The sequence below is a fragment of the Thunnus albacares genome, chromosome 21 (assembly GCF_914725855.1).
Source record: "Thunnus albacares chromosome 21, fThuAlb1.1, whole genome shotgun sequence".
Lineage (NCBI taxonomy): Eukaryota > Metazoa > Chordata > Actinopteri > Scombriformes > Scombridae > Thunnus > Thunnus albacares.
In genome coordinates, this window is record NC_058126.1 from 23,820,029 (window position 1) to 23,964,207 (window position 144,179).

General features: G+C 39.4%; 7 protein-coding genes and 2 long non-coding RNA genes across 11 annotated transcripts; 7 read left to right on the plus strand and 2 right to left on the minus strand.

Moving 5' to 3' along the window:
* Positions 1–10,006: 10,006 nt before the first annotated feature.
* Positions 10,007–18,759, plus strand: LOC122973020 (C-C chemokine receptor type 1-like; the record flags this gene model as incomplete). Its single annotated transcript, XM_044340467.1, has 2 exons — positions 10,007–10,146; positions 16,838–18,759. Coding segments are annotated over 2 exons (1,002 nt in total), but the record flags the coding sequence as incomplete, so codon positions are not given.
* A 10,174-nt stretch (positions 18,760–28,933) lies between these two features.
* LOC122972962 (C-C chemokine receptor type 1-like) lies at positions 28,934–33,333 on the plus strand. 2 transcript variants are annotated; one of them, XM_044340392.1, is made up of 3 exons: positions 28,934–29,039; positions 29,305–29,507; positions 31,170–33,333. In XM_044340392.1, exons 2-3 carry the CDS (start codon positions 29,332–29,334, stop codon positions 32,026–32,028), a joined length of 1,035 nt encoding a protein of 344 aa, XP_044196327.1. In that variant the 5' UTR covers positions 28,934–29,039; positions 29,305–29,331; the 3' UTR covers positions 32,029–33,333. The 2 variants fall into 2 exon arrangements, with proteins under 2 accessions (XP_044196327.1, XP_044196328.1); XM_044340393.1 differs by lacking the exon at positions 28,934–29,039 and having other exon boundaries at positions 29,210–29,507.
* An 8,586-nt stretch (positions 33,334–41,919) lies between these two features.
* LOC122972961 (C-C chemokine receptor type 1-like) lies at positions 41,920–45,166 on the plus strand. Its single transcript, XM_044340391.1, has 3 exons — positions 41,920–42,015; positions 42,282–42,520; positions 44,157–45,166. The coding sequence occupies exons 2-3, from the start codon at positions 42,309–42,311 to the stop codon at positions 45,031–45,033; spliced, it is 1,089 nt and encodes a 362-aa protein (XP_044196326.1). The 5' UTR covers positions 41,920–42,015; positions 42,282–42,308; the 3' UTR covers positions 45,034–45,166.
* Positions 45,167–52,392: 7,226 nt separating this feature from the next.
* LOC122973021 (C-C chemokine receptor type 1-like) lies at positions 52,393–57,694 on the plus strand. The gene is made up of 3 exons (XM_044340468.1): positions 52,393–52,401; positions 53,664–53,872; positions 55,510–57,694. The coding sequence occupies exons 1-3, from the start codon at positions 52,393–52,395 to the stop codon at positions 56,396–56,398; spliced, it is 1,107 nt and encodes a 368-aa protein (XP_044196403.1). The 3' UTR covers positions 56,399–57,694.
* Positions 57,695–61,892: 4,198 nt separating this feature from the next.
* Positions 61,893–66,319, plus strand: LOC122972646 (C-C chemokine receptor type 1-like). Its single transcript, XM_044339888.1, has 3 exons — positions 61,893–62,013; positions 62,279–62,481; positions 64,121–66,319. The coding sequence occupies exons 2-3, from the start codon at positions 62,306–62,308 to the stop codon at positions 65,007–65,009; spliced, it is 1,065 nt and encodes a 354-aa protein (XP_044195823.1). The 5' UTR covers positions 61,893–62,013; positions 62,279–62,305; the 3' UTR covers positions 65,010–66,319.
* Positions 66,320–73,115: 6,796 nt separating this feature from the next.
* LOC122972920 (C-C chemokine receptor type 1-like) lies at positions 73,116–76,477 on the plus strand. The gene is made up of 3 exons (XM_044340343.1): positions 73,116–73,230; positions 73,501–73,703; positions 75,323–76,477. Exons 2-3 carry the CDS (start codon positions 73,528–73,530, stop codon positions 76,203–76,205), a joined length of 1,059 nt encoding a protein of 352 aa, XP_044196278.1. The 5' UTR covers positions 73,116–73,230; positions 73,501–73,527; the 3' UTR covers positions 76,206–76,477.
* An 8,301-nt stretch (positions 76,478–84,778) lies between these two features.
* Positions 84,779–93,604, minus strand: LOC122972922. Of its 2 annotated transcripts, XR_006399877.1 has the most exons (5): positions 93,519–93,604; positions 91,934–92,028; positions 90,623–90,691; positions 90,123–90,227; positions 84,779–85,368 (listed from the first exon to the last, which is right to left on the minus strand). It is a non-coding gene; the product is annotated as an uncharacterized LOC122972922 (long non-coding RNA). The 2 variants fall into 2 exon arrangements; XR_006399876.1 differs by lacking the exon at positions 93,519–93,604 and having other exon boundaries at positions 91,934–92,965.
* LOC122972921 (C-C chemokine receptor type 1-like) lies at positions 89,678–94,726 on the plus strand. Its single transcript, XM_044340344.1, has 3 exons — positions 89,678–89,722; positions 89,987–90,207; positions 92,991–94,726. Exons 2-3 carry the CDS (start codon positions 90,014–90,016, stop codon positions 93,850–93,852), a joined length of 1,056 nt encoding a protein of 351 aa, XP_044196279.1. The 5' UTR covers positions 89,678–89,722; positions 89,987–90,013; the 3' UTR covers positions 93,853–94,726.
* A 7,288-nt stretch (positions 94,727–102,014) lies between these two features.
* LOC122972772 lies at positions 102,015–105,174 on the minus strand. The gene is made up of 6 exons (XR_006399848.1): positions 104,523–105,174; positions 104,274–104,341; positions 103,799–104,096; positions 103,487–103,567; positions 103,002–103,214; positions 102,015–102,534 (listed from the first exon to the last, which is right to left on the minus strand). It is a non-coding gene; the product is annotated as an uncharacterized LOC122972772 (long non-coding RNA).
* Between the last annotated feature and the right edge of the window lie 39,005 nt (positions 105,175–144,179).

The following is a 144,179-nucleotide window of genomic DNA, read 5'->3' on the forward strand; positions in this document are numbered from 1 at the left end:
GTGTGTATAATGAGTCATGTCCTTTAAAAGAAAGTTGATATTTCATATGAAGAACTTTTTACTTGGAAAAAAAACAGTGAAAAAGCAGCAACAAAAAAGGGAGTTAAAAGCTAAATGGTTTGTTGGATTTTGTTTGGCTCGTGTGTTTGTCTAAATCCAAACTATTTGATTAAATCAACCCTTTTAAATCACCGGGCTACATGTTTCCTTTCTTCGCGTCCCACATATTTCCAAAATATATGTACATACCTTTTCAAATATACCTTTTACTGAAAACATTCTTTTCAGAAAGCAACTGTCAAGGATTTGAGTAGAAGTTCAATTACATGTTTCTCATATCCATGTTCAGAAGAGGATGAGACCACCTGATTACATTGCTGATCTGGACAGTTTCCCCCACATAACCAAGAATTGAAGTTCAGAGCTAAAAATGTTGGACATATTTTTATCTTCTGCATAAAGCCTAGTGTCAATATCTCTGGTGAAAAGATTACAGGGTCACTTCCCCACATTACAAAAAATACTGTACATGCTTTCTCACTTACTTCTACTTTTACTTTTACTCATCAAAGTTTTTGACTTTGGTCCAGACTGAAATAACAACTATCAACAAATATTGGATAAATTTCCATGAAATTATGTACAAACATTCCTTTTCCTCACGGAATGAATGACTGGAATGACTTTGATGATCCGTTGACTTTTCATCTAGAGCCATCAGCAGTTTAAATTAGTTCAATACTTTGGTCTGTGTAATGTACTGCACACGGGACACACTTTTCAGATGGAAGACATCTTGTTTTACTGTTGCACAGTTGTATGTGTACAGAGCTACGGGTACAGCTTAAGGACAGAACAGGTAGCAGCTGCAGAAGGCGAAGCGCTGTATGAACTAGCGTTGTTAAACACAATATATTACAGTCTGGATCAAATACTGGCAAAACTACTGACATTCCCATCATCCTCAGTTCAGTCTCCAGATATTTGTGATCAAATATACTGTGTTTTACCACAGCCAAATTCACAATATAGTTCCTCAACACTGACTTTGACTTTTCTGTCACTGACTTTCCTTCCCTGCCCCTGTCTAACGAGAAGCAAAAATTACAAAAAAAAAAAAACAGAGCAGAGAGATGAAGTCTTACAATGTGCTTTTGGCTATAAAGGCAGCATAACATTATCTTAAGACAATAACTTACAGGTATAAGTATCCATTTCACTCCCCCCTTATAGCATTTCATGCTAACATTAAATCTTCAATTATCTACCCTGTGTCCTGTGAGCTCCGTTCAACCCAACCATCGGTCGGGTTCAAAGGATCCTCAAAAGAAATGAAGACTCCTGACAGAGGTCAGAGGCCAAACCTCCCTCCTCCCAATAGACATGAGAATGGTAAAAGACCACTGTGTGTAACTACTCTACTAGCGCCATGAGACAAAAACCTCAAAGGCTTGAAGAGGAAAAAAAATCTCTAGAGGCACTCAAGCATGAATAAACATAAATTAGAGTGACTAGTATGGATGATGCAAACATGATAACAATAATATGTATATATATAATCTGAATCTAAAAAACTGTCATACAAAAGTCTCTCATGCAATGTTCTACAGAAGTACAACAGTTGTTGCGCAACTGGCCCAGTGCCAAACTGCTATGTGAAAGATATCAGATGTGTGTTGTCACAGTAACAATCTTTCACAACATATCTGTGTTGGTCATCACAGTAACACTTCAGCAGAGGAGTGACATTTTAATTCCACCATGAAATACAGCAGCAAGAAAAGCACAATTTCACTTTAATGAATTCAATGATTATTTCATAAAAGTAAAAATTATATTTCATACATTCAAGATGTTAAGACTTGACAATGGGATTCCAGCTCTTTCTGTATCGAGGTCGGATGGGCCTTATTGAGCAGTATTGTTCATATCAGTGGACTGATTTAGCACAATGACTGCAATAAACTCCAAACAACTTTGTTCCGTTAAGAAAAAAGATCCAGAAGATGGAGATTGAGGAAAAAAAACCCTCATGACTTCAAAGAAACCATTTTTTTCTTTTTTGCACTATTTTTAAAATGGTCTTCACACTTGACTCAAAACTCTGCTTGCTGTCAATTTCAGTCTTTCACTGTCAGGTTTGGTGCTGACGTCCTGAAGTCAATGACATCTCCTATTGAAAAGTTTTCTGATGACCAGTTTCACAAAGAACTGGAGCACAATTGTTTGTAGAGATTGAATTCTGTATTTTGAGTGTGTTAAACCAAAAAAAAAAAAAAAAATCTTATCTACTTATCATCCTCGAATTTAGTGCTGTCTGGTAACTCTGTCAATTCTATGTGGGTATCTGTGGACCAAATAGTGCAATACCCCACTTTAAACTAAATTACTGAAATAACATTTGTGAGTGGGGGTTTGAGGTTGGAGTGAGTGCTTGAGGTTTGTCTAAATTATCAATGTTCACTTTACACAAACCACTGTACACTGTACAAGGTGTGTACTAGAGTCCTGTAATGGAGTGTTTTCTTAATCCCGCTCCCGCCCGCTGCTGCTGGATACCTGACCATTACTACCCACTCCCGAAATGTATGTGTCCACTCCCGCCTGCGCCCGCAAACATTCTCACCATTCACTCATTGTGTCTTCTCCTTTACGGCAGGGAAGACACAATATTGTATTGTGTACTATTAATAAAGAGATGCAAACCTAATGGTAATAACATAGCGAAATTGTATTGTGCATATACATTCATACTAGTGCAATAACCAGTTATTCTAGTGCAATAAATATGTCTATTCTAGGGCAGAATTACATTGTATTTATTTATTTTAGCCTACTTATTATTTTAGAACATGTGTTGTTGTCTTTGGTTGTTTTATTTTGTTTTGTTTCCCTGTGTCTTTTAATGCACTGCTGAGGAGTAGTGCTCCTAATGATGACAGCATGTGACTTGATGCAATCTTACAACTCTTCTGTTACCTCCTAAATGAGCACAAAAGTAGTAATAACCTGTAGTATTGCAATATGCACATATTGTTTTGGTGTTTCTGATCTCAGCTTGTCCAAGTCATCAGGTTGCAGCAGTTGGTGGTGCGTACTCATGAGTGTGTGTATATGTGTGTGAGGAGGAGCTGTAGCAGATAGTGGTGTCAGGGGGCACCAGGAGGAGCGCAGACTGAGCACTCAGCCCAGCTCTGTGAGAGTTTGCCTGCAGCACTGCCTAAATCCTGGGACCCCCAGTATATTTTTTGACCTCCAGCTCCCGCCAGCAGCAAAGTTAGAACCCCCTGTTCCTGCAAGATTTGCGTTGGGTCCTGCGAGACCTGTGGGATCCCAATCTCAATGCAGTCCTCTACTGTGTACAATTACTTGCAACCCTGTGGCTGACTCATATATATCTATATATTAGTATGTGTCACATTGAAGTTTCTCACAAGGAACAGTCTGCATAAATCTTTCTTCAAAATGCAGTCTTTGAATGCTCACAACGTTGGTTGATCAATAGGTAGATAGTTATCAGTCAGCATGCCAGACTAAAGCAGGGAGAAACAGACATATTTAAAAAGACAGCAACCAGATGACAGGCTAACAATGAAAATGTGTCGCCATGCTATTGGATAGAAGTGATCAGCTGATAACAGCTGAAACTCAAACTGCGCCCCTGTGCATTGACAGCTAGGAAATGACTGAGCATGCATGAGAAATGAGAATGACAGGCAGGTATGAGCAATAAAATTACGCCAGGCATGCAAATGATAGTCTTCCTGACTGAACTTTCGCTAAGTTTCATATGGTTCCCTTTATGTCATTAAAAAGGCAATTATATTCCTCTTTTATCATTTTCCCCCTCATAATAATAATTTAAAAACTCATGTTAATGATTGTGAAGACCACTCTCCCTCCATTATAATGATATGTATATAATTTGTTAAATATGATGACGACAATGCTCACCTGTGGTTAATGTGATGTTTTGCTCAATTGTGAATTTGCATATAATTCAGTATATGATTTGAAATCACATGAATACTAGAGCTCCAACATATGAAGTTTATAGATTTATAAACAAATTGCGGGAACAAAGACCACACCTTGCACACATCCCATTTCCACACTACAGAGTTTTTAGGCACACGTTATCCGTTCCTCTCCCCTTTTGTCTCAGTTTGCCAGCACACTGTGACACACTTGTATCGATCAAATCTTCTAGCTTACCTGAAGCATGGGTCCCGAGTTACTCCTGAACACATCGGACGAGGACTTGTTCGATGTCCTGGAGTCCTCTCCTGGCATCCGATCTTTCCGGCAGCCTCAGTTGCGCTCGTTGGTCTGCATCACACAGGACTCTTGGCCTCTTCCTCCAAGGAACATCACTCGTCCTCGGCACCCATCTCACTCTTGATTGAGATCCCAGAGCCTGCACAACAGGAGAAGCTGCCACAAGCAGTGCTCTTGGCCTCTTCCTCCAAGGGACATCACTCATCCCCGGCGCCCATCTCACTCTTGATTGAGATCCCAGAGCGTGCACAACAGGAGAAGCTGCCACAAGCAGTGCTCTCCAAGCCGCCTGCGCAGTGACCACCCCTCGGCTCCAAACTTGTCTGAGTGAACTGTCACTCACTTGAAGCATGTCCTCAGTCTGAGAAACATTCCTTTCCACTGCAACGACAATAACGCAAGACTTTTTCAATTGTACAACTGGAGCACACCACTCCCTCCCATTGATCTTCCCATGCTCTTTTGGGTTCTCAGTGTTGCATCTGTGGTGACGCATGTGATGTTATGGCACGTCATTCTGCCACACGTGCACTTCCTTCTTCAGCCACTTCAGCCCTTTCTGAGGGCCAGGCTGCTTCTACCTCAGCACAGGGTCTCTCTACCCCACAGCCACCACTTCCATCTAATTTTTCTCTAGCTTTACTTACTACCCATACACATACACCCCTCATCCCTTCCTCCTCTCTCCTATCTTTGCCATCCCTTTTTTTCTGCCACCTCAGCTGCTTCCACCCTGATACCAGCTGCAGCAGCCGCACAGACCAAACCCACAACAGCAGCCCTCAGTGGTGCCATCCGCCAAGCCCCATCATTTTGTTCTCTTTCCTCTTTTCCCCCTCCCTACCCCAATCCTTACCTTTTCCCTCTCCACAGCCTGCATGTTACTGCATTGTTCATCGTACTGTGTCTCTCTTTTTCTCTTCCTCTTTTTCCTGCAGCACCACCAGCAGCTTCACCCTGGCCACCGCTTTACCGCCAGTGCACCCTCTTGCATCCCCCCAACCCTCCCCTGTGCCAACCACACTCAGGCAGCCGCTAATTACGTTGACTTCACCCAGTTTATTCACCCATCTTCAACCTCATGTCCCCAGGGAACCGGCTCCCTCCAAAGACCTTATAGTGGCTGAATTCACTTTCTCATTCTCATTATATTGAGACGTTATCTGTTCTGCTTTCCTCAACCACAGGTCTGAGTTTGACAACTACCATTGATCCTCAACCTGCCCTTGTGGTTCGGTGGCAACAACTTTTATTCACACCATGTCCTTTTCACCTCTCAAGCTGCTGGACCCCTGCAATAGTTCAACCAGGGCATGTGCTGGAGATCTGTACTGCTGAGTCTTTGTAACTCGCTTGTTGCTCATTTGCAACCTGTGTGGTGCCCCTTCCCATCCCACCACATGCACCCTCTCTGCTCCTCTGCCCCACACCTCAGTTGTGGAAAAGCAAAGTCCCACGGTTTTCTGTGGCTTACCACCAGCAGCTACTCCACTGTCCATAACCCCAAAATCAGCCATTGCCCAGCCATCCACCCTTGGCCCTCTCCCCAAAAGTGTGGGTAAGAGAGGAAGATCCAACTTCTACAAGGGCAGGGGGATGATCTGCAATAACTACAATGACCTGGGATGCAACATGTCCAGCTGCAGATTCCTACACACCTGCTTGTTCTGCGTAAGAGCCCACACCAGATCGACTTGTCCAAATAATCTGACTAAGCAAGGCTTGTGTAAGTATCTTAATACCCCCATTAAAATTGATGCTCTAGCCACCGCCTTACAGAACCACCCAGACTGCCAGTTTGTCAACTACAGTCCGACCCTGACACAGTTGACAAACTCCTGCAAAAAGCAGTTGAAGATGCATTCGTGATCAGCCCTTTCTCCAGCCCTCCTTTCCCATTTTTCAGGATTAGTTCAATCGGAGTAGCAATGAGGAAGTAGTCTGGGAAAAAGAGGCTCATCATCGACCTCTTGTCCCCCCACAGTTCCACCGTCCCGAGCATCAACAGCCTGATTTCCAGGATGGATTTTTCTATGCAGCCCACTGCAATTGATCATGCCATCTCCCTCATCCGCCTCGCAGGCCAAGGAGTCTGGTTGTCCAAGGCGGACGTTACCAGCTCTTTCAAGGTCCTTCCTATCCACCCTGACTATTGGCATCTTTTCTGAGTCCTTTTGACCTTTAGCTGCAAGTGTAGGCCAAAAATCTTTGACTCCTTATCCGAGGCTCTCTGCTGGGTTCTGTCAAACAACTACAAACTCCTGTAAATCATTCACCTACTTGATGACTTTCTCACAGTTATGCCACCATCTTCACCCCATCATACAGTCTCATCACCATGACTTCCACATTCACCGAACTCAGTGTTCCTCTCTTTCCAGAGAAAACAGAAGGCCCCAGCACATCTCTGGAATTTCTTGGCATCACCCTTGACTCTTTTTCACCCCAAGCATCCGTGCCTACTGAGCTCACACTGGTTTCGGCCCAGCACCAGATAATCATACGAGCATACCACATCCCAGGCCATAACAACTCAGTTGCTGACTCACTCTCTTATTTCTCATTTCAGAAATTCAGACAACTAGCTCCAGCCTGTGACTTTCTTCTGACCCCAGTCCCACCACCCAAACACACAGCAAGCTGCTCTTTTTTTAAGTTGTAGACTTCAACAAAAAAGGCAGTGCAGTGTGCCACGTGTTTTACAACCTGCAAAAAGTGCTCTATCTGATCAAGGCTGTATTGGGTGTTCTACTGTTTTTACTGTGGATTCTATGGTGCTTTTATGTCTGGAGCACTGGACCAAATGAATTTTCCCGGCTGGGATAATAAAGTTGGTCTGAATCTGAATCTAAAAAACTGTCATAAAAAAGTCTCTTATGCAATTTTCTACAGAAGTACAACAGTTGTTGTGCAACTGGTCCAGTACCTACTGCTATGCTTTGTGAAAACTATCAGATGTGTGTTGTCATAGTAACAATCTTTCACAACTTATCTATGTTGGTCATCACAGTAACACAATTTCATCAGTGACATGTTAATTCCACAATGAAGTACAGCAGCAAGAAAGGCACAATTTCACTTGAATGAATTCAGAGTAAAAATTATATTTCATACATTCAAAATGTTAAGACTTGACAATGGGATTCCAGCTCTTTCTGTATGAAGGTCAGATGAGCATTACTGAGCAGTATTGTCCATATCAGTGACATGATTTAGCACAATGACTGCAGTGAACTCCAAACAAGTTTGTTCCCCAGGACACAGATCAGGTAAGAAAAAAGATCCAGAAGATGGAGATTGAGAAAAAAAACCCTCATGACTTCAAAACCCTTTTTTTTTTTATTTTTGCACTATTTTCAAAATGGTCTTCACACTTGACTCAAAACTCTGCTTGCTGTCAATTTCAGTCTTTCACTGTTAGGTTTGGTCCTGACTTCCTAAAGTCAACAACATTTCCCCATTTTATTAACATTTTACTCAAAAAGTACTCTTAAGCACAGTAAAAGAATTCACTTTAGACCTGCCTCCCCTCCCTTGTTTTTATTACTCAGTTATTTGTTTATTTAACTTGGACCATACAGATAAGCACATTACATACAGGTAATGCAATACTTTATGAATGAAAACTCTAAGTTCTATTTTTGAAGAATTTGACCATGGTGTCATTTTACCTCTTCTAGTTTTTATAAAAATATTACAGGTGTGATTATTGATTTGGAGGCCTGCACCCTGATAATCACAGAGTAGGATATATGTGATAAAATCGTGGCATGTGTATACATTTTAGCTGCTTTAAGAGATATACATGGTCTTACCAAACAAAAACAGTTAGTAGTCTAGACAATTTCCTTATATGGGCATCACACTTAAGTTGAGAATGCAAAATGACACCTAGATAATTATAGATCCCCTCCAAACATGTTTTAAGACATATAAAAATACTCTGCTTGAAATATAAGAATCTGTCTGATATGGTTTTTCCAACAAAACCAGTTCAATTATCTTGTTAAAATTCTTAAATCTATATCTTGTCTTTCTCCTTCATTAAAATTCCAGAATTTATGAACATGCAAATATTGTTCATTGTCCATTTTCAGTGTATGTGCACTGGAGGCTTCAGGTTTCACATCACACTTGTATAAGCTGCATACTGGACCATGATTGGCTCCAAACTAGTTGTGATGTCATAAATCATGCTCCTAGTTTTAAACTCAGATTTAAACTTTCCCCTTTCAACAGATGAAACAGCCGTTTAGTGTCAAACCTTCCTTTACATCATACTGCACATTGTAGCATAAAAATTTAAGTGAAGGAACAATAAGGAGAAACACATTTTTGGGGGGACTTTAAGCTGACTACAACTGAGTCATCAGAAAATGTAACTGTAATTACAGTATACTACATGTCTCATTTCTTACAGAAACTTCTTTGGAAACAATTATGTGTGAAATGTAAGCAGAAGCTGGGGAGGGCACATCTTTTCACTACTGAATGTGAGAAAGGAATGTGAAAAGAATGTGTGCGACTTGACATCACAAAACCATCTGACAGTGGAATAATGGTTCAACAATTATCAATGACATTATCAATGAGAAACAAATCCCCTCCCACACACACACACACACACACACACACACACACACACACACACACACACACAGCTATCCTTGTTAGGACCTTGCATAGACTCTATCCATTTTGTACAGCTGAACTCTAACCCTAAACCTGACCAATTCATGCCTAATCCTAACCTTAACCTAACCTCGATTCACACCTTCCCCTAACCTTAAGCAGGACCTCAGAAATGACATTTTGCCAAATTAGGACTGGGCTTTGGTCCCCATGAGGACTACTCGTCCCAATAAGGTCAGTGTTTATACCTCAAACGATCCCAATACGGGTAGAAAAATGAATACACACACACACACACACACACACATACACATTTTTCTGGTACTTCCTTCCCCTTGCTGGCTGACTTATATGGAGTGACTTGAGCTGAGTTGTGAGTCAGACAGTTCTGGTCCTCAGAGTCAGACAACAAGGAGAAGCTCCTCTACTGGCCAGGCGGTAAGTCAGCTCAGCTCACCCTGATCCTCATTCCCACAAACATCTGATTTGAGCTCCTTGGAGGATCTCATTTAAAGGGATTGTTTTCTAGTTCTCCTTATTTGCATGCTTTACAGAGGCATGCACACAGAATTTAATAGCTCTTAATAAAATGGTAAATGGACTGTACTTGTATAGTGCCTGTCTAGTCTTCCGACCACTCAAAGTGCTTTTTACACTACGAATCACATTCACCCATTCACACACATTCATACGCTGAATGGGTACAGGGGCTACCATGCAAGGTCCCAACCTGCCCATCAGAGGAAACTAACCATTCACACACATTCATACATTGATGGCACAGTCATCTGGAGCAATTTAGGGTTAAGTATCTTTCCCAAGGACACATCGGCATGTGGACTGGAGGAGCCGGGAATCGAACCGCCGATCTTTCAATTAGTGGAAAACCTGCTCTACCTCCTGAGCCACAGCCGCTACAATACATTTTCAAAAGTTTGATAATATTTAGAATTTTAATTTCATACTGACCGCATCGTTGCATGTGTTGTGTTTCTGACAGATTTCCCTGCTAGCATTTGAGGAGAAGATGGAATCAACAACTCCTGATTATAACTATAACTATACTGATTACGATGACAATGTGACAGTGGAAGATAATGGTAATGGTGAGAAGCTGGTTGAACTATGTAATCGGGACAGTGACAACTTACTGGGAGCTCAACTGTCCACCATTTACTACTTCATGTTTCTCTTCAGTCTCTTTGGCAACGGGCTGGTCCTGGTCATCATCCATCGGTGAGTAGACAAACAAAACTCTCAAATTCAAACAAATTATTGGTTTAGTAGTTTAAAGCAATTAGAGGTAGCAAATGTACAATTTGTAAACTTGTAAAATACACACAACCCTTATTATAATTACCTGTGAATTTCAAGATAATTGAAAAAGTCCACAAGGAGTAAATTAAAGATGTAATCCTCACAATTTAGCATCAATTGTGATTTAATACTACATATCCCAGAATTCTGCGGGCAGCAAACACTAGGGAAGCAACTACTTTGTTAAACATACAACAGAAGATCAACTGCTACAGCTCTGATACACTGTTAGGAGAGTGAACAGTGAGGCTGATACCAATGAGATAAAATTAAAAACAGTAGTGCTGGATTATAGTCACTTGTGTATGTGTTGGCAGCTTGACTCAAGTGCGCAAATGTGGACCCCGCCACTGACAATTAAAACTACTTTATAGACAGGTTACTAAATGTAAATGCATTGAATGGCTATTGTTCAAAAATGCAGGTCAAAAACAGCATCAAAAATGGGGTTTGATTTCATTAAAATCATAAAGATTATAACTTTAAGAAATACAGAATATAGATAAAAATATTATTGTCATCAATTAAGTTAAAGTTTGATACATAATGTTTACATGCATTTTAGATGTATGTTTTTACAATTTAGTATTTTTAATGCAAGTGAATCACCATTTTAGCCATTTCCTACAATCACTGATGTAAATTAGGTAGATAGAATATCTGAACAGCCCCAAGTACAATGCTATAAAATTTAGCAGCAACACAAACTACAACCTCAAAAATGACCATGAAGTTCAATCAATACCTCAATAACCTTCATGAAGGTATAATGTAGGGCTGTTGTATTAATACATACTACAATACATAATAAATTGGCAACAGAGTAAAATGACGTTAGATAATAAATGTTGATAGATGATTTTATCAATGTTGTAAGATATGTGGGAGGCAGAATAGACAGAGTACATAACAGGTTGGGGCACTGGTTTTAGACCAGTGGGGGGACAGGTGGATTTGAGATGTCATCAGGTTGACAGAAAAAAAGACAAACTGGGGGAGTATCAGACAATGAAGTCATGTTAGGAGCTTCTTATTCTTGTGCCCACTGAGAGAGGAATATTGTAGTTATTCAGTAGGCAAAGTTCTTCTCTCCAAGACCCATAAGAATTCCTCTACTCTGTCACTGTCTACACCACTGCTCTCTCTCTACCTTTGTGAGCAGGCAACTGTGAACATATTTCTGATGTCCATTTCTATTTCTATTTCTATCAGACCATTCATAGCTCAGAGATTACAAATGAAATCTCTAAATTGGCCTCATTTCTTTGGTCACAAAGCTTAGTTGAAATCAGTGATGGTTCAGTTTAACATTCTTCCGAACAGTTTCAGTGCAGCTTTTTCAACCACCGGCAGAACTGGAATGAAAAGAAATCAGTATCATTATTGGTTCTTGATGCATTAACCTCTGTAAATGATAGAAAATCACATATGATGCACAAAAGCTTAGAAAGAAAAAAAGATAATAGTAAGCAAATAGCTCAATAACCCCAATGTGATGATGATCAATAAAAAGAGCCAGGTATGACAGTGGAGTGTTTGGGGTAGGCTTGCCATATATATGTGCAAGTAAAATATTTGAGAGGTTCTTGTAGGAACATCTACATTTATTAATAAAAACTCCTCATTTGATCAGGGGCACCACTTCCCGTTATTAGCCTAATTTAACTGTACCGGGAAGAAACACAGAAACAATTTTATCAATCTCACATCTGACATTGTGTGTTAATGATACAAGGATCTAATTCTCTGCTTTAAATGGAAGCCACAGACAACAACATGCTGATAAATTTATATTTAATGAACTAAAAGGGTTAACAAGTAAATAAATGAGGTATAACTGCAAACAGATAAATCAATAATCAACCAAAATGAGTGCAATATGTTCTAAATGGCGTATTAGGAGTTATGAATGGTTCGTGTTTAAATGTGAATGAATAATAGCGTAATTACCAGAGATTTATTTTATGGCTGAGTGAGTTTAACTAACCAACTTCTCTAAGAAAAAAACTGGAGAGTTCAACTCAAACGACACCAACTCTTAATCATAGAAGTAGGTGGAGGGCAAGAGAAGTGTTGTTTAGCCCACTGTGCTATGATTGTCCTCAGATGACTCAGCTGGTTACTCAGCTATTGTCTGCAGCATCAGGAATCAGCTGTTCTGCAGTGGAGTTCCCAGCAGGGTGTCCCAGCAGAGTTTCTGCTAGTGAGAGTTGCGGGAGCCTTAAGACACAGTGTTGTTGTAACGAATTCTTCAGGTGATTTGCCAAATCACCACAGGGTTGAACTGTTAGATGAAGACTGATCTGATATGGTTGTCTTCTGGTAGCACAGCGTTGAGGATATCTTGATCCGTAGGGAGCGTGTTGTTTTAATTGAAGTCTCTGACTGACTATACTGACTTTGTTACTAAATAACTCAAAAAATAATCTTGCCCGCCAGAACGAAACTATATTTCAAGATATTAAGCACAAAAGAATTTCAACATAAAGTTTGTTTCACTGAAGTTGCAATACTGCACATAGCTTAAAAGAAAAGAAAGTTAACCTAAGGGATCACATGATATGAAAGAAAAAGTACGGAGAAAGTTAAAATTGCAGGTCTTTAGGGACATGATGTGAGTCTCTTGGAGATACAAAAGTAAAAAGCAAATGAAAAAGAGCCCTGGGCAGAGGCCGACATGCTAGTAAGGACGGATATTCTCTGAGAGAAAACATGTGATCTCTCTGAGTTGATTACAAGAGATTAAATTTAAATTAAATCTTACACGTTTCATCATGGTAATTCACATTTAAACATGAATTGCATAGTTCAGTATGTTACTCAAATGTTCAGAGACACACATAATGTAATCACTATCACAATACCTGAGTTGAATCCTCTGATTAGGTTACACAATAAAATTAAAATGCAATATTTGACTATACTTCTAAAAACATGTTCTCATACAAAAGTTAACGATCATCAGTCCAGCTTAATTAAAACATCCTATAATTATTTAACAAACTTACTCCTAATATTAACTAACTAAAAGTTATACAGAGTTTAATAGCAATTTAGTGAATATCATCATCAGGAAACATTATACAGTATTTGCAGAGACCTCCTCTTCAGTGTTCAAAGCGATATAAAAATGTAACCACTGGGTGGCACTGCTGGTACATGTACTGTGTGACTAATTCATCTAAATATGTGCATCTCAACTATACTTTATCACAGAGAATTCAGAGTGAGACCATTTACTTTGTGACTAATAATCCATAGATTACAAGATGGTTATATATTTAGTTAACATTGAATCAGACTTCTGGCTTTAAGGAACACAGAAACTCAAGCCAAGCCTTCTCTTAATTTACAACATGCATCTGAAGTCACACTAGAGTGAAAAACAAAGAGAGGAGGATAAGTGTGTGTGTGTGTGTGTGTGTGTGTGTGTGTGTGTGTAGGCATGGTTAGAAGGAGAGAAAGAGAATTTGATTGTCCCAACTCATCAAAACAGGCTGATGAGGTTAAATTGTGGGAAGACAGTCTCTTTAAAAAGTCCCTTAATCCAGTGTTTCCTGAGACGAATTGATAAAAAAAATGTAGCAATTTTTTAGTTTGTGTCATAAGTTTCACTTGGAATTTATCCCACACAGTTGGTGGGGGTCTCTGGAGGTAGAATGAGAGGGGATGGCTCTGTGAAGAGTCAAAATTGACACCTTAATGTGGAGAAAGGATTCTCAGTTTACCTTTGAAGGCATTTCCAGACCGAAGTTGAATAGACATCTATATCCTTGAGGTTCGAGGTTATCGTTGATTGAGCCCAGACCTTCTCTGGGCTCTTACAGAAATTGGCATAAGAAAAGGAGGGGTGTTTGCTCCCCTACATTCTGAAGTGGCAGATGAGTGTATGAACAAGATGAAGACTACTAGCAAACTTGCCTTCATCGCAAAGTCCAACAGTCTCTGTTGTTCAACCAAAGGAAAGAAAACAAGTCTGTTGGTCATTGAAAAGCAAACTGATGAGAAACTAAAAAAGAATGACAATGCCCACTTAATAGGCACGGTTAAGTTTATTTTTAAATACCATAGTTAATTGTTGTAAATAAAGAGGAACATAGCCCATCTCTCCAGACATTACTTGAACAGACTCTCTATGGGAATGACCTGAAGCACTGACTGCTGTTTATCTTGTGATGCTCCTGTACCAGACAAATGGTGCAATTTCAGTCATTTGGTGTATATTTTACCTGTGAGGTAGTTAGCACTGTGCTTACCAGGATTAAACAAACAAGTTTATTTGTTTATTTTATTGATTCCTTATTTAAGGAAGGGAATCCTACACTTAATGTGAAGCACAGCACTTAAAGGCAAAAATAAATTCATTGAGAATTAAACATTCAACGTTCTCATTAATACTTTAAATTGGGAATGCAGTAATTGAGTATCCGGTTATGTTTGTCTCAAAATAATTAAATGTTATCTGTAACTTATTTAATGATTTGCTTTCTTGAGTATTCAAATATTGTAGCATTTGGTTATTTGTTTGAAAGATCTGTATGCTCTCAAAGGAGTGGTGGCTATTTTGAAACATGTTGAAAATACTAGCTTGTATTTTTTTTTATTGCCCTGCATCCATCCCAGAATCAATTATGGAGAGTGTGCAATCTGCACAACTCGACATTCAGCAGAGATTTGTTGACTTGGACAAGTTCAGACTGAAGTAAATTGAACACTTTACAATTTACATTAGGCCTGTCCATTGATAGCTGTACAAGGTTCTTCATTTCCGGTGTCGGAGAGCATATTTTGCATTCCCCCTCCGATTTCCTAAATTCTCCCTGGAAACTCCGAGCCTACATACCAGATTTTCACCTGCCTCCCATCCCAAATCTGGATGTGCAGGGCCATCTGTTTGAGTTGGAGAGCTTTGTTCAGGCTTTTGTCGAACATGATTAAGTAACCAGCCTGTCTGGACACCTTTCTGATGACAAGTGATTTGAAGTAGGGTGCAGTTCCAAATGTGGCGACGTACGCACACTTTGTTTCCCCACAACTAAATTTGGCTGCTATTCCGCTGTCAGTAAACATAGCTCTGAAAAGCTCACCTGTGTTAGCACACAAGCTGTATGAATGATGTGAGTCCATTGTCTTCAGTGCCCACATAAATTCAGCTGATAGCAGCTGACTGGTTGCTGCAGTGGATTGGTTGTGTATAGTGTGTATATTCAAAGCTTTTTTAATACATTCTATTAATTCCAAACCAACACCACTTCACTCAAGCTGCTTGTCAGATTCACTGCTTCCTCCCATTTTAACCTGGGTGCTCTGGTTGGATACACATGGAGAGCCGGGGCTAACGTTAGCTGAGAGGCTAGTGGGGCATTAGCCGCAGCATGGCCGGAGGGAAGCACAGCTGGCTAGCCTCTGCTAGCCTCCCAGCTAATGTTAGCCCCGGTTCTGCATGTGGATCCAACCAGAGCACTGAGCCCCGGTTTGTTATTCAAGTTAAAGTGGGAAGAAGCAGCCAGTCTGACGGGCAGCTTTGGTGAAGTGGAGCCTGCGGAGGAAGTACTGGGACTGTCAGGGTGAAACAGTCTGAGGAGGGAAGCACAATCAGGCAGCGGAGGAGATGGCAACAAATCTACCTCTCATAATTGGCAGAAATGGCTGATGCCGATATTTCATTTTAGAGCTTTTATCGGCCGATACTGATGACGTGCGGATAATATCGTGTATCCTTAGCAGTAACATAACCTTTGTCTGGATGAATTCACTTTAGTTGAGGTTAAGTGCTAACCAAGTGCCATGCTAGCACATTGCTTATATGCTGATGTTAAGCAAGTATAATGTTTACCATGGTCACCACCTTAATTTACATTGCTAACATGTGCTATTTAGCATTGAACACAACACCACCTTAATTTACATTGCTAACATGTGCTATTTAGCATTGAACACAAAGAACAGCTGAGGATGATGGGAGTGTCATTAGTTTTAAGGTGTTTGGTCAAAAAATGAAGTACTGGTCAAATTGAAATACTAACTTGTTGGCACTAGATTCCCACACAGACTACTATATATCTGGGTGGCAATCTCAGGCAGATTCATTTTATGCATTTTCAACTTACATTATCAATAACAGGCAGTAATACACTGAAATGTTCAAACACCCTTCATGGTTTGAAACAAAATCTCTTGTAAACAGTCCTGGAAACAAAGTTAAAGATCGCCTCGACAATTTAAATAAATGCCTGATTGCATGTCATTTTCCTGGAGGTTATGCAGTGGCATCAAGGTAAAATATTAGGCAATTACAGGCAGTACAAGAAGCTAGCTCGCTCACCACAAAAACAAAAAACTGAACTGAGAGAATTGTGTAACGTTGAATGAGTGAACTTCCTCTATTTCAGGACTCTACAATATGACCCGTCAATCAGCAGATTTAAAAGCAGTTTATCTAGTTGTAACACTTCACTAAAATTGATGCTAAAGATGTTCAGATTTACTTCACTGCCACCAACCAATCCACAGTTTGGAAATTATTTTGAAATATTACTGTCAAAAATGCTTGTGTGACCCATAGTCTCTGTTTTTTCTACATTTAACGGTTTAAATGGCTACTTCTTAGGTTTGAGAAGCTGACCACTGTGACCAACATCTTGCTGCTGAACCTAGTGGTGTCCTCCCTGATCTTCATGAGCAGTCTTCCCTTCTTGGGAGTCTACAAGCAGCTCTCCTACTGGATCTTTGGCGAAGTAATGTGCAAGATTGTAGGCAGTATCTACTACCTGGGCTTCTACAGTTCTGTTCTGTTTCTAACTCTCCTGACCTTCGACCGATACCTTGGCGTTGTTTACTGCTTGCATGCGTCACAGGTGAGGAATCAACGCTATGCACTACTCTCCTGTGCTGTGGTGTGGCTGGTCAGTGGTCTGGCGTGCATCCCAAAGATGATTCTCCACACAGCTTTTACTCATCATATGACCAACAAAACGCTCTGCCAGGAATATCCTCTTAACAAAACGTCTATTGATGACAAGCTAAGAGCATCTGGATTTTACCTTCAACTTTTCCTTTTCTTGCTCTTTCCTCTGATTGTTATTGTGTACTGCTATGTTAGGATTGCTATCACTGTCATATCATCCAAGGTAGTTACCAAGTTCAAGACAGTCAGGCTGATATTTATCATTGTCCTGTTGTTTTTTATATGCTGGACCCCATTCAATGTTGTACAACTATTACCTGATGAAGGCCTTTCCTGTGATGAATTACAGAAGAGGGGTTATGCACTTCAAGTCACTCGTGACATTGCCTACATTTACTTCTGGATCAGTCCCATCTTCTATACATTTGTTGGTAAAAAGTTCCAGAGCTACTTCAGACAGCTGCTGGTGAAACGCTTCCCAGGGTTAAAGAAGCATATTTCTGTCAGTCAGGTTAGCAGAACTAGTATGTCCACAAAAAGTACACCAAATGTTGAGTTGAGTTGAGTTTTAGGGATGGGGACTCCTTTGTGTCTCAGGCCTGCCATGTGTTGAACAAACCATGGTTTTACAAGCAACAGAAAGAAGTATGTTAAGGTGGAAAGCGATGACATGAGTAGGGATATAATTTTGCCTATAGCAGAAGTAAAGCCAAAATATAAACCATAACAACATCCATATGTCAGTTAGCTATGTTGCTAATTTCACCTTTCTTAAGCAAGTAAGAACATGTTTTGAAAGTTTGTTGTCCAGCCCAAAACAATGCTGCTACCTTTTCATCATGCCCATGCCATCATGACATATGTAAATGTGGACAGAAGAGGTATGTTTAGCTCAGCTACAGGAAGAGATGGATCCCTACAGAAAAGCACACCATTCCTTCTTTGTATATACAGTAAAGACTTTTTGTCAACTATTTGAGCTTGATTCTCCAGTGATTTTTAAGGTTTTATTAAGGTTTCATTAAAGTTCATTTACAAACTAGCTTGGGAGACCTTCTGTCCTCTAGTTCTCAGATGTTGATGAACAAAGCTCTGCATTTAAAGTTGAGTAACTCCATCTGCAAGAAGAAATCTAATAATCAACATCTGCCATGATCCTATTTTCTAAGTATTTACACCTGTGCCTGTATATGTGTCAGACCACACTTAGTTATGCACCACAGTGCCACAAACATGATTTTCTTTATATACAGTGTTCTCTCAAATTTTGCACCCAATATTACAGTTAACTGCATCACCTCTGTGTGACAGAATGTAAAAGTTGGGCTGTTGAACAAAGTTAAGGATCCATAGTTCCTTAATCCTTACATAGTTGAGCAAATTTTAAAACTCTTTGTAAAGGACTTTTGGATGTGATACAAAAGTGTTTTGCTCTGTATTTTTGCCATACAGCCTAAACTCTCATTTTTAATGACTATCTGTATCTCTGACAGGTTTTCATGACTATACTTAATTTGGATCCTCACTAAAATGTCAGTATAGTGTGTTTAAAAAAAAAAAAAAGTTTTAGAGGACTGGTTTGTGTTCTTTTCATGGCTGATTAACTGTAAGCATTTATATTACGATAAGAGCATACAGATTAAATGTATGAAGCTAACTCTTTGTTGGAGTGGAGCATTAGCTGCATCCAAATAAAGTGAGCTTTTCCAAAACAGTGAATCAAGCATGCACACTCACTGTCCAGGCATTTTCCATGCTTGTAAATTTATCTGCTCTGATTTTGTCGTTGGTTTAATCTTACGTTGTTTATGTTTTTTTATAAGTTGTGTGTATAATGAGTCATGTCCTTTAAAAAGAAAGTTGATATTTCATATGAAGAACTTTTTACTTGGAAAAAAAACAGTGAAAAAGCAGCAACGAAAAAGGGAGTTAAAAGCTAAATGGTTTGTTGGATTTTGTTTGGCTCGTGTGTTTGTCTAAATCCAAACTATTTGATTAAATCAACCCTTTTAAATCACCGGGCTACATGTTTCCTTTCTTCTCGTCCCACATATTTCCAAAATATATGTACATACCTTTTCAAATATCCCTTTTACTGAAAACATTCTTTTCAGAAAGCAACTATCAAGGATTTGAGTAGAAGTTCAATTACATGTTTCTCATATCCATGTTCAGAAGAGGACAAGACCACCTGATTACATTGCTGATCTGGACAGTTTTCCCCCACATAACCAAGAATTGAAGTACAGAGCTAAAAATGTTGGACATATTTTTATCTTCTGCATAAAGCCTAGTGTCAATATCTCTGGTGAAAAGATTACAGGGTCACTTCCCCACATTACAAAAAATACTGTACATGCTTTCTCACTTACTTCTACTTTTACTCATCAAAGTTTTTGACTTTGGTCCAGACTGAAATAACAACTATCAACAAATATTGGATAAATTTCCATGAAATTATGTACAAACATTCCTTTTCCTCACGGAATGAATGACTGGAATGACTTTGATGATCCGTTGACTTTTCATCTAGAGCCATCAGCAGTTTAAATTAGTTCAATACTTTGGTCTGTGTAATGTACTGCACACGGGACACACTTTTCAGATGGAAGACATCTTGTTTTACTGTTGCACAATTGTATGTGTACAGAGCTACGGGTACAGCTTAAGGACAGAACAGGTAGCAGCTGCAGAAGGCGAAGCGCTGTATGAACTAGCGTTGTTAAACACAATATATTACAGTCTGGATCAAATACTGGCAAAACTACTGACATTCCCATCATCCTCAGTTCAGTCTCCAGATATTTGTGATCAAATATACTGTGTTTTACCACAGCCAAATTCACAATATAGTTCCTCAACACTGACTTTGACTTTTCTGTCACTGACTTTCCTTCCCTGCCCCTGTCTAACGAGAAGCAAGAATTACAAAAAAAAAAAAACAGAGCAGAGAGATGAAGTCTTACAAAGTGCTTTTGGCTATAAAGGCAGCATAACATTATCTTAAGACAATAACTTACAGGTATAAGTATCCATTTCACTCCCCCCTTATAGCTTTTCATGCTAAGATTAAATCTTCAATTATCTACCCTGTGTCCTGTGAGCTCCGTTCAACCCAACCATCAGTCGGGTTCAAAGGATCCTCAAAAGAAATGAAGACTCCTGACAGAGGTCAGAGGCCAAACCTCCCTCCTCCCAATAGACATGAGAATGGTAAAAGACCACTGTGTGTAACTACTCTACTAGCGCCATGAGACAAAAACCTCAAAGGCTTGAAGAGGAAAAAAAATCTCTAGAGGCACTCAAGCATGAATAAACATAAATTAGAGTGACTAGTATGGATAATGCAAACATGATAACAATAATATGTATATATATAATCTGAATCTAAAAAACTGTCATACAAAAGTCTCTCATGCAATGTTCTACAGAAGTACAATAGTTGTTGCGCAACTGGCCCAGTGCCAAACTGCTATGTGAAAGTTATCAGATGTGTGTTGCCACAGTAACAATCTTTCACAACATATCTGTGTTGGTCATCACAGTAACACTTCAGCAGAGGAGTGACATTTTAATTCCACCATGAAATACAGCAGCAAGAAAAGCACAATTTCACTTTAATGAATTCAATGATTATTTCATAAAAGTAAAAATTATATTTCATACATTCAAGATGTTAAGACTTGACAATGGGATTCCAGCTCTTTCTGTATCGAGGTCGGATGGGCCTTATTGAGCAGTATTGTTCATATCAGTGGACTGATTTAGCACAATGACTGCAATAAACTCCAAACAACTTTGTTCCGTTAAGAAAAAAGATCCAGAAGATGGAGATTGAGGAAAAAAAACCCTCATGACTTCAAAGAAACCATTTTTTTCTTTTTTGCACTATTTTTAAAATGGTCTTCACACTTGACTCAAAACTCTGCTTGCTGTCAATTTCAGTCTTTCACTGTCAGGTTTGGTGCTGACTTCCTGAAGTCAATGACATCTCCTATTGAAAAGTTTTCTGATGACCAGTTTCACAAAGAACTGGAGCACAATTGTTTGTAGAGATTGAATTCTGTATTTTGAGTGTGTTAAACCAAAAAAAAAAAAAAAAATCTTATCTACCTATCATCCTCGAATTTAGTGCTGTCTGGTAACTCTGTCAATTCTATGTGGGTATCTGTGGACCAAATAGTGCAATACCCCACTTTAAACTAAATCACTGAAATAACATTTGTGAGTGGGGGTTTTTCAAAACAAGTGAGTGCTTGAGGTTTGTCTAAATTATCAATGTTCACTTTACACAAACCACTGTACACTGTACAAGGTGTGTACTAGAGTCCTGTAATGGAGTGTTTTCTTAATCCCGCTCCCGCCCGCTGCTGCTGGATACCTGACCATTACTACCCACTCCCGAAATGTATGTGTCCACTCCCGCCTGCGCCCGCAAACATTCTCACCATTCACTCATTGTGTCTTCTCCTTTACGGCAGGGAAGACACAATATTGTATTGTGTACTATTAATAAAGAGATGCAAACCTAATGGTAATAACATAGCGAAATTGTATTGTGCATATACATTCATACTAGTGCAATAACCAGTTATTCTAGTGCAATAAATATGTCTATTCTAGGGCAGAATTACATTGTATTTATTTATTTTAGCCTACTTATTATTTTAGAACATGTGTTGTTGTCTTTGGTTGTTTTATTTTGTTTTGTTTCCCTGTGTCTTTTAATGCACTGCTGAGGAGTAGTGCTCCTAATGATGACAGCATGTGACTTGATGCAATCTTACAACTCTTCTGTTACCTCCTAAATGAGCACAAAAGTAGTAATAACCTGTAGTATTGCAATATGCACATATTGTTTTGGTGTTTCTGATCTCAGCTTGTCCAAGTCATCAGGTTGCAGCAGTTGGTGGTGCGCACTCATGAGTGTGTGTATATGTGTGTGAGGAGGAGCTGTAGCAGATAGTGGTGTCAGGGGGCACCAGAAGGAGCGCAGACTGAGCACTCAGCCCAGCTCTGTGAGAGTTTGCCTGCAGCACTGCCTAAATCCTGGGACCCCCAGTATATTTTTTGACCTCCAGCTCCCGCCAGCAGCAAAGTTAGAACCCCCTGTTCCTGCAAGATTTGCGTTGGGTCCTGCGAGACCTGTGGGATCCCAATCTCAATGCAGTCCTCTACTGTGTACAATTACTTGCAACCCTGTGGCTGACTCATATATATCTATATATTAGTATGTGTCACATTGAAGTTTCTCACAAGGAACAGTCTGCATAAATCTTTCTTCAAAATGCAGTCTTTGAATGCTCACAACGTTGGTTGATCAATAGGTAGATAGTTATCAGTCAGCATGCCAGACTAAAGCAGGGAGAAACAGACATATTTAAAAAGACAGCAACCAGATGACAGGCTAACAATGAAAATGTGTCGCCATGCTATTGGATAGAAGTGATCAGCTGATAACAGCTGAAACTCAAACTGCGCCCCTGTGCATTGACAGCTAGGAAATGACTGAGCATGCATGAGAAATGAGAATGACAGGCAGGTATGAGCAATAAAATTACGCCAGGCATGCAAATGATAGTCTTCCTGACTGAACTTTCGCTAAGTTTCATATGGTTCCCTTTATGTCATTAAAAAGGCAATTATATTCCTCTTTTATCATTTTCCCCCTCATAATAATAATTTAAAAACTCATGTTAATGATTGTGAAGACCACTCTCCCTCCATTATAATGATATGTATATAATTTGTTAAATATGATGACGACAATGCTCACCTGTGGTTAATGTGATGTTTTGCTCAATTGTGAATTTGCATATAATTCAGTATATGATTTGAAATCACATGAATACTAGAGCTCCAACATATGAAGTTTATAGATTTATAAACAAATTGCGGGAACAAAGACCACACCTTGCACACATCCCATTTCCACACTACAGAGTTTTTAGGCACACGTTATCCGTTCCTCTCCCCTTTTGTCTCAGTTTGCCAGCACACTGTGACACACTTGTATCGATCAAATCTTCTAGCTTACCTGAAGCATGGGTCCCGAGTTACTCCTGAACACATCGGACGAGGACTTGTTCGATGTCCTGGAGTCCTCTCCTGGCATCCGATCTTTCCGGCAGCCTCAGTTGCGCTCGTTGGTCTGCATCACACAGGACGCTTGGCCTCTTCCTCCAAGGAACATCACTCGTCCTCGGCACCCATCTCACTCTTGATTGAGATCCCAGAGCCTGCACAACAGGAGAAGCTGCCACAAGCAGTGCTCTTGGCCTCTTCCTCCAAGGGACATCACTCATCCCCGGCGCCCATCTCACTCTTGATTGAGATCCCAGAGCGTGCACAACAGGAGAAGCTGCCACAAGCAGTGCTCTCCAAGCCGCCTGTGCAGTGACCACCCCTCGGCTCCAAACTTGTCTGAGTGAACTGTCACTCACTTGAAGCATGTCCTCAGTCTGAGAAACATTCCTTTCCACTGCAACGACAATAACGCAAGACTTTTTCAATTGTACAACTGGAGCACACCACTCCCTCCCATTGATCTTCCCATGCTCTTTTGGGTTCTCAGTGTTGCATCTGTGGTGACGCATGTGATGTTATGGCACGTCATTCTGCCACACGTGCACTTCCTTCTTCAGCCACTTCAGCCCTTTCTGAGGGCCAGGCTGCTTCTACCTCAGCACAGGGTCTCTCTACCCCACAGCCACCACTTCCATCTAATTTTTCTCTAGCTTTACTTACTACCCATACACATACACCCCTCATCCCTTCCTCCTCTCTCCTATCTTTGCCATCCCTTTTTTTCTGCCACCTCAGCTGCTTCCACCCTGATACCAGCTGCAGCAGCCGCACAGACCAAACCCACAACAGCAGCCCTCAGTGGTGCCATCCGCCAAGCCCCATCATTTTGTTCTCTTTCCTCTTTTCCCCCTCCCTACCCCAATCCTTACCTTTTCCCTCTCCACAGCCTGCATGTTACTGCATTGTTCATCGTACTGTGTCTGCACCTCTTTTTCCTGCAGCACCACCAGCAGCTTCACCCTGGCCACCGCTTTACCGCCGGTGCACCCTCTTGCATCCCCCCAACCCTCCCCTGTGCCAACCACACTTAGGCAGGCGGTAATTACATTGACCTCACCCAGTTTATTCACTCATCTTCAACCTCATGTCCCCGGGGAACCGGCTCCCTCCAAAGACCTTATAGTGGTTGAATTCACTTTCTCATTCTCATTGTATTGAGATGTCATCTGTTCTGCTTTCCTCAACCACAGGTCTGAGTTTGACAACTACCATTGATCCTCAACCTGCCCTTGTGGTTCGGCGGCAACAACTTTTATTCACACCATGTCCTTTTCACCTCTCAAGCTGCTGGACCCCTGCAATAGTTCAACCAGGGCATGTACTGGAGATCTGTACTGCTGAGTCTTTGTAACTCGCTCGTTGCTCATTTGCAACCTGTGTGGTGCCCCTTCCCATCCCACCACATGCACCCTCTCTGCTCCTCTGCCCCACACCTCAGTTGTGGAAAAGCAAAGTCCCACGGTTTTCTGTGGCTTACCACCAGCAGCTCCTCCACTGTCCATAACCCCCAAATCAGCCATTGCCCAGCCATCCACCCTTGGCCCTCTCCCCAAAAGTGTGGGTAAGAGAGGAAGACCCAACTTCTACAAGGGCAGGGGGATGATCTGCAATAACTACAATTACCTGGGATGCAACATGTCCAGCTGCAGATTCCTACACACCTGCTTGTTCTGCGTAAGAGCCCACACCAGATCGACTTGTCCAAATAATCCGACTAAGCAAGGCTTGTGTAAGTATCTTAATACCCCCATTAAAATTGATGCTCTAGCCACCGCCTTACAGAACCACCCAGACTGCCAGTTTGTCAACTACAGTCCGACCCTGACACAGTTGACAAACTCCTGCAAAAAGAAGTTGAAGATGCATTCGTGATCAGCCCTTTCTCCAGCCCTCCTTTCCCATTTTTCAGGATTAGTTCAATCGGAGTAGCAATGAGGAAGTAGTCAGGGAAAAAGAGGCTCATCATCGACCTCTTGTCCCCCCACGGTTCCACCGTCCCGAGCATCAACAGCCTGATTTCCAGGATGGATTTTTCTATGCAGCCCACTGCAATTGATCATGCCATCTCCCTCATCCGCCTCGCAGGCCAAGGAGTCTGGTTGTCCAAGGCGGACGTTACCAGCTCTTTCAAGGTCCTTCCTATCCACCCTGACTATTGGCATCTTTTCTGAGTCCTTTTGACCTTTAGCTGCAAGTGTAGGCCAAAAATCTTTGACTCCTTATCCGAGGCTCTCTGCTGGGTTCTGTCAAACAACTACAAACTCCTGTAAATCATTCACCTACTTGATGACTTTCTCACAGTTATGCCACCATCTTCACCCCATCATACAGTCTCATCACCATGACTTCCACATTCACCGAACTCAGTGTTCCTCTCTTTCCAGAGAAAACAGAAGGCCCCAGCACATCTCTGGAATTTCTTGGCATCACCCTTGACTCTTTTTCACCCCAAGCATCCGTGCCTACTGAGCTCACACTGGTTTCACTGGTCTCATTTCAGAAATTCAGACAACTAGCTCCAGCCTCTGACCCTCTTCTGACCCCAGTCCCACCACCCAAACACACAGCAAGCTGCTCTTTTTTTAAGTTGTAGACTTCAACAAAAAAGGCAGTGCGGTGTGCCACGTGTTTTACAACCTGCAAAAGGTGCTCTATCTGATCAAGGCTGTATTGGGTGTTCTACTGCTTTTACTGTGGATTCTATGGTGCTTTTATGTCTGGAGCACTGGACCAAATGAATTTTCCCGGCTGGGATAATAAAGTTGGTCTGAATCTGTATCTAAAAAACTGTCATAAAAAAGTCTCTTATGCAATTTTCTACAGAAGTACAACAGTTGTTGTGCAACTGGTCCAGTACCTACTGCTATGCTTTGTGAAAGCTATCAGATGTGTGTTGTCATAGTAACAATCTTTCACAACTTATCTATGTTGGTCATCACAGTAACACAATTTCATCAGTGACATGTTAATTCCACAATGAAGTACAGCAGCAAGAAAGGCACAATTTCACTTTAATGAATTCAGAGTAAAAATTATATTTCATACATTCAAAATGTAAAGACTTGACAATGGGATTCCAGCTCTTTCTGTATGAAGGTCAGATGGGCATTACTGAGCAGTATTGTCCATATCAGTGACATGATTTAGCACAGTGAACTCCAAACTAGTTTGTTCCCCAGGACACAGATCAGGTAAGAAAAAGATCCAGAAGATGGAGATTGAGAAAAAAAGCCGTCATGACTTCAAAAAACCCTTTTTTTTCATTTTTGCACTATTTTCAAAATGGTCTTCACTCTTGATTCAAAACTCTGCTTGCTGTCAATTTCAGACTTTCACTGTCAGGTTTGGTCCTGACTTCCTGAAGTCAAGAACATTTCTTGATTTTATTAACATTTTACTCAAAAAGGACTCTTAAGCACAGTAAAAGAATTCACTTTAGACCTGCCTCTACAGGTCTAAAGTGAATTACACATTACAGGTGTGATTATTGATTTGGAGGCCTGCACCCTGATTCTCACAGAGTAGGATATATGTGATAAAATCGTGGCATGCGTATACATTTTAGCTGCTTCAAGAGATATACATGGTCTCACCAAACAAAAACAGTTAGCAGTCTAGACAATTTCCTTATATGGGCATCACACTTAAGTTGAGAATGCAAAATGACACCTAGATAATTATAGATCCCCTCCAAACATGTTTTAAGACATATAAAAATACTCTGCTTGAAATAAAAGAATCTGTCTGATATGGTTTTTCCAACAAAACCAGTTCAATTATCTTGTTAAAATTCTTAAATCTATATCTTGTCTTTCTCCTTCATTAAAATTCCAGAATTTATGAACATGCAAATATTGTTCATTGTCCATTTTCAGTGTATGTGCACTGGAGGCTTCAGGTTTCACATCACACTTGTATAAGCTGCATACTGGACCATGATTGGCTCCAAACTAGTTGTGATGTCATAAATCATGCTCCTAGTTTTAAACTCAGATTTAAACTTTCCCCTTTCAACAGATGAAACAGCCTTTTAGTGTCAAACCTTCCTTTACATCATACTGCACATTGTAGCATAAAAATTTAAGTGAAGGAACAATGAGGAGAAACACATTTTTGGGGGGACTTTAAGCTGACTACAACTGAGTCATCAGAAAATGTAATTATAGGATACTGTATATCTAATTTCTTATAGAAACTTCTTCAGAAATGACAAAACCATCTGACAGTGTGGAAATAGTTCAATAATGTCACAAGTGACATTATCAGTGAAGAACAAATTTCTTCATCTTTATCAGGAAAACGCTGAGACAGAAGCACAGACTGTGATAAACCACACCCAAAGCAGGATGACATACTAGTATACAAATCAAACATACACTCCTAACATTGAAAAAAGTATATATTTATTATAATAAAAATATAATACAGGATAAAAAAAAGTTGTCAGAATGAATTCGGTACTGAGAGACAAAAAGACATCACAAGGAATATTTGAATACAATATGTTTTTGTATTTTGATAAATATCATAGTGATGTTTCAAAAGAGATAGGTGTAGGAATATTATACAGATCATTTAGTGTTGCCTCTTTAAACTGTTGTTTCTTTAAAAAGAAAAAAAAAACCTTTATCAAACTGGATGTGTAATGCAATAATAGACAGTGGGCTGCAGGTTTCTAATGGTGAATAAAATGTAATTTTTCATGCCGTCCTGCTGGATTATCTGAAAAGTTTTTTAAGTACAATAAGTGTATGGTTTAATTTGTTAAATCAATCACTTTTTAATTAGAATTGTGCAAATTTAAAAAAAAATGTATTTGATTTTTTGGGGGAGATAGTATTGATTTATATATATATAATCTATATTCCTGTAATAGTCCGTTGAGATTACTGTTGAACAGCTTTGTTTTCAGGTAAATGTATCAGTGGGGCTGGTGAACTGAGAACTTCCTTGATCTGAAATAGTATTATGTGTATTAATATCAGTCTGTATCCTTTCAGCCCAGCATCAATAATAATATTAGACCATAAAAGACGAGTCAGCATCTCATGGTTTAATGGATGGATGTGAAAAAACCCGAGTGTAACCAAGTGTTTTAGTTGCTTAACCACAGTCAGCCCAAACCATGATCTTTACCTAACTTTAACCATCTGACACTTTTGCCATGTTCAGACTAACACTGTGTTGTGCCTACACAGAAAGTGTTTCAGCCATGTTTTTCAGTTGTGTGTCTCACGCATGTCTGTCTGACAGAACAGGTACGCTTCTATTTTAACAGCTGTCTACATGTGATAAGTAACAGCTTGCATTTCACTCGCACTACACCTGGAAGTCTATTTTCTTTCATTTTTGGTAACTACAATGATTGTGTGTTGTAGTTATTGTGTAGTGATTGACCTACACTCACTGTGCCCGAATGCATCCTGAATATAGACACAGATGGAGCTGTTGTGATGCTGCTGCTCTGCTAACATGCTACATACGCTAAGCGTCCTGTGTAGATGTGGTGTAACATAAGAACTGCATGTAAAAACCCAGCTTCCTCATTCATTTTACCCTTATATTGACCACTGCAATGGGGTTCTTACACAGAACTGTCTTTTCAGTACTCTGCTCTGCTCTCAAGGTCTCAGCCTTGTCTGGGATACATTTGGCCTTGTCTTTGTCAGCCAATCCCTGCTCCTTCCAGACCCAAACACACACACTTCCTTCCCCTTGCTGGCTGACTTATATGGAGTAACTTCAGCTGAGCTGTGAGTCAGACAGTTCTGGTCCTCAGGGTCAGACAACAAGGAGAAGCTCCTCTGCTGGCCAGGTGGTAAGTCAGCTCAGCTCAGCCTGATCCTCATTCCCACAAACATCTGATTTGAGCTCCTTGGAGGATCTTATTTAAAGGGATTGTTTTCTAGTTCTCCTTATTTGAATGCTTTACAGAAGAATGCACACAGAATTTAATAGCTCTTACATACTACTACACATTTTCAAAAGCTTGACAATATTTAGAATTTTCATTTCATACTGACTGCATCATTGCATCATATTGTGAATGCTGTGTATGATGGTTGCATTTGTGTTTCTGACAGATATCCCTGCTAACATTTGAGGAGAAGATGGAATCAACAACTCCTGATTATAACTATGACTATGACGATGACAATGTGATGCCGGCTGGACTATGTACTAGTGATGGTGAAAACTTACTGGGAGCTCAATTGTCCACCATTTACTACTTCATGTTTCTCTTCAGTCTCTTTGGCAATGGGCTGGTCCTGGTCATCATCCATCGGTGAGTAGACAAACAAAACTCTCAAATTCAAAAAAAATATTGGTTTAGCATTTTAAAGCAATTAGAGGTAGCAAATGTACAATTTGTAAACTTGTAAAATACACACAACCCTTATTATAATTACCTGTGAATTACAGGATAATTGAAATAGTCTACAAATAGTAAATTAAAGTTGTAATCCTTAAAATTTAGCATCAAGTGTGATTTACTACTACTGATCCCAGAATTTTGTGAGCAGCAAACACTAGTGAAGCAACTACTTTGTTAAAAATACAACAGAAGAGCAACTGCTACAGCTCTGATACACTGTTAGGAGAGTGAACAGTGAGGCTGACACTAATGAGATAAAATTAAAAACAGTAGTGCTGGATTATAGTCACTTGTGTATGTGTTGGCAGTTTGACTCAAGTGCGCAAATGTGGACCCCGCCACTGACAATTAAAACTACTTTGTAGACAGGTTACTAAATGTAAATGCATTGAATGGCTCTTGCTCAAAAATGCAGGTCAAAAGCAGCATCAAAAATTCTTCTCTGGGCTCTTACAGAAATTGGCACAAGAAAAGGAGGGGTGTTTGTTCCCCTCTTGGTTAAAAGAACATGAAATTTGTTATGTTAATCTTATTATGGTAGTGATTAGCAACAATGTCTCCTAAAAATTTGATTCATATTTTACTTTTGGGAGAAACATCACCTTTGTCTGGATAAATTCACTTTGGTTGATGTTAAGTGCTAACCAAGAGCCATGCTAGCACATGACATTGCTGATGTTAAACAAGTATAATGCTTACCATGGTCACTACCTTAATTTACATTGCTAACATGTGCTATTTAGCATTGAAATTCAAAAAGAACAGCTGAGGATGATGGGAGTGTCATTAGTTTTGAGGTGTTTGGTCAAAAAATGAAGTACTGGTCAAATTGAAATACTAACTTGTTGGCACTAGATTCCCACACAGACTACTGTATATCTGGGTGACACTCTCAGGCAGATTCATTTCATGCATTTTCAACTTTGATGCCAAATTTGTCAACTCACTTTACTGAGCTGGCTGTGCACATCCTATTTTGCAATGTAGACCAGAGCAGAATTGTTGCACTCAATCCTGCAAGGCTGCAAAATGTGCACAAGTCATCAATATATTATCAATAACAGGCAGTGATACACTGAGACATTTGAACATCCTGCATGATTCAAAACTAATCTCTTGTAATCTCTTAATCTCTATGCAAACCAGTCCTGGAAAGAAAGTTAAAAATAGCCTTGACAATTTAAATAAATGCCTGATTACGAAATGTCATTTTCCTGGAGGTTATGCAGTGGTATCAGGGTAAAATATTAGGCAATTACAGGCAGTACAAGAGGCTAGCTTGCTCACTACAAAAACAAAAGACTGAACTGAGAGAATTGTGTGACATTGAACGAGTGAACTTCCTCTATTTCAGGACTCTGCAGTATGACCTGTCAATCAATAGATTTCAAAGCAGTTTATCTAGTTGACACGCTTTACTTAAATTGATGCTAAAGATGTTCAGATTTACTTCACTGCCACCAACCAATCCACAGTTTGGAAATTATTGCAAAATATTACTGTGAAAAATGCTTGTGTGATCCATAGTCTCTGTTTTTTCTATATTTAACGGTTTAAATGGCCACTTCTTAGGTTTGAGAAGCTGACTACTGTGACCAACATCTTGCTGCTCAACCTAGTGGTGTCCTCCCTGATCTTCATGAGCAGTCTTCCCTTCGTGGGAGTCTACAAGCAGCTCTCCCACTGGATCTTTGGCGAAGTAATGTGCAAGATTGTAGGCAGTGTCTACTACCTGGGCCTCTACAGTTCTGTTCTGTTTCTAACCCTCCTGACCTTCGACCGACACCTTGCTGTCGTTTACTCCGTGGGTGGGTCACAGGTGAGGAATCAACGCTATGCGCTGCTCTCCTGTGCTGTGGTGTGGCTGGTCAGTGGTCTGGCATGCATCCCAAAGATGATTCTCCACACAACATTTACTCATAATAGTAGCAACAAAACGCTCTGCCAAGAATATCCTCTTAACACGCCTATTGATGACAAGCTAAGAGCATCTGGATTTTACCTTCAACTTTTCCTTTTCTTGCTCTTTCCTCTGATTGTTATTGTGTACTGCTACGTTAGGATTGGTATCACTGTCATATCATCCAAGATAGTTACCAGGTTCAAGACAGTCAGACTGATATTTGTCATTGTCCTGTTTTTTTTTATATGCTGGACCCCATTCAATGTTGTACAACTAATACCTGAAAACCTGTCTTGTGAGGAAAAGAAGAAGAGGGGTTATGCACATGAAGTCACTCATGACATTGCTTACATTTACTTCTGCATCAGTCCCATCTTCTATACATTTGTTGGTAAAAAGTTCCAGAGCTACTTCAGACAGCTGCTGGTGAAACGCTTCCCAGGGTTAAAGAAGCATATTTCTGTCAGTCAGGTCAGCAGAACCAATATGTCCACAAAAAGTACACAGAAAAGTATAGAGTTGAGTTGAGTTTTAGGGTTTGGAACTCCTTTGTATCTCAGGACTGCCATGTGTTCAACAAACCATGGTTTTACAGCAACTGCAGGAAGAGAGAGAACATGTTTTGAAAGTTTGTTGTCCAGCCCAAAACACAGCTGCTACCTCTTCATCATGACCATGCCATCAAGAGGTATGTTCAGCTCAGCTACAGGAAGAGATGGATCCCTACAGAAAAGCACACCATTCCTTCTTTGTATATACAGTAAAGCCTTTTTGTCAACTACGTGAGCTTGATTCTCCTGTGATTTTTAAGGTTTTATTAAGGTTTCATTAAGGTTCATTTACAAACTAGTTTGGGAGACCTTCTGTCCTCTAGTTGTCAGATGTTGATAAACAAAGCTCTGCATTTAAAGTTGAGTAACTCCATTTGTAAGAACAAATCTAATAATCTAACATCTGCCATAACCCCATTTTCAAAGTATTCACGCCTGTGCCTTTATATGTGTCAGAACACACTTAGTTATGCACCACAGTGCCACAATCATGATTTATTTTATACAGTGTTCTCTCAAATTTTGCACCCAATATTACAGTTAACTGCATCACCTCTGAGTGACAGAATGTAAAAGTTGGGCTGCTGAACAAAGTTAAGGGGGAAGGGATCCATAGTTCCTTAATCCTTACATAGTTGAGCAAATGTTAAAACTCTTTGTAAAGGACTTTTGGATGTGATACAAAAGTGTTTTGCTCTGTATTTTCGTCATATAGCCTAAACGCTCATTTGTAATGACTATCTGTGTCTCTGACAGCTTTTTATGACTTCACTTAATTTGGATTATTTCTAAAATGTCAGTATAGTGTGTAAAAAAAAAGTTTAGAGGTCTGGCTTGTAGTTCTTCTCAAGGCTGATTAAGTGTAAGAATTTACATTATGATAAGAGCACTTTGTTGAACACCAGACAGTGGAGCTTTAGCTGCATCCAAATAAAGTCCAAAACAATGAATCAAGCATGTATAATCATTGTCCAGTCACTTTCCATGCCTGTAAGTATATCTGCTCTGATTTTTGGTTTGGTTGGTTTAATCTTGTGTTTATGGGTTTTCTTTTTATTATTGTGTGTATAATGAATTATGTCCTATAAAAAGAAAGTCGATATTTTACATTGATGATTCATTCTTTGTCAAGTTTCATATGAAGAACTTTTTACTTGGAAATAAAACAGTGAAAAAGCAGCAACAAAAAGGGAGTTAAAAGCTTAATGGTTTGTTGGGTTTTGTTTGGCTTGTGTGTTTGTCTAAATCCAAACTATTTGATTAAATCAACCCTTTTAAATCACCAGGCTACATGTTTCCTTTCTTCACATCACACATTTTTCCAGAATATATGTACATACCTTTTCAAAACACCCCTTTTACTGAAAACATTCTTTTAAGGTAGCAACTGTCAAGGATTTGTGTAGAAGTTCAAATACATGTTTCTCATGTCCATGTTCAGAAGAGGACAAGACCACCTGATTACATTGCTGATCTGGACAGTTTTCCCCCACATAACCAAGAATTGAAGTACAGAGCTAAAAATGTTGTTATGAAGAAAACTGTCTCAGGGGAGCAGATCTGGACATATTTTTATCTTCTGCATAAAGCCTAGTGTCAATATCTCTGGTGAAAGGATTACAGGGTCACTTCCCCACATTACAAAAAATACTGTAAATGTTTTCTCACTACTTTTAATTTTACTTGTCAAAGTTTTTGACTTTGGTCCAGACTGCAATAACTATCAATGAGTACAGGATAAACTGCCAATGAACTTATGTACAAATATTCTTTTTCCCCACAGAATGAATGACTGGAATGACTTTGGTGATCCGTTGACTTTTCATCTAGAGCCGTCAGCAGTTTACATTTTTAATTTGTTCAACACTTTGGTCTGGATCAAATACTGGCAAAACTACTGACATTCCCATCATCCTCAGTTCAGACACCGGCTATCTGTGATCAAATGTAAATACTATGTTTTAACGCAGCCAACTTAACAATATAATTCAAATTTAGAAAGGTTCCTGTTTCTGTTGTCAGATATTGGAAGTAGTGTGAAATTTGATATCAGCACATAAAGTCTACCTTAACCAACAGTCATCATTAAGCTGTTGCACTGCAGATAAAATCATTATCTCATGATCAATACGTCATCACAGAGAAAGTTAGAGATGAGTGTCATGGAAATTAAAGATGAATTCACAAAGAGTGAGTTGTCTTTCAGAGTTGCGATATACAGAATATCCACGCCTTAATGCATAGTCCAACTCAAAACATTCAATCATTGTTACATTCTTTTCATCATGTTCTGTTCTCCAAAAGTAATATTGCAAAATGCTGTCTTTGGCTAATATATGCTTAATCGATACATTTTACACACAAATGTCATCATGATTTTGGAGGAGTTCAGTCTGGGATTGAATCACATTGTAGAGTCTTCAACCCATGTACTTTGCGCACAGTAAAGGGCCACCACCATGGAGAAATTACTAGCACTCATGATGCATGGTGGTATGGATTCCATCTTTTGATTATCCTGTGATCAGGGATAATGTCTCTTGTTGATAATGTTTTTTTCCTCTCACAGTGGTGCTTTGTCCTAGCACTCTAGTTTGTGTGTGGAGGATAAGGATGTGTGTGTTTTGAGAATATGTAGGCTATTACTCTGGTGATTTGTCTTACATGGTCCTCCCAGGGGGATAGGGGAAATGGCACCATGTGCGCTGAAGAGAAGAAGGGCTTCCCAGAGTAGTCCCTCCAGCTGTCCCAGGGATTGGCACTGACTGTACCCTTGTTTCCATTTTTTAAGTAATCACTATTGAACCCAAATGTGTCACAATTGTTTGGCTTTGGGGGTGGTGCCTTCTCTGTGTCTCTTCACTGGGTCTGATAGGGTTTTTAACTGTTTGTGTGAGTTTGTAGACCAAGTGATTAAGTGCCCTACTTTGAATTCTATCATGTCAGTTTTCCCTGTGAGATCCTCCTCCCGTGCACCAACAGGTTCTGGAAGTTCCCCATGTACGGGTCTATGGTCCAATAAGTTTATAGAACTTATTCCACTATGGTTAAAAGTATGCACAATTAACTGTACTTCACTATCTGTTTTATGCTCATGTTCTACATTAAACTCTCTTAGCAGAAATAGTCCTGTAAGTTCTTCTTTAAGTACACAGACTTTAAATTCTCCTTGTTCTCCGTTAAAATGTTTTCTGATGACCAGTTTCACGAAGAATTGGAATACAGTTCTTTGCAGAGATTGATCCGTTTCTTAGTGTATTAAACCAAAAAAAAAAAAGAAATATCTGCCTTATCTGCCAATCATGCCCAAATTTATTGCCTTCTGGTTGTCAATTCTATGTGGGGATGTTTGGACCAAATAGTACAATACTCCACTTTAAACTAAGTTACTGAAATAGCATCTGTGAGTGGGGGTTCTTCAAAACAAGTGACTGCTTGAGGTTTGTCTAAATTATCAGTGCTCACTTTACAGAAACCACTGTACACAAGGTGTGTACTAGAGCCCTGCATGGGACTGTTTTCCTAATCCCACTCCCGCCCGCTGCTGCTGGATACCTGACCATTATCACTTGCTCCTGCCATTGGAGTGTCCTAATGATGACAGCATGTGACTTGATGCAAGCTTACATCTCTTCTGTTACCTCCTAAATGAACACAAAAGTAGTAATAACCTGCAGTATCGCAATATGCACATATTGTTCGGTGTTTCTGTTCTCAGCTCGTTCAAGTCGGCAGGTCACAGCAGTCAGTGGTGCCTAGTCATGAGTATGTGTGTATGTGTGTGAGGAGGAGCAGTAGCAGGTAGATGTGTCAGTGGGCACCAGGAGGAGTGCAGACTGAGCACTCAGCCCAGCTCTGTGAGAGTTTGCCTGCAGCACTGCCTAAATCCCGGGACCCACAGTATATTTTTTGACCTCCCGCTCCTGCCAGCAGCAAAGTTAGAACTGCCTGTTCCTGCAAGATTCGCGTTGGGTACTGCGAGACCAGTGGGATCCCAATCTCAATCTCGCAGTCCTCTACTGAGTACAATTACTCGCCACCCCATGGGTGACTCATATATTTCAATAGTATGTGTCGCATTCAAGTTTCTCACAAGGAACAGTTGACAGGCTAGATGACAGGCTAACAATGAAAATGTGTCGCCATGCTATTGGGTAGAAGTGATCAGCTGGTGACAGCTGAAACTCAAACTACGCCCCCATGCATTGACAGCTAGGAAATGATTGAGTGTGCGTGATAAATGAGAATGACAGGGAGGTATGAGCGATAAAATTACGCCAGGCATGAGTGAACTTTCTCTAAGCTTCATATGGTTCCCTTTACGTCATTAAAAAGGCAATTATGTTGGGACAGGCAGGAGTGTGTTTGGTTATTAGCAATAATTCATAATTATCGTCGATAGTTATGAATTATGAAATCAAGGTATTGTTAATATTAATCAATAATTCCGACACCAACTGTTGGATCTGTGAGGAGCACAGTTGGTTATGTTATGACCAGCTTGCAGGCCACAACAAAGGAGGGAGACGCACACCCAAACTCAGCAATAATAAACTGAAGTTTATTAAAGTAAATAACAATAATTGCAATGGGGTGTGGAAGTCAGTGTCAGTGGTGGTTGAAAGTGTGTGGATGTGTTGTATAATGCTAGGTGCGTGTTGTCAGTGCAAAACAAAACCAAAAAGGCAACGCAAAAAACAACCACAGCGTGGTGAGTGGAGAAGGGATCAGAGAGAGAGACTGGAATCAGGGCAGGCGGGTTTAAATGCTTTCTGGGGCACTGGTCAGGTGTTCCCAGTTAGTACTCGAATGACATCGGCTCCACCCATCCAAGGACCTGCAAACACAGACACTAACCACAGGACCAAAGGAAACAGAGGCAACAGGCTCTGGGGCCGTCACAGTTATTAACAATAATTAACAATTATCGTAATAATTAATAAATTATAAAATTAATAGAATTATTCATATGTATTAACAGATAGGGGGCACCACCCGGAAACCGGGACCAATAACCAAACAAGGTAGTGTCATGAAAGGAGTTCACCTTGAATGTTAATATCTGAGAGATGTCAACATTCAAGGGTGAACAAAGAAGGTTGAAGTTCAAGCTCTGACTCCTTCAATCAGCCACTTTTACTATTTATTAAACTTAGCAAGGTTAACAAAGTTAACAAATGCTCTGATAAATAAACTACCATTCTAAAATCTAATTCTACCAAGCAAAACACAAACAGCTATGTACAGGGTTGAGCACATGCATGGGAATGCACGTGTGTGTGTGTGTGTGTGTGTGTGCCTGAGAGAGAGAGAAGATGGCGATGGTGCCTGACGTGATGACGTTGGCGGTCTGCGACGGGGACGTGACTATGGGAGGAAGTCACGTCACACAAGACCCGAATGGCGGATGTACAGTGGTGTCTTGGTTAGACAACAGCAAGATGGCGCTGCCTGGTGGTCGGCGTCCTGCACTCACCTAATTCCGTGAAAAACACACGTGTCTGGTGGCGGATAAGGAAAGATAGAGCAGTGTTGTATCTAATGTTATCTGACCATCAAATGTGTGTAAAGATGTTGGTGCATGTATGTGTGTGTGCACGTGTGTGTGTGTGTGTGTTAGTCGCAAGAGAGAGAGAACAAGGAGGGAAAGCGATCGTGAGAGGAAGAGAAGCAGTTCCTTTGTCCACAGACAGCATGTGTACGGATGGCAATCTGTAATGCATGTTTCTGGTTTCTGATCAACAAAGCAACTTACTTACTCACTCACAGTGAGTAAGTAAGTTTACACAAACACAGCAGTAGTCCCGAACGGGACAAACACAAAACAGTCTAGCGTGGTGAACACAACTAAACAGGCAGCAAACTTAAAATACTCCTAAGAGTAAGCAGGAAAAATGGACTTTGCGGTCCGTCAACTCACACAACAAACAATAGCAATAAATGGGAAAGGCATGGTCTTCAGGGCACCTTCAGTTTTTAAAGGGGCGGTGATGTCATGGCTGCGTCATCAGCACACTCCGCTGTGCAGGAGCGGCTCCGCCAGTGAGAGACTGTATGTTGACTGTTCCCCGCTGAGGTGTGAAAATCGCAAAGCATTGCTGGAAATGGAGTTTGCAATTGACTCCCATTGTCTGTAAGCAGCATTTTGGCGCTATTCCTTTGTCTCTGGGGAAACAAAGGAAAAAGCACCTCGTGGTCAGGCCTCAGCAGGTACATGTAGGCCTTCTCCGTGTGACCTTGTGGTTTGAGGCTCAACAATTATATTCCTCTTTTATCATTTGTTGCTGTGCTTGTTGGTCTGCATCACACGGGCCTCTTGGCCTCTTCCTCGAGGGACATCACTCATCCCCAACGCCCATCTCACTCTTGATTGAGATCCCTGAGCCCGCACAACAGGAGAAGCTGCCACAAGCAGCGCTCTCCGCGCCGCCTGCGCACTGACTACCCCTTGGCTCCAAACATTTCTGAGTGTACTGTCGCTCGTTTGAAGCACGCCCTATGTCCAAGAAACATTCCTTTCCACTGCAACAACAATGAGGCGAGACTTTTTCAATTGTACAACAACTGCAGCACACCACTCCCTCCCATTGATCTTCCCATGCTCTTTTGGGTTCTCAGTGTTGCAGTCATGGTGACGCCTGTGACGTCATGGCACCGCCACACATGCACCTCCTCCTTCAGCTACTTCAGCTACTACTACTGTAAAGACCGAGCCAACACAGCAGCCCTCAGTGGTGCCATCCGCCATGCCCCATCATTTTGTTCTCTTTCCTCTTTTCCCCCTCCCTACCCCAATCCTTACCTTTTCCCTCTCCAGAGCCTGCACATTACTGCATTGTTCATCATACTGTGTCTGCACCTCTTTTTCCTACAGCGCCACCCACAGCAGCTTCACCCTGGCCACCGCTTTACCTCCGGTGCACCCTCTTGCATCCCCCCAACCCTCCCCTGTGCCAACCACACTCAGGCAGGTGGTAATTACATTGACCTCACCCAGTTTATTCACTCATCTTCAACCTCGTGTCCCCAGGGAACCGGCTCCCTCCAAAGACCTTATAGTGGTTGAATTCACTTTCTCATTCTCATTGTATTGAGATGTCATCTGTTCTGCTTTCCTCAACCGCAGGTCTGAGTTTGACAACTACCATTGATCCTCAACCTGGCCTTGTGGTTCGGTGGCAAAAAAGGCAGTGCAGTGTGCCTCGTGTTTTGCAACCTGCAAAAAGTGCCCTGTCTGATCAAGGCTGTATTGGGTGTTCTACTGCTTTTACTGTGGATTCTATGGTGCTTTTATGTCTGGAGCACTGGACCAAATGAATTTTCCCGGCTGGGATAATAAAGTTGGTCTGAATCTGTATCTAAAAAAAAGATCATAAAAAAGTCTCTTACACAATATTCTACAGAAGTACAACAGTTGTTGTGCAACTGGTCCAGTACCTTCTGCTATGCTTTGTGAAAGCTATCAGATGTGTGTTGTCATAGTAACAATCTTTCACAACTTATTTATGTTGGTCATCACAGTAACACAACTGCATCAGGAGGGTGACATGTCAATTCCACAATGAAATACAGCAGCAAGAAAGGCACAATTTCACTTTAATGAATTCAGAGTAAAAATTATATTTCATACATTCAAAATGTAAAGACTTGACAATGGGATTCCAGCTCTTTCTGTATGAAGGTCAGATGGGCATTACTGAGCAGTATTGTCCATATCAGTGACATGATTTAGCACAATGACTGCAGTGAACTCCAAACAAGTTTGTTCCCCAGGACACAGATCAGGTAAGAAAAAGATCCAGAAGATGGAGATTGAGAAAAAAAGCCCTCATGACTTCAAAGAAACCCTTTTTTTTTCATTTTTGCACTATTTTCAAAATGGTCTTCACTCTTGATTCAAAACTCTGCTTGCTGTCAATTTCAGACTTTCACTGTTAGGTTTGGTCCTGACTTCCTGAAGTCAACAGCATTTCTTGATTTTATCAACATTTTACTCAAAAAGGACTCTTAAGCACAGTAAAAGAATTCACTTTAGACCTGCCTCCCCTCCCTTGTTTTTATTACTCAGTTATTTGTTTATTTAACTTGGACCATACAGATAAGCACATTACATACGGGTAATGCAATACTTTATGAATGAAAACTCTACCTAAGTTCTATTTTTGAAGAATTTGACCATGGTGTCATTTTACCTTTTATAGTTTTTATAAAAATGATTACAGCCTTGATTATTGATTTGGAGGCCTGCACCCTGATAACCACAGAGTAGGATATATGTGATAAAATCGTGGCATGTGTATACATTTTAGCTGCTTCAAGAGATATACATGGTCTCACCAAACAAAAACAGTTAGTAGTCTAGACAATTTCCTTATATGGGCATCACACTTAAGTTGAGAATGCAAAATGACACCTAGATATTTATGGATCCCTCCAGACATGTTTTAAGACATATAAAAAATACTCTGCTTGAAATAAAAGAATCTGTCTGATATGGTTTTTCCAACAAAACCAGTTCAATTATCTTGTTAAAATTCTTAAATCTATATCTTGTCTTTCTCCTTCATTAAAATTCCAGAATTTATGAACATGAAAATATTGTTCATTGTCCATTTTCAGTGTATGTGCACTGGAGGCTTCAGGTTTCACATCACACTTGTATAAGCTGCATACTGGACCATGATTGGCTCCAAACTAGTTGTGATGTCATAAATCATGCTCCTAGTTTTAAACTCAGATTTAAACTTTCCCCTTTCAACAGATGAAACAGCCTTTTAGTGTCAAACCTTCCTTTACATCATACTGCACATTGTAGCATAAAAATTTAAGTGAAGGAACAATAAGGAAAAACACATTTTTGGGGGGACTTTAAGCTGACTACAACTGAGTCATCAGAAAATGTAATTATAGGATACTGTATTTCTAATTTCTAATCACTTTTTAATATTAGAATTGTGCAAATTTAAAAAAAATCTATTTGATTTTTTGGGGGAGATAGTATTGATTTATATATATAATCTATATTCCTGTAATATTCCTTTGAGATTACTGTTGAACAGCTTTGTTTTCAGGTAAATGTATCAGTGGGGCTGGTGAACTGAGAACTTCATTGATCTGAAATATTATTATGTGTATTAATATCAGTCTGTATCCTTTCAGCCCAGCATCAGTAATAATATTAGACCATAAAAGACGAGTCAGCATCTCATGGTTTAATGGATGGATGTGAAAAAACCCGAGTGTAACCAAGTGTTTTAGTTGCTTAACCACAGTCAGCCCAAACCATGATCTTTACCTAACTTTCACGTATGTCTGTCTGACAGAACAGGTACGCTTCTATTTTAACAGCTGTCTACACGCGATAAGTAACAGCTTGCATTTCACTCGCACTACACCTGGAAGTCTATTTTCTTTCATTTTTGGTAACTGCAATGGTTGTGTGTTGTAGTTATTGTGTAGTGATTGACCTACACTCACTGTGCCTGAATGCATCCTGAATGTAGACACAGATGGAACTGTTGTGATGCTGCTGCTCTGCTAACGTGCTGCATACACTAAGCGTCCTGTGTAGATGTGGTGTAACATAAGAACTGCGTGTAAAAACTCAGCTTCCTCATTCATTTCATCCTTATATTGACCACTGCAATGGGGTTCTTACACAGAACAGTCTTTTCAGTACTCTGCTCTGCTCTCAAGGTCTCAACCATGTCTGGGACACATTCGGCCTTGTCTTTGTCAGCCAATCCGTGCTCCTTCCAGACCCAGACACACACACGCACACACACACACACACACACACACACACACACACACACACACACACACACACACACACACACACACACACACACTTCCTTCCCCTTGCTGGCTGACTTATATGGAGTAACTTCAGCTGAGCTGTGAGTCAGACAGTTCTGGTCCTCAGGGTCAGACAACAAGGAGAAGCTCCTCTGCTGGCCAGGTGGTAAGTCAGCTCAGCTCAGCCTGATCCTCATTCCCACAAACATCTGATTTGAGCTCCTTGGAGGATCTCATTTAAAGGGATTGTTTTCTAGTTCTCCTTATTTGCATGCTTTACAGAAGCATGCACACAGAATTTAATAGCTCTTATATACTACTACACATTTTCAAAAGCTTGACAATATTTAGAATTTTCATTTCATACTGACTGCATCATTGCATCATATTGTGAATGCTGTGTATGATGGTTTGCATTTGTGTTTCTGACAGATATCACTGCTAACATTTGAGGAGAAGATGGAATCAACAACTCCTAATTATATACACGATAATTACGATACCAATGACTCAACAACATATGTGTATGATGATCCTGATGATGAGCTACCTGGTGGACTATGTAGTAGCGATGGTGAAAACTTACTGGGAGCTCAATTGTCCACCATTTACTACTTCATGTTTCTCTTCAGTCTCTTTGGCAACGGGCTGGTCCTGGTCATCATCCATCGGTGAGTAGACAAACAAAACTCTCAAATTCAAAAAAAATATTGGTTTAGCATTTTAAAGCAATTAGAGGTAGAAAATGTACAATTTGTAAACTTGTAAAATACACACAACCCTTATTATAATTATCTGTGAATTACAGGATAATTGAAATAGTCTACAAAGAGTAAATTAAAGTTGTAATCCTTACAATTTAGCATCAAGTGTGATTTACTACTACTGATCCCAGAATTTTGAGAGCAGCAAACACTAGTGAAGCAACTACTTTGTTAAAAATACAACAGAGGAGCAACTGCTACAGCTCTGATACACTGTTAGGAGAGTGAACAGTGAGGCTGACACTAATGAGATAAAATTAAAAACAGTAGTGCTGGATTATAGTCACTTGTGTATGTGTTGGCAGTTTGATTCAAGTGCGCAAATGTGGATCCCGGCACTGACAATTAAAACTACTTTGTAGACAGGTTACTAAATGTAAATGCATTGAATGGCTCTTGCTCAAAAATGCAGGTCAAAAACAGCATCAAAAATTCTTCTCTGGGCTCTTACAGAAATTGGCACAAGAAAAGGAGGGTTCTTTGTTCCCCCTTTGGTTAAAAGAACATGAAATTTGTTATGTTAATCTTATTATGGTAGTGATTAGCAACAATGTCTCCTAAAAATTTGATTCATATTTTACTTTTGGGAGAAACATCACCTTTGTCTGGATAAATTCACTTTGGTTGATGTTAAGTGCTAACCAAGAGCCATGCTAGCACATGACATTGCTGATGTTAAACAAGTATAATGCTTACCATGGTGACCACCTTAATTTACATTTCTAACATGTGCTATTTAGCATTGAACACAAAGAACAGCTGAGGATGATGGGAGTGTCATTAGTTTTGAGGTGTTTGGTCAAAAAAATGAAGTACTGGTCAAATTGAAATACTAACTTGTTGGCACTAGATTCCCACACAGACTACTGTATATCAGGGACACTCTCAGGGAGATTCATTTCATGCATTTTCAACTTTGATGCCAAATTTGTCAACTCACATTACTGAGCTGGGTGTGCACATCCTATTTTGCAATGTAGACCAGAGCAGAAGTGTTGCACTCAATCCTGCAAGGCTGCACAATGCGCACAAGTCATCAATATATTATCAATAACAGGCAGTGGTACACTGAAACATTCGAACATCCTTCATGATTCAAAACTAATGTCTTGCAATCTCTTAATTTCAAAGTTAAAAATGGCCTTGACAATTCAAATAAATGCCTGATTACAAAATGTCATTTTCCTGGAGGTTATGCAGTGGCATCAAGGTAAAATATTAGGCAATTACAGGCATTACAAGAAGCTAGCTTGCACACCACAAAATCAAAAGACTGAACTGAGATAATTGTGTAACATTGAATGAGTGAGCTTCCTCTATTTCAGGACTCTACAGTATGACCTGTCAATCAATAGATTTCAAAGCAGTTTATCTAGTTGACACGCTTTACTTAAATTGATGCTAAAGATGTTCAGATTTACTTCACTGCCACCAACCAATCCACAGTTTGGAAATTTTTGCAAAATATTACTGTCAAAAATGCTTGTGTGACCCATAGTCTCTGTTTTTTCTATATTTAACGGTTTAATTGGCCACTTCTTAGGTTTGAGAAGCTGACCACTGTGACCAACATCTTGCTGCTCAACCTAGTGGTGTCCTCCCTGATGTTCATGAGCAGTCTTCCCTTCGTGGGAGTCTACAAGCAGCTCTCCTACTGGATCTTTGGCGAAGTAATGTGCAAGATTGTAGGCAGTGTCTACTACCTGGGCCTCTACAGTTCTGTTCTGTTTCTAACTCTCCTGACCTTCGACCGACACCTTGCTGTCGTTTACTCCTTGCGTGCGTCGCAAGTGAGGAATCAACGCTATGCGCTGCTCTCCTGTGCTGTGGTGTGGCTGATCAGTGGTCTGGCGTGCATCCCAAAGATGATTCTCCACACAACTTTTATTCATCATATGGCCGACAAAACACTCTGTCAGGAATATCCTCTTAACACAACGTCTATTGATGACAAGCTAAGAGCATCTGGATTTTACCTTCAACTTTTCCTTTTCTTGCTCTTTCCTCTGATTGTTATTGTGTACTGCTATGTTAGGATTGCTATCACTGTCATATCATCCAAGATAGTTACCAGGTTCAAGACAGTCAGGCTGATATTTGTCATTGTCCTGTTGTTTTTTATATGCTGGACCCCATTTAACATTGTAGAACTGATTCATGATGATGATGATGATGATAACCCGTCCTGTGATGAAAAGAAGAAGAGGGGTTATGCACGTGAAGTCACTCATGACATTGCTTACATTTACTTCTGCATCAGTCCCATCTTCTATACATTTGTTGGTAAAAAGTTCCAGAGCTACTTCAGACAGCTGCTGGTGAAACGCTTCCCAGGGTTAAAGAAGCATATTTCTGTCAGTCAGGTCAGCAGAACCAATATGTCCACAAAAAGTACACAGAAAAGTATAGAGTTGAGTTGAGTTTTAGGGTTTGGAACTCCTTTGTATCTCAGGACTGCCATGTGCTCAACAAACCATGGTTTTACAGCAACTGAAGGAAGAGAGAGAACATGTTTTGAAAGTTTGTTGTCCAGCACAAAACAAAGCTGCTACCTCATCATCATGCATATGTTATCAAGACATATGTAAATGTGGATATAAGAGGTATGTTTAGCTCAGCTACAGGAAGAGATGGATCCTTACAGAAAAGCACGCAATTCCTTCTTTGTATATACAGTAAAGACTTTATGTCAATTATGTGAGCTTGATTTTCCTGTGAGTTTTAAGGTTTTATTAAGGTTTCATTAAGGTTCATTTACAAACTAGTTTGGGAGACCTTCTGTCCTCTAGTTGTCAGATGTTGATAAACAAAGCTCTGCATTTAAAGTTGAGTAACTCCATTTGTAAGAAGAAATCTAATGATCAACATCTGCCATAACCCCCCAAGTATTCACGCCTGTGCCTGTATATGTGTCAGACCACACTTGGTTATGCACCACAGTGCCACAATCATGATTTATTTTATACAGTGTTCTCTCAAATTTTGCACCCAATATTACAGTTAACTTCATCACCTCTGTGTGACAGAATGTAAAAGTTGGGCTGCTGAACAAAGTTAAGGGGGAAGAGATCAATAGTTCCTTAATCCTTACATAGTTGAGCAAATGTTAAAACTCTTTGTAAAGGACTTTTGGATGTGATACAAAAGTGTTTTGCTCTGTATTTTCGCCATACAGCCTAAACTCTCATTTGTAATGGCTATCTGTGTCTCTGACAGCTTTTTATGACTTCACTTAAATTGGATTATTTCTAAAATGTGTAAAAAAAAAAAAGTTTAGAAGTCTGGCTTATGGTTCTTCTCAAGGCTGATTAAGTGTAAGAATTTACATTATGATAAGAGCACTTTGTTGAACACCAGACAGTGGAGCTTTAGCTGCATCCATCCAAAGTCCAAAACAATGAATCAAGCATGTATAATCATTGTCCAGTCACTTTCCATGCCTGTAAGTATATCTGCTCTGATTTTTGGTTTGGTTGGTTTAATCTTGTGTTTATTGGGTTTTTTTTATTATTGTGTGTATAATGAATTATGTCCTTTAAAAAGAGAGTCGATATTTTACATTGATGATTCATTCTTTGTCAAGTTTCATATGAAGAACTTTTTACTTGGAAATAAAACAGTGAAAAAGCAGCACCAAAAAGGGAGTTAAAAGCTTAATGGTTTGTTGGGTTTTGTTTGGCTTGTGTGTGTCTAAATCCAAACTATTTGATTAAATCAACCCTTTTAAATCACCAGGCTACATGTTTCCTTTCTTCACGCCCCCCATATTTCCAGAATATACGTACATACCTTTTCAAAACACCCCTTTTACTGAAAACATTCTTTTAAGAAAGCAACTGTCAAGGATTTGTGTAGAAGTTCAAATACATGTTTCTCATGTCCATGTTCAGAAGAGGACAAGACCACCTGATTACATCGCTGATCTGGACAGTTTTCCCCCACATAACCAAGAATTGAAGTACAGAGCTAAAAATGTTGTTATGAAGAAAACTGGCTCAGGGGAGCAGACCTGGACATATTTTTATCTTCTGCATAAAGCCTAGTGTCAATATCTCTGGTGAAAAGATTACAGGGTCACTTCCCCACATTACAAAAAGTACTGTAAATGTTTTCTCACTACTTTTAATTTTACTTGTCAAAGTTTTTGACTTTGGTCCAGACTGCAATAATTATCAATGAGTACTGGATAAACTGCCAATGAACTTATGTACAAACATTCTTTTTCCCCACAGAATGAATGACTGAAATGACTTTGGTGATCCGTTGACTTTTCATCTAGAGCCGTCAGCAGTTTACATTTTTAATTTGTTCAACACTTTGGTCTGGATCAAATACTGGCAAAACTACTGACATTCCCATCATCCTCAGTTCAGACACCAGCTATCTGTGATCAAATGTAAATACTATGTTTTAACGCAGCCAACTTAACAATATAATTCAAATTTAGAAAGGTTCCTGTTTCTGTTGTCAGATATTGGAAGTAGTGTGAAATTTGATATCAGCACATAAAGTCTACCTTAACCAACAGTCATTATTAAGCTGTTGCACTGCAGATAAAATCATTATCTCATGATCAATACGTCATCACAGAGAAAGTTAGAGGCGAGTGTCATGGAAATTAAAGATGAATTCACAAAGAGCAGAAATAATCCTGTAAGTTCTTCTTTAAGTACACAGACTTTAAATTATCCTTGTTCCCTGTTAAAATGTTTTCTAATGACCAGTTTCACGAAGAATTGGAATACAGTTCTTTGCAGAGATTGATCTGCTTCTTAGTGTGTTAAACCAAAAAAAAAAAAGAAATATCTGCCTTATCTGCCAATCATGCCCAAATTTAGTGCCTTCTGGTTGTCAATTCTATGTGGGGATGTTTGGACCAAATAGTACAATACTCCAATTTAAACTAATTTACTGAAATAGCATCTGTGAGTGGGGGTTCTTCAAAACAAGTGACTGCTTGAGGTTTGTCTAAATTATCAGTGCTCACTTTACAGAAACCACTGTACACAAGGTGTGTACTAGAGCCCTGCATGGGACTGTTTTCCTAATCCCACTCCCGCCCGCTGCTACTGGATACCTGACCATTATCACTCGCTCCTGCCATAAGTGTGTCCACTCCCGCCTGCGCCTGCAAATATTCTGACCATTCACTCATTGTGTCTTCTCCCGTACTGCAGGGAAGCCACATTATTTTACTGTGTACTATTAATAGAGATGCAAACCTGTTGGTAATAATGTAGAGAAACTGCGTTCTAGTGAATATACATTCATATTAGTGCAATAACCAGTTATTCTAGTGCAATTAATATGCCTGTTCTATGGCAGAATTACATTGTATTTATTTCTTTTAACCTACTTATTATTTTAGAACATGTGTTGTTGTCATTGGTTGTTTTATTTTGTTTCATTTCTCTGTGTCATTTAATGCACTGATGAGGAGTAGTGCTAATGATGATGGTATGTGACCTGATGCAAGCTTACAACTCTTCTGTTCCCTCCTAAATGAACACAAAAGTAGTAATAACCTGCAGTATCGCAATATGCACATATTGTTCGGTGTTTCTGTTCTCAGCTCGTTCAAGTCGGCAGGTCACAGCAGTCAGTGGTGCCTAGTCATGAGTATGTGTGTATGTGTGTGCGGAGGAGTGGTAGCAGGTAGATGTGTCAGTGGGCACCAGGAGGAGTGCAGACTGAGCACTCAGCCCAGCTCTGTGAGAGTTTGCCTGCAGCACTGCCTAAATCCCGGGACCCGCAGTATATTTTTTGACCTCCCGCTCCTGCCAGCAGCAAAGTTACAACTGCCTGTTCCTGCAAGATTCGCGTTGGGTACCGCGAGACCTGTGGGATCCCAATCTCAATGCAGTCCTCTACTGAGTACAATTACTCGCCACCCCATGGGTGACTCATATATTTCATTAGTATGTGTCGCATTCAAGTTTCTTACAAGGAACAGTTTGCATAGATGACAGGCTAACAATGAAAATGTGTCGCCACGCTATTGGGTAGAAGTGATCAGCTGGTGACAGCTGAAACTCAAACTACGCCCCCATGCATTGACAGCTAGGAAATGATTGAGTGTGCATGATAAATGAGAATGACAGGGAGGTATGAGCGATAAAATTACGCCAGGCATGAGTGAACTTTCGCTAAGCTTCATATGGTTCCCTTTGCGTCATTAAAAAGGCAATGTTGGGACAGGCAGGAGTGTGTTTGGTTATTAGCAATAATTCATAATTATCGTTGATATTTATGAATTATGAAATCAAGGTATTGTTAAAATTAATCAATAATTCCGACACCAACTGTTGGATCTGTGAGGAGCACAGTTGGTTATTAACAATAATTAACAATTATCGTAATGATTAATTAATTATAAAATCATTCATATGTATTAACAGATAGGGGGCACCACCCGGAAACTGGGACCAATAACCAAACAAGGTAGTGTCATGAAAGTTCACCTAGAATGTTAATATCTGAGAGATGTCAACATTCCTGGGTGAACAAAGACGGTTGAAGTTCAAGCTCTGGCTCCTTCAATCAGCCACTTTTAACAGTATGTTAGACACAATAATGACAAAAGAACTTTTCTTTAAAGATATAACTATTTATTTAACTTAGCAAGGTTAACAAAGTTAACAAATGCTCTGATAAATAAACTACCATTCTAAAATCTAATTCTACCAAGCAAAACACAAACAGCTATGTACAGGGTTGAGCACATGCATGGGAATGCATGTGTGTGTGTGTGTCTGTGTGTGTGTGTGTGTTTGTTTGTGTCTGAGAGAGAGAGAAGATGGCGATGGTGCCTGACGTGATGATGTTGGCGGTCTGCGACAGGGATGTGACTATGGGAGGAAGTCACGTCACACAAGACCCGAATGGCGGATCATCTCAATCTCATCTTCAACCTCATGTCCCCAGGGAACCGGCTCCCTCCAAAGACCTTATAGTGGTTGAATTCACTTTCTCATTCTCATTGTATTGAGATGTCATCTGTTCTGCTTTCCTCAACCGCAGGTCTAAGTTTGACAACTACTATTGATCCTCAACCTGGCCTTGTGGTTCGGCGGCAACAACTTTTATTCACACCATGTCGTTTTCAACTCTCAAGCTGCCAGACCCCTGCAATAGCTCAACCAGGGCACATACTGGAGATAGTTGGATCCCAAACTGTACTGCCGAGTCTTTGTAACCCGCTCGTTGCTCATTTGCAACCTGTGTGGTGCCCCTTCCCATCCCACCACATGCACCCTCTCTGCTCCTCTGCCCCACACCTCAGCTGTGGAAAAGCAAAGTCCCACTGTTTTCTGTGGCTTACCACCAGCAGCTCCTCCACTGTCCATCACCCCCAAATCATCCATTGCCCAGCCATCCACCCTTGGCTCTCTCCCCAAAAGTGTAGATAAGAGAGGAAGACCCAACCTCTGCAAGGGCAGGGGGATGATCTGCAATTGATCATGCCATCTCCCTCATCTGCCTCGCAGGCCAAGGAGTCTGGTTGTCCAAGGCGGATGTTACCAGCTCTTTCAAGGTCCTTCCTATCCACCCTGAATATTGGCATCTTTTCTGAGTCCTCTGGAGGGGCGCATACTATTTTGCTGTGTTTTTGACCTTTAGCTGCAAGTGTAGCCCAAAAATCTTTAACTCCTTATCTGAAGCTCTCTGCTGGGTTCTGTCGAACAACTACAAACCTCCGTAAATCATTCACCTACTTGATGACTTTCTTACAGTTATGCAGCTGCTCTTTTTTTAAGTTGTAGACTTCAACAAAAAAGGCAGTGCGGTGTGCCACGTGTTTTACAACCTGCAAAAAGTGCTCTATCTGATCAAGGCTGTATCGGGTGTTCTACTGCTTTTACTGTGGATTCTATGGTGTTTTTATGTCTGGAGCACTGGACCAAATGAATTTTCCCGGCTGAGATAATAAAGTTGGTCTGAATCTGTATCTAAAAAACTGTCATAAAAAAGTCTCTTACGCAATTTTCTACAGAAGTACAACAGTTGTTGTGCAACTGGTCCAGTACCTTCTGCTATGCTTTGTGAAAGCTATCAGATGTGTGTTGTCATAGTAACAATCTTTCACAACTTATTTATGTTGGTCATCACAGTAACAAAACTTCATCAGGAGGGTGACATGTCAATTCCACAATGAAATACAGCAGCAAGAAAGGCACAATTTCACTTTAATGAATTCAGAGTAAAAATTATATTTCATACATTCAAAATGTTAAGACTTGACAATGGGATTCCAGCTCTTTCTGTATGAAGGTCAGATGGGCATTACTGAGCAGTATTGTCCATATCAGTGACATGATTTAGCACAATGACTGCAGTGAACTCCAAACTAGTTTGTTCCCCAGGACACAGATCAGGTAAGAAAAAAGATCCAGAAGATGGAGATTGAGAAAAAAAGCCCTCATGACTTCAAAAAACCCTTTTTTTCATTTTTGCATTATTTTCAAAATGGTCTTCACTCTTGATTCAAAACTCTGCTTGCTGTCAATTTCAGACTTTCACTGTCAGGTTTGGTCCTGACTTCCTGAAGTCAACAGCATTTCTTGATTTTATCAACATTTTACTCAAAAAGGACTCTTAAGCACAGTAAAAGAATTCACTTTAGACCTGCCTCCCCTCCCTTGTTTTTATTACTCAGTTATTTGTTTATTTAACTTGGACCATACAGATAAGCACATTACATACAGGTAATGCAATACTTTATGAATGAAAACTCTACCTAAGTTCTATTTTTGAAGAATTTGACCATGGTGTCATTTTACCTTTTATAGTTTTTATAAAAATGATTACAGGCTTGATTATTGATTTGGAGGCCTGCACCCTGATAACCACAGAGTAGGATATATGTGATAAAATCGTGGCATGTGTATACATTTTAGCTGCTTCAAGAGATATACATGGTCTCACCAAACAAAAACAGTTAGTAGTCTAGACAATTTCCTTATATGGGCATCACACTTAAGTTGAGAATGCAAAATGACACCTAGATATTTATGGATCCCTCCAGACATGTTTTAAGACATATAAAAAATACTCTGCTTGAAATAAAAGAATCTGTCTGATATGGTTTTTCCAACAAAACCAGTTCAATTATCTTGTTAAAATTCTTAAATCTATATCTTGTCTTTCTCCTTCATTAAAATTCCAGAATTTATGAACATGAAAATATTGTTCATTGTCCATTTTCAGTGTATGTGCACTGGAGGCTTCAGGTTTCACATCACACTTGTATAAGCTGCATACTGGACCATGATTGGCTCCAAACTAGTTGTGATGTCATAAATCATGCTCCTAGTTTTAAACTCAGATTTAAACTTTCCCCTTTCAACAGATGAAACAGCCTTTTAGTGTCAAACCTTCCTTTACATCATACTGCACATTGTAGCATAAAAATTTAAGTGAAGGAACAATAAGGAAAAACACATTTTTGGGGGGACTTTAAGCTGACTACAACTGAGTCATCAGAAAATGTAATTATAGGATACTGTATATCTAATTTCTTATAGAAACTTCTTCAGAAATGACAAAACCATCTGACAGTGTGGAAATAGTTCAATAATGTCACAAGTGACATTATCAGTGAGAAACAAATTTCTTCATCTTTATCAGGAAAACGTTGAGACAGAAGCACAGACTGTAATAAACCACACCCAAAGCAGGATGACATACTAGTATACAAATCAAACATACACTCCTAACATTGAAAAAAGTATATATTTATTATAATAAAAATATAACACAGTATAAAAAAAGTTGTCAGAATGAATTCGGTACTGAGAGACAAAAAGACATCGCAAGGAATATATGTGAACTGAGAACTTCATTGATCTGAAATATTATTATGTGTATTAAGATCAGTCTGTATCCTTTCAGCCCAGCATCAGTAATAATATTAGACCATAAAAGACGAGTCAGCATCTCATGGTTTAATGGATGGATGTGAAAAAACCGAGTGTAACCAAGTGTTTTAGATGCTTAACCACAGTCAGCCCAAACCATGATCTTTACCTAACTTTAACCATCTGACACTTTTGCCATGTTCAGACTAACACTGTGTTGTGCCTACACAGAAAGTGTTTCAGCCATGTTTTTCAGTTGTGTGTCTCACGTATGTCTGTCTGACAGAACAGATACGCTTCTATTTTAACAGCTGTCTACATGTGATAAGTAACAGCTTGCATTTCACTCGCACTACACCTGGAAGTCTATTTTCTTTCATTTTTGGTAATTGCAATGATTGTGTGTTGTAGTTATTGTGTAGTGATTGACCTACACTCACTGTGCCTGAATGCATCCTGAATGTAGACACAGATGGAGCTGTTGTGATGCTGCTGCTCTGCTAACGTGCTGCATACACTAAGCGTCCTGTGTAGATGTGGTGTAACATAAGAACTCCATGTAAAAACTCAGCTTCCTCATTCATTTCATCCTTATATTGACCACTGCAATGGGGTTCTTACAACGAACAGTCTTTTCAGTACTCTGCTCTGCTCTCAAGGTCTCAACCTTGTCTGGGACACATTTGGCCTTGTCTTTGTCAGCCAATCCCTGCTCCTTCCAGACCCAGACACACACGCACACACACACACACACACACACACACACACACACACACACACACACACACACACACACACACACACTTTTCTGGTACTTCCTTCCCCTTGCTGGCTGACTTATATGGAGTAACTTCAGCTGAGCTGTGAGACAGACAATTCTGGTCCTCAGGGTCAGACAACAAGGAGAAGCTCCTCTGCTGGCCAGGTGGTAAGTCAGCTCAGCTCAGCCTGATCCTCATTCCCACAAACATCTGATTTGAGCTCCTTGGAGGATCTCATTTAAAGGGATTGTTTTCTAGTTCTCCTTATTTGCATGCTTTACAGAAGCATGCACACAGAATTTAATAGCTCTTATATACTACTACACATTTTCAAAAGCTTGACAATATTTAGAATTTTAATTTCATACTGACTGCATCATTGCATCATATTGTGAATGCTGTGTATGATGGTTGCATTTGTGTTTCTGACAGATTTCCCTGCTAACTATTGAGGAGAAGATGGAATCAACAACTCTTAATAATATCAATACCTATGACTATGACGATCACAATGTGACAGTGGAAGAACCATGTAGTAGTGATGGTGAAAACTTACTGGGAGCTCAACTGTCCACCATTTACTACTTCATGTTTCTCTTCAGTCTCTTTGGCAACGGGCTGGTCCTGGTCATCATCCATCGGTGAGTAGACAAACAAAACTCTCAAATTCAAAAAAATGTTGGTTTAGCATTTTAAAGCAATTAGAGGTAGCAAATGTACAATTTGTAAACTTGTAAAATACACACAACCCTTATTATAATTACCTGTGAATTACAGGATAATTGAAATAGTCTACAAAGAGTAAATTAAAGTTGTAATCCTCACAATATAGGATCAAGTGTGATTTACTACTACTGATCCCAGAATTTTGTGAGCAGCAAACACTAGTGAAGCAACTACTTTGTTAAAAATACAACAGAAGAGCAACTGCTACAGCTCTGATACACTGTTAGGAGAGTGAACAGTGAGGCTGACACTAATGAGATAAAATTAAAAACAGTCGTGCTGGATTATAGTCACTTGTGTATGTGTTGGCAGTTTGACTCAAGTGCGCAAATGTGGACCCTGCCACTGACAATTAAAACTACTTTGTAGACAGGTTACTAAATGTAAATGCATTGAATGTCTCTTGCTCAAAAATGCAGGTCAAAAGCAGCATCAAAAATTTTTCTCTGGGCTCTTACAGAAATTGGCACAAGAAAAGGAGGGTTCTTTGTTCCCCTCTTGGTTAAAAGAACATGAAATTTGTTATGTTAATCTTATTATGGTAGTGATTAGCAACAATGTCTCCTAAAAATTTGATTCATATTTTACTTTTGGGAGAAACATCACCTTTGTCTGGATAAATTCACTTTGGTTGATGTTAAGTGCTAACCAAGAGCCATGCTAGCACATGACATTGCTGATGTTAAACAAGTAAAATGCTTACCATGGTCACTACCTTAATTTACATTTCTAACATGTGCTATTTAGCATTGAACACAAAGAACAGCTGAGGATGATGGGAGTGTCATTAGTTTTGAGGTGTTTGGTCAAAAGAATGAAGTACCGGTCAAATTGAAATACTAACTTGTTGGCACTAGATTCCCACACAGACTACTGTATATCTGGGTGGCACTCTCAGGCAGATTCATTTCATGCATTTTCAACTTTGATGCCAAATTTGTCAGCTCACATTACTGAGCTGGCTGTGCACGTCCTATTTTGCAATGTAGACCAGAGCAGAAGTGTTGCACTCAATCCTGCAAAGCTGCACAATGTGCACAAGTCATCAATATATTATCAATAACAGGCAGTGGTACACTGAAACATTCGAACATCCTTCATGATTCAAAACTAATGTCTTGTAATCTCTTAATTTCAAAGTTAAAAATGGCCTTGACAATTCAAATAAATGCCTGATTACGAAATGTCATTTTCCTGGAGGCTATGCAGTGGTGTCAGGGTAAAATATTAGGCAATTACAGGCAGTACAAGAAGCTAGCTTGCACACCACAAAATCAAAAGACTGAACTGAGAGAATTGTGTAACATTGAACGAGTGAACTTCCTCTATTTCAGGACTCTACAGTATGACCTGTCAATTAATGGATTTCAAAGCAGTTTATCTAGTTGACACGCTTTACTTAAATTGATGCTAAAGATGTTCAGATTTACTTCACTGCCACCAACCAATCCACAGTTTGGAAATTATTGCAAAATATTACTGTCAAAAATGCTTGTGTGACCTATAGTCTCTGTTTTTTCTACATTTAACGGTTTAATTGGCCACTTCTTAGGTTTGAGAAGCTGACCACTGTGACCAACATCTTGCTGCTCAACCTAGTGGTGTCCTCCCTGATGTTCATGAGCAGTCTTCCCTTCGTGGGAGTCTACAAGCAGCTCTCCTACTGGATCTTTGGCGAAGTAATGTGCAAGATTGTAGGCAGTGTCTACTACCTGGGCCTCTACAGTTCTGTTCTGTTTCTAACTCTCCTGACCTTCGACCGACACCTTGCTGTCGTTTACTCCTTGCGTGCGTCGCAAGTGAGGAATCAACGCTATGCGCTGCTCTCCTGTGCTGTGGTGTGGCTGGTCAGTGGTCTAGCGTGCATCCCAAAGATGATTCTCCACAAAACTTTTTCTACTCTCATCGACAATAAAATGTTCTGTCAGGAACATCCTGGTAACACAACGTCTGTTGATGACAAGCTAAGAGCATCTGGATTTTACCTTCAACTTTTCCTTTTCTTGCTTTTTCCTCTGATTGTTATTGTGTACTGCTACGTTAGGATTGCTATCACTGTCATATCATCCAAGATAGTTACCAAGTTCAAGACAGTCAGGCTGATATTTGTCATTGTCCTGTTGTTTTTTATATGCTGGACCCCATTTAACATTGTAGAACTGATTCATGATGATGATGATGATGATGATGATCCTGTGATCCCGTCCTGTGATGAAAAGAAGAAGAGGGGTTATGCACGTGAAGTCACTCATGACATTGCTTACATTTACTTCTGCATCAGTCCCATCTTCTATACATTTGTTGGTAAAAAGTTCCAGAGCTACTTCAGACAGCTGCTGGTGAAACGCTTCCCAGGGTTAAAGAAGCATATTTCTGTCAGTCAGGTCAGCAGAACCAATATGTCCACAAAAAGTACACAGAAAAGCTTAGAGTTGAGTTGAGTTTTAGGGTTGAGAACTCCTTTGTATCTCAGGACTGCCATGTGTTCAACAAACCATGGTTTTACAGCAACTGAAGGAAGAGAGAGAACATGTTTCAAAAGTTGAAACAAAGCTGCTACCTCTTCATCATGCCCATGCCATCATGACATATGTAAATGTGGACATAAGAGGTATGTTTAGCTCAGCTACAGGAAGAGATGGATCCTTACAGAAAAGCGCACCATATCTTCTTTGAATATACAATAAAGACTTTTTGTCAATTATGTGAGCTTGATTTTCCTGTGATTTTTAAGGTTTTATTAAGGTTTCATTAAGGTTCATTTACAAACTAGTTTGGGAGACCTTCTGTCCTCTAGTTGTCAGATGTTGATAAACAAAGCTCTGCATTTAAAGTTGAGTAACTCCATTTGTAAGAACAAATCTAATAATCTAACATCTGCCATAACCCCATTTTCTAAGTATTCACGCATGTGCCTGTATATGTGTCAGACCACACTTAGTTATGCACTGCAGTGCCACAATCATGATTTATTTTATACAGTGTTCTCTCAAATTTTGCACCCAATATTACAGTTAACTGCATCACCTCTGTGTGACAGAATGTAAAAGTTGGGCTGCTGAACAAAGTTAAGGGGGAAGGGATCCATAGTTCCTTAATCCTTACATAGTTGAGCAAATGTTAAAACTCTTTGTAAAGGACTTTTGGATGTGATACAAAAGTGTTTTGCTCTGTATTTTCGCCATACAGCCTAAACTCTCATTTGTAATGGCTATCTGTATCTCTGACAGCTTTTCATGACTTCACTTAATTTGGATTATTTCTAAAATGTCAGTATAGTGTGTAAAAAAAAAAAAGTTTAGAAGTCTGGCTTGTGGTTCTTCTCAAGGCTGATTAAGTGTAAGAATTTACATTATGATAAGAGCACTTTGTTGAACACCAGACAGTGGAGCTTTAGCTGCATCCATCCAAAGTCCAAAACAATGAATCAAGCATGTATAATCATTGTCCAGTCACTTTCCATGCCTGTAAGTATATCTGCTCTGATTTTTGTTTGGTTGGTTTAATCTTGTGTTTATGGGTTTTTTTTTTTATTATTGTGTGTATAATGAATTATGTCCTTTAAAAAGAAATTTGATATTTTACATTGATGATTCATTCTTTGTCAAGTTTCATATGAAGAACTTTTTACTTGGAAATAAAACAGTGAAAAAGCAGCACCAAAAAGGGAGTTAAAAGCTTAATGGTTTGTTGGGTTTTGTTTGGCTTGTGTGTTTGTCTAAATTCAAACTATTTGATTAAATCAACCCTTTTAAATCACCAGGCTACATGTTTCCTTTCTTCCCGTCCCCCATATTTCCAGAATATACGTACATACCTTTTCAAAACACCCCTTTTACTGAAAACATTCTTTTAAGGTAGCAACTGTCAAGGATTTGTGTAGAAGTTCAAATACATGTTTCTCATGTCCATGTTCAGAAGAGGACAAGACCACCTGATTACATTGCTGCTCTGGACAGTTTTCCCCCCACATAACCAAGAATTGAAGTACAGAGCTAAAAAATGTCCTCAACCGCAGGTCTGAGTTTGACAACTACTATTGATCCTCAACCTGGCCTTGTGGTTCGGCGGCAACAGCTTTTATTCACACCATGTCCTTTTCAACTCTCAAGCTGCCAGACCCCTGCAATAGTTCAACCAGGGCATGTACTGGAGATAGTTGGATCCCAAACTATACTGCCGAGTCTTTGTAACCCGCTCGTTGCTCATTTGCAACCTGTGTGGTGCCCCTTCCCATCCCACCACATGCACCCTCTCTGCTCCTCTGCCCCACACCTCAGCTGTGGAAAAGCAAAGAAAAGGAAGACCCAACCTCTGCAAGGGTATGGGGATGATCTGCAATTGATCATGCCATCTCCCTCATCTGCCTCGCAGGCCAAGGAGTCTGGTTGTCCAAGGCGGATGTTACCAGCTCTTTCAAGGTCCTTCCTATCCACCCTGAATATTGGCATCTTTTCTGAGTCCTCTGGAGGGGCGCATACTATTTTGCTGTGTTTTTGACCTTTAGCTGCAAGTGTAGCCCAAAAATCTTTAACTCCTTATCTGAGGCTCTCTGCTGGGTTCTGTCGAACAACTACAAACCCCCGTAAATCATTCACCTACTTGATGACTTTCTCACAGTTATGCAGCTGCTCTTTTTTTAAGTTGTAGACTTCAACAAAAAAGGCAGTGCGGTGTGCTACGTGTTTTACAACCTGCAAAAAGTGCTCTATCTGATCAAGGCTGTATTGGGTGTTCTACTGCTTTTACTGTGGATTCTATGGTGCTTTTATGTCTGGAGCACTGGACCAAATGAATTTTCCCGGCTGAGATAATAAAGTTGGTCTGAATCTGTATCTAAAAAACTGTCATAAAAAAGTCTCTTACGCAATTTTCTACAGAAGTACAACAGTTGTTGTGCAACTGGTCCAGTACCTTCTGCTATGCTTTGTGAAAGCTATCAGATGTGTGTTGTCATAGTAACAATCTCTCACAACTTATTTATGTTGGTCATCACAGTGACAAAACTTCATCAGGAGGGTGACATGTCAATTCCACAATGAAATACAGCAGCAAGAAAGGCACAATTTCACTTTAATGAATTCAGAGTAAAAATTATATTTCATACATTCAAAATGTTAAGACTTGACAATGGGATTCCAGCTCTTTCTGTATGAAGGTCAGATGGGCATTACTGAGCAGTATTGTCCATATCAGTGACATGATTTAGCACAATGACTGCAGTGAACTCCAAACTAGTTTGTTCCCCAGGACACAGATCAGGTAAGAAAAAGATCCAGAAGATGGAGATTGAGAAAAAAAGCCCTCATGACTTCAAAAAAACCCTTTTTTTTTCATTTTTGCACTATTTTCAAAATGGTCTTCACGCTTGATTCCTGACTTCCTGAAGTCAACAACATTTCTTGATTTTATCAACATTTTACTCAAAAAGGACTCTTAAGCACAGTAAAAGAATTCACTTTAGACCTGCCTCCCCTCCCTTGTTTTTATTACTCAGTTATTTGTTTATTTAACTTGGACCATACAGATAAGCACATTACATACAGGTAATGCAATACTTTATGAATGAAAACTCTACCTAAGTTCTATTTTTGAAGAATTTGACCATGGTGTCATTTTACCTTTTATAGTTTTTATAAAAATGATTACAGGCTTGATTATTGATTTGGAGGCCTGCACCCTGATAACCACAGAGTAGGATATATATGATAAAATCATGGCATGTGTATACATTTTAGCTGCTTCAAGAGATATACATGGTCTTACCAAACAAAAACAGTTAGTAGTCTAGACAATTTCCTTATATGGGCATCACACTTAAGTTGAGAATGCAAAATGACACCTAGATATTTATGGATCCCTCCAGACATGTTTTAAGACATATAAAAAATACTCTGCTTGAAATAAAAGAATCTGTCTGATATGGTTTTTCCAACAAAACCAGTTCAATTATCTTGTTAAAATTCTTAAATCTATATCTTGTCTTTCTCCTTCATAAAATTCCAGAATTTATGAATATGCAAATATTGTTCATTGTCCATTTTCAGTGTATGTGCACTGGAGGCTTCAGGTTTCACATCACACTTGTATAAGCTGCATACTGGACCATGATTGGCTCCAAACTAGTTGTGATGTCATAAATCATGCTCCTAGTTTTAAACTCAGATTTAAACTTTCCCCTTTCAACAGATGAAACAGCCTTTTAGTGTCAAACCTTCCTTCACATCATACTGCACATTGTAGCATAAAAATTTAAGTGAAGGAACAATAAGGAAAAACACATTTTTGGGGGGACTTTAAGCTGACTACAACTGAGTCATCAGAAAATGTAATTATAGGATACTGTATATCTAATTTCTTATAGAAACTTCTTCAGAAATGACAAAACCATCTGACAGTGTGGAAATAGTTCAATAATGTCACAAGTGACATTATCAGTGAGAAACAAATTTCTTCATCTTTATCAGGAAAACGTTGAGACAGAAGCACAGACTGTAATAAACCACACCCAAAGCAGGATGACATACTAGTATACAAATCAAACATACACTCCTCACATTGAAAAAAGTATATATTTATTATAATAAAAATATAATACAGGATAAAAAAAGTTGTCAGAATGAATTCGGTACTGAGAGACAAAAAGACATCACAAGGAATATTTGAATACAATATGTTTTTGTATTTTGATAAATATCATAGTGATGTTTCAAAAGAGATAGGTGTAGGAATATTATACAGATCATTTAGTGTTGCCTCTTTAAACTGTTGTTTCTTTAAAAAGAAAAAAAAACCTTTAGCAAACTGGATGTGTAATGCAATAATAGACAGTGGGCTGCAGGTTTCTAATGGTGAATAAAATGTAATTATCTAGAAAGATTTTTAAGTACAATAAGTGTATGGTTTAATTTGTTAAATCAATCACTTTTTAATATTAGAATTGTGCAAATTAAAAAAAAAATGTATTTGATTTTTTGGGGGAGATAGTATTGATTTATATATATAATCTATATTCCTGTAATATTCCTTTGAGATTACTGTTGAACAGCTTTGTTTTCAGGTAAATGTATCAGTGGGGCTGGTGAACTGAGAACTTCATTGATCTGAAATATTATTATGTGTATTAAGATCAGTCTGTATCTTTTCAGCCCAGCATCAGTAATAATATTAGACCATAAAAGACGAGTCAGCATCTCATGGTTTAATGGATGGATGTGAAAAAACCGAGTGTAACCAAGTGTTTTAGATGCTTAACCACAGTCAGCCCAAACCATGATCTTTACCTAACTTTAACCATCTGACACTTTTGCCATGTTCAGACTAACACTGTGTTGTGCCTACACAGAAAGTATTACAGCCATGTTTTTCAGTTGTGTGTCTCACGCATGTCTGTCTGACAGAACAGATACGCTTCTATTTTAACAGCTGTCTACACGCGATAAGTAACAGCTTGCATTTCACTCGCACTACACCTGGAAGTCTATTTTCTTTCATTTTTGGTAACTGCAATGGTTGTGTGTTGTAGTTATTGTGTAGTGATTGACCTACACTCACTGTGCCTGAATGCATCCTGAATGTAGACACAGATGGAACTGTTGTGATGCTGCTGCTCTGCTAACGTGCTGCATACACTAAGCGTCCTGTGTAGATGTGGTGTAACATAAGAACTGCGTGTAAAAACTCAGCTTCCTCATTCATTTCATCCTTATATTGACCACTGCAATGGGGTTCTTACACAGAACTGTCTTTTCAGTACTCTGCTCTGCTCTCAAGGTCTCAACCTTGTCTGGGACACATTTGGCCTTGTCTTTGTCAGCCAATCCCTGCTCCTTCCAGACTCAGACACACACACACACACACACACACACACACACACACACACACACACACACACACACACACACACACACACACACACACACACACACACACACTTTTCTGGTACTTCCTTCCCCTTGCTGGCTGACTTATATGGAGTAACTTCAGCTGAGCTGTGAGACAGACAATTCTGGTCCTCAGTGAGACAACAAGGAGAAGCTCCTCTGCTGGCCAGGTGGTAAGTCAGCTCAGCTCAGCCTGATATTCATTCCCACAAACATCTGATTTGAGCTCCTTGGAGGATCTCATTTAAAGGGATTGTTTTCTAATTCTCCTTATTTGCATGTTTTACAGAAGCATGCACACAGAATTTAATAGCTCTTATATACTACTACACATTTTCAAAAGCTTGACAATATTTAGAATTTCCATTTCATACTGACTGCATCATTGCATCTTATTGTGAATGCTGTGTATGATGGTTGCATTTGTGTTTCTGACAGATTTCCCTGTTAACATTTGAGGAGAAGATGGAATCAACAGCTTCTGATTATGACTATCCTCATGAGAATAACGATGAGAAGCTGGTTGAACTATGTAGTACTGATGGTGAAAACTTACTGGGAGCTCAACTGTCCACCATTTACTACTTCATGTTTCTCTTCAGTCTCTTTGGCAACGGGCTGGTCCTGGTCATCATCCATCGGTGAGTAGACAAACAAAACTCTCAAATTCAAAAAAAAATATTGGTTTAGCATTTTAAAGCAATTAGAGGTAGCAAATGTACAATTTGTAAACTTGTAAAATACACACAACCCTTATTATAATTACCTGTGAATTTCAGGATAATTGAAATAGTCTACAAAGAGTAAATTAAAGTTGTAATCCTTACAATTTAGCATCAAGTGTGATTTACTACTACTGATCCCAGAATTTTGTGAGCAGCAAACACTAGTGAAGCAACTACTTTGTTAAAAATACAACAGAAGAACAACTGCTACAGCTCTGATACACTGTTAGGAGAGTGAACAGTGAGGCTGACACTAATGAGATAAAATTAAAAACAGTCGTGCTGGATTATAGTCACTTGTGTATGTGTTGGCAGTTTGACTCAAGTGCGCAAATGTGGACCCCGCCACTGACAATTAAAACTACTTTGTAGACAGGTTACTAAATGTAAATGCATTGAATGTCTCTTGCTCAAAAATGCAGGTCAAAAGCAGCATCAAAAATTTTTCTCTGGGCTCTTACAGAAATTGGCACAAGAAAAGGAGGGTTCTTTGTTCCCCTCTTGGTTAAAAGAACATGAAATTTGTTATGTTAATCTTATTATGGTAGTGATTAGCAACAATGTCTCCTAAAAATTTGATTCATATTTTACTTTTGGGAGAAACATCACCTTTGTCTGGATAAATTCACTTTGGTTGATGTTAAGTGCTAACCAAGAGCCATGCTAGCACATGACATTGCTGATGTTAAACAAGTAAAATGCTTACCATGGTCACTACCTTAATTTACATTTCTAACATGTGCTATTTAGCATTGAACACAAAGAACAGCTGAGGATGATGGGAGTGTCATTAGTTTTGAGGTGTTTGGTCAAAAAAATGAAGTACCGGTCAAATTGAAATACTAACTTGTTGGCACTAGATTCCCACACAGACTACTGTATATCTAGGTGGCACTCTCAGGCAGATTCATTTCATGCATTTTCAACTTTGATGCCAAATTTGTCAACTCACATTACTGAGCTGGCTGTGCACGTCCTATTTTGCAATGTAGACCAGAGCAGAAGTGTTGCACTCAATCCTGCAAAGCTGCACAATGTGCACAAGTCATCAATATATTATCAATAACAGGCAGTGGTACACTGAAACATTCGAACATCCTTCATGATTCAAAACTAATGTCTTGTAATCTCTTAATTTCAAAGTTAAAAATGGCCTTGACAATTCAAATAAATGCCTGATTACGAAATGTCATTTTCCTGGAGGTTATGCAGTGGTGTCAGGGTAAAATATTAGGCAATTACAGGCAGTACAAGAAGCTAGCTTGCACACCACAAAATCAAAAGACTGAACTGAGAGAATTGTGTAACATTGAACGAGTGAACTTCCTCTATTTCAGGACTCTACAGTATGACCTGTCAATTAATGGATTTCAAAGCAGTTTATCTAGTTGACACGCTTTACTTAAATTGATGCTAAAGATGTTCAGATTTACTTCACTGCCACCAACCAATCCACAGTTTGGAAATTATTGCAAAATATTACTGTCAAAAATGCTTGTGTGACCTATAGTCTCTGTTTTTTCTACATTTAACGGTTTAATTGGCCACTTCTTAGGTTTGAGAAGCTGACCACTGTGACCAACATCTTGCTGCTCAACCTAGTGGTGTCCTCCCTGATGTTCATGAGCAGTCTTCCCTTCGTGGGAGTCTACAAGCAGCTCTCCTACTGGATCTTTGGCGAAGTAATGTGCAAGATTGTAGGCAGTGTCTACTACCTGGGCCTCTACAGTTCTGTTCTGTTTCTAACTCTCCTGACCTTCGACCGACACCTTGCTGTCGTTTACTCCTTGCGTGCGTCGCAAGTGAGGAATCAACGCTATGCGCTGCTCTCCTGTGCTGTGGTGTGGCTGGTCAGTGGTCTAGCGTGCATCCCAAAGATGATTCTCCACAAAACTTTTTCTACTCTCATCGACAATAAAATGTTCTGTCAGGAACATCCTGGTAACACAACGTCTGTTGATGACAAGCTAAGAGCATCTGGATTTTACCTTCAACTTTTCCTTTTCTTGCTTTTTCCTCTGATTGTTATTGTGTACTGCTACGTTAGGATTGCTATCACTGTCATATCATCCAAGATAGTTACCAAGTTCAAGACAGTCAGGCTGATATTTGTCATTGTCCTGTTGTTTTTTATATGCTGGACCCCATTTAACATTGTAGAACTGATTCATGATGATGATGATGATGATGATGATCCTGTGATCCCGTCCTGTGATGAAAAGAAGAAGAGGGGTTATGCACGTGAAGTCACTCATGACATTGCTTACATTTACTTCTGCATCAGTCCCATCTTCTATACATTTGTTGGTAAAAAGTTCCAGAGCTACTTCAGACAGCTGCTGGTGAAACGCTTCCCAGGGTTAAAGAAGCATATTTCTGTCAGTCAGGTCAGCAGAACCAATATGTCCACAAAAAGTACACAGAAAAGCTTAGAGTTGAGTTGAGTTTTAGGGTTGAGAACTCCTTTGTATCTCAGGACTGCCATGTGTTCAACAAACCATGGTTTTACAGCAACTGAAGGAAGAGAGAGAACATGTTTCAAAAGTTTGTTGTCCAGCACAAAACAAAGCTGCTACCTCTTCATCATGCCCATGCCATCATGACATATGTAAATGTGGACAGAAGAGGTATGTTTAGCTCAGCTACAGGAAGAGATGGATCCTTACAGAAAAGCACACCATATCTTCTTTGAATATACAGTAAAGACTTTTTGTCAATTATGTGAGCTTGATTTTCCTGTGATTTTTAAGGTTTTATTAAGGTTTCATTAAGGTTCATTTACAAACTAGTTTGGGAGACCTTCTGTCCTCTAGTTGTCAGATGTTGATAAACAAAGCTCTGCATTTAAAGTTGAGTAACTCCATTTGTAAGAACAAATCTAATAATCTAACATCTGCCATAACCCCATTTTCTAAGTATTCACGCCTGTGCCTTTATATGTGTCAGACCACACTTAGTTATGCACCGCAGTGCCACAATCATGATTTATTTTATACAGTGTTCTCTCAAATTTTGCACCCAATATTACAGTTAACTGCATCACCTCTGTGTGACAGAATGTAAAAGTTGGGCTGCTGAACAAAGTTAAGGGGGAAGGGATCCATAGTTCCTTAATCCTTACATAGTTGAGCAAATGTTAAAACTCTTTGTAAAGGACTTTTGGATGTGATACAAAAGTGTTTTGCTCTGTATTTTCGCCATACAGCCTAAACTCTCATTTGTAATGACTATCTGTATCTCTGACAGCTTTTCATGACTTCACTTAAATTGGATTATTTCTAAAATGTCAGTATAGTGTGTAAAAAAAAAAAAGTTTAGAAGTCTGGCTTGTGGTTCTTCTCAAGGCTGATTAAGTGTAAGAATTTACATTATGATAAGAGCACTTTGTTGAACACCAGACAGTGGAGCTTTAGCTGCATCCATCCAAAGTCCAAAACAATGAATCAAGCATGTATAATCATTGTCCAGTCACTTTCCATGCCTGTAAGTATATCTGCTCTGATTTTTGTTTGGTTGGTTTAATCTTGTGTTTATGGGGTTTTTTTTTTTATTATTGTGTGTATAATGAATTATGTCCTTTAAAAAGAAATTTGATATTTTACATTGATGATTCATTCTTTGTCAAGTTTCATATGAAGAACTTTTTACTTGGAAATAAAACAGTGAAAAAGCAGCACCAAAAAGGGAGTTAAAAGCTTAATGGTTTGTTGGGTTTTGTTTGGCTTGTGTGTTTGTCTAAATTCAAACTATTTGATTAAATCAACCCTTTTAAATCACCAGGCTACATGTTTCCTTTCTTCCCGTCCCCCATATTTCCAGAATATACGTACATACCTTTTCAAAACACCCCTTTTACTGAAAACATTCTTTTAAGAAAGCAACTGTCAAGGATTTGTGTAGAAGTTCAAATACATGTTTCTCATGTCCATGTTCAGAAGAGGACAAGACCACCTGATTACATTGCTGATCTGGACAGTTTTCCCCCACATAACCAAGAATTGAAGTTCAGAGCTAAAAATGTTGTTATGAAGAAAACTGGCTCAGGGGAGCAGACCTGGACATATTTTTATCTTCTGCATAAAGTCTAGTGTCAATATCTCTGGTGAAAGGATTACAGGGTCACTTCCCCACATTACAAAAAATACTGTAAATGTTTTCTCACTACTTTTAATTTTACTTGTCAAAGATTTTGACTTTGGTCCAGACTGCAATAACTATCAATGAGTACTGGATAAACTGCCAATGAACTTATGTACAAACATTCTTTTTCCCCACAGAATGAATGACTGGAATGACTTTGGTGATCCGTTGACTTTTCATCCAGAGCCGTCAGCAGTTTACATTTTTAATTTGTTCAACACTTTGGTCTGGATCAAATACTGGCAAAACTACTGACATTCCCATCATCCTCAGTTCAGACACCAGCTATCTGTGATCAAATGTAAATACTATGTTTTAACGCAGCCAACTTAACAATATAATTCAAATTTAGAAAGGTTCCTGTTTCTGTTGTCAGATATTGGAAGTAGTGTGAAATTTGATATCAGCACATAAAGTCTACCTTAACCAACAGTCATTATTAAGCTGTTGCACTGCAGATAAAATCATTATCTCATGATCAATACGTCATCACAGAGAAAGTTAGAGGCGAGTGTCATGGAAATTAAAGATGAATTCACAAAGAGCAGAAATAATCCTGTAAGTTCTTCTTTAAGTACACAGATTACAGTATTACAGATTATTTTACTGTGCACTATTAATAGAGATGCAAACCTGTTGGTAATAATGTAGCGAAACTGCGTTCTAGTGAATATACATTCATATTAGTGCAATAACCAGTTATTCTAGTGCAATTAATATGCCTGTTCTATGGCAGAATTACGTTGTATTTATTTCTTTTAACCTACTTATTATTTTAGAACATGTGTTGTTGTCATTGGTTTTATTTTCTTTAATTTCTCTGTGTCTTTTAATGCACTGATGAGGAGTAGTGCTAATGATGATGGTATGTGACCTGATGCAAGCTTACAACTCTTCTGTTCCCTCCTAAATGAACACAAAAGTAGTAATAACCTGCAGTATCGCAATATGCACATATTGTTTGGTGTTTCTGTTCTCAGCTCGTTCAAGTCGGCAGGTCACAGCAGTTAGTGGTGCCTAGTCATGAGTATGTGTGTATGTGTGTGAGGAGGAGTGGTAGCAGGTAGATGTGTCAGTGGGTACCAGGAGGAACGCAGACTGAGCACTCAGCCCAGCTCTGTGAGAGTTTGCCTGCAGCACTGCCTAAATCTCGGGACCCGCAGTATATTTTTTGACCTCCCGCTCCTGCCAGCAGCAAAGTTACAACTGCCTGTTCCTGCAAGATTCGCGTTGGGTACCGCGAGACCTGTGGGATCCCAATCTCAATCTTGCAGTCCTCTACTGAGTACAATTACTCGCAACCCCATGGGTGACTCATATATTTCATTAGTATGTGTCGCATTCAAGTTTCTCACAAGGAACAGTTTGCATAGATGACAGGCTAACAATGAAAATGTGTCGCCACGCTATTGGGAAGAAGTGATCAGCTGGTGACAGCTGAAACTCAAACTACGCCCCCATGCATTGACAGCTAGGAAATGATTGAGTGTGCATGATAAATGAGAATGACAGGGAGGTATGAGCGATAAAATTACGCCAGGCATGAGTGAACTTTCTCTAAGCTTCATATGGTTCCCTTTGCGTCATTAAAAAGGCAATTATGTTGGGACAGGCAGGAGTGTGTTTGGTTATTAGTAATAATTCATAATTATCGTCGATAATAATGAAGGTATTGTTAAAATTAATCAATAATTCCGACACCAACTGTTGGATCTGTAAGGAGCACAGTTGGTTATTAACAATAATTAACAATTATCGTAATGATTAATTAATTATAAAATTAATGAAATCATTCATATGTATTAACAGATAGGGGGCACCACCCGGAAACCGGGACCAATAACCAAACAAGGTGGTGTCATGAAAGTTCACCTAGAAACAATAATGACAAAAGAACTTTTTTTTAAAGATATAACTATTTATTTAACTTAGCAAGGTTAACAAAGTTAACAAATGCTCTGATCAATAAACTACCATTCTAAAATCTAATTCTACCAAGCAAAACACAAACAGCTATGTACAGGGTTGAGCACATGCATGGGAATGCACGTGTGTGTGTGTGTCTGTGTGTGTGTGTGTGTGTGTGTGTGTGTGTTTGTGTGTGTGTGTGTTTGTTTGTGTCTGAGAGAGAGAGAAGATGGCGATGGTGCCTGATGTGATGACGTTGGCGGTCTGCGACAGGGATGTGACTATGGGAGGAAGTGACGTCACACAAGACCCGAATGGCGGATCATCTCAATCTCATCTTCAACCTCATGTCCCCTCCAAAGACCTTATAGTGGTTGAATTCACTTTCTCATTCTCATTGTATTGAGATGTCATCTGTTCTGCTTTCCTCAACCGCAGGTCTGAGTTTGACAACTACTATTGATCCTCAACCTGGCCTTGTGGTTCGGCGGCAACAGCTTTTATTCACACCATGTCCTTTTCAACTCTCAAGCTGCCAGACCCCTGCAATAGTTCAACCAGGGCACATACTGGAGATAGTTGGATCCCAAACTATACTGCCGAGTCTTTGTAACCCGCTCGTTGCTCATTTGCAACCTGTGTGGTGCCCCTTCCCATCCCACCACATGCACCCTCTCTGCTCCTCTGCCCCACACCTCAGCTGTGGAAAAGCAAAGTCCCACTGTTTTCTGTGGCTTACCACCAGCAGCTCCTCCACTGTCCATCACCCCCAAATCATCCATTGCCCAGCCATCCACCCTTGGCTCTCTCCCCAAAAGTGTGGATAAGAGAAGAAGACCCAACCTCTGCAAGGGTAGGGGGATGATCTGCAATTGATCATGCCATCTCCCTCATCTGCCTCGCAGGCCAAGGAGTCTGGTTGTCCAAGGCGGATGTTACCAGCTCTTTCAAGGTCCTTCCTATCCACCCTGAATATTGGCATCTTTTCTGAGTCCTCTGGAGGGGCGCATACTATTTTGCTGTGTTTTTGACCTTTAGCTGCAAGTGTAGCCCAAAAATCTTTAACTCCTTATCTGAGGCTCTCTGCTGGGTTCTGTCGAACAACTACAAACCCCCGTAAATCATTCACCTACTTGATGACTTTCTCACAGTTATGCAGCTGCTCTTTTTTTAAGTTGTAGACTTCAACAAAAAAGGCAGTGTGGTGTGCCTCGTGTTTTACAACCTGCAAAAAGTGCTCTATCTGATCAAGGCTGTATTGGGTGTTCTACTGCTTTTACTGTGGATTCTATGGTGCTTTTATGTCTGGAGCACTGGACCAAATGAATTTTCCCGGCTGAGATAATAAAGTTGGTCTGAATCTGTATCTAAAAAACTGTCATAAAAAAGTCTCTTACGCAATTTTCTACAGAAGTACAACAGTTGTTGTGCAACTGGTCCAGTACCTTCTGCTATGCTTTGTGAAAGCTATCAGATGTGTGTTGTCATAGTAACAATCTTTCACAACTTATTTATGTTGGTCATCACAGTGACAAAACTTCATCAGGAGGGTGACATGTCAATTCCACAATGAAATACAGCAGCAAGAAAGGCACAATTTCACTTTAATGAATTCAGAGTAAAAATTATATTTCATACATTCAAAATGTTAAGACTTGACAATGGGATTCCAGCTCTTTCTGTATGAAGGTCAGATGGGCATTACTGAGCAGTATTGTCCATATCAGTGACATGATTTAGCACAATGACTGCAGTGAACTCCAAACTAGTTTGTTCCCCAGGACACAGATCAGGTAAGAAAAAGATCCAGAAGATGGAGATTGAGAAAAAAAGCCCTCATGACTTCAAAAAAACCCTTTTTTTTCATTTTTGCACTATTTTCAAAATGGTCTTCACTCTTGATTCAAAACTCTGCTTGCTGTCAATTTCAGACTTTCACTGTCAGGTTTGGTCCTGACTTCCTGAAGTCAACAACATTTCTTGATTTTATCAACATTTTACTCAAAAAGGACTCTTAAGCACAGTAAAAGAATTCACTTTAGACCTGCCTCCCCTCCCTTGTTTTTATTACTCAGTTATTTGTTTATTTAACTTGGACCATACAGATAAGCACATTACATACAGGTAATGCAATACTTTATGAATGAAAACTCTACCTAAGTTCTATTTTTGAAGAATTTGACCATGGTGTCATTTTACCTTTTATAGTTTTTATAAAAATGATTACAGGTGTGATTATTGATTTGGAGGCCTGCACCCTGATAACCACAGAGTAGGATATATGTGATAAAATCATGGCATGTGTATACATTTTAGCTGCTTCAAGAGATATACATGGTCTTACCAAACAAAAACAGTTAGTAGTCTAGACAATTTCCTTATATGGGCATCACACTTAAGTTGAGAATGCAAAATGACACCTAGATATTTATGGATCCCTCCAGACATGTTTTAAGACATATAAAAAATACTCTGCTTGAAATAAAAGAATCTGTCTGATATGGTTTTTCCAACAAAACCAGTTCAATTATCTTGTTAAAATTCTTAAATCTATATCTTGTCTTTCTCCTTCATTAAAATTCCAGAATTTATGAATATGCAAATATTGTTCATTGTCCATTTTCAGTGTATGTGCACTGGAGGCTTCAGGTTTCACATCACACTTGTATAAGCTGCATACTGGACCATGATTGGCTCCAAACTAGTTGTGATGTCATAAATCATGCTCCTAGTTTTAAACTCAGATTTAAACTTTCCCCTTTCAACAGATGAAACAGCCTTTTAGTGTCAAACCTTCCTTTACATCATACTGCACATTGTAGCATAAAAATTTAAGTGAAGGAACAATAAGGAAAAACACATTTTTGGGGGGACTTTAAGCTGACTACAACTGAGTCATCAGAAAATGTAATTATAGGATACTGTATATCTAATTTCTTATAGAAACTTCTTCAGAAATGACAAAACCATCTGACAGTGTGGAAATAGTTCAATAATGTCACAAGTGACATTATCAGTGAGAAACAAATTTCTTCATCTTTATCAGGAAAACGTTGAGACAGAAGCACAGACTGTAATAAACCACACCCAAAGCAGGATGACATACTAGTATACAAATCAAACATACACTCCTCACATTGAAAAAAGTATATATTTATTATAATAAAAATATAATACAGGATAAAAAAAGTTGTCAGAATGAATTCGGTACTGAGAGACAAAAAGACATCACAAGGAATATTTGAATACAATATGTTTTTGTATTTTGATAAATATCATAGTGATGTTTCAAAAGAGATAGGTGTAGGAATATTATACAGATCATTTAGTGTTGCCTCTTTAAACTGTTGTTTCTTTAAAAAGAAAAAAAAAACCTTTATCAAACTGGATGTGTAATGCAATAATAGACAGTGGGCTGCAGGTTTCTAATGGTGAATAAAATATAATTTTTCATGCCGTCCTGCTGGATTATCTGAAAAGTTTTTTAAGTACAATAAGTGTATGGTTTAATTTGTTAAATCAATCACTTTTTAATATTAGAATTGTGCAAATTTAAAAAAAAAATGTATTTGATTTTTTGGGGGAGATAGTATTGATTTATATATATAATCTATATTCCTGTAATATTCCTTTGAGATTACTGTTGAACAGCTTTGTTTTCAGGTAAATGTATCAGTGGGGCTGGTGAACTGAGAACTTCATTGATCTGAAATATTATTATGTGTATTAAGATCAGTCTGTATCCTTTCAGCCCAGCATCAGTAATAATATTAGACCATAAAAGACGAGTCAGCATCTCATGGTTTAATGGATGGATGTGAAAAAAACGAGTGTAACCAAGTGTTTTAGTTGCGTAACCACAGTCAGCCCAAACCATGATCTTTACCTAACTTTAACCATCTGACACTTTTGCCATGTTCAGACTAACACTGTGTTGTGCCTACACATAAGTGTTTCAGCCATGTTTTTCAGTTGTGTGTCTCACGTATGTCTGTCTGACAGAACAGATACGCTTCTATTTTAACAGCTGTCTACACGCGATAAGTAACAGCTCGCATTTCATTCGCACTACACCTGGAAGTCTATTGTCTTTCATTTTTAGTAACTGCAATGATTGTGTGTTGTAGTTATTGTGTAGTGATTGACCTGCACTCACTGTGCCTGAATGCATCCTGAATGTAGACACAGATGGAGCTGTTGTGATGCTGCTGCTCTGCTAACGTGCTGCATACACTAAGCGTCCTGTGTAGATGTGGTGTAACATAAGAACTGCATGTAAAACAGCTTCCTCATTCATTTCATCCTTATATTGACCACTGCAATGGGGTTCTTACACAGAACTGTCTTTTCAGTACTCTGCTCTGCTCTCAAGGTCTCAACCTTGTCTGAGACACATTTGGCCTTGTCTTTGTCAGCCAATCCCTGCTCCTTCCAGACCCAGACCCAGACACACACACACACACACACACACACACACACACACACACACACACACACACACACACACACACTTTTCTGGTACTTCCTTCCCCTTGCTGGCTGACTTATATGGAGTAACTTCAGCTGAGCTGTGAGACAGACAGTTTTGGTCCTCAGAGTCAGACAACAGGCCAGGCGGTAAGTCAGCTCAGCTCAGCCTGATCCTCATTCCCACAAACATCTGATTTGAGCTCCTTGGAGGATCTCATTTAAAGGGATTGTTTTCTAATTCTCCTTATTTGCATGCTTTACAGAAGCATGCACACAGAATTTAATAGCTCTTATATAGTACTACACATTTTCAAAAGCTTGACAATATTTAGAATTTTCATTTCATACTGACTGGACTGCGTCATTGCATCTTATTGTGAATGCTGTGTATGATGGTTGCATTTGTGTTTCTGACAGATTTCCCTGCTAACATTTGAGGAGAAGATGGAATCAACAGCTCTTGATTATAACTATACTTATGACGATAACGATGAGAAGCCGGTTGAACCATGTAGTAGTGATGGTGAAAACTTACTGGGAGGTCAATTGTCCACCATTTACTACTTCATGTTTCTCTTCAGTCTCTTTGGCAACGGGCTGGTCCTGGTCATCATCCATCGGTGAGTAGACAAACAAAACTCTCAAATTCAGAAAAAATATTGGTTTAGTAGTTTAAAGCAATTAGAGGTAGAAAATGTACAATTTGTAAACTTGTAAAATACACACAACCCTTATTATAATTACCTGTGAATTTCAGGATAATTGAAATAGTCTACAAAGAGTAAATTAAAGTAGTAATCCTTACAATTTAGCATCAAGTGTGATTTAATACTACTGATCCCAGAATTTTGTGAGCAGAAAACACTAGTGAAGCAACTACTTTGTTAAAAATACAACAGAAGAGCAACTGCTACAGCTCTGATACATTGTTAGGAGAGTGAACAGTGAGGCTGACACTAATGAGATAAAATTAAAAACAGTCGTGCTGGATTATAGTCACTTGTGTATGTGTTGGCAGTTTGACTCAAGTGTGCAAATGTGGACCCCGCCACTGACAATTAAAACTACTTTGTAGACAGGTTACTAAATGTAAATGCATTGAATGTCTCTTGCTCAAAAATGCAGGTCAAAAACAGCATCAAAAATTCTTCTCTGGGCTCTTACAGAAATTGGCACAAGAAAAGGAGGGGTGTTTGTTCCCCTCTTGGTTAAAAGAACATGAAATTTGTTATGTTAATCTTATTATGGTAGTGATTAGCAACAATGTCTCCTAAAAATTTGATTCATATTTTACTTTTGGGAGAAACATCACCTTTGTCTGGATAAATTCACTTTGGTTGATGTGAAGTGCTAACCAAGAGCCATGCTAGCACATGACATTGCTGATGTTAAACAAGTATAATGCTTACCATGGTCACCACCTTAATTTACATTTCTAACAAGTGCTATTTAGCATTGAACACAAAGAACAGCTGAGGATGATGGGAGTGTCATTAGTTTTGAGGTGTTTGGTCAAAAAAATGAAGTACCGGTCAAATTGAAATACTAACTTGTTGGCACTAGATTCCTACACAGACTACTGTATATCTGGGTGACGCACGCATTTTCAACTTTGATGCCAAATTTGTCAACTCACATTACTGAGCTGGTTGTGCATGTCCTACTTTGCAATGTAGACCAGAGCAGAAGTGTTGCACTCAATCCTGCAAAGCTGCACAATGTGCACAAGTCATCAATATATTATCAATAACAGGCAGTGGTACACTGAAACACTCGAACATCCTTCATGATTCAAAACTAATGTCTTGCAATCTCTTAATTTCAAAGTTAAAAATGGCCTTGACAGTTCAAATAAATGCCTGATTACGAAATGTCATTTTCCTGGAGGTTATGCAGTGGTATCAGGATAAAATATTAGGCAATTACAGGCAGTACAAGAAGCTAGCTTGCACACCACAAAATCAAAAGACTGAACTGAGAGAATTGTGTAACATTGAACGAGTGAACTTCCTCTATTTCAGGACTCTACAGTATGACCTGTCAATCAATGGATTTCAAAGCAGTTTATCTAGTTGACACGCTTTACTTAAATTGATGCTAAAGATGTTCAGATTTACTTCACTGCCACCAACCAATCCACAGTTTGGAAATTATTGCAAAATATTACTGTCAAAAATGCTTGTGTGACCTATAGTCTCTGTTTTTTCTACATTTAACGGTTTAATTGGCCACTTCTTAGGTTTGAGAAGCTGACCACTGTGACCAACATCTTGCTGCTCAACCTAGTGGTGTCCTCCCTGATGTTCATGAGCAGTCTTCCCTTCTTGGGAGTCTACAAGCAGCTCTCCTACTGGATCTTTGGCGAAGTAATGTGCAAGATTGTAGGCAGTGTCTACTACCTGGGCCTCTACAGTTCTGTTCTGTTTCTAACTCTCCTGACCTTCGACCGACACCTTGCTGTCGTTTACTCCTTGCGTGCGTCGCAAGTGAGGAATCAACGCTATGCGCTGCTCTCCTGTGCTGTGGTGTGGCTGGTCAGTGGTCTAGCGTGCATCCCAAAGATGATTCTCCACAAAACTTTTTCTACTCTCATCGACAATAAAATGTTCTGTCAGGAACATCCTGGCAACACAATGTCTATTGATGACAAGCTAAGAGCATCTGGATTTTACCTTCAACTTTTCCTTTTCTTGCTCTTTCCTCTGATTGTTATTGTGTACTGCTATGTTAGGATTGCTATCACTGTCATATCATCCAAGATAGTTACCAGGTTCAAGACAGTCAGGCTGATATTTGTCATTGTCCTGTTGTTTTTTATATGCTGGACCCCATTTAACATTGTAGAACTGATTCATGATGATGATGATGATGATGATGATAACCCGTCCTGTGATGAAAAGAAGAAGAGGGGTTATGCACGTGAAGTCACTCATGACATTACTTACATTTACTTCTGCATCAGTCCCATCTTCTATACATTTGTTGGTAAAAAGTTCCAGAGCTACTTCAGACAGCTGCTGGTGAAACGCTTCCCAGGGTTAAAGAAGCATATTTCTGTCAGTCAGGTCAGCAGAACCAATATGTCCACAAAAAGTACACAGAAAAGTATAGAGTTGAGTTGAGTTTTAGGGTTTGGAACTCCTTTGTATCTCAGGACTGCCATGTGCTCAACAAACCATGGTTTTACAGCAACTGAAGGAAGAGAGAGAACATGTTTTGAAAGTTTGTTGTCCAGCACAAAACAAAGCTGCTACCTCATCATCATGCACATGTTATCAAGACATATGTAAATGTGGACATAAGAGGTATGTTTAGCTCAGCTACAGGAAGAGATGGATCCTTACAGAAAAGCACTCAATTCCTTCTTTGTATATACAGTAAAGACTTTATGTCAATTATGTGAGCTTGATTTTCCTGTGAGTTTTAAGGTTTTATTAAGGTTTCATTAAGGTTCATTTACAAACTAATTTGGGAGACCTTCTGTCCTCTAGTTGTCAGATGTTGATAAACAAAGCTCTGCATTTAAAGTTGAGTAACTCCATTTGTAAGAAGAAATCTAATGATCAACATCTGCCATAACCCCCGAAGTATTCACGCCTGTGCCTTTATATGTGTCAGACCACACTTGGTTATGCACCACAGTGCCACAATCATGATTTATTTTATACAGTGTTCTCTCAAATTTTGCACCCAATATTACAGTTAACTGCATCACCTCTGTGTGACAGAATGTAAAAGTTGGGCTGCTGAACAAAGTTAAGGGGGAAGAGATCAATAGTTCCTTAATCCTTACATAGTTGAGCAAATGTTAAAACTCTTTGTAAAGGACTTTTGGATGTGATAGAAAAGTGTTTTGCTCTGTATTTTCACCATACAGCCTAAACTCTCATTTGTAATGGCTATCTGTATCTCTGACAGCTTTTCATGACTTCACTTAAATTGGATTATTTCTAAAATGTCAGTATAGTGTGTAAAAAAAAAAGTTTAGAGGTCTGGCTTGTAGTTTTTCTCAAGGCTGATTAAGTGTAAGAATTTACATTATGATAAGAGCACTTTGTTGAACACCAGACAGTGGAACTTTAGCTGCATCCAAATAAAGTCCAAAACAATGAATCAAGCATGTATAATCATTGTCCAGTCACTTTCCATGCCTGTAAGTATATCTGCTCTGATTTTTGTTTGGTTGGTTTAATCTTGTGTTTATGGGTTTTTTTTATTATTGGGTGTATAATGAATTATGTCCTATAAAAAGAGAGTCGATATTTTACATTGATGATTCATTCTTTGTCAAGTTTCATATGAAGAATTTTTTACTTGGAAAAAAAACAGTGAAAAAGCAGCACCAAAAAGGGAGTTAAAAGCTTAATGGTTTGTTGGGTTTTGTTTGGTTTGTGTGTGTCTAAATCCAAACTATTTGATTAAATCAACCCTTTTAAATCACCAGGCTACATGTTTCCTTTCTTCACATCACACATTTTTCCAGAATATACGTACATACCTTTTCAAAACACCCCTTTTACTGAAAACATTCTTTTAAGAAAGCAACTGTCAAGGATTTGTGTAGAAGTTCAAATACATGTTTCTCATGTCCATGTTCAGAAGAGGACAAGACCACCTGATTACATTGCTGATCTGGACAGTTTTCCCCCACATAACCAAGAATTGAAGTACAGAGCTAAAAATGTTGTTATGAAGAAAACTGGCTCAGGGGAGCAGACCTGGACATATTTTTATCTTCTGCATAAAGCCTAGTGTCAATATCTCTGGTGAAAAGATTACAGGATCACTTCCCCACATTACAAAAAATACTGTAAATGTTTTCTCACTACTTTTAATTTTACTTGTCAAAGTTTTTGACTTTGGTCCAGACTGCAATAATTATCAATGAGTACTGGATAAACTGCCAATGAACTTATGTACAAACATTCTTTTTCCCCACAGAATGAATGACTGGAATGACTTTGGTGATCCGTTGACTTTTCATCTAGAGCCGTCAGCAGTTTACATTTTTAATTTGTTCAACACTTTGGTCTGGATCAAATACTGGCAAAACTACTGACATTCCCATCATCCTCAGTTCAGACACCAGCTATCTGTGATCAAATGTAAATACTATGTTTTAACACAGCCAACTTAACAATATAATTCAAATTTAGAAAGGTTCCTGTTTCTGTTGTCAGATATTGGAAGCAGTGTGAAATTTGATATCAGCACATAAAGTCTACCTTAACCAACAGTCATTATTAAGCTGTTGCACTGCAGATAAAATCATTATCTCATGATCAATATGTCATCACAGAGAAAGTTAGAGATGAGTGTCATGGAAATTAAAGATGAATTCACAAAGAGTGAGTTGTCTTTCAGAGTTGTGATATACAGAATATCCACGCCTTAATGCATAGTCCAACTCAAAACATTCAATCATTGTTACATTCTTTTCATCATGTTCTGTTCTCCAAAAGTAATATTGCAAAATGCTGTCTTTGGCTAATATATGCTTAATCGATACATTTTACACACAAATGTCATCATGATTCTGGAGGAGTTTAGTCTGGGATTGAATCAGATTGTAGAGTCTTCAACCCATGTACTTTGTGCCCAGTAAAGGGCCACCACCATGGAGAAATTACTTGCACTCATGATGCATGGTGGTATGGATTCCATCTTTTGATTATCCTGTGATCAGGGATAATGTTCTTCAGAAGAAGTGACTGCTTGAGGTTTGTCTAAATTATCAATGTTTATTTTACACAAAACACTGCACTGTACACGAGGTGTGTACTAAAGCCCTGCATGGGACTGTTTTCCTAATCCCGCTCCCGCCCGCTGCTGCTAGATACCTGACCATTACCACTCGCTCCTGCAATAAGTGTGTCCACACCTGCCTGCGCCTGCAAACTTTCTGACCATTCACTCGTTGTGTCTTCTCCCGTACAGCAGGGAAGACACATTACTTTACTGCGTACTATTAATAAAGAGATGCATACTTGTTGGTAATAACATAGCGAAATTGCGAAATATACATTCATACTAGTGCAATAACCAGTTATTCTAGTGCAATAAATATGCCTATTCTATGGCAGAATTACATTGTATTCATTTATTTTAGTCTACTTATTATTTTAGAACATGTGTTGCTGTCTTTGGTTGGTTTATTTTGCTTAGTTTCCCTGTGTCTTTTAATGCACTGATCAGGAGTAGTGCTCCTAATGATGATGGCATGCGATTTGATGCATACAACTTACATGCTTACAACTCTGTTACCTCCTAAATGAGTACAAGAAGTAATAACCTGCAGTATATGCAATATGCACACATTGTTTGGTGTTTCTGTTCTCAGTACTGTAGCAGATAGTAGTGTCAGGGGGCACCAGGAGGAGTGCAGACTAAGCATTCGGCCGGGCTCTGTGAGAGTTTGCCTGCAGCATTGCCTAAATCCCGGGACCTGCAGTATATTTTTTGACCGCTCACTCCCGCCCACAGCAAACCACCTGTTCCCGCAAGATTGCATTGGGTCCTGCGAGACCTGTGGGATCCCAATCCCAATGCAGTTCTCTACTAAGTACAATTACTCGCAACCTGTAAGGGATATGGAGACCTTACTCTGTCAGGTGTCATAACCTGGCTCCAAGGGTTATGATTCTTGCTTTGGGTGCGAGAGGTCCCAGGTTCATGTCCTGGACGAGCCCTCAGTATGTCATAACCCGGCTCCTAGACCATGACAAATATGGGAATGGACACAGCGGATGGCAGTAAAGTACAGATATTTATTATAATAAAGTAAACAACTGAAGAAATAATTAAAAATGTGGAGTATGTCAGTCAATAACATCAGTAATGTAGGTGTGAATGTGTGAACAATGAAGTGTAAGGTGCTGTGGAGTAAAAACAAAACTAGAATCAAATGAAAAACCAAAGCCTGCGGCTGCTGGCTGAGATGCATCAAGGTGAGAGAGAGAGTCTGAACAATGCTGGGAGTTGGCCTTTTATGCTATAGCAGCATTAGGCACAGGTGCTCTGAATTCGATTGGCTGCCACACCCACATTCTCCCAGACACCTTATAACAATAATTCATTGCCACACCAGCATCATTTCACTTAAGGTAGGTTAGGCAGGGGCCATCACACAGGGGCTTGAACGAGTGAGGTTGTTTCAGCTGCTGTGGTCGTAAACAGCAGGTGAGAAGTCATCACTTCTCTGACATATGGCCTCCGTTGACTTTCAGTAGGTTTTTAAACCTCAGAGAGAGCGGCCTTCACCTTCAATTACCTCTCTTGCTCATCTGTGAGCGGTGTGGGATTTTCTTCCTCTCTCCTTGGGCCTCTGTCTCAAGTGGCAGCACCTTTACCCATACAGTGGCTGGCGGGCACCCACACTGCTCTCTTTGCAACCTGCTGAGGTGGTGGTGAGGAGAACCTGGTATGGTCCTTGCCACCTGGTCTGGTTCCAACATGAATGCCATTTTCTCTCTCTACTACCCCTCCACTTTGTGAGTGGCAGGCACAGTGTTGTTTTAGGTCAATTCCCAAATATTCAGATAGTAAAATGATTGCTTTGTTCAAAAATGTGTGCCATTATCATTACTGATATTTCTTGGAATCCCAAATCTGAAAATTATTGTCTTATCAACACCTTTGCTACAGCACTATTGTTTTTGACATCTTTCACAGAAACATTTTGAGTAATTGGAGAAGCCTTTCGTGTCTGATGGAGGATCACATTGTTGGTGTCTTTGGTCCCCACTCTTGTTGGGGGTGGTAACTCAAGAACCTTGGAGTATTCAGCGAGGGTGGTGTGCCAGGACCTTTCTGGGGTTGTGGTCTTCTTCTCCTTGAGGGCTGGTTTGTGGTTGAAGATGTCATAGCGGGGCCGCATCTAGGTGAGAATCCCATGTATCTTTTTTGAGACACTGCACAGACTGGTTTGAAGCCCTCCCTGACCTATTGCTGATACTACTGCTATTGCTTTCTGTTTCTTTTATTTACCTCTTCCTGCCGTAGCATAAATGTTTTCCAATCTCCAGTAAAAGGAATGAACTTCTTTCTTTATTTGACCTCTCTTCTGCTTTCTTTTATCTTGCTCTTCCTTTTTCTCCATATTCTTTTTTAATTTTTTCCAGCTGTCTTGGGCTGAAACTCCTTCTGAGGGGAAGCCAAATTCTGAGACCTTAAGTTGACTACAGCTTTGTTCACCATATATCTTCAGCATATATTGAACTATGGGTGAGACATTACACATTTCACATCACTTGGTTCTTTTTCCTGTTAACTATTTTTGGTACCAATCTCTCAGTGGTCTGATTGTAATTACTCTGTAATTATCAAGAAGTTATCTCTTCTATGCAGACCTCGTCCCTTTTCCTGGTTTTGAACCACCTCATCACTCATTAATAAACAGGTGATTTAATCCTTACTAAAGTTTACGGAAAGCAGAATGTTTTACTCTTTGGGTGTTTTACAGCACCTAAGCTGAATGAACAGAGACGGAGAGAAAGAAAAAAAACTTGCTTGTAGCAGTGCCTGTGTCTGTGAGAGGAAAGAGGAAGAGGGAAAAAAAACTCTGCTGCAGCTCTTCTGTGTATTAAATCAAATCCATTGATATTCATTCAATTTTGAATTTTTTCTTATTAAAATGTTGAAATTTTATTCATTCACCACATAATTAGACACTCTTTCTGATGACACGATGTGCTCAAATCAAAAAATGAAACATTCAGACTGAAAATGACTTTCCCAGCCTCACTGTTATAATTCCAGACGTCCTGTGCCCACCAAACAGCATCAGAGAAACACTGATTTTTTTTTTATGTGAACATTGCATTTTTCCGTATTTTTCACGTCTCAGACCTTAATCAGCTCATTAGGCCTGAGGCATGTCAACAGTTCTCATTTGGAAATGTCAGCTGGTGCCAATGTCAGAGCTTTACAAATACTCTGACTCTTCAAATCTTGCATGAACACTCAGCAACCATGGGTTCCTCTAAGCAACTATGTAAGACTCTGAAAATGAAAGTTATTGATGTCCACAATGCAGGGGAAGGCTACAAGAAGATAAGTGTTGTCAGCTTGCAGTTTCCACAGTGCAAAATGTAATTAAGACATGGCAGTTTAGGGGAACCGTGGATGTCAAGATGATATCTGGAAGACCAAGAAAACTCTTGAAGACACCTGCTTGTATGCTGGTCAGAAAGGCAAATCAAAACCCCTGCTGGACTGCAAAAAACCTGCAGGAAGATTTAGCAGACTCAGGAGTGGTTGTGCACCGTTCCACTGTGCAGTGATGCTCGCACAAACAAGACCTCCATGGAAGAGTCAGTAAAAGAAAACCTTATCGGTGTCCTCATCATAAAATCACACATATGCAACGGACCATCTGCAGAAGCCTGATGCATTTCAGAAACAAGTACTGTTGTAGGATAATGAACCCAGGAATTTAAGAGGAAACATTTAATTCTTTCAAAAACATTATGATTCCTTTTGGCCTAACAATCTGTCTGTGTGGGTGCAGGAGCACACACACACGGACCCAGTGACTTCTGACCTAAAGGCATAAGGATGTCAAGGAAACATTGGACAGGACTAAAAATCCAGGCTTCTCACCACCAGTTATGGAGAGAAAATGAACAGTTTTGGATATTAAATTGGACTTTGTTTTTCTTCTCAGATACAAACAGACTGCTCAACCTGGATGGGCCATCCTCCCTTCTTATGCTAGCTCCCATGTCTTAAGTAAATTTTGAGAGAACCTGCTTTCCTTTGAGTGGCTCTCCTTCTCTCTTTTTTTTTATATACAATAAAACATCTGAATTGGTCAAGAATGCCACCAAAAATGTGTAAAATTATGTATCTAGACTTATCTAACAAATGTTAACTTTTGATGTGTTTAAAATAATTTAATTTGGTTTATTATGGGAATTCAAACTCTGCTTCAAAATGTGCAAATTGTAAGTCACACATATTATTGCATTTGATTTATTTGATATAATGTATTATGTGAAAGTGCATCTTTGAGCTATGGTTCGATTGCTAGGATAATGCTTTCTTAATAGGTTTAATTACAGATTGGCAAATAAAGGTTTATTGATTTTATTCTGTATTTTATTTGGTTAATCAACATTACATTTTCTAAGTGTTCTCACTGTTTCATGATGTGTTGATAACATTGATGACAGAATGAGTGAGTATTCAATATACAAGCGTGTAATTTTCAGATATCTGATATGATTTAAATTATTTCCCTTTAAAGTTAGAGGCCAGTTTTCTTCTTCCCTTTCTCACACAAAGGATTTAATTAGTAATCCATGTGGTCCCTCAAAAGAGCGCCAAGGATCCTTTTTTCAAAAACACGCCTCCTAGCTATAAGAAGTTTTACAATTCTTTGTCTGACCCCTTCTTCTTCGCCTCTTAGTTTTTAGTCCTTTTTTGTGATGAGAGCTGAGAGCTCCAGAAAAAGACTCAATTAAGAGGCAAAAGACTTAGTGAACCAAAGTTGCTTCACTGAACCTACTGCAATGATTCTCATCTGACTGTTTCGCCTTGCTTGGTGCCTCATCATCGGCCTTTCATCACCAAGGAAATAGTGGGAAAACCATGTTGTAGTTAGATTCTTGGCCCCTCATTGCATTTGACTTGTTTTTGATAACATTAATTCATTAATTCATTCATTTTGTCAGCAGTAACTTAATTTAATTTACCCATTCATTCATGCATCCATTTATTCATTCATTTTAGTTGTTATATGTTTAGTGTTTCCCATTCATCTCTATTCCTTGGTAGTTATAAAAATAAAAGTAGCAGCATCAGCTATTTGAACTTTTCAAGCTGAAAGTAAACCAAGAATGGAGACATGTACCATAATGGCATATAGACATGAACACTAGCCCACTCTTTAGTGTTTACAATTTTGTGGACAGTTTAGCTTCTGTGGGATTACAGAAGCTTCGTTGTAAATGTGAGGATAGTATGAGGTTTATATTAGCTTGCTTACTAAGATAAAGTTAGCATTAGCTATTAGCTTAGGTAAGGTTAATGGTAACAGTAAGCCAGTAAATTTGCAGGAAGTTGACTATATTTTTTGTGCTGTGATTGGTTTGCATTTTAATCTTATTCTGTTTCTTGGCACAGGTAGAGCTGATGTTGAATTCAGTGAGCAGTGGACAGGAGCATAGCAGGGGCTATGTGCCGTGCAGAGGGTGTTGATGATCCTGGTGCTGAGGATCCTGCTCAGTGTGTTGGTCAGATATGCGGGAAAATACCCACAGCTGTGGAGAGGAGATGCTACAACCAATGAGCAGAGACAATTCCAACGCTGCTGCATATGGAGGTTCACAGGAGGGAATGTTGCACAGAGGATCAGATATAAAGAATGACACTCAGGTCATAGTTGACCTGTCAGACACAGCAGAGGATAACAGACAGTATTGGCATGGCAGTGTGGAACTCTTGGTCCAGGTCACACACTGTCACAGAAAGCACAGTTTCATCTGTATGAGGATGTAGCTTTCATTTCAATTTTCGATTGTAAATAGTCTGAGGTGCTTTATATTGTAAATTGGTTACTTATGTATTTTTATTTGCTATGTAATATCTCTTGTGCTATTGCTTCTTTTACAATTAAGTGACTACAGTGAATTGTTTCTGAACAAATACTTGTTTGTTACATCATTGTACCACAAACTATTTTTTACTAGACCCTCACTTTTAATGGCATGGACAAATCAATTAACTGTTAATTATGACACGCAGTCTTTAACAAGCTACACAATATGAATTATGACTTTTTACAGGAAAAAATACAATTAAAAATCTCAAAGAATCCACAGATGGAATCCTTACATGCCAAGGAAAAAAAAAGAAAAGTTTCTGTTTGGAAACATTAATAATACACAGATGTCGCCTGTGTTGTTTTGAGATACTTTGTTACTTTTCTGTTTTCAGAAAGCAGCACTGATAGTTTGACCACAACTGACACTTATGTCAAATAGATTAACTGGATGAACAATATTCATATTTTGTATGAATGACTTAAGTGTAACAACCACCTCTTGCACAGCAGTGGAGTCAGTGATACATTTTCATGCATGTCATGCCTCCTGTTGATCTGTGTGTCTACGGTTGCTCCTGAGTGGTCAAGGATGGTACAGCAGACTGTGAACCAGGCTGATGTGGATCATCTGGCCTTCTGGATCAAAGTTGTGGCATCCTAGACCCTGACAACACTCATTTTATTACCATGGCCCTCTGAACTTTTGGGATGGAGCTGTAGTCTTTGGCCTCCTTCAGCATCTGAAATATGAGAATGACAACTCATGTCCACTAGCAAATGGGTGATATCAGTTCACACAAATGATATGTCTGCTACAGTGCCTCTTCTCACTGATGTATTTAGCAACTACACAGAAAGTAAATTATTTTACTCATTGGCACAAGACAAGACTGGATATATTAAGAAGATGTTAGAAATAAAGCTTCAACATCACCAATGGCAGCACAACTCATTATAATCATACAATTACTTCAACTGCTGATCCATCTGGAGATACAACTAGCTCAGGGCAATTTTTCCTCAGAAGCATGTTTTAATGGTAAGCCTAGCATTGCTTACATCAAACATGCCAAGTGATTAGTTTGCCTTCAGCTTGAAAAGTGCCTGCCAGTTTGTAGTTGTAACTTCAGTGTTGCACACACTGGTAGGAAATTGTGTGTCTGTCTCTCATGTAACTTCACTGTTGTAAACACAGGTAGGTGTGTCTGTCTCAGACTTTGTGAAACCTCACTGTTGAAAAAAATCCTACACAACATTTAATTACACATACACAAAATATTTCTACAGCTACAAAACTGTATTACACCTTCAAAAACAATTTCACAAGCTAAAAATATTTGTGACCATTATCTGATTCCATCCCAAAGCATCCTCCATACAGTGAGCAAACTGAGACTTCAAATTTGGACGGGCTATTACACTGGAATAGCCCAGTAGACTCGTTTTCACTGGAACTACTTTCTACCAAAGAAATTGTCCTATTCTATTCGACTGCATCTTCTTCATCAAGATTCAAACCTAAGAAACAAAAGAGGTTGTTTGTCAGTGCCTATAAAAGGCTGCTACCAGTGATTATTTCCATTATCAATTACTTTGACAAGTTGCTCAAACCTGTAATGTAAGTAATGTAGAAAATCTTCACATTTTAGAAGCAAGCAAGCACTCACTAGAGAACCACATGTGTATTAATATGTGGATTAAAAAACAAAAGCACTATTTCCTCCTTTTTGAAACGTTTGCTTAAACTAGTTATTTAGTTGTGACACACCTTGTAAAGTTGGTTAAGATATGAGTGCTGCAAAGTATGATTACATTTCTGAGATATCACTGCTGACGATGGTTTACAGGTCCATGTAATAAATTAATGATATGGATAGTATGAAGAGCCGCACAGCCATGTGTAATGGCAGCGCGTAATGACAGCTGTTCTGCTGTTGGAGCCGGTGCAACACAATTGGTGAAACTGCACTTCTCTCCTGTTTGTTTCGTTGAAAGGTGTACAGACTGGTGGAGCAGGCAGCAAACTGATATGAAAACAGCTGGTTCAGGGCATGTCTTCATCCATTTATGGCTCATTGTGGGGGTGGAAATGAGGTTCGTGCATGTGCGCCCAGTTCTTCAACCCAGTTGACTGAGATGTATAATACAGAACCATGTGTACACATGACTTTATAAATCTGACGAAAAGAATGCATATGCACATTTCTGGCTTTGTGTATACACATAGTTTCAGTCATGAATCTACACAGAGTTTTATGCTTCTGGCCCCTGATGTTTATGTCACATCACTGGAGTGGAAGCTTGAGAGGTTTGAAGTCACATGCTTATTTTAAATCATGATTGAGTCTGTTTCCGTTGGGCTTTATCAATACACCATAGGAAGTGTTTAGTGATAGCAGCATTTCAGTTAAAAAGAAAAACTGTTGGGGCAACAGGTGCTGTGAATGACACTGTTGTAGTGATATTGAAATGTACGTTATGCTACATTTACCATGTAAATAATGATAGTGGAAATAATTTAGCAGCCTTTCTTAGAGCTCAGCCTCTATCTGTTTGTACCATCTGCATGCCCTGCTATTACTGAATTTGAATACTGGCTTTAATGCCAGCAGTCTTTGAGAATTTACAGTATATGTGCAGCAGTCTTTTTGGTTTCACATATAAAAGTCAACATATCCTCATAATTAAACAATCAATCAATCTGCTTTCCAAAACCGTTACAAATCACTGTTAAAAAATAATGATGTTTTATGGTGTGACAACGCTGTGGTTAAGGTCTGGTTAGGTTTGGGCACAAAAACCACTTGGTTAGGGTTAGAGAAAAGGGAAAAAAAATACAGGCACTGACCAAGAAACAGCCATCAGCCTGTTCACCAAACTCATCCTCCAAAAACTAGAAAAAGTTTTACAGGATAGAACTTTTCCCCTTCACTCCAAATTCAGTCGCAACAGCAACCTGACCCGAGGAAAGAGACTTCTACAAAGAAAACTCAAAACAAATAGATACAAGAACTCTATTATTCCTCAAGCCATCAGCTTGTATAACATGCAGGTCTGATTAATAGGTCTCTTAGCTGGTCATTGCACACTTGCACTTTTATATCAAATTTGATTTTACTGATTTTGGATTGACTGTTTTTGTTTGATTTATATGACTTTACCAACCACAGTTAGCATGATCTGAACAGAACACAGCAGGCCTGGAGTGAGTTTACTTCACAGAAAAAATAACAATTAGGCTAAGGACAGGCGATCCACAACAATATAAAAAAAGGTGCAGAAAGCTGCTCTTTGCAGTGCACCTAGCATTTTGGCCGTATTGAGTATTCTATTGTTTTTACTGTGGATTCTATGGTGCTTTTATGTCTGGAGCATAGAACCAAATTAATTTCCCAACTGGGATTAAAAAGTTGATCTGAATCTAAAAACTGTCATAAAAAAAAGTCTCTTATGCAATTTTCTACAGAAGTACAACAGCTGTGCAACTGGCCTAGTACCAAAGTGCTATGTGAAAGCTATCAGATGCGTTGTCACAGTAACAATCTTTCACAACATATCTGTGTTGGTCATCACAGTAACACTTCAGCAGAAGAGTGACAATACAGCAGCAAGAAAGGCACAGTTTCACTTTAATGAATTCAGAGATTATTTCATAAAGGTAAAAATTATATTTCATACATTCAAAATGTTAAGACTTGACAATAGGATCCCAGCTCTTTCTGTATGAAGGTCAGATGGGCATTACTGAGCAGTTTTGTCCATATCAGTGACTTGATTTAGCACAATGACTCCAATGAACTCTAAACACGTTTGTTCCCCGGGACACAGATCAGGTAAGAAAAAAGATCCAGAAGATGGAAACTGAGAAAATAAACCCCATCATGACTTCAAAGAAACCTTTTTTTTTTTTTCATTTTTGCACTTTTTTCAAAATGGTCTTCACACTTAACTCAAAACTCTGCTTGCTGTCAATTTCAGTCTTTGACTGTCAGGTTTGGTGCTGACTTCCTGAAGTCAACAACATTTCTTGATTTTATTAACATTTTACTCAAAAAGGACGCTTTAGCACAGTAAAAGAATCCACTTTAGACCTGCCTCCCCTCCCTTGTTTTTATTATTCAAGGTTTCTGCCAGTGTAATGCAAGCCCAGCGGCCCACCAGGCCTAAGCATTGGCAATTTTTAAAAAAATGTATTTTAAGATATTTTCTAAACTAAAATGTGTTATACAAGTAGTGTAGCTCCTTTAAGGAGTAGCTCAGTGCGTAGCATGTGTGTGGTCGAGAGAGAGAGAGTGTGTGTGACAGTAAGGCTGCAGCTACACTGGGGCAACCTGCCTACAATCTGAGAGCAGGCTGAGCAGGCAGAGAGTGGGACAGTTTCTGCCAAACGCAAGCATCGAGAACCAAGACCTGGTGATTTTTCATGAAATCATGCTGGATTACAGAATACACCTCACACTGCATTCATAAGAATGAACTATTATACCTATCTAAAAAGATTTTTAAGTACAATAAGTATATAGTTAGTATGTATACGGTATATAAGTATATAGCTGTCTACCAGCTTGTGTTCAGGTAAATGTATCAATGGGACTGGTGAACTGAGAACTTCATTGATCTGAAATAACATTATGTGTATTAATATCAGTCTGCAGCCTTTCAGTCCAGCATCATTAGGAATATTAGACCATATTAGACGAGTCAGCATCTCATGGTTTGATGGATGGATGTGAAAAAACCAAGTGTTTTAGTTGCTTAACCACAGTCAGCCCAAACCATGATCTTTACCTAACTTTAACCATCTGACACTTTTGCCATGTTCAGACTAACACTGTGTTGTGCCTACACAGAAAGTGTTTCAGCCATGTTTTTCAATTGTGTGTCTCACGCATGTCTGTCTGACAGAACAGATATGCTTCTATTTTAACAGCTGTCTACACGTGACAAGGCATATGTCCCCAATTGGACAAGCCGTACCAAATGACAAGACACTTTTCTGGTACTTCCTTCCCCTAGCTGGCTGACTTATAATGGAGTGACTTGAGCTGAGCTGTGAGTCAGACAACAAGGAGAAGCTCCTCTGCTGGCCAGGTGGTAAGTCAGTTCAGCTCAGCCTGATCCTCATTCCCACAAACATCGGATTTGAGCTCCTTGGAGGTTTTCAGTTAAAGGGATTGTTTTCTAGCTCTCCTTATTTCCATGCCTTATAGAAGCATATATGCAGAATTGAATAGCTCTTATATACTACTATATATTTTCAAAAGATTGATAATTTTACAATTTCAATTTCATACTGACTGCATTGTTGCATCATGTTGTGAATGCTGTGTATGACGGTTGCATTTGTGTTTCTGACAGATTTCCCTGCTAACGTTTGAGGAGAAGATGGAATCAACAACTCCTCCTTATTTAAACTTAATCTATTGCTTTGGCGAGTATGAGTATGACAATGAGCCACTGGCTGGACTATGTAGTAGTGATGGTGAAAACTTACTGGGAGCTCAACTGTCCACCATTTACTACTTCATGTTTCTCTTCAGTCTCTTTGGCAATGGGCTGGTCCTGGTCATCATCCATCGGTGAGTAGACAAAGAAAACTCTTAAATTCAAACAAATTATCGGTTAAGCAGTTTAAAGCAATTAGAGGTAGCAAATGTACAATTTGTAAACTTGTAAAACACACACAATCCTTACTATATATATTTATATATATATCTGTGAATTACAGTGTAATTGAAATAGTCTACAAAGAGTAAATGAAAGTTGTAATCTTTACAGTTTAACATCAATTGTGATTTAATACTACAGATCCCAGAATTCTGGGAAATCAGACACCAGCCATTTTTCCATTAACCTAACGTCCTCAATTTCGCAAAATGTTTTTACGCTTGCTTGAGGTGGATTTTGGAAATGCTGAAAAAGAGTTTATGTGCAAATTGGGTGATGGAAATTTATTTGTCAAATAAATAATGACGTAGCAAATGTTTTACTCACATGATCAGCTGTTTCTGCTCTCGGCGTCTTCCGGCCTCTCCAGATAGCATGATGTATGTTTAATACTAGCTGACATGAAAGAACAATGACAACTTGCCCAATTGAAACAAATTCCTGAAGACCTCACTCCATATTTTTTTTGGTTTCTGCTTGGCAACCTCTACTGGCAACCTTTACAACCATTACTGGCAGATTATTTAAGCATATACCTCCATTTACTGATGAAACTACGTGTTGTGTAACCTAGTTTATTTGCTTCAAACCAGTTGATAGAAACGCACTTAATTCGTATTTTCCTTTTTGCGACATTTCAAAAGTTCGCTTAAAATTATCTTGCGAATCTAATGGAAACATGGCTAATGAAATCATGGTAGGAGCTCCTTATTTTTGTGCCCACTGAGAGAGGAATACTGTAGCTATTCAGTAGGTAAAGTTCCTCTCTCTAAGACCCCTAAGAATTCCTCTACTCTGTCACTGTCTACACCACTGCTCTCTCTCTACCTTTGTGAGCAAGCAACTGTGAAAATATGTACGATGTTCATGGAAACACAAATGAGATGGTATCCGAAAAGTCTCCTTGGGTCTTGGACTGTAAGAGTGTTTATAATACAGCATATTACAGAGGGTCGAAGAGATGTTATGTCAACTGCATGCTGACAAAGGTGAGAGCTCAAGAGAAGTAAAGAGCCAATTTCTGTTTCTATTTCTATGTCTATTGGACCATTCATAGCTCAGAGATTACAAATGAAATCTCTAAACCAGCCTCATTTCCTTTTATCACAAAGCGTAGTTGATTTTTGTTGATGGTTCAAAAGCCAATCGACAAAAATCAACAGTTTCAGTGCAGCTTTTTCAACCACAGGCAGAATTGGAATGAAATGAAATCAATATCAATAATGGTCCTTGATGCATTAACCTCTGTAAATGATAGACAATCGCATATGATACACAAAATCTTAGAAAGACAGAAAGTTTTGACAACAGTAAGCAAATAGCTCAATAACAAGTGATGATAATCAACACTCCGTGGACTGATTTCTATGTGAAGGCACCAGGTCACTTCCATGGAAGTGATGTTTTTGTACACTCAGAGAGCCTTGCCTCCCTCCTGCTAACGTTAACAAACAACCGGCATGACAACACAACAAAAACGGTGCTATCCGTCAAACCTCTGTCAACCACAACACATTTCACAATAAAACACCCCTGCAATGACAAATCGCCCACTCCTGAGCACGAGCAGCTAAAATATTATTTCCTGAACAAATGAGCAGAAAACAAGCTCCAGAGTGATAGCAGAACATAGCTTACCCCTTTTCGTTTTTCCTGTTGGTAGTCCAGGGGTCGTGATAATCACACTTTTCACAACTAAACCGCAGCGTGTTGGTCCCCAGCCAAAGCCAAAACTGAATGGGAGTGAGAGATGCTTTGCTGAATCATGGTGCACAACATTAGAGATCTTTTATTTAATTATGAGAAGTGTATGGGAGGAAATATACATCATCTGCAATAGTCTTGCCCTGCAAGCACACAGGGGCGAGCACCAGGATATTGACCACAGCTTATTTAACAGCCACAGGTGTCACTGATGAGAGGGAATTTCTGATTCTTACATATAGAACCTTTAAAGGAACATGAAATTTGTTGTTAATCTTGTAATGGTAGTAATAGCAAGATTGTGTCCGAAAAATTTGATTTATTTTATACTGTTTGGCAGAAACATAACCTTTGTCTGGATAAATTCACTTTGGTTGAGGTTAGACCTAACCAAGAGGCATGCTTACAATGACATTGCTTACATGCTGATGTTAAGCAAGTATAATGTTAACTATGGTCACCACCTTAATTTAGCATGTTAACATGTGCTATTTTGCATTAATGACAGTATCATTAGTTCTGAGGTGTTTGGTCAAAAAATGAAGTACTGGTCAAATTGAAATACTTGTTGGCACTAGATTCCTTTACAGACTACTGTACATCTGGGTGGCACTCTCAGGCAGATTCATTTCATGTATTTTCAACTTTGATGGCAAATTTGTCAACTCACATTACTTATCACATTAAACGTCCACATGTTGCACTCAATCCTGCACAGCTGCACAATGTGCACAAAAAACTGAACTGAGAGAATTGTGTAACATTGAATGAGTGAACTTCCTCTATTTCAGGACTCTACAGTATGACCTGTCACTCAGCAGATTTCAAAGCAGTTTATCTAGTTGTCACACTTCACTAAAATTGATGCTAAAGATGTTCAGATTTACTTCACTGCCACCAACCAATCCACAGTTTGGAAGTTATTGCAAAATATTACTGTCAAAAATGCTTGTGTGACCCATAGTCTCTGTTTTAAATGGCTACTTGTTAGGTTTGAGAAGCTGACCACTGTGACCAACATCTTGCTGCTGAACCTAGTGGTGTCCTCCCTGATCTTCGTGAGCAGCCTTCCCTTCTTGGGAGTCTACAAGCAGCTCTCCTACTGGATCTTTGGCGAAGTAATGTGTAAGATTGTAGGCAGTGTCTACTACCTGGGCTTCTACAGTTCTGTTCTGTTTCTAACTCTCCTAACCTTCGACCGACACCTTGCTGTCGTTTACTCCTTGCATGTGTCGCAAGTGAGGAATCAACGCTATGCGCTGCTCTCCTGTGCTGTGGTGTGGCTGGTCAGTGGTCTGGCGTGCATCCCACAGATGATTCTCCACACAACTTTTATTCATCATATGACCAACAAAACACTCTGTCAGGAGCATCCTGTTAGCACAACGTCTATTGATGACAAGCTAAGAGCATCTGGATTTTACCTTCAACTTTTCCTTTTCTTGCTCTTTCCTCTGATTGTTATTGTGTACTGCTATGTTAGGATTGCTATCATTGTCATAGCATCCAAGACAGTTACCAAGTTCAAGACAGTCAGGCTGATATTTGTCATTGTCCTGTTGTTTTTTATATGCTGGACCCCATTCAATGTTTTACTACTGATTGATGATGAAGACCTGACCTGTAAGGAAAAGCAGAAGAGGGGTTATGCACTTCAAGTCACTCGTGACATTGCCCACATTTACTTCTGCATCAGTCCCATCTTCTATACATTTGTTGGGAGAAAATTCCAGAACTACTTCAGACAGCTGCTGGTGAAACGCTTCCCAGGGTTAAAGAAGCATATTTCTGTCAGTCCGGTCAGCAGAACTAGTATGTCCACGAACAGTACACCATATGTTGAGTTGAGTTGAGTTTTAGGGATAGGGACCCCTTTGTATCTCAGGCCTGCCATGTGTTGAACAAACCATGGTTTTACAAGCAACAGAAGGAAGTATTTTAAGGTGGAAAGTGATGACATGAGTAGGGATATCATTTTGCCTATTTCAGAAGTAAAGCCGAAATATAAACCATAACAACATCCATATGTCAGTTAGTTATGTTGCTAATTTCACCTTTCTTAAGCAGGTGAGAACATGTTTTGAAAGTTTGTTGTCCAGCCCAAAACAAAGCTGCTACCTCTTCATCATGACCATGCCATCATGACATATGTAAATGTGGACAGAAGAGGTATGTTTAGCTCAGCTATGGGAAGAGATGGATCCCTACAGAAAAGCACACCACTCCTTCTTTGTATATACAGTATTTACAGACTTTTTGTCAACTATTTGAGCTTGATTCTCCAGTGATTTTTAAGGTTTTCTTAAGGTTTCATTAAGGTTAATTTACAAACTAATTTGGGAGACCTTCTGTCCTCTAGTGTTCATAAGTTTATAAATAACACTTAGATTTAAAGTGAATGTTCTAAGGGTTACTGGGTTCTGGTTGTGGTTATGGTTAACCATAAAAATAATCTAATAATCAGCATCTGCACAGTATTCACGCCTGTGCCTGTATATGTGTCAGACCACACTTAGTTATGCACCACAGTGCCACAATCATGATTTATTTTGTATACACTGTTCTTTCAAATTTTGCACCCAATATTACAGTGAACTGCATCACCTCTGTGTGACAGAATGTAAAAGTTGGGCTGTTGAACAAAGTTAAGGATCAATAGTTCCTTAATCCTTACATAGTTGAGCAAATGTTAAAACTCTTTGTAAAGGACTTTTGGATGTTATAGAACATTTTGAAGAAAAAAAAAGGCTGATTAAGTGTAAGAATTGGCATTATGATAAGAGCACTATTTTGAACACCAGACAGTGGAGCTTTCATTGCATCCAAATAAAGTCCAAATTTGAGAGGAAGGAAAAAAAGTCCCGCTGTAAAGAATGAATAGCAGTTTTAGCACAAAGTAATGCTTCCTTTTTTTTTGCAAGTGGGAGGAAAGAGGAAGTGGAGTCTTGAGCAACAGAAATTCAGCAGATGGGATGGGGGATGTGAGTGATAGCTCAATGTTGAAACACCTTTTTCACCAGTAGCCAGGCAGGTGACAGAAATGATTAATAATATAAAAATATGTGCACACACTCATCCAGTAGGGCCAATAAGAGAGCTACATTAGCTGCAGAGTGAGTCTGCAGTGTTTACAGACTATAAAAAAGGACAATACTTTGTACATACACAACAGTCCTGATACAGCTCAAAAAAAGGAATTCTGTGCAGTTTGGTACAAATGGAAAAAAGTTGAGTTTAGTTGGTAAGGACACACTCAATATTATATATATGTATATAATGTGCTGTAACTGGGACCAGAGAGCGACTCTCTTCTGTGATGTAATATGATGCGTTGTTGAAAAAAAAAAAGTTAATTTCAAGGCCGATGCTCAAAATGCTAACTTTTTAGACTTAATTTCGGCTTTTATGTCTCATTAAATTAATGAAATCATAAATTAACCTTTCACAGGATAACTTTCATGATACATGAACTATAAATCCAGTATATATATATAAAAAAAGAGATGCTCTTTAAGTCTATAGGAGTTCATAAAATCTACTACTTTTGTTGTGCAACATCCTCTGGCACATAAAATTTTCTATGAGATGTGCCATATTCTTTGTGTGGAACACATAAAGATGGCTGGCAGTGCAACGCAGGCAAAAAACAAAAGTGGAAGTTAGTGAACTGTGACCCGGAGAGGTTGCAAAATCACAGTTGAGCCCTGTATTGTCATTCCCTCACCAAACATACTGTATGTTCCTAGCTCCATGATTCAGGGATCAGCAGATGAAGGGAAGGAGCTCACCACATTAGTTTTTGGGTTTTCTCAACTGTATGATCCTTGTCCTCGCCACGTGGATACCATGTGATACCAACAGCATAATTAGGAATTAGAAATAATAATGTCAACAATGTGCAAAATGTTTGCTATTGAGACTTTTAGCACTATTATAAAGTGAATACACCCAAAGAACCTGCAACAGCAGCCAAAGATGGACTGAAATCTGGTGGGGGGAAATAGTAATATCTCTTCTGTCTCAATGTGGCCCATGAAGTGTTATTCTGTATCACGAAGAAGTCGGTGAGGGTGTGTTGAAAATGATGTTGAAGTTACTGTCTGTTTTGTGTAATCGTTTTTTTTGGTATGTCTTGATATATTAATCTCTGTGTTTCACTGTTTCAGTTTTTATCATAACTTATACTGTATGAAATTTTAAATATGAATAATTGTAAAAGGAAAACAAAACAAAATAAATACAATGATCCAATATTACAGTGAACTGCATCACCTCTGTGTGACAGAATGTAAAAGTTGGGCTGTTGAACAAAGTTAAGGATCCATAGTTCCTTAATCCTTACATAGTTGAGCAAATGTTAAAACTCTTTGTAAAGGACTTTTGGATGTTATAGAACATTTTGAAGAAAAAAAAAAAGGCTGATTAAGTGTAAGAATTTACATTATGAGAAGAGCACTTTGTTGAACACCAGACAGTGGAGCTTTTGCTGCATCCAAATAAAGTCCAAAACAATGAATCAAGCATGTATAATCATTGTCCAGTCACTTTCCATGCCTGTAAGTATATCTGATCTGATTTTTGGTTTGGTTGGTTTAATCTTGTGTTGTTTATGGTTTTTTATTAGTTGTGTTTATGAAGAATCATGTCCTTTTAAAAAGAAAGTTGATATTTTACAGTGATGATTCATTCTTTGTTAAGTTTCATATAAAACACTTTTTACTTTGAAATAAAACAGTGAAAAAGCAGCACCAAAAATTAGGAATTAGAAATAATAATGTCAACAATGTGCAAAATGTTTGCTATTGAGACTTTTAGCACTATTATAAAGTGAATACACCCAAAGAACCTGCAACAGCAGCCAAAGATGCACTGAAATCTGGTGGGGGGAAATAGTAATATCTCCTCTGTCTCAATGTGGCCCATGAGGTGTTATTCTGTATCACGAAAAAGTCGGTGAGGGTGTGTTGAAAATGATGTTGAAGTTACTGTCTGTTTTGTGTAATCGTTTTTTTTGGTATGTCTTGATATATTAATCTCTGTGTTTCAATGTTTCAGTTTTTATTATAACTTATACTGTATGAAATTTTAAATATGAATAATTGTAAAAGGAAAACAAAACAAAATAAATACAATGATCCAACCTTTCAAAGTCATGGTTGTCAGCAGAAAAAGTAGCGTTACTACACTAATTTTTACTTCCACTTTTTACTTTGTTCAGAGGGAGACTGCACAACAATTGTGAAAAACCTCAGACACACAAAAATGAAAATATATGAAAGTGTACAAAAGAAGCTTGAGTATTTATGACCCTTTAACAAAGGCCCAGGACGACATCATTTAACATCAGGTGACAGTTTACAGCCTACCAGGCTTACAAACAACCAGCCAGGCAGCTCCCCCAGTATACAGTCAGACAGCTCCACCAGTGGCCTGCAGCCAGCACCTACAGCCATCAGTCTGTCAGTCAGCTCACCAGGCAGCTCATGAGCTTGTCAGCTGGCCAGCAAACCAGAACTGCAGGCAGCCAACCAGTAAGGCAGCTCCCCCAGCAGCGTGAGCTCTCCAAGCAGCTAATCAGCCAGTCAGCTCTCCCTGCAGCAGTTACTGTAATAGTGAGGCCACAGCCAGATCTCACCAGTGTTAATTTTTGTCAACAAAAATTTTGACAATAAGTATTTGTTTAAGGTCTTTTATTTCATGGCTAAATTGTTACAACAATAAAAATGAAAATATATTGACAACAAAAATTGCGGCGAAATCTCTGTTCATTATGCCCTGATGAGTAGAGGCGACACGAAATAGCTCGCTTAGTTTGGGCAGACAATCTAGATAATAGTAGTCATCTCAAAGTACTAGTTTCGTGTTTCTCTCTCTCTCTCTCTCTCTCACACACACACACACACACACACACCGTCCTAAATGTCTTATTAATTCATTGATTTTAAACCAACTACAATTTTCAGTGAGTGACTAAGCCTAAGACTAAATTTAAAATTCTTGTCAAAATTAACCCTGGAGGTTACATCCTGGTCTCAAGCAAACCATCCTGATAAGGCATTTTTCCTTATTTAAGGAGTTCTCATCCTCCAAGACATTAAAGTCAATTATGAGACAGAGAAGCAAGCTAATGAGTAGATTTCTAATTGTTGCTAATTCTGGGTTATTTGTATAATCTGTTTGTACAATCCTGATATGGTCAAGTGACCCACTAATATGAACTTGAAAATAAAACAGACTTAAGAGTGAAACACTAACAACAAAGCTGATGCATTCATCTCACCACTTTTTTCATGCAATTTAATTTGTTTCCTTGTAACTTACTGTATTAACCAAAGATCCTGTCATGTCTTGACTAACGGAGGTCAGAGTAGATGGACTGGACTGCTGACAGAAAGAAGATAAAAGTGCAGATATTTCCAGCTTTAGGATGCTGATCATGAACTGCTATGTCCCCTCTTCGAGACCTTTGTTGAAACTCTCACTGCCTTGTTGGGGACTGCCCATTATTCCGAAACCGAAATAATCCGAAAAATGTCCCATTGGACCGAAAGCCCATTAGTCCATCCATTAGACCAGTTATCCCAAAAGCAAAAGCCCACTGCTCCAAAGGCCCATTGCTCCGAAAATACACACTCTGGAATTGTTGGACTCTAGTGACTGCAGTGGTAGGTACCAGATCAGCTTAGCCTGCCAGATTGGCTCGGGGTCCTAGCTGTGTGTTCTGCAGAGTAGTGATGACATACTTCCTTGTAGTCTTTGTTTGTTAGCTAACATTAGCTGGCTAACTAATCTAATTTCAGAATATTGTCCTTTACAAAATTCCATGAAGTATGTTTGTTTGTTTGGAGTTAGTGTGTGTCTTGTTATGGAGAATTTATCCGTTTTTTGGGTTCTAGCATACATGCTACAGGTAAACATTCACGGATGGAAGAATTATTGTTCCACATGTCGGCGTAAGTGGATTATTAAACTGTTTTGACAGTAATGGTTTGGGTCGTAGCATATTCTTCATATGACTGCGTGCATCGAACCATAAGGTCTGTACTGTGACAGTTCGGGGTTTGTGGGAAAGACTCTTAATTAGAATATTGTATTAAGAGACAGGTGGTAGATTTGAATGCTGACAAAAGAGGGCAAACTACTGGTTTGTCACAGTTTTGCAGCATTTTTGCCTTACTGAATTCCATTTGTGGGTTGCACATGGAATTTGTTGTACTTTTTCTAATAAATAGTGGAGTAGCCCATGTCCCAGACTGCAGCAGTACATTTATGCCCAGCACAGAATTAAATAAAGAATTAAAAAAATAAAAAGATCTTATGTATAGATGGATCACTGTCTACATTAAATAGATCAAACATATTAAAAATCTACATTAAAAATATCTATCTGGTATTATTGCTCCATTAAACAGATCTTGGTTCCCCGTTACACAGGTGATACTCCTAAATCATAACACATGACTTTGTATGACATGACTTTGAAAGATGATTTATGATTTCTTATAACCCATAAACAGACAATAACTCGGTGAACATGATTTAACATAATGCAGTATTAATTTTACCTCCATGTAAGGTAAATAAACTTGATGTTTCCCAGATAATGATCATCTTCGATTTCTACTGAGTGAAACATGACACCAAATTCAACAGAAGACCTCAGTAATATTGAAAAAGTCTTTTTTGTCAGGTAACAGACATTATCAGTGTCTGATAACCAATAATGAGGCACTGCCATTATTTATGGATAGGCGTTCAGATTAGGCTACCTCTGTTGTCTTTTGCCTCTCATATCTTAGAGTATTTTGACATGCTTGTTAAAAAATTGGTGTGACAACGCTGTGGTTAAGGTCTGGTTAGGTTTAGGCACAAAAACCACTTGTTTAGGGTTAGAGAAAGATCATGGTTTGGGTTAAAATGATCACTTCAATGTCAAAATGCACTAATATATTCAGAGCAAAAAACTTCAGGGTATTCAGGTGTATTTTTGGAGCAATGGGCCTTCGGAGCGGTGGGCTTTTGTTTTCAGGATAACGTGCCATCAAACTAATGGGCTTTCGGTCCAGTGGGACATTTTTCAGACTATTGGGGTTTAAGAACAATGGGCTGGCCAGTTGTCCTAAACAGAGAGTGGAGAAATGTATGGCTGCTATACTCTATCTTTTCTCTAAAAGCTTAGTTAACGATTAATCACCCATTTATTACTGACTAAGCTATTTATGAATGAAAAAAAGATTTGTGGATCAGAAATTCAGCATAGAGACTAATTATGAGTGGATACTGTGAAGGGTCAGAATATAATAATAATACAGTATGTAAAGGTTAAATGTGTCATCTGTGATGATTTCAGCATTACAATAATCCTTTAAAACATTGATATTGTTGAAGTAGCCTATCAGTTATGTTCAATCGGATTAGCAGTGCTTCCCACAGAATTAGGAATTAGTCTATCTGTGGCGGTAGCTGGGCAGCAGGCGGGTGATGCTCCACCCATATGAGGTGCTCCGCTACCATTTTGACAGTGTTGTGTTAAGAAGATAGACTAACTTGCAGGGTTTCTGTCATTGTATTGCAAGTTGACCCCCCTGCCAGGCTTAAGCATCAGGGAATTTAAAAAAAAAAAAAAAAATTTAATATGTTTTCTAAACTAAAATGTGTTATACAAGTAGCGTAACTATTTTAAGGACTAGCTCAGTGTACGACTAGGGAGAGAGAGAGAGGGAGAGTGTGTGTGTGGCTGTGCTGACACCAGACACGGGGACCAGACAGAGGATGACCGCTGCTTAGAGCCAGAACCAGAGCAACCCACCTGCCATCTATAGAGAGACATACCGAGAGCAGGCTAAGAGCAAGAGGCTTTCTGCCGAAAACAAGCAGTGAGACCCGGGAAGACATGTGAAAAGCTTCTTGCTAACAGTTACAGCCGGAATTTACACTAGACTTTTTAAAAATGGCCAATATGGGCGTTAATATTCCAGAATTCTGGCCATACAGAACAACTACCGGACAAATGTTTAAATAGCCATAGCTTACATTTAAACAGCAACAAAACACAAACGCTATGATCCAACAAATATATTTTAGTCAGCAGAATGAACTCTTTACAAATTTACAAACTGAACATATAGGCTACAACAATAAAATAAAACAAATAGCCTTGCTGTTATTAATTTGATGCAGCCATGCAGGCAGCCTGCAGCTGCAGCTCCGCCATCACCTCCACTGGCCCTGGTCTCCCCGAGCCCATCTCTCACCAGGGCCGGGGAAAATTAAACCAGCTGCATCATGTGTTTGCACTCCACATCTGCAGATTCATCCACGCATGAACCAAACATTCAAAAATATGCTTCGTGACAGTTTTAAGAAGGTGGTGAAAAAGTTAGTTTTGAGCCCTGTAAGTTACTATACCTGTCATGCACCCTGCTATAAGTTAAACGATTGCCTAAATTTCCTCAGTCACCATCGTTCTTTTCTAATATTTACACATTTCTCCCAGCCTCACTGGGGCCATGGAAATGTTAAACCTACTACTGATCAATAACATGTTATTTAACTGTAGACCTCTGGGCTGATCTGTTAGTTTCACTGTGCCAATGCTGGTTGTAACGTTACCTGAGAGAAAACGGTAAGACTTTTCAGAGTCATGTTAACTGCTATCGAGCCAGATAGCAGGGCTGTTGCTGGAGTGAGCACTGGCTTTTGAATCTCATGCCACGCTTACATCTGACTAAACACTCCACTGAATCTCTCAGTGTCTTAACAGCAGAGGCAAGGCCAGTTTATTTGTATAGCACATTTCAACAACATGGTAATTCAAAGTGCTTTACCTAGAGCATGAAAGGCATCAAGACAGAATATAAAAGCAACACAAGTAAAAAGACATTTAAATACAATTTAAAAAGTGTTAAATTTGGAAATAAAGAGAGGCTAAAAAGAGAAAAGCAGGAGAACAGAAGTTACAGTACAGTGTAAAATATTGACCCTCAAATTTGGTTTAATAGTTAATTTAATTTAATAAGTTATTTATAATACATTTTTGTGAGAATTTTTCTTTTTCTTATGATCGTCAACAGGGCAGGTGTGTTTTGTGCTCATGTTGAGTGCAGTCTGCTGCAGCAGGGGGGAAAGACTCCTCATCTTGGAGTTTGTAGATAAACTTGAGGAAGACATGAGTGTGTGTGAGCTGCTGTACCTCATCAGTTGGGCCTTAGGGACTGGACTCCAGACCCATTCCTGGCGGCTGACGTCACAAACAAAGTCCTCCAGTGTCAGGAGGCTCTGCAGGCTGGAGTTGACATAACAGCTCTGACCAAGATTAGAAAAGCTGACACACAAACACAACGAGTCAAAACACACGTCAACATCATCAATTCTTCACTGACCAATCACAAACCTTCTACTAGAGATATTTCAGCTTGATCTGATGCATTCATGTCTTGTTATAACTGTAGTTCTTATTCAGATTTACTCGCCCAAAGCAGTCGATGGTGCTCCCCCAGACACCATCTCTGAAACCAACATGACTCCCTTTGGTGCTACAAAAACACAAACACACATGGTCATTAAACATGCCAAGTGGCTGTGAGACCTTCACATTTGATCTTAACCTCATAAAGATGTCTTTATCAGTTAGCCAACTTTTCCAACAAGCTACATACAGAATACTTTAACCCTTCTCTCAAGCTTTAAGTCTTCTTAATCCAAACAAAGATGAGCTTTAAGATTCATTCTTAACAATGGGAAAAAATTGATTTTAAAGTCTTCAGACTTTCTATTTATTATGACCTCTGACAGTCTCAAGCAAAAACATGATGCTGTTCAAGGCTGTTTAATTCAGCAATATAATGGAAAAAAACATCTATACTTTTGATTACAATCAGCTGTTTTCAGAGAGCTCTTACGTGATTAAAAGAAAACTAAATGGCCTTTAAAGCTGAGCTTTTGTAATCTAACATATTGATTTGGAGTATCATTAGTACATGAGGAGGTGGGTTTTAACTACCTGTTGAACTGTTCCTTGAGCAACTGGATTGCCTGCTCCATCAATGCGTGGAAGTTGGTATACAACAGGTAATCTATATTTATCTCTGCTTTCCCTCCAAAGAATCTGAGGGACTCTTCTAAAGCTACGTTGAACGCCACCACCTCATCCTTGTGGGAGATTGAGCTTGACTGTTGCTGCTCGTTTGTCTCTTCTGGTGTTTGAGAGCTGCAGCTGGAAGGATTGAAACAGATTGTTTATTTTATTCATTATTAGCACTTAAGTGACAGAAAGACCCCAAAGAACTGCACTTCTTTCTTCTCTTCTTCATCGCTATTGGCAGCTGGAGCGACCTGACGTCTTTCTTTGTTGCATGATTAGAAAACTCTCACGGTTCAATACTGCATACACAGACTAATAAACTATATTCGTTTTGTTTGGTGCTCTCATTTAGACTGGTTGCTATATGGTTAATGTTGAGTTCTGGCTCATTCTGTGAAACATACCTTGCGGCATCTGAACCACTTCTCTTCTTGGACTTTGGTTTGTGCTCCGTAGCCTCGGCCTTTAAGTTGGTGTCACAAGTGCTAAAGAGAAATAAATAATATGAATAAATCATAGAAAATACATTCATGTAGTGGGACAATATTGTTTTACTTTCTATCCATTGTCACTAATCATCTGATTTATTGTGTGACCCATCAGAGGGGTCCTGAGCCCCAGGTTGGGAACCAGTGTTACAATACTAAGAAAAATCCCTCACTAAACTAAAAGAGAGTAAAAAAAACCTAAAAAATATTCAGGATGAGGTTTCTTACCTTTCCTTTCCTTCTACATCCTCCTCCCAATTGGTTTCCTTCTTCTGTAGAGTAAAAAGAAAAAATAACAATATGAGTAAACTATGTCAAACAGTTTTTATGGTTACTTATAACTAAAAAGTCTAAATATAAATGTTACAGTCTACTAAAATGAGCTTAACATGAAGCTCTGACACTTTCTGTCAAATGTATCTCAGGGTGACTGAAGAGCCGATTCCTCCATGGAACCTTCTTGCTCTTTTTCTGTTTTCTAGCCTCAGCAGACTTAGCTGAGACTGGAGCAGTGGTGACAGCAACACTGTAGGTAAAAAGAAACACACACAGTTGTTTGTAGAATCACTAGTAGACATGAATAAATCATAAATCATTTGCAAGAATTGCAAATGAAAACTAAATAAGGTAGCCTATGAAACTGACTGTAGAAATGAAGGAATAGTTAGGGCAATGGTAAAATAACAGTTAGGAATTTACTTACCTCCCATGACAACTGGGTTGCTGTTGGCTCTCATGTGCAACAATATCTTCTGCAGGTTTTTGACTTTTCTGCTCAGAAAAAAAGAAAAATAAGTTGAATATTAACAGAAAAATAATGTGCATTCATAGCTGATATAAATTAAATTCACCAACAGTATCTACAAGACATTTGACTCTCAAAGGCTGAAAAATGTTCCACAAGGTCACATGAATATTACAGTATTTACAGTAGTTCATCTGTGAAACATACCTTCTTCTGAAAACAATGCAGTCCAAACATTGTTGTAACTCTTTCGATCACTATTATAACTGGAGGTTAACCTGTAATTGCTTGTATATTTCAGCAGGTGAAGTGATCTTTCAGTTAAGACTTTGAAACAAAGTAATTCTAGAATGTGACTCTGTCTCACTGTATGTAATAATGTATACTGTAATTTATGCAGATATGTAAGTAAGTAGTAAATACTGTATATACTATAATTCCCCCACTAGCTAGCTAGAAGCATTTAGATCCTTGAACATTAACGTTACTAAAGCAAAATTACCAATACCGCAATAGAAATAGAAATAAACCTCATTCAAAAATATTCTTTAAAGAAACACTGACATTTCAGGAATGTCTTCCTGTCTGCATGTCCAGTGCAGGATGTGTGTAGCTTAGCTTAGCTTACTTAGCTACTGTAGAAGCAGGTGGAAAGTGCTAGCTTAGCTCATGTCCCAAACACAGAGTTGTGAGTTTCTGACAGTCTCTCCATCAGTAAAGCAGTGTGTGTGTTCTTATGTGTAGTGCCTATGCATTAACCAATGACAAAGACAGAACAGAATAGCACTGCTTCCCTTTATGATTCTTCTGTTACTGTACAAATTGTATTATAACAGTTCAACCTCTCACTCTTTTCCCACAAGAGAAAAAGAAGAAAGAAATAGAAGATTTAAAAGAAATTTAAGTATTTGCCAAAAAATGTTGTAAAACTTTGCTCTCCATGGAGATGGGCCAGAAGAAAAAGATCTCTCTGGCTTCACCTTCATGCTGTGTTTCATTTTTACTTTTTAATAGAAGTGTCAAGAAGCTCTCAGGGGTCCTCCACTTGTGGGGAATGAGAATTAATTGGAGGATTAGAGCTACATGCACCCTGCAACCTGTCTTGACTTATAACATGGCTTTAGGGTCTGCAGTACTGCTTCTTCTGACTGCTGACTGTGTGTGTGAGTGTGTGTGTGTGTGAGAGAGAGAGAGAGAGGGAGAGAGCATTCATTAGTCCCTGTGTATTTGTGAGAATTAGCAGTCCTTTGTTTTGTATGGCTTTCCCTGTGTTCACATAACTGTGACATCGGTGTTGCAGTTTTATGTGTGTATTTTTCTGTGATAGTTACTGTCAATATTCACAGCATCCAAAGTATGGAAGGAAAGAGGGAAGATGACAATGATGACGACAACAATTTGAATGAACCTCATAAACGTAACAGCAAACTGCTGTGAAGTTTACTGAGCACATGGTTTATCCTCCACTCCCCACAGGAGCCATATAAAGTATCCAATGTGGTAATTGTTAAAGGGGACATATTATGCACATTTCCAGGTCTATATTTTTAATCTGGGAATCTACCAGAATATCTTTGCATGATTTACAGTTCAAAAAATGCCTTATTTATCTTATACTGGTCCTTTATGCAGCTCCTCAATTCAGGCTCTGTCTTAAACAGGCCAGTTTAGCTCCTGTCCCCCTCCCGATGAGCCCACTCTGTTCTGATTGGCAAACACTAAATGATGATTATGATTTACATTAGAAATAATGTTTTCCAGCAGCTTTGGAAACTAGCACAATGGGGAAAGCAATGTATTCAGCCATGTTTTAACTAAAACATACATTAATTAATCCATATTATTACGCTGCAGGAGTAGTTTGATACTATTTAAGCTTACCAGGAGTGTATATTTTGATAGATTTTGGGCAGATTATCACTTTTAAGATTAAAGGATTTAAAGTTTTACTAACATTTGCAGCCATTTTTAAACAAGTAACGGTAACTACTCTCGAGGCACAAAGGAACATGTCACCCAGTGCAGCTGTGTAGCTCATTGACATGTTTTTAATAGTTTTTGGCCAACAATTGAGGTCTACGGCACAAGGAATACGATATATCAAACTTTAGATACACACACAATACTTACAAGTAGGATGAGTTCAGTGTTGGTTTAGCTCTGCACATGAGATTTGTTGACAATAAGAAAAATATTTAAAATCACCAGCCTAATCCTTTAAATGTCATTCAAGCTTCCATTTTGCTGAGGAGACTAAAAATAACAGCAGATGAAAACATCAGAACTGTGATGAGGAGACAATAACAGTATTAACACATTAATACATTAAACAAACATAAATGTATTTTCATTGTGTTTTCCACATGGTTTTCCATCATTTGAGGTTTGAGTAGTGTTTTTTAATTACATCATCTGGTTGTACTCATAGATATATACACATAGATGCCACATTCGGCTCATTGTATTTACACGTCAAAGCCATATTGGTGTGTGGTAGTTACCCCGGTAAATGCATACTGTTATGGGAAGAGGTCTGTCTGTGCTTACAGCAATCATAACTCAATTTTCCAGCAGTTTGGGTTGTCACAAAATAAAAGTAATTTATATGTAATACAGAGTACTTTGTGCTTGGACTCTGGTGACTCCTGTATGTGCATGTGGCTATATCCAGGTTTGCTATCAATAAAAAATAATAATAATACATTCAAGCTACAAATTCACTTCACTCATAAATTTGCAATAGAAAGTCCAACAGCAGAGATTCACTTAATGTTGCTTATAGTGAGGACAGTATATTAAATTCTACATGTTGGTGACAGTAGAGTGTTGTGTAATGACTAATCACCCATGATATTGTTCCTCATGCCTTAGTTTTGGCATTTCTTTCCTTAGAACATTGAAATGCATCACAAATGTCTGGTATTCTCCACTGCAGAGAGCAGCTAGAAAACTAATATGGTGATGGCTGAGACGCATCCCACAGCCTGGAATGTGGCATCTACAGTATGTGTATATATCTATGGTTGTGCAACCCTTTCCCACAATGGTTTAATGGCAGCAACTGGAGAATTGGTACCACCAACGGAAAACACATGGAAAACTTGGCCAGTGATAAATCTTTGAACTGAATTGAAACGAATTGAACAGCTCTAAAAATCTATTTCATGGTCATAAACATCCAAAAGAGGAGGCAGGGAGGCAAAATGGAAATCAAATAGGTTAGGGTCACTGGGGGAGGTCCAGCCAGCATGCACAGTGTGGTGAGCTCAAACTTTGGACTTCCAGAGAGTCTGATCTGGTACAGACTTCATCAGACTTTGTTTACTCATAACACATAGCAATATGGGTGTAACGTATGGAAATTCTTTCTTTGATGCATTTGCTTTTTGCTGTGTGAGGCAAACAAATTGCCAATGTGAATTCCACTCAGAATAGTTCAGAAAAATAACTGATAAAACTGTGATGGATTGCCCTTTAGCATTACTGTGATACAGAGCTCACTGAGTTTTACATCTCACCTGGCTTACAGGTTTCTGTAGCAAGCTGTTAAAAGTCTCCTGTAAAAATATGTATATCTACTTTGTATCTACTAAATCATTACTGAAGATACAAGCAAAAATAGTCCCCTAACAGGAAATTGAGTAAGTCATCTTCTGTCCAGGCCAGGTTGTGTTATGACAAAAGCTTTAGCAGAATCTGTCTGTCTGTGTTTGCATGCTTGTTTCTTTGTCTCTGGCATATCGTCCAGGGAGAGGGAAAGATTTGTCATCTTTTGAAATGAGTTTGTGTTGACTTACTTCTCCACTTCTCCTCTATTACTCTCAGTGCATCAACTCCACGCAGTCAGTCATTTGTGCTCCTTGAACATGAAATGGAAAACACTTTGTGTTCGTACTGAAATTATTTCAGACCTTGCCAGTTTTTCTGTTGACTCTGTGAAGTAAACAGTCCCATTTTCTCACTCCTGCTGTTTATGGAAGTTACCTTGAAATTCTGTTCTTTCTAATGACTGATTTCATAGAATATGGAGGGTGCATGTTTAACACTTGACTGGAACTTGCAGGGAACTGTAAAGACGGTATACTGGCCTTTATATAGCATTATTAAAATCATGACACCAAAGTTCTTGTACACCAGTTTTACCAGTAAATGAAATACATTACAATACAATGAAATGATGAGGGGGATTGGGAGTCTGAATGGGGGTGAAGGGGATGGGGAGGTGGCAATTGGTGGGGTGGTTGGGATGGTTTGGGGGTAGGGATGAAAGGGACAAGGGGTTTAGGAAGGGAGAAAGCATATTACTCCTCTCTCTTTTCTCTCTCCCTCCTCTCCCTCTTCACTTTCTTCTCCCTCTCCTCCTTCTCTTTCCTCTCCTTCTTCACCCTCGTGTCTGTTTCTTTCTGTACCCTCTCTTCCGTCATTCTCATTTTTGCTTTCTCCTTGTCTATTTTCCCAACCAGCTCCTGAAAATACAGAGACAGCACATTATTCAGTATTATCTGTGTCCAAAGGTTAAATCTGAAACAAACTGTTGTCATTGAATCCAACAGGTTATTGTTCAAATCAGAATGATCAGCTGATGTGATGTACCTGAAGCTCAGTGTTTTGTTGAGTCAGTAGCGTGAGCTCTTCCCCCATTCGGCTTGTCTCATGGTGCCACTCGTCTTTTGTTGGCTTTTTCTCTGTAGCTCCTGCTCTTTCTCTGAGCTTGCCTACTTCTCTGCCATCTCCATTGTGAGCTGATCTTCCAGAGCTTTGTATTTTGTGTTTGACAGAATTTTGTGTGACTGGGTATGTATTACACCTCTTGCGTGTTCAAATTTCTGTTTTGATTGTTTTTTCTTTTCTTTCTCTTTCTCTTGTTTTTTGCTATACATGTTTCTTTGTCTATTTGATGTTATATTGTTTTATGATTCAGTATGTTTTTATGACTTGTTGAAATGAAGGGGAGGACTTTGTATAAGCCCTTTGGACTTCCTTCCTCTCCTGCACAATTTAATATAACTTTTTACTGCGTAATATTTTTATAGTAACCTTTGTGCAAATAAAAAAAAATAAATTAAAAAAATAAAGACTCTGTCTCACTCTGCTTGATGACAAGTTCCTTTTGGCTCAGCTTCACCACACTCTCCACATGAGCCTTCTTTATATCCCTTATTGTGGTGATCAGATCAGGCAACCTCCTCCTGTTGAACAACGGCTTTCCCATACAGCATTCAGTTCAGTCACTGTCTTGTGGAAGGAAAATTTCAGCTCTGTGTTTTTCTTCCACTAGGCTTTTGAGATCCTGTCATTCTCCTTCTTTCAGAATGCAGTCACTCAGTCATACTCTTCCAGTGCTTTTTGACCTTCTTGATCTCTAGTTTCTGGAGATGCAGCGTTTTCTTCAAGAAGCGGATTTCCTCCTCCTTTTCTTTCATTTTCCCTGCGCTGAGAGTCAAACTGTTATTGTCTGTCTTTTGTGGCCTTCGCCATGCCTTCTATGTCTTTTCTGGCCAGAAACAAAGTTGCAACCAAATGGCCCTTGTCATCTAATAGTTTCTGATATTTCTGCTCCCAGCTAACCACTTTGCTGGCTATCTGCTCCTTCAGAGCAGCATTTCCTGTGGCCAGCTGCTTGTTTTCTGCTTTGGAGTCCAAAAGGGCTTGCTGCAGGGCCTGGGAGTGCACTGGTATTCCTGAATCATTTCAGCTGGGCTGTCATGGTCTGGACACATTGTTGAGCAGAGTCCAAGAGTCTCAAGGACAGAAATGTACATGCAAGTAAAAAATACTGTCCCATCTTAACTTTGTAAACTCCTTTGTCCAAGCTTTAGACAAAAGATGAAGAAATAAGAAAACCTGGGATGCCCAAATAAGTAGATAGCACTTTTGAAAAGTTTGCTTAAAGCCATTTGCTGCTGGAGAATTCTCACCTCATCTCTTGAGATGTTGCTTTTCTCCATGACGGATTAATATGGCAGCACTGGAGTTGAAGTATTATAGTTTACGCAGTATTTGTTCTGTAGTTTCTTTAGTCGATTTGCTGTTGCCACCAAGAGATGTTTCTCAGTTGGAGTCCAGGTTACAACTTTATTCTCATATTATTACAACTTTTTTCTCATTAAATTAGACTTTATCTTGAAATACAACAATTTTTTCTAAAAATTACCACTTTATTCTTGTAGCATTGCGATTTCTTTCTCAAAACATTTAGGGCGAAGTCCACAAAAGGATTACGTGGCTTTTGCGGCCACTAAACCTTTGCAAGATTGCTAGGCTAATAAGCCTCACTGCAAAAACTGTCTAATTCAAAAAGACCAGCACTGATTGTCACGCACAATTAGGTTGGAGTTATTAGCGTCCTCAGAGAGTTGGTGTTAACTGCACACTCACTCACTTCTCACTCACTCTCTCTATCTTCAAATCTTCAAGCTTGTGAGGCTTGAATGATATTGAATTGATATTGAATGATATTAAGGGCAAAATCTACAGTCAGACATTGGGGGGCGGAGGCTCAAGTAGGGTATCTCGGATTTAAAAATAAAATAAAAATAACAGCACTGATATCAGGATTCGTCCATAAGGGCTGCTTTGTTACAAGCAATTCCACCATATAAACCTGGAATGTGTGTGTGTCAGCTGACCTGTAGGTGTGTAGCAAAACACAAAACGTTGATTAGCGTCAGATCCTGAGCGATCTGGTGTTAATGAAGATACTGCTCCCACATGCATAAATGTGCACAGCCTCTTTCTCAGTGTGGGGATGCTGTGTGAGGCTGCAGCCAGCTGTGGGAAACAAACAGAACATCAGTTTGTTTCTTCAAAATCCTGGATACATTCAGTGACACCTGAACAACATGACTGTAAGATTCAGACATTAATCTAACACATTTCAGACCAGCCTGAGTCACATCAATAGCTATATTTTGACATTTGACATTTCAGTAGATTACGTCATAGATGCAAAATACTAGAGAAGTAAAAGAAACAAAATACATCAAAGTTGGTTTGTGATTGTGGAGAGCTCTGTGTGTGCGCATCTTTGCTAATTAAAGACACGCAATTTGAGGCTTTTGTGCACTCAGCAGTTTTCATTACAGACCAATCTGTGTGCTGAAATGTGGAGAAAAGCCTGATACACTGGAAAGTGCTCTGCTCTCTCAAACAGAAGCAAAACAAGGGCAAATATCACTCAGCTGTAAAACTTTATGGGCGTGTTTGTGCCGGTATATCATTAGCACAAAATCTTTTGTGAACAGGACCTTACAACAGGGCTGATTGTGGTTGCAAATGCTACTCAATTCATGGTGCTGTTAGCAGGCACCATCCATTCTTTGTGGATTTGGCCTTTAGACTTTATTCTTGAAATCTCAGGTTTTGTTTTTTGTCAAAGTGGCCCTAATCCTCCACTGTAGGAAAGCACTGTCAGATGAAATAATAACTTAGCTGAGAATTATTAGTATTTCTAGAACATCTGGGTGCCTAGTGGTTGGGATGGATAAGTTCAATATAGATGCCACTCTTATAAAATCAAACTCCAACTTTATTGTACCTGAGGGGAAATTTGTCACTGCATCGGGTGAACTCACACACTACAGAACAATCTCCCTCTTGTCAACATCAACATGTCTCCTGGGGTGTATTCCAGAAAGTAGGTTTAGTGAAAGCTCTGATTTTGAGGGGAGACTCTGGGTTTTCAGTTCCAGATCTAACTTAAACTCTGGGTTCGGTTACCATGGTAAATGACTCTATGAATCTAACCTGCTGGCTGGCAGGTTTTCTTCAACAAACCCTGAGTTTCTGTCTGTCTCCTCTCTTACAGAGCCAGACACACTGTTTCATCTCTGCATTCATTCATTCAGTCCGTATCAAAGTGCGTACTGAAGTGCATTCATTAGTGGAGGTTTACTGTCTGTCAGAATCAAAATCCTGGTTGGATGTTAGTTTGTTACTCAAGGACTTTCTAAAGTTACTGCTTATATGCACATCAGTCATGTCTTTGAACAGCAGTTTTTGCCATCACATTCAAATATTACACAGCGTGAATTCAGCCTCAGCTCAGAATCAAACCTCTGCATGTCCTTCTGTTATAACACTGAGACTCTGTGCACACAAGACAGCTGTTAGTTTGTTAGAGCAGCTCCTGCACTGAAATCTTTATTGCACATAATGTGTAATCTGAGTTTTAAATCGGTAAAAAATCGGTATGAAGCCTCAGACGTGGGATCAGTGAATACTTTGATTTGATCGGTCGCACTGAAGGAACATCAGTCCTATAATATTGGAGATTATATGTTAATATTTCTGAGTGAGCAGGATCAAGCAGCATCACTGAATGCTGTTGAGCCAAGATACAAATAGATGTCTAAAATTTTAAAATCTAATGTGTTTTAACCTTGATGCCTTTTAAGTGCAAATCACCAAACACATTATTTCTGGTTCAGATTGTGAGCTTACAGTCATGTCTCTGTGTCTTTGATCTATATGTTTTTTAAATCTTTAACTATATTTTTCATCTTCAGTTGCTGCCTCCTGTGTTTTGTCCCTGTCAGATTAAATCTGAAAAAAATATATTTAAAATGTGATGTAGCTGCAGCCTGATACACAGTCAGATTCCACATTATGGTCATTAAGGAAATGTAAGTCTGGAAAATGATAAAATTAATGGACAACATTGAATAAAACTTCATTGTGTTAACTTACTGACACTTTCCTGCTCTGACTCAGGCTCTGTTTTTTAAAGATAAATGTGTACCTACTGCTTACACATGCATTAATATCTCATTGTCCACTGGGTTAAAATGGAGGCTCTGCATTGTATGTACCTTTTGCCATGGTGGATCCTTGTATTGGAGCTCTATTGATGATGATGATCTTTCATTCATCATGCACACACATAACTCAGCGTGAATATACTCAGAGTTGATTGAACTGACTATGATCAGCTGTTCTGGAACCTAAAACTGGGAGTTTCTCATCTAAGGGTTCATCAACTCAGAGTTCAGGGTGTTGAGCTTGTTTTCTGGAATGGGCCCCTGAAACACAGTGAACCTTTCAGCCTCTTCTCATCTAGCCAGATATAGATCTTCTGTGTGTAAAAAGCTAAAAAAAAATAAATTCCTCCTCTCCTCCCTCACAGCCACTCTCACAATTTTAACATTTCAGAGAGAATCTGCAGCACTTCCTCTTCATCCAACTGTACATAACAGTCAGGACACTCAATTTACTCAAAATGTAAGAACCATACTCAGCGATCACAATATTTTATTTTAAATTTAAATATAGAAAACATTTTGATCAACCACCCAAAAGGAAATTAATACATACAACACCTTGTAAAGTCATAAAACTAGACAGAATAAAGCAATTCAAAAGTGTGCTTTTAGTATATTTGACATGAAAGAAGGTTTAAACCTGCTGTACTTACAAACATTAAGGATAATCACTCTGATAATTCTGTTTTCATTTATGGTAGCTATTTAACATACAATAATTAGTAAAAGAAATTTAAAAATACAGACAAATACAGTAGTTTGAAGGAGGATTGATATCAGTTTGGTCTGTACATTCAGTGGACAGACTGGTCCTGTACCTGCTAGCTTGGTGTGGGGGCTGGAGCTGAGGGGACGCAGTTAGCTGCCACCAAAAAATTACAAATAGGACTCCAGGTAACTCTAAAGTTCTCTTATTCACATGTTGCGTCTTCTCCGCTGACTTGCTAACATTAGCCACTGGCAAGGCTACATTCAAGAATCAGCTGGTTTATTTTTAGAGCTGGAGGGTTTAAGAACAATACAGCTTCACTGAGAGGACGGGAAGCTGTAAGCTGGCTGCTTGTTAAACCACAATGTCTCCTTTTCTTTTTCTACACATGTTAAACACAGAAGATGGAACATGTGGCTGCAGAGGATTTGTAGTAATATAACTAATTACCATTGCTGTTGAGTAGTTAGTAAAGTAATTACTTTACAATGACCAATATGTAATGTGTAAATTATTACATTTTTCAAGTAACTTGCATAACACCAGTAACAACAAATATGACACAGGTCATTAGTTGGACTAGATGTCAAGATAGCTGCAATGTTTACTGGTGAGTTGTGCCCTGCTGCCATCCATTCAAAATACAAAAAAACAAGACAAAACAGTGTTGCTGTGTGGTGCTTGCTGACTGCATGTTAAGGATGTAGTGGCCAAACTCGTGTGTATTGAATGAAACAAGGACAGTGCATCATTTTGCTTATAAATTCATTTTTTTTAATATATGAGAATGGATGTGCTGTTTCAAGAACTATATAGTCTTTCTATAAATGTAGCCAGTCCTGTATTGCTATCTACTTTTGATGTTTATGTCTCTATATTTAAATGTGTCGCTCACTCAAAACTTTACTGAAAAACTCTCTCTAACTGGAGTGTAAAAAATAACACAATATGAATTCTTGAGGTGTGTCACAGTGTTGAATGTTTCATGAGGCTTTGACAACAGTGGCAGCCTTGAGAGGCCACATGAGCTACAGTATGAGGTCAGACTAGAAACCAATACCTCAAACCCATACCTCACTGGATACATTAACAAACCAAAACAGACACTTTAACCCCACTAAATCATCTTTTGCAACTTCAACAAGAACACGCCTCAACATGATGTACATGGTTTATAAGTGTAACCCACATGAAATTACCAGTAGTTATTTCGCGCGATCCCACAACTGGTCACTACAAGGAGCTATAGTGCATAGTGGTGCTATCGATTCAGACTGTATTGTAGAGAGCAAGAGGCAAAACAACAGAGAAAGAGACAACACACAGCTGTTGCTGAGATAAACGTGTAGAGAGAAATCTTAAGAGTTACATGAGCTCCAGGAGTTTCTGAAGACATTTTGGATTTAATTTCCTTTTTTATTGTTTTGTTGATTGTGGGGTGGAAGGATTATTTTGATGTTGGTGTACCTGCTTTTGGATTTAATCCGTGAATCTCCAGTGAGTTGACGTACTAAGTTAGTAAGGTAGCGGTTAGCCAAGTGTAAACAACCATTTTGTGTTATTGTTTTAGATCACTGCATTCATTTTTGTTATGTTCTTTACCTTATGAGTACCATAAACCAATCGGAGATGTTTATATAAGAGTGAAGAAATGGTTTTTGAGATTTATTTTCAAGTTTTAATATACCAAACTTGATAAAATCACTACAATAACCATCTCAATCAATTCCTCATACCAAAAATTATATAGAAAAATGGGGTCATTTGTCTCTGTATGATGTCTTGTTCAAAAGTTATGTCAATTTTCAATTTCCGCCAGAAATCCAAGATGACCGCAAAGCTGGCCGCAGATCCATGGGTCAATATTTCGAGTTAGGAACATGAAAATTTGTTTACTAGACACCTTGAGGCTTACAAAAAACATCAGTGGGGTGCATGGGAACCCCCCCCCCCCCTTCCTACCAGACTAAAAGGAGGATGTAAACATGAGCAGTCTTTGACTAGTGACACCGCAAACGCCATTTTGTTTTCCTTCATGTAGTAACGAGGCAGGTTATGACATTAAGTCAAGTGGCAACCTCTGGGGCTGTAAAATGAAGCCAATGCTGAAGTGCCAAAACCTGCAGTTCCATGAATGGCCACTTGAGGCTGGCTCCAAAAGCGAGTCAATCCCCATAGACCCCCATGTTCAAATGCCCAACTTTACAGCAGAAATAAACATGTTTACAGTCTGGTACAAAAAACAGTTTAGGTCTCTATAGCTAATTTCCCCTTTCATGACAACTGTATGGGGGGTGATTTTTTTTATAACTCACCCGTTTAAATGCTATTAAGCCATGAAGTTATGCATAATTAAGGACGTGGCCGCTTTGAGTGACAAGTCGCTAGCCGATGGTGGCTTGTTTCAGCAACCAGGCTTCATTTGGCCCACCTCAACTGTATGGGGGGTGAATTTATTTAAAAATCACCCATTTTTCATATTTTTAAGATTTGTTTTTTTTTTTTCTGTGTGCTGTTTAAATACAGTTGATTAACTAATTAATTGAGTCAAGCCACTCATACAGAGAAAGAATAAGAGAAATATGGTTACTTAAAGTAACAAAATTATTGAACAATAGTGATGAGATATATTTTCCCTGCTGTGTGCAGTTGTTGTTTTTTTTGTTTTTTTTGAGTTTGAGGTCGTTTCCGAGGAGGAGGTCCGGTTTTGCGAGTCAGGATCCATACCAGGGGCAGAGAGAGTATCCAGCCTGCTTTCTCAACATACCTGGAATGACAACAACCTTACCCCTGGACAGATAAGCATATGAGATCTCAACATACACACTACCTGGGTAGCAACAACAATATACACACACAAACACACCTGTACTGAGGAGAACTGAAAAGAACTGTGGATGACTGTTTGAACTCTTTCTACAGACTGATAAACAAAAGGACTAAAACAACAGCATTTTTGCTGTAAGAGAGAATTTGATTTGAAAGTTTATTTTCTTGTTTTTTTTGTTGTGTTGTAATACATTTTTATTATTTTCTTTAACCTCTACCTAGTTGTGTCACTTGCTCCTAAGTCGAAACCTAGATGGCCTAAGTGTCATAAAGGATCATAGTTGACTATATATTCATGAGTAGCTGAGTACACAGTGTTCATAAGGCAGTCCTATTCCTCCAATCGAAGAAAGAACTGGGTTCACAGCTCAGTGGATGCAGATATGCTTAATTCATTAATGTGCTTTAATTGAGTCAGTGCATTGTCCATTTGGATTACTGGTTCATTAGAAATAAGCTAATAATAAATATTATACAGCCGAGCCAGATGATTGGATTGTCATCTAGGCCTGCTATAGCGACACTATTTACCACGTACCAGGCGAAAATAGCCTGGCTGTGTAATCACATTATTGCATATTATACCAAAACAGGTCTCAAAGTTAATGGGATTTACATTAGGAATGATACGTGTTATCCTTTGTATTTTTTCCCCATGCAAAAACCTGTTCACTAATTTATATGTTAATTGTCTTCTTAAATATGGTTAATAATTGACATGTGCTCATATTTGCTCACAATTTGATAATTAATTGTCCTTGTGTGTATACATGGACAATTAGTTATGGAGTTATGACATGTTAATTTGAGCATGAAGTCCCTGGAACACCAGAACCCATCTAATGGTTGAATGCACCCACTCTTCTTGTTTTGCTAATTCCATGCCACTACAAAAGTAAACCTGAGGTGTAAAAAAGTGTCACATAGAGCCACAGCAAGTACAGAGGACATTCTGTATATGTCATTAGCAGTTTCCTCAATTGCAGTTGAGGTTAACACAGTTTGGTTTCTGGCTGCCTGAATTCTGCTGAATTTACCACTGTGCAGGATTTGGTTTCTCCATCTGATCACTGATAATAAAAAACAAGAGCCAATTCTTTATGATGAGCACACATCATCATTACATCATTTACCATCTTTTTTGTTTCTTTTCATTGACCAGCCTCTAGTTTACTTGAGTTAACAATGCATCTACATGCATGGCAGAGAACGATCAGACCTAGATAAGGTGTTTATACACTGCGGTATCCTTCTTGCCGTGAGGTAACAGTACAAACCACTGTTCGCTTTTTTAGGAACATGCTTCACACATTGCTTGACACAATTTCCTCCATTGAAATACTTACTATGGTATTGACATTTCACTCTGTATCCCACCATGGTGAATTAGGTATCACTTGTGATAGCCCCTGCCTAACCTACCTTAAGTATATTGCTTGCTAATGCTGGTGCGGTAATGAATTGTAATATTCTTGTGTCCATAAAGGTATCTGGGAGAATGTGGGTGTGGCAGCCAGCTGAATTCAGAGCACCTGTGCCTAATGCTGCTATAGCATAAAAGGCCAACTCCCAGCATTGTTCGGGCTCTCTCTCTCACCTTGACGCATCCCAGCCAGCAGCCACAGGCTTTTGTTTTTCATTTGATTCTAATTTTGTTTTTACTCCATAACACCCTACACTTCATTATTCACACATCCACACCTACATTACTGATATTACTAACTGACACACTCCATATTTTTAATTATTTCTTCAGTTGTTTACTTTATTATAATGAATCTCTTTAATTTACTGCCATCCGTTGTGTCCATTACCACATTTGCAATGGCCTAGGAGCCGGGTTATGACACACTATTGACTATTGGAAGCATATGTGATGTGCAGATAGTCACTTGCCCATCTGTGGATGGTCAATTAAAAGAGTACTTCGACATTTTGGGAAATATACTTATTTGTTTTCTTGCAGCAAGTTAGATGAGAAGAGTGATGCCACTCTCATGTCTGTCTGCTAAATATTAAGCAACCAGAAGGCAGTTAACTTAGCTTAGCATAAAGACTAGAAGCAGTGGGAAACAGCTAGCCTGACTCTGCACAAAGGTGACAAAATCCACCTGCCAGCACCTCTTAAGTTTACTTATTAATATGTTACATCTGGTTTATTTAATCTGTACAAAAACACAACTACAGTAGCTAAGCCAACTGTCTCCTGGCTCCAACTTCACATTTATTGTACAGATGTACAAGTGGCATCAATCTCATCTCAAATTAAGCTCAAGATGTGATAAATCAAGCAATTCAAAATGTACAGCCAATATTGTGAATTTACTTTCACATCACTGACAGAAAAATGTCCAGAAGAGTAGGTCTATGATTGCTCAATGTTAATAAAAGCACAATGCAAAATTCAGTATAAAAAAATAAAATAAATAAAGACAGTGGAGATGTCACACCGTATTCCATCTTCTGTTGGATTTTACTAACAGAAGAGGTACAGTTTCCATAGTAACACCTTAGTCAAAACAGTGCTCCCCATTCATTCATTATCTGAACAACACTTAACAGAAAATAGCAGAAAGTTGCACCATTAGAGTTTCTCACTTTTTCAGAGAACATGAGTTCTTCCCATAATGACAGACATGAATATTTAACATCTCAAAGATGGAAGAAAGAACCGCAACTAAAAGCTGTTTATATTCTGTGAAAAAAGCTGTGAAAGCCGGAATAAAACTTGCTACTCATTTGCAATATCACTTTTCACTCATCTCTGGATCTTCATGGCATATACTGTGTATGGAGCAAAAGTAGTAAAACAAAAGTTGGAAAACAAATAGCAGAATGCCATTTTAACCAAAGATTGTTAGATGATTATAAGTTTAATTTTTCAACTGCACTGAGAGCTTGTCATAATTAGAGGCTGAAAGGAACCCGTGAAAGATTAATTTTACCATTATACTATTACACAAGATAAATGACCTAAATGACTTCCTTCACAAAGTGATTACTGGGTTATGACAGATTATTGCAAGAGCTGTAAATATTAACATGTTGGTTATTCCCTAATGACTACACACTTTGGCTGGCAAATTAGTCCTCACTGCTACAGTAAAGGCCATTTTACTTTAAAAATGGACAAAATGTTTATGTGAGTGTCTTGTTCCTGTGGGTTTTACTGTTGTGGCATTAATACCACTGAAGAACACCCTTGATTGCAATGTGGTTTAACTGTAAAACAAATATCGTCAAGTTCTTTTGAAAGATGTTGCAATGATCAGAATAGCATTGACTACTAAATGCAACAAAAGAACATGTTATAATAGTTAGGTTATATCTGTGCCTTTTCAGTAATTGTAGAAGTTACTGCAAATGATTTACACATTTACATGTGTGGATCACCTTATGAAAACATTAAATTTACTGAGTGGTAGAACTTTTATATACTGTATTATTATTCATTGAATCTTGACTATTTTTTCAGTTTAGTTTATTCATTTGCAAAATACCATAGTGTAGTTGAGTACAAAAGGATTGTGCTTGTGAGATTAAAAAAAACCCCAAAGGGGATTATGAAGTCACCAAAAAAAGAAAAAAACATCTAAAATCAAAGTTAGTTAAAGATACATACTGTACATATGTCAGTTGCTAATAACAATAACAAGCATATTGTACCACTGCTAGAAAAGATACTAGGAGAAAGAAACAAGGCCACAACAAACAAATTACTTAACAAAGTAGTTTGGCTCACCAAATAAACTCTAAGCCTAAATTTAAAGCTTTGTGAGGGAGGAAGATTGTGTTGCTCCCCTGTATCTGACAGGGGGAGAAAGACAGAATTGACAGAGTTGTTCTAAATCTTGGAAGATGCAAATGATTTACAAGTTTGGCGCTACATGTGTGGATCACAGAATTTGTCCAAAAAAAAAAAAAAAAAATATTAAGGGTACCAAATCAGGCAGATATTTGTATTGAAAATAGAAAGAATTGAAATCACTAAAAAGCTGGGCTGAATGTTCCATCTGACGACTAAGTCAACAAGTCTGACAAATCTTTATTGTAAAGAAATGTAGTTTTAACTTCAGGAGTAGAACCACACCTCAACCACACCTCTAATCATCTGCCAAGCCTACTTATATTGGGTCAATCTATCCTACCCTGTTTAACTCAGATTGTCTCGAGATCAGACAGACCGTGCTTCTTGCCTGAACGCTTGATACAAGAACTTCAATTTAAACAAAGACACAACTTAAAAATTGTCTACTTACCATGGATCCAGAGCTGCGGATCAACCCAACCGATTCAGACAGCAATATGTATGACGATCAGTTCGACACCGGTACACCAGACTCGCAGCAACCAGACCGCAGCCAAACACCCCAGCAAAGTTGCTTGCGTTCGGTGGTTAGCGTACCTCAGTCCTGCCGGCGTATCCATTCAAGCTCCACCAATGAGATCTCTTGGACTCCAACCTCGGAGGCCCGCAAATGTGAGGCCTCCTCTCCTCCTTCAGCGAAGGCTGGACGCCACGGGCATGGTCCTAAGAGCCAGCTCCAACTCTCTCCTCATCGGCAGCTATCCCCATTGCGCAGGCTTCCAGCTCCCAGCTCTCCACCATGGCGCACCCGTAGTGCACCTTCATCTGCAAGGCGGCAGTCTTCAATGTTACCTGTGAGGTAAAGGCATCCCATTTCACTGCAACGCAAACAAAGCCACACTTTTCCGACTGTATTCAGCCTCCATCAATGCAGCAACAGACTCCATACTTGCCACGCTTCCGGCTTCTTCACCTGAGCCACCAACTGCCAGTGTCGTCAGGAGTGACGTCCCAGGGCCTTCACTGCCTCAGCCACAGCCTGCGTCATCAGCCCCCTCTGGTGGGGGCCAGGTTGAATGTCCCCCTGTGCCTGCTCTCTCTGTTTCTGATTTCTCCCAGATGATATCAGCTTTCTTTTCATCCCTGTCTTCACAGGCTTCACAAAATCCCCGTGCACATGTATCCTTTCATCCCATCATCCCTTACTCTCCCCTTCCTTCAGCCGTTCTCAGCAACACGGCTTCTGCTCCTCCCTTTTCTTCCATAGCCAACACAGCAGTAGGAGGGCTCCATTCACCGACTCAAGGGGTCCCATTACAGGCTACCCGAGCTGATGTTCTTCAGCCTCCTCCTTCACTTCCAACTGGTCTAACCTTTACCCATCCCCAGCCCGTCCCTTTCTCAACATCCATTTGTTTTTTCTCAATGTGCTACCAATTTCAACCTTTCCACAGCAGCACCAACTGTCCAGCCAGCTTCATCAGTTTATCGCCCTTCTCCTGTCTCTCCTGCACCGCGCCAACAGATTCTCTCCAGTAGTTAGATTTAAGCCATCCTTAAGCAATCCTCCATCAACATTAGCCAGCTCAGGGAAATACAGACAAACTTCGGCACTGTGCAACTTCGCAACCCACTACCCCCGCAGTCTAAAGACTTAACTCCCACAGAATTTGCTCTTGCTTTTTCTCTTTACCGTCATATTATCTGTTCAGCATTTCCCACACGGAGAGCTGAGTTAGATGATTATCTATCTATTGTGCTCGACATGGCCTTTTTGTTTGGGAAGGACAAGGTTTTACAGCTACCACGTGCACTTCACTAAACAGGCAGCTGGCTGAGGAGAAAACATCAAGGCCTGGCACTTCCATTGAGTTCTGAGGCATCGCCCTGGACTCAATTTCCTTCAAGGCATGTCTGCCCTCAGAGAAATACAGCACATCTCTCTGCTCCTGTCATTACCCTCTGGCAGACAGATTCACCAAACGCCAGGTATTTGCCCTCCTTAGCCATCTTAATTGTGCCATCCATATAATTCCTCAATTCCTCTTGTCCATCCTTTCGTCTAAGGCTGCTGTCATTCCCTCTCTCCAGCATAGGGTCGTTATGGACGATGCCTGCAAGATGGAAATGCGCATGTGGCTAAATTTCCCATCTTCTTGGAATGGCATTTCCTTCTTCTTGGCCGTCTGCTTCTCTGACAGAGGGAAGAGAGGCAGGGGTGCCAGCTGACCAAGTGCTTTCTGCATTACGCAGCCTCCGTGGCCGGCTGGATGAAGGAGCCTGAGCTGCTATCATCCCAGTGTCATGCAGGGCCGGAGAGGTGGAAGAAGGGAGGGTGGAGGATTGTGCTCTTTGGAAAATGTAATTTGTTTTTTTCGTTCTCAACACAATACACACACAGCGAACATGAACAGTGGTGGGAGGGTGCGGTGAACTCCACCGGCACATCCATCAATCTGACTTTTCTATGTTGCATGTTTTTCCCCTTTTCAAGTTGAAAAGCCCTAAAATACATGTAGTACACTCAGACACTGAACAGCACAAGCCATTACAACAGGATACAATAAGATAAGTTGCACAGTGAAAATTGAGGTCAAATTACACATCAGAGTTAAGCACCAGGTGCATTGAGGTAACTCTATCAAAATAATCCCACAATTCTTTTCATGAGCATGATGTCTATAAATAATGGTTTTGTTACAGAACAAAATTGATGTCAACTGATCGAAATTGGTATTTCTTAAATGAGACTGATGCTGGTAAAATTTGTGAGATGGCACAGAAATGTGAAAGTAAAATCATTTTGGGCTGTAAATATTGTAAACACAAGTTTTGGAAAAATTACATTCTTAGATGCTGTTTTTGCAATATTTTTAGGGTTGCAGCAGAAAAGCAAAGCCTGAAAGTGAGACAACAAATGACAGAGCAACCTGAAAAAGACATGGGAGGCACAACAGAAGCTCAGACAAACAGAGGAGGGAAAACACAAGCTGAAATGGTTATCACAAGATTGGGAAAGAATTAAACAACACAGCAACCCTATTCATGTTACCTCATCAGGTTGATGAAAGCTGTCGTTTATGAAAGACAATGTGTGCGTGTGTGTGTGTGTGTGCATGCGTGTGTGTGTGTATGTGCAGCAGTATTGTGTTACACTCACCTCCAGTGGATATTAAATACTCAAATAGAAATTCAATACAGCTTGAGGCTGTAAAATAGTATTAAAAACATAAAAAAAACTTTGTTTCCTTTGTTTAACTTTCTGTAAGTGGAAGAGTTTAGGTTTTCAAATGTTCAGTGAGGTGGATGCATTTATATTTGTATACGTCTGGGTAAACGGCATCCTTAAGAGGTTCAGACTATCATATTTAATCTCTTTTCTTCTCAACCATATTAAGTGCATTTACTCTGCCCTTTTATGTGGAATAATTGGTATTTGGACATAATCTGGATGCTCAATATGTATGAAATGGCCGAGCATGAAATACAGGGCCAGCAATTAAGGATGCTTTCATTCTATTTTAGCCACAAAACCATATTTATGTATGGTGCAGTGCATTCTTTCATTTTGGCATTAAAAATTCTCTCTGTCAATTGTAATGGATGCCACTGAATACACAATGGTGGTAAGTGGATTTATGGCAGCAACAGTATAAGGAGAGGATCCATTGACTGGAGCTCAGTGGGAGATCATGTCTCAGGGTTAAAGAGGCTTCACCCACTAAGACTAGAAAACCAAACGCAACACAGTTGGATGGGCAGGATGTGTGGAAGGCTGTCAGGGCATTACTGTACAGCAACACTACAGAGTGAGTAGCACAGGCTCTGGATAAACTGATGCAGGATAGAAGACAGGAAGACTGTATCAAGTGCTCTCAGGCTCTCTTTTCAGCCTAATGTTGATTGAGTCAGTCTCAGAGCCAGTTGAGAACCTCAGCTCTGTCTTGCAAAGCCCCCAACAGGTAAAGGCAGCACATCCAGTACAATGGGGATATTAAACATGCTGCGAACAGACACAAGTTCTGCTGTCCTTTGGCCAGAACTCTGACAGACGAAGGAGCCTGGTTTTGTGTTTATAGCTGTTCTGAGCTGCCACACTGGAAGGCAGAGTGAAAAGCCAGCTGTCACAGGGAGAAGGGAGATGCGATATGGTTTAAATAGGAGGATAATGCCTTACATTTTCAGACAGTCTCTCCTGGAGGGCATTCATAGTGTTGCACTTGACTGTACACATGAAAAATAGGTCTGGGTGAAAAATTCACATAAGATGAATTTGATTTGATAAGATGATTCACATAAGTGTTGCAATTCTTATCTTCTACGATCCTGAATCGATTCATAGGTGCCAAAAAGTCAATTTTGTAGTATTGTTGCAGGACACAGTGCAGCACGAGTTCAGTGCGCATACACTAGAGTAATCTTGTAGTTCATCTTCAAAATATGCAAGAGTACGACATGTAATGATTTAATAATTAGCTTTGCAAGACAAAGATAAAGCTATTTTGTGAATTCTTTGTACCCCACCACCTTGAGACTACTGTTAGTGGAGCGGAGCACCAAACTAACAGCGCTAACAAGTCCAGCTAACCAACACACACTGCAGCACTTTACAAAACTTTAAACAACTGGAGTGGGGTTTTTAAAAACAGAAGTGACCAACTTCTGTTTTTTAAAAAAGCATTGGACCAGAAGTTGTGGTCAGTGATGACAGTTTTGTTTATTTTTTTCTCATACAGGAAGAAGGCTGTAAAATGATTCCAAATGAATGCAGTTAACTTCTCTTAGAAAATAAATTAAAAGCTGTGCACTCCCACACACTTTTCTCTTTTTTCAGTTTGACAGACAGTGACTTTCATCAAGCCATCTAACTTAACTGTCATTTGTGTTTCATATTGCATTTCAGCAGACTAGAAAAAGACAAGAGTGAGTGGTTTGGTGTACAGTGCATGGATTGAGAATAGATTCTGAAACAAATCGTGTCACCAAGAATTTGAATCGAATCTGAGATTCCCAAAGATTTCCACCCTGATGAAAAGTGTCAGAAATAGTTAGTTAAAACCATGGTTCCTTTCTTACCTCCTCATAGCTGGCCAGTCACTGTGTGAAGTAGGTATGAATTGTCAGTTACAGATATTGTCAGACACAGCCCTTTCAATTCTGACATGGGGAAAGTGTGGGGGAAGGGGTTTCCGAAACTCTCCATCTGACAAGCAGTTCTGATGAAGCATACTGGCAGCTTCGGAAAGACAAATATAGCTGCCAACACTGCACTTAGCTTTGTGACAGCTGGATAATTTTTTCAGATAAATCTATGAGTCCACAGAGAAGCTACTACTGTCTGCTGCAGAGCCAGAGGAGTGCTCTTAGCAGGAGCCTCACAGCTCACTTTGACAAAGATCGTGACACTTTGCACTTTCCTGATGTCACTTCAGAGATTATTAAAATTAAAGGAATCACAGAGCAAGATATAAGTCTGACTTAGACAAATATGCCAACTTTACAGTGAAGTTAAGACTCACCTGTTCCCTGCGTCAGCTGTGAACCAAGTTCAGCAGCTGTAGACCCTAAATAACTAGGTAATGTGTTCATAATGAAAATCGGGAGAAGTTTTTCTGTGTAAGTAAGTAAAATAATCTCATCATCTTCTACTAAACAAACTAAATCTCAATCTAAAATATGGTCAAATTATTAAATTACTCTGATCAAAAAACAAAGCAGCACTAATCAATATTTTATATATTTTTATGATATACATAATAAGAGTTGTAGGTCATTAGTTCCCCATAGCTCAACAGTTTTAGTGTCTTTCAGCTCATTGTTTTGATTCTACAACCAAGAACTTAACAGTTTTGGTTCAGTCTTACTGCTCTCATCCACGTCATACTCTAATAAACCCTGCAACTAACAAACTACCTGCCCAACACCAATTAAATGGCATGTAGACAAAATTAGCATTGGTTAATATAATGGAGCATAGTGGAGCAACTAAAGAGCCAGTTATTTTTCTCAGGGGTCAAAAACAGCTAAAAGAGATTGAATATTGGATTTACAGTCATCTGGTGGCTAGAAACATGACCTGATTCCTGCTAATGTTGCTCTGTGTCTACTACATTTGATATATGACTGTAGCATCTCCTGTGCTTTTTCTGTTCTATAAGCTGCTATAATTTAGTTTAAAAACACATTTTACCTTATAACTGTCCATACATATATGTCACAATGTTATCTCATTGTTGGCCTTATTAAGTCAGGTGCAACATGTTAGTTTGATCCCAACTGACAACTCAGTTCCTTTAGCTAGCTAACTCTACTTCTCGTGTCTGCAATGAGGTATTTGCCATTATAATGTCAATCAAACATAAACACATGCATTGAACATGAGTATAATTTTACTTATTTTTATGTACCAAGACTTCAGTGTTTGTGTCATTTCCTCCTGCAGATGTATCTGTGTCCCTTGGAGGGGGGATTAGGGTTTTATCCACCCATGATCCAGTGCTGTGCCCTTGAGATGTCACTTCTGGTTTTACATTTCTACCTCTCTAGTCACTTCTTTACAAACTAAGAACTTTTACTCCCGAGCTTTTCCATTCCATCATTAAAGGTGCAACAAAATGATGGACTAGTGCATACTTTCACATAATTATTGAAGTAGTCTGTTCCCAATTTATGCCTACCGCACTTTCTGAGGTTTCAACATACACATACACAACTCATTATTTTTACAAAGCAGTAGTTTAATTTAGTCACTTTTCCTAAAGGTTTTGTTGTTGTCAGTATTCTAAATGGGAGATCCCTTTGTTCGAGGTGCAGATGTTAATGATTACTTTATGATGGATTACTTGTATTCATTTGACCATTTTGCCATAGTTGATACTGCTGTTTGATGACAAAGATTCACAGATTTGATGTGTGCTGCCTTGCTCTGCTCCCTTCAACTGTCTCCTCTACTGAGGAAGGAGTTGATACCTGTATAATGTCTACAACATATTGTACAGCTCATGTATGAATAGAGAATGTAGCACCGTTGAAGCCTGTCATTGTCTGGTGGATTAATGTGGAGAACAGGAGTTATGCAGGCTTAAGTTAAATTTTAAAGGCCCAACTGCACTAAAAGCATCTGACGTGCGCATTTTGAAGTATACCTATTGTTCTAAATGGCTGAACGCACACCAAAAGCGTTATGAGGCGCATCAAATTGCCTTGACCCCCCTCCTCCAACCTTGTTTCGATTTTAGAGTGTCAAATGAGGACTCAGCGACCAAAGGTGTTTCTTCTGCAGCCGAAAAATAGAGATAGCGTGAGTGAGCTGAGAGCATGAGTGACCACGCGCCAGAGAGACAGTGCAGCGGTGGTTGAGGGAGTGGTAGCAAGAACAAAGCTGGTAAATGAGAGAAATAAAACATTATTTTCTGAATGTTTCATGGTAGTTACATTATAAAGCACAAATAAATAACCATCAAACACTCAGAGGATTTACTGTGGAAACAGACGCTCTTAATTTAATTTTCCTCCTCTGCATTTCTCCTTCTCATTCATTCATTACATCCAACTAATGCAACAGTTAATAGAAAGAACAGCAGGACAAATCTGTGTTGGTTCTGTGGTGTTGCCTGCAGTGCGCCATAGGAGCATCAATTGACCTGTGTCAAATGAAACGTGTCAGTTATCGCTTTCAGTGCATTAAGGCCTTAAGACCATTTCACTACCACATATGCAATTTATTACCTGTTTCATGATCATACCAACCAAAGTATGAAAGTATGATGGAAAATCAGAAGGGACAATATTACCTGGAATTATTTATTATTACATTTTTTTTAGTAATCCCTAGCAGTATATAACATTGATTCATAATGATATAATTGATTAAGTCAGTGATCCAATAATTCTGTTATCACAGTCTTATCACACCTTTGTCAGTGAGATGAGTAAAGTGTTTGATCACCTGGTTCAGGGTAAAGACGCCAGTAATCAGCTCCTTTTCCTCCGCCAGGGTTCAGCGCCGGTCTCCCAATATGCCATTGATTTCCGCATTCTCGTAGATGAGAGCGGATGGGATGAGACAGCTTTACAAAGTGTTTTCCTTAAGGGGCTTGCAAATAATATTAAAGACGAATTAGCTGCACGAGATGAGACCCAGTCCCTAGAGGAATTGATTTCCTTAGCCATTCGACTAGATAACCGGCTACGAGCGAGGCGTAGGGAAAGGGCAGGAAGACAGGGTGTCCTCCTCCCCGCTGCTCTAACCAACTCACCACCTTTTCCATTCCGTTCCTCGCCACTGGACATTGCTGTCTCCTGCGACACCACTCCAGCTCCAGTTTCAGCACTGGCTCCTGGTCCAGGTTTTTCCTCCCCCCACTGCACTGAGGAGCCCATGCAGTTGAGGCTGTCACAAGCAGAACATCAATGCAGAGTCCGGCACAGGCTCTGCATTTACTGTGGCCAGTCCAGCCAATCCTCCCATCCTGCCCCCCGCTGCCAAAAGAGCAGGCTCATCAGCCACCGGGGGGGCGCTGATGAGCCGCACCACTTCTTCCACCACACCATCAATTTTATTGATTCTGAACTGTGTTCTCAAGCAAATGTGCCAACAGAGACTCTCCCGGAGCCGAATGATGTTCTTCCCCTTAATGGACAGTTACTCACTTGTGTCACTCACTGAACTGCTCCCCTGTCCCTCCAGCTCTCAGGTAACCACCATGAAGTCATTTCACTATTTGTCATTCCCTCACCTGCATCTCCTGTAGTCCTCGGTCTCCCTTGGCTCCAATAACACAACCCCCATATTGACTGGTCCACATCTTCCATCACCAATTGCAGTAAATTCTGCCCCTCTCACTGTTTACAGTCAGCTACCCCCTCTAGTATCCTTTCACCATAGATTTGTTTAACATTCCCCCAGTTTATCACGACCTTCAGGACATGTTCAGCAAAGACAGAGCCCTCTCACTGCCTCCACATCGACCCTATGATTGTTCTATTGAGTTACTCCCTGGCGCCCCCCTTCCATCCAGAAAGCTTTATAATTTAGCCAAGCCTGAAAAAGAGTCCATGGAGCGTGGACTTTGTGACTGGACTCCCGCCTTCTGAAGGTAACGGTTATTCTAACCACAGTTGATCATTTTTCCAAGGCTGTGCAGTTTGTCCCTCTGTCCAAACTCCCCTCTGTTTTAGAGACTGCCAACCTCCTCATCCAACACATGTTCAGACTACATGGCACCCCCAAAGACAATGTTTCCGACCAGGGTCCTCAGTTCTCCTCCCAAGTCTGGGGGGCCTTTTGCCAGGCATTGGGGGCATCGGCCAGCCTCTCGTCTGGGTACCAACCACAGACCAACAGCCAGATGGCATGGGCCAATCAAGACTTTGAGTCAGCTCTTTGGTGCGTCACTGCAAGACCTCCTGCCTCTTGGTCCACCCATCTACCCTGGGTGGAATACGCCCACAATTCCCTGGTCAGCTTCACCACAGGTATGTCTCTCTTCATGGCCTCCATGGGTTTTCAACCTCCTCTCCTCCTGGTCCAAGAGAATGAAGTTGCAGTCCCCTCGGTTCAGGAACATCTTTGGCGTGCCGGGTCTGGCGTGAGGCTAGGGCAGCCATCACGCACACCACTGCCCAGAATCAGCGATTGGCGGACCGACATTGCTCTCCAGCCCCCCATTCTCGCAACCTCCGTCTGCAGACAGAGAGTAAGAAGCTGGCTCCCAAGTACATCAGTCCATATGAAATTTAGAAGGTGATCAATCCCAGTGTGATGAAACTCAAATTGCCTCCAGCGTTGAATGTTCACCCTGCTTTTCACGTGTCATTGTTGAAACCTGTCTCCACCAGTGCTCTGTGCCCTCCTGCCAAGTCCCCTCTGCACCGCTTATTGATGACGACAGGGCCAGGGGTATCAATACCTCATGGACTAGGAGGGGTACGGTCCAGAGGAGCGGTCTTTGGTGTCCTGCTCCATGATTCTGGACCCTGACCTCCTTAATGACTTTTATCAGGACTTTCTGGCCAGGTGGCAAGGCACACCTGGTTTTCATCCAGTAATCACTCCTTCCATAAAAGCCTGGTTAAGACATGATTTTATGATTTACTCGAGCTTTTTTGAGTTTTCACTGCTAGTCTTGCAGTGTTTTATCCTTTTTTGTTATTCAGAGTATTGGCTGACCTGAGTTTTTGTATGTGGTGTGCCTCGCCTGTATGCAGGGACAAAGACATTGAGCAGTACCTCAATGTCTTTGTCATTTTCCCTTGCCATCTGGAGACACAGAAAATCAAGGAGGCATTTTATTCAGTTGTAGGTATGTGACAGTTAAAAAACATGTTAAGTGGCCTACAGGCTGACATGTCTCTGTATTAACTTAATACTCTCCTTCAGGCTTCCTCAATGTCATAGGCACCATAGACTGCACCCATGTGCATATCCAGGCCCCATCTGGACCTGTGGAGGCAGATTGTGTCAATAGGAAATCTTTCCATAGCCTAAATGTACATGTATGTACTGGGGTGCAGCTGTTCATACACTGTCAGGCAGAATAGTAATAATAGGATCTGGAAGAAATGTGCAAGTCTGTGATAATAGATCAAATTAGCTTTGATGTCGACATTTCTTTGGATGTAAATCCTGTTACCCTAGCAGTTGTTCACAGAAATGTGCATTTCAATGTCAGCCTTAAACAAAGACGCACCTGTACTGTACAGAGGTAGTGTTTCACTTTACCTTATCAGCACAGATCAATGAATTACACAAATACAGAAAACAAAGCAGGTATTTCCTTTCCTAACCAAATATGTCATAGCACTGACATGTAGCTGCAGAGGGCCCATGCAAAACCAGATTTGAAATCATACACAATGTCAGACCCAAAGTCTAAAATATTATTCTGGAACATGTGACAAATATTCAGATGATTCTTAACTGGACTTTACATTTTGAATGACACCACTGCATTAACCTTTCTTAGTCATGATGAGTAATTTTAAATGAATGCTCTGCCAAGCGAAGTGTGCTGCATCATTGATGGTCACCCTCTATGCTGGCAGATGATCTGTGATGGAAGATGCCAAGATATCCAACATCAAGGCAAAATGTCCGGGCTCTTTTCATGATTTGAGGATCATTTGTGCATCATCACTGTCCCAGAGATTTGCACAAGGCAAGAGAAAGTTTTTACTACCCAAGGGGTTTTACTTTTGAGGTTTTATATCTCACACTCATAGATTTTGTCAGGAAGTGAGTGGAGCAGGTGGACTCAAATGAAGAAGACAGCAGGCAGGCAGGATCAGATGCAGAATATTAATTATTGAAAGAACTCAAAAGACACAGGAAACACTAAAACAAGGAACACTGACCAGATACGCAGACAACGCGACAAAAACTGGACTTTAAATACACAGGGTCTGATTACAAACTGAACACAGGTGAGTGAAACAAGACACAGGTGAAACACATGAGGCAATCAGCAAAGGTGGGAAAACACAGGAAGAAAACGTAACACACAAGGAGAAAACATTTCAAAATAAAACAGGAACTAAAATAATCAGACAACAAGGAATAGGTGACACAACACAAGGGCAGACTGGAAGCTGATAGACTGGGGAAGACACAAGGAGCAGGGCAGGGCTAACAAGGTTAATGCAGGGCAGGTGAAAGGAGGAGCACATGAATACAGGATGAGTGAAGGAACACACAAGGGAAACACAGAGAAAACCAAATCCCAGAACACAAAACACAGTCCAATCTGAAAATGCACGAAAGTCCCCCAAAAGTCAAACAACATAAATGAGCTCAAACAAATGACCAGGCAACATAAGCATAACACAGAAAACCCAAAAGAACAAAAACACAGAGTCCAAACACAACAGAAAATCCTGGCAGGATGTGACAGATTTGGGAATTTGTAATGAGGGAGAAAATGTAGATGCCATTTTAAGGAATTCAAAGTGGTAATTATAGTTGTTTTTTTTTTTCTGGAAAACCATATCAGGGACACATCATTGTTCCAATTATTATAAGATGTAATACATGTGTGGAGGGGATCATTGATCTATGTTAACCATAAGAATGTCATGTTTATTTAACCAACACTTATATTCTGTAGGGAGTTTAATGGAGTCCTGCTTGGGGACAGAAGCTATCCGTTCATGCCATACCTGCTGACACTCTACCATGAACCAGCAACAGAGACAGAGAGGGCCTTCAACTGTGCCCACACAAGAACCAGGGCACAGATAGAGATGGTGTTTGGCCAACTGAAATCGAGGTTTCAGTGCTTAAAACGCCTCAGGGTTACTCCTGACAGGCCCTGTGACATCACCATTGCCTGTGCAGTCTTGCACAACATTGCTACTCTACACCGTGAGAGACTGCCCGCAATGTTGCTGGAGGAACAATGGGAAAACACTGACCCACCCCTTCAGGAACACATGGATGGAAGAACAGTGAGGGACCTTTACAAGAATGCCTATTTCAGTTGGTCCCAATTTTATTTATGGTAGCTTTTGTTTTGGAGTGATCCCTCTTATTTGGAAGTGTAGCATATATAATTTCAGAAAGAAAAGTGTGCCTAAATTGTATTGAAGTTATTTATTAATTCACTCATTTTGTTAAAGCTATGAAGACAAATGAATGAATAAATAAATAAATACAGTCCAAACCATTACCTTCTGCTGTATTTAATTTATACTTACATCCCTCTCCAGTTTCTTGATTTTCAGCTTCAACTTCTTCATTTTGAGCTTTTTGCATTCTGTGTCCAGTTTCTGTATGGTTATATGTAATTTGTGAAATGTTGATACATTCATAACATTTCACATTTGCTCTTATCTCTGGCATTTCAGTGTCTGCAGACTTTGTCTCCTCATCATCAAGAGCCCTAGATGTGCTGGCGCCATCTCCCTGCAGATAGATGAACACTGCAGTTGTTAAAGTGAAAGGAGACAGACTTACATAAGATGCAGTGTTTTGACAAAATAAGACATACATACTGACATGGGTCAGGTATGCCCTCAGCATCTTGAGTGGGGGGATCCAACAGGCAAATTGTGTCCCCACTCACTGAAAGATATAGGCCAACTTTTAGTTTTTATCATTGAGAGACTGATATATAGGCATAAATACCAAAAAAAACCTTTCCTGTCACAACCCCTGCTTGGGGGAAGTAACATGAATGAGAATACTTAAGTTAGATAAAACAAATTTAAGTTAAATAAAACACAAAGAGCAAACAATGTGGTGTGGGGAAACAACACTCTTGCAGAGTCTGCTGGCTGAAAGAGAGGGTGAGGAAGAGGAGGGTGGGCCTTGTTTAGATTGACCAGCTGCCACTGATTGAACAGGAGCAATGATTGGTCTCAGCTCCCTGAAACACAGAACAAAGGGCAGGTACACAGAAACACACCACGCAGGACATACATCTACTGAAGCTTTTTCACATCACAAAACCTCTACTGTTAAGTAATACATTTGGTCATCCACTTGCTACTTTGTGGAAAAAAAGATGACTACTTGAAAAATGATATGAATGTGGAAGTTGCTCCACTGCTCAAAAGCTACTGGGAGATGTAGTTGAATTAGAAGCATTGCTTTCTAGTATTGGTACTCACCAATACTGTGTATTACTGGGTGAAAATATGAGTGAAGATAGTGTTTGATGTTGTAATACAATTTACGCCACCCACCCAAGAGTATTGAAACTCCCCCACAAGTGGACAAACAAATCCCCAAACTCAAAAAATTCTTGCTGGAAAAATGCTTCCAAACACTAGAAATGTGCTGTGTCCTTCCTCTCACCTGTACGCTAACCTCCATGCATACATCTTCCTTGTTTTCCTCAGTGCTTTCATCACTAACTTTCTCCTTCTGTCAGTCCCTCATATCTCCCTGTACCATAGGCCTGTAGGCAGTCAGAGCTGTGTGGAGTACCACTGGGGGCTGCAGACACATCACCTCCTCAGGCACAGTAATTATTTGGCTCTTTTATTGTTGAATGCGCTGCTGACGGTCGGCCTAAGGGGAGTCAAATATCTTTTTTTGCCACAAAGTTTCTTGGAGGAGACTCAACAGCTGCTGGCTGCTCTGAACATTGGTTTCCAAATTACCTGAGGTGCTAGATAGATGGACATGCACACTCAGAGACTGTCAAACTCAAAGTTAGCTACAAGTTTAAATTGGTTTTGATACATTGCTGCAATATGCAATAAAGACAGAGCTTGAAATCACCACATAACAGGTGCTTGTTGTGTGCAGGTTTTGATCATCAGGAGACATTCTGTTTATGGTGGCGTGTTCATAACAAAACTTATAAGAATACCTGTGTGCTTACACCAGTGATTACTCTGTTGTTGTATGTCTCTAACGGCTTGATTCTACTGGGTGTGGCTGTGTCAGATTCTGGCTACGACGCGGCCACTAGAGCTGATTGTGGCCATTCTAGTCAATGTTTTTGATCCCACCAGACACACTGGAGTGTGTTTCAGAAGCGTCCCAGAAGCTGCTCTCCACTCTCTGCTACGCTAAACATACTCACCTAGTCTATTTTTGACAGAGGCCGCGTCAAGTTGCACACATAAACTGTAATAATATGGACATAGCAACCGTGATGTCAGCCATTGGTTTCTGAGGAGTGGTTTTGAAGCTCAAAGGGCAAAGAAGTGGAGCTGAGGTGGGCCAAATGAAGCCTGGTTGCTGAAACAAGGCACCATCGGCTAGTGACTTGTCACTCAAAGTGGCCACGTCCTTAATTATGCATAACTTTATAGCTTAATAGCATTTAAACGGGTGAGTTATAAAAAAAAATCACCCCCCATACAGTTGTCATGAAAGGGGAAATTAGCTATAGAGACCAAAACCGTTTTTTGTACTAGGCTGTAAACATGTTTATTTCTGCTGTTAAGTTGGGCATTTTAACATGGGGGTCTGTGGGGATTGACTTGCTTTCAGAGCCAGCCTCAAGTGGCCATTTGAGGAACTGCAGTCTTTGGCACTTCTTCGTTGGCTACATTTTTCAGCCCCGGAGGTTGCCGCTTGGCTGCACAGAGCAGATCGAGCCAGGCAGGAAGTCATGCCTTGATTCCACTGGGCATGGCTGTGTCATGTTGCAGCTGTGATATGGTTTTGTTCCATCCTCTGCATGTCGTTATACCCCATCGGGAGTGTTTCAGAAGTGGAGCATTTTGCTCTGGCAGCACCAGAAAGAAGAGAGCTATCCCTCTACCTGGAGAGGAAGCCAGGGACCATGGCAGTCATAAGTCAAAACCTTGTGATTTTCCACTTCCAAGATGAACCTCTCGTTGTCCATGGTGACAAATATCCTCTGACCAGTTGACCTCTGGACTGGTGTCACTGGTTATAACGTAATGTTGGTGTAGTGATGTGATATACAATCGAATCTGCACAGGGTGTTTTATTTTGAAAATTGCCTGGATGCTCTATGCTGTTCCTGTGTCTGACTTCCTGCCCGGCTCATCTGCTCTGTGCAGCTTGGCGTGGCTTTGACATGGCTTCTGAAGTGGCTGTAGCTCAGGAGGTAGAGCAGGTCGTCCACTAATCGGAAGATCGGCAGTTCGATTCTCAGCTCCTCCAGTCCGCGTGTCAATGTGTCAGATTTCCTCTGATCGGCAGGTTGGGACTTTGCATGGTAGCCCCTGTACCCATTCAGAGTATGAATGTGTGTGAATGGATGAATGTGATTCATAGTGTAAAAGTGCTTTGAGTGGTCGGAAGACTGGACAGGCGCTACACAAGTACAGTCCATTTAACATCTACCATTCTGTCAAGAATAGAATAAGTGCATACGTTTAGTGGAGCAAAGCAGAGAATTGCTTCTGGGACACTTCTGAAATGCACTGCAGTGCATCTGGTGGGATCACAAGCACTGACTAGAGTGGCCTTGATCAGCTCTGTGTCAAAGCTGGAACACAATGCGAACACACCCGGTAGGATCAAGCTGTCAGACAGAAAAACAGCATAGAGCATCCGGTCAATTTTCAAAATAAATAACCCTGTGCAGACTCTCAATCGTATATCAACAACAAACACAATTAAAACATGCCTGGTGGAACCAAGGCATAAATGAGTAGCTGGTGCATGTCACCTAGTAATGCATAATTCAACTATTTTAATGTTGAGTGTTCCTCAGTTTTCTAAAAACCCTTGAAACCTGGTATGTTGCTAATGTTGCTAATGAATTTTTTGCTATGTGAGCACAGTATCTACAGGGAGACTTGCTATCAGACATCCTTGTCTGAAAAAGTTATTTTTTGTGTCCACAGATTTTATTCTATGAATTGGCAAATTCCTCAACAATTGCAACAAGGTCAAGCTTGACTTGGCTCTTAAGATATATACATAATTATTTATATATGTGTGTGTGTGTGTGTGTGTGTGTGCGTGTGTGACAAATACATAGAAACACCTGAGAATATGACAAATGCAGACGTTTCTGTAGAAGGCACATACAGGGTGGCATTGAATGGTTTGATGAGTACGAAAACAACACATTAGGAAATATCTTTTGGAAGAATGCTGTTCATCCCTCCAGTAGAGATCCACAGACTTGGAGAATTTACAAGAAGGAGAACTGATGCTTTTCTGGATTCTAATGGTGGATCAACACCTTACTAAGAAACATCCTATTTCTCTCTCATTTGTAGACTGGAAAGAGTCATGACTTTTTATCTAGTTGTGGTTGTGATGGCCTTCCCCTTTCTGATGACCGAAAGTTCCAAAAAAATACATAATATTACAATCAAATTCAGCACTTTAGTTGTTATTTTGATCTTTTGTAGAAGTAAAGCTCAATTTCAAAAGCCAAAACTATACAAATATCTCACATGCAAATTACAAAATACAGCTGGGTGCAAATGTGGAGCCAATGTTCCCTTTACTCGATATCTTTTTCAATACTAGAATAATTGGACTTTGTAGAAAAAACCTAGAGAACTATGATTGGAAATGTTGTGACTTTGTGGAAGAGATAGATGGTGAAAATCACTTGTCCTCAATTTTTAAAAAAACAAAAAATCATATCCTATTGCTGTAGTTCAATGCCAGATTGACATTTCATCGCATTGAAAAAGGTCTCCCTTCAACCCTTTAACCTATAACCCTTAAGATTTATTACTACAGATCTTCTGATATTTTTAAAGCAAGAGTTGTAAAGTTCTTTACAACAGAAAGCCAAAACAGACAACTACAATAGTTAAATGAAATAGGAAATAAAACAAGAGTTAAAGAAGTCAAGAGAGGCTGTAGTTAAAAATGAATCAATGAAAGGGAGACAAATTTAAAATCAAGGTAAGATGTACAACAAAACAGTGTTTTGATGGGTGATTGCAAAGAGGAGAGATGGCTAGGCGGATCCTCTAAAGGCCAAAAACGGTGTGCATCAAAACAGCCGCCCCTATATTCTATGTACAATCCCCACACTGGCAGCAGCTAGGCATACATTGATGCATGGCCCCATGACACTTCATAACACTGTCCTATTTCCAGTGTTGCCGGCCCTGAAAAAATGCATTTTTTCCAGAGAAAAAGCTGTTCTGTACATCTCGGTTCCAGTAGCAGCTCTTCTTCTCCTCTGCTCCAGTGGCAGCTCTACTTCCTCTCCTCACCTCTCGCTGTCACTGTTGTCTCTCGTGTGTGTAGAACAATGGATGAGGAGAGACTAGCTGTTGAGATTGAGACATATCCCAAGCTATATGACCCACAATCCCATCATTACAAAGACAATGGCAAAAAAGATATTGCTTGGGGAGCCATAGCTCTGGAGAAAGCTGCTTTCACCTCACATATTAGCAAGCAAGCAAATTTTATTTATATTGCATCTTTCACAAACACCAATTACAAAGTGCTTCACAGTCAAAGAAATAAAAAAAATAAAATAAAATCAGAATAAATAAAAAACAAAGACACCAGATAAAATATACAAGAAGAGCAGATAAAATGGACAAATTAAGATAAAATAGCATATACTATCCACATGCCTGTCTGAACAAATGGGTTTTTAGCTGCTTTTTAAAAGAGTCTACATTATCCAAGGACCTTAAGCTTGTTGGAAGACTATTCCAAAGCTTAGGGGCTGCTGACTGGAAAGCACGATCCCCCTGATTCTTAAAATGTGTACACTCAGAGAGCCCTGGGTGGAGGATCTAAGAGCTTGACTAGTGGTGTAGGGGTGCAGAAGGTCTGTAATGTACTGTGGAGCCTGGCCGTGTGGGGCTCTATAAGTGAGCACCAAAATTTTAAAATGACTTCTAAAATTTACTGGAAGCCAGTGCAGTGAGATTAAAATAAGAGTTATATGTGACCATCTGTTGGATTTTGTTAAAAGCCTAGCGGCAGTGTTTTGGACAGTATGTAAGTGGTGTATGGAAGATTTATTAAGACAGGTAAAAAGAAAGTTACAGTAGTCCAAGCGTGATTAGATAAAAGCATGTATTAACATTTCATTTCTTAATACCACAGACCAGAGTTTGGCTATGTTTCTCAGGTGAAAGAAACATGAACGAGTTAGCGTCTTAACATGCTTTTCAAAACTCATTGATTGGTCAAAAATTACACAAGATTGCACAGGCAAGACCGGGAAGATGAAGATAAGGTACCAAGGTTCTGCCTGATTGATGACTGAAGATTATCAGGGCCAAAGATCAGGACTTCAGTTTTGTCTGCATTTAACTGCAGAAAATTGTTTGCCATCCAATTCCTAATTGCGTTTAAACTGGTAAGTACAGAGAATTTGTGAAGTTCATTAGGTATAAATGAAAAGTACATCTGGATGTCATCAGCATACATATGGTAGGAGATGTTCTTGAAACTGCTGATGACCTGTCCCAGTGGCAGCATGCATATGGAGAAGAGAATGGGTCCCAAGACTGATCCCTGGGGGACACCACATGACAAAGCTGCAGTGTCCGACACAAATTCACCTACAGAGACTGATCTATATGTGAGATATGAAGAGAACCACTCCAATGCAGTCCCAGAAATGTCCACCAGGTGATTTAGCCCGTGGATTAGAATGTGATAGTCCACAGTATCGAACACTGCACTAAGGTCCAATAGTACTAGAACAGAACAGTCTCCGGCATCTGCAGCCATTAAAATGTCATTTGAGACCTTAAGGAGAACTGTTTCAGTACAGTTCTCCTTAAGTACAGTTTACAAAAACCCGATTGAAATCTATCAAGCACCCTGTGCAATTCCAGTGTTTGAACCAGTTGTTTCTCCACAGTCTTTTCTAAAATTTTAGAAAAGAAAGGGCGTTTTGAAATGGGCTTGTAGTTCTCTGGCGGGGAGGGGTCCAGGTTTGATTTCTATAATAGAAGCTAAACAATAGCCTGCTTAAAGTATCTGGGGACACACCCTGATAGAAGAGAACTGTTTATAATATTGGCTATGCAGTGGCCGATACAGTTAAAAACCTTTAAAAACATAGTGGTTGGTAGGACATCTAGTGGGCATATTATTTATTTTTCCCAAGTGAGCACACGCTTCTTAACCTTTTTCTGTCTAAATTAAATATAAATGAAATTTTTAATTAAATGATATGAAACTGTCTATTATTGATGGCCACAATCAAAGTCAAACTCTATGTAGAAAGATAGAGCTGGCAGTAGCAATGCTGTCTATGTGGACACCACAGGCGTGCGAGCCACAGCAGTTCAGTAATGCACAGGTAAAGGTAGGCTGTGTGGCCCAGCTGATGAACCGAGTCTTTCATAGAGTCTCTTCATAGAAAAGGATTGATCACCCCAGGGGCCAGATGTATAGATGATACAGTTTGATCATTCTATGCATTATTTTATTTCTCTGTCAACGTTCTTTTTATGCTATCCTTTAATGTGATTTGATTTTGATACAAGCGCTACAAACTTATCATCGATCCTTTTCTGATGTTTAATAATTTTGATTGAGATATGATGGTTGATGATGTTTTACAAGTTCATATGAGGAATTATCAATATGTACGTTTTAAATAGCTGCACAATTGTCTGTAATGGTCGTATGTAATTATAGCTGTTCAGGTGTTGTTGGAGAACCTCACCGATACAACACAAACCGTGAAACTACACTTCTTTGCCATTTGTTTACCAGTTGGGATTGCTAAGAGGTCACTGCTTGAAGATCTCAGATTACAAGAAGGCTTGTATGGATTTACCAGTTCAGTGGTGTAGCTAGGTGCTTGGCCATGTAACACTTTCAATGCAGTAAAAATTTTAAACAGGCAGACAGTGTAAAGAAGCCAAAACAGGTGTAATACAGCATGATCCCATCTCTTAATTCATATTCAAGTGTTGTTCCATCTGTAGTCTAAGGCTTTTCAAAAATCAAGATGTGATGAAATGAATGCATGCATGACAGTTTCAGTGTCTATAAAATGAACCATAGGTTCATGTACATCTTTGCAAAGATGGCGTTTAAGGTCTAGCAACATCCTGTGGATCTTTTCACATTTTCCTGCCAGTCAGCCAGTTTGCTACCATCCTTTGGAAAACAGATCTCTACAAGACCCTTAAGAAGGGGGCGTACCATCAGCGAGAGAGACACATAAATTAGGAATGAAGAACTAAACGACCCATGACGTTGCAGTCATTACTTCTAGTGTTCTGAGGACTGGATTGCCGGTCCAACAGCTCGTGATAAATCACTCTGCTCATTTATAAAAGTGCTGGAGTTGACAACCCCCAACCCACAACCCACCCACACATCTAAACCCAAGGCCAAACCTTCTTTCTACCCATCAAAAGTTAATTAAGAAATGTGCAACGAGACCCAATACACCCAAACCTATAAAGACAAATGGTAAACAATAAGAAAATACAGCATGACATGGATTGTATTTTCTCAGACATGCTGCTAAATCAATATGTCATCAAGCATTCTTTGAAGGGGAAAGAGAACACATGTTTTCTGTTTTTCTTCAGCTTGGCAGATCGTATGGATATTTTCTCAGCATGTTTATTCAAGTATTGCAACTAAAACTGAATAAGAGAAATGGATCGAGAGGGAAAGAGGCACAGAAGAAAGTTGTATCATTAAAAACTTAACATTTGCTCCTAAATTAATTAAATGTATGAACGTATATGTTTGCTGCTTCATGCTACAATCCCAACACTTTCTTTGTGAAGTTTTCAGCTGACGTCTCAGTTTACAAGCTGTATGCACTCAACTTCAACAGTCAAAAACTTGACACTCTATTTATAGACACCTGTGTATTTCATTCCCCAACAGATACACAGAGACCCAGGTTGACAGTGGTTGAGTTGTCCTCTAAGCTCGTTTTGTTCTGTTACAGTCTGGTTTGTAAATGTTATACAAGTGACACACTTTTTGACATTGTGGCTCATCTCTTTTGAAGGCAAACAGCGACAAGCATAAGTGTGATCTTTTACGTCAGTATCATTGAAACAGTTCATGTCTTCATTCTTGTGGTACAAAGAACTGAATTAGATGAAAGATATTGCAGTGAGGAGGGTCTTTTTTCAAAGACGTTTCACTCTATATTTGTGTTAACGTTGCAGACAAGTGTCAAGGTTTGGACTGCGTGTTTGGCTCAGTGCAGGGGGAACTAATGAGTAATAATAGGGCAGATTTTTATTCTAGCAAAGCATCAAGGTAAATTCAAAAGAATTAGTAGCATAACCTTTTTTTTACCAAAGTTGGTGGCTGATGCAGTTAAGTTGAACATTCAAAAATGTGTAGTTTGTCTTTCTGTGTAGTTGTTAAATTGTACGTAAACATGCAATTCAACAAATATGGAGAATTCAGTTCTAACAATAAATAAATATTTTCTTGGGCATGAATGGATTACCTTGTCATAATGTCTTTTAAGGCTATCTCTGTGGAGAGCAAGAGCATTTCCCGGATTTTTCTTCAAAACTAAAATAGATGAGTTGATACTTTACTGTCTTAACGTTGCTATTTTCCATATAATTTGGACCAAGGTACCCACTTCATTTCAAGTAGCTTCCTAAGAAAATAAAGCTTTACCAATATTTGCACTTACTATATTTGACTCAATGTAGTAAAATCAGTGGAAAATTTGAAGTCACAAATTTTGTACTACAAACTAGCATCTTGATCCAATGTATCTCTTTAAATTTGTTTGATGATTTGATTACTTTTATTTGAGAAGATCCTACCTCAGTTTAGGGTGAAACAGAACTTTTCATGTCTGCCCTGAGAAAAAAAAACTGTATACAATGTTGAATATGACACACTCAAGAGATAAACCCAAAAGCAGACTCAAGAAAGGCAAATTCAGATTGACAGACTAAAAGGGATGAAAGGGAAAAAGAGGAGGTGACACACTGCAATAAAAAATCACAAAACCTTTCTAAAATGCCAAATATGAAATTTCATACACTTATTATACCAAGCACAGTGGCTACGCCTATGAATTATGCTTTTTTAGCCAAGCTAATAGTGTGTCTCTGGCTATGGCAATGTCCATCACTTTGGTCTACTGGATGGACTGCCATGCAAATTTGTAGACATTCATGGTCCCCAGTGGATAAATCCTGATGATTTTGGTGATCCCCAGAATTTATCTCCACCAGCAGACATTTGTGGTTTTGAGTGAATTGTCTTAACAACAGTCAGATGGATCACCATCTAAAATGGTACAGATTCATGTCCCCCCTCTGGATGAATTGTAATAACTTTGGTGATACCTTAACATTTAATCTAGTGCCATCATATGGTCAAAATTTCTTTGGTTTATGACTAAATCTATGAAACTCATCACATTCCCATGGGCTTTGTGTTTGGTGCTAATTAGAACATGTTAACATGCTAACACGATAAACTAAGATAGTGAACATTATAAACATTATACCTGCTTACAATCAGCATGTTAACATTGTTATTGTGAGCATGCTAGCATTTAGCTCAGAGCTCAATAGCAGCCCCACAGAGCTGCTACCATGGCTGCAGCCTCATGTTTCCTTTTATAGTTGACTCTAAATACATCCAGTATGATGTTCATCCATAACACATGTTTCTCCAAGCAGCCCTGCAAAATCTAATGCCTATCTTAATGAATAAAACCAGTTTGAGAAAGGAAAAAAGATTTTCCTCAACTAAATTACATTTGAGTTTATTTCAATTGAGTTTTACAACTGACTGCATTTCACCAGCCTGATCAGGCTAAAGAAAACCAAATGCTATCAACTGAATAAATCAAACAAGAATAGGTTTAAAGAGGCGGTTGGTTCATAACGCATTTAAAATGAAATGCACAAACACACAGATGCATGCCTGTGTGGAGGCACAAATGGGTTTGCACACACACAATGCCATACAGAAATGCACACACACACACACTCTCAGTTCTTATGAGGCCGGGCAGTGGAGCTGAAGCATCTTGGCATGGTGATTTATTCATTTGCTTCCAGCAATAACTGAGGATATTGTTAGCGCCCCACCCATAAATCTGTGTTATTTTCCCCAACATAGAGATTTAGAGAGCAGAGGCAGCCAGGGGAAATTGAGATGATGAAGCACGATCTTGACTTTTCCATGAGAAACCTGCACAGCAGCAAGCAAGCGAGAGTATTAATGTGAGTGTGTGTGATTTTAGTCCATTTTTGAGATGACAAGAATCTATTTCCTCATGGCTAACTGTGGAGCCAATTGAAAATCTAAGTCACACACACACACACAGAGCAGTCAGTATAATGTACAGTATATGAGACAATGATGAATGTACTGTAAATGCCAACCCTCTAGAAGAGTAGCTTAAAGGTTAGGCTTT

Coding starts and splice junctions, on each gene's coding strand:
- LOC122972961 (XM_044340391.1), top strand. CDS start 42,309: ATGGAATCAACAACTCCTAATTATATACACGATAATTACGATACCAAT. Junction 42,521..44,156: donor GTCCTGGTCATCATCCATCG/GTGAGTAGACAA, acceptor GCCACTTCTTAG/GTTTGAGAAGCTGACCACTG.
- LOC122972962 (XM_044340392.1), top strand. CDS start 29,332: ATGGAATCAACAACTCCTGATTATAACTATGACTATGACGATGACAAT. Junction 29,508..31,169: donor GTCCTGGTCATCATCCATCG/GTGAGTAGACAA, acceptor GCCACTTCTTAG/GTTTGAGAAGCTGACTACTG.
- LOC122972921 (XM_044340344.1), top strand. CDS start 90,014: ATGGAATCAACAACTCCTCCTTATTTAAACTTAATCTATTGCTTTGGC. Junction 90,208..92,990: donor GTCCTGGTCATCATCCATCG/GTGAGTAGACAA, acceptor GCTACTTGTTAG/GTTTGAGAAGCTGACCACTG.
- LOC122972646 (XM_044339888.1), top strand. CDS start 62,306: ATGGAATCAACAGCTTCTGATTATGACTATCCTCATGAGAATAACGAT. Junction 62,482..64,120: donor GTCCTGGTCATCATCCATCG/GTGAGTAGACAA, acceptor GCCACTTCTTAG/GTTTGAGAAGCTGACCACTG.
- LOC122973021 (XM_044340468.1), top strand. Junction 53,873..55,509: donor GTCCTGGTCATCATCCATCG/GTGAGTAGACAA, acceptor GCCACTTCTTAG/GTTTGAGAAGCTGACCACTG.
- LOC122972920 (XM_044340343.1), top strand. CDS start 73,528: ATGGAATCAACAGCTCTTGATTATAACTATACTTATGACGATAACGAT. Junction 73,704..75,322: donor GTCCTGGTCATCATCCATCG/GTGAGTAGACAA, acceptor GCCACTTCTTAG/GTTTGAGAAGCTGACCACTG.